General features: G+C 42.1%; 1 protein-coding gene and 1 pseudogene across 7 annotated transcripts; both read right to left on the bottom strand.

Moving 5' to 3' along the window:
• Positions 1 to 451: 451 nt before the first annotated feature.
• KMT2A (lysine methyltransferase 2A) lies at positions 452 to 115,278 on the bottom strand. Of its 7 annotated transcripts, none has more exons than XM_066245935.1 (37): positions 114,840 to 115,278; positions 112,690 to 112,788; positions 76,606 to 76,675; positions 70,427 to 73,080; positions 68,295 to 68,472; positions 65,843 to 66,077; positions 64,313 to 64,377; positions 63,509 to 63,886; positions 63,204 to 63,277; positions 62,087 to 62,218; positions 54,982 to 55,095; positions 50,353 to 50,499; positions 49,436 to 49,531; positions 49,090 to 49,210; positions 47,260 to 47,382; positions 46,286 to 46,470; positions 44,624 to 44,797; positions 43,273 to 43,383; positions 42,915 to 42,988; positions 41,856 to 42,049; positions 41,423 to 41,529; positions 39,893 to 40,030; positions 38,305 to 38,463; positions 37,944 to 38,061; positions 37,737 to 37,815; positions 35,692 to 35,852; positions 35,309 to 35,494; positions 30,849 to 35,103; positions 30,505 to 30,585; positions 28,651 to 28,715; positions 26,484 to 26,654; positions 23,608 to 23,682; positions 7,941 to 8,119; positions 7,676 to 7,779; positions 7,150 to 7,233; positions 6,597 to 6,726; positions 452 to 4,831 (listed from the first exon to the last, which is right to left on the bottom strand). In XM_066245935.1, exons 1-37 carry the CDS (start codon positions 115,275 to 115,277, stop codon positions 4,556 to 4,558), a joined length of 12,030 nt encoding a protein of 4,009 aa, XP_066102032.1. In that variant the 5' UTR covers position 115,278; the 3' UTR covers positions 452 to 4,555. The 7 variants fall into 7 exon arrangements, 6 of the variants coding, with proteins under 6 accessions (XP_066102032.1, XP_066102050.1, XP_066102040.1 ...); XM_066245953.1 differs by having other exon boundaries at positions 47,269 to 47,382; XM_066245943.1 differs by having other exon boundaries at positions 49,436 to 49,528.
• Positions 75,267 to 75,396, bottom strand: LOC136321468 (U2 spliceosomal RNA; annotated as a pseudogene).
• Positions 115,279 to 115,524: the final 246 nt, after the last annotated feature.

The following is a 115,524-nucleotide window of genomic DNA, read 5'->3' as shown; positions in this document are numbered from 1 at the left end:
TGGAATCAAGTTTTAGGCTGTACTCCTCCCCCATTTCTCCTCCCCAGCCAAAGCCAAAAGAAAGCGCCACCATGTGCAGCAATAAACTTGACATGTTTATTAATTAAACTATCACTTAAATAAAAAAAAGTGCATAGAAAATAAACATGTTTAAAAACTCCTTTTTTTTTTTTTACAACTATGTACACTTTTTACTTTTACATTCAGTCTTTCGTAGAGAGCTTTCAGCATTATTATTTTTTGAACTATTAAAGTTATTTTCCTTCATCCCTGTCACAGGGAGTTAACACTGATGGACTTTAGATACATTTTTCCTTTTTTTTTTTCTCTCTTTTTCTCTAACCAGAAGCTTGGAAGAACACAAGGAAAAAAATGTTATACATGATAAAGTTGTCAAGAAATGTCTTATTTCTAGAAAAGAAGCTTGTCATCTGTTGAGCTTTTGAAACAATTATTCAACTACCTGTATTTACTAAAGAGACTGTTAAAAGTTCAATAAAAGAAACACCACAAGTCTATTTTCTTGGTTGAAAGACAGAACTAGAGTACCTCGGAACAAGATACCAGGAAAACACAGAACACAATTTTCCCCTAAATGCAGGTGGAAACCCCAACATTCATAACCAAAATAGAAAAACAAGGAGTACAGGTACTGCCTGGCAACATTCACTGGCAGAAAAAAATCCAGGTGACACCGATTCTGCATTTCTTTCTGATCCTAGGAATGGGCTACCATTCCTTTAAGGTTTGCCCCCCTCACCCCATTTCAGAGGACAGAGGAGTGCCAGACTGACATTTTCCTGCCACTACTAGCAACTGTAACACAATCCTTATCTATAGTGTTAAAGAGAATTAAAAGCCGTGGACTGAACTAGGCTTTGTTACATGGTGCATTACTATATTAGTTCCTATATATATCATATTTATATTTATTTGAAAACCAAAACAAAAAAGTTACAAGTTTTCAGAGTGAGACTTGACTGGTATTCATGATTCGGCACAAAACCATCTGCTTAATAACCTTGTATTGCTTTAAAATGAAGGAAATGAAACAAAACTACACCCAGCCCTTTGCAATGACCCGCTTTTCCTTTAAAAAAATTCTATTTAAAATATCCCAAATCAAACTTAAAAGTTATCATCTGACAAGGTTTTGACCTTTAGTATTTTCAGGTATTTGATTGAACGTCAGTCCTTTAGAAAGATACATTCATTAATTTTTTTTTTTTTTTTTTTTTTTTTTAAATCAAGGGAGCTGCATGGTGCTCACTGCATTGGCCGGGGGTGTTTGACAGAGGCAAGCAGGGTGGTGGACTGGATCCCGGCAAGGGAGTCTGATTGAAAACATATATAGCTGCCAGGGCTTCCCCCTGAATTCTTGATATTGGTCTAAAACAGAAGGGGTTGTGCTGGAGGTTGTGGACAATAACAGAGGGAGCCAAAGGACCAAGTTCCGGCCAAAGGGTCAGTGCCATGCAGCTATTCTGGTTACACAGTTGTCACTGGCCACCAGGAAATGCAGCCACAACAGGTTCTAGCAGCAAAGCGGTAAGGGAGCTGGCTCTCTCACTGAGAACTGACCAGGTTTGAAGCCTGTTACTCCTTAGGGATTTGGGGTGCCCCTTGGGGGGCTCTTAGGAATGACCCACCACAGTTTCTCAGTCTGCACTTTTGTGCAGAGATTCATTAGGTCACTTTGAAAACAAACTCAGGTGTTTTGAAAACAGCTATCCCATCTGTTGCCTTCTTTCCCTCTTGTAGGGAACCCTTAGCTCATTCCCCAAGTTGCTGGCAGGTATGCTGAATTTTGGCAATGAACTCAAGGCTGAGCTGTATGAGAAATTTCTCATTTCTGTGGTTAGTTAGGGAGTGGAAAGGCAAGGCAAACCATCTGCAGCTGGCAGAAGGAAGATGTGGGTTCCTCCCCTGGCCTCAAGGCTTGGGACTGGTAGAAAGAGGAGGAGGGGCTCACAGTACAGCATGGCCTAGCAGGGCAGTAACTCTGTCTGTTTAGCTGAGTTTCCCCCACCCCCAGACTGGCCTTTGGGTCTTTCTCAGGGTGAATTCATGACCCATCAGTGCATTAATCTTTTCAGTAACAAATGCAGCTTAAGGATTTTTTCCTTAAAAAAAAGAAAAAAAAAGGAATAAAAGGGTTTACAAAAAAACCTCACACAGTGCAATAATAAAGGAAACCAGACAATAGTGGAGCCCGTAGGGCCACTTGTGTCTTGTTCATGGGCAGAAGGAGGAAGGGAGGTGAGGTCTGGGTCGAGTGCTTTCCCCAGTCCCCTGCTGGCACTTCTCTGTGATAACAAGGAAGTCTCTGCCATCCTGGCCACAGTGCTGGGCTCCCTGCATGACAGCAACAACAGTGACAATGTTCCAGCAAAGCCATCAAAGTTCTTAAGGTCACGGAAGAACAGGGAGCCCAGGATGGAAGGCACAGCAGAACCATGAGTCCTGGAGCAGAGAGCGCTGGGCTGAGTCGTATTGCTTTGCTAGACTTCCATAGGAACGAACAGGCTTCTTGTGTGGAGAAAAGGTTGCCCTGCCCTCTGCTGGACTACAATGCTCTGAAACCTCATGGCTGACAGGCAGAGAAAAACCTGCTTTATTGTGGGTGGTCAGACTGTGCTTCAGTTTCAATGGGCTGCCCCAAAAGAGGGCACAGGGGGATCTATGGGTTCTTTGTAGGTATGAGGACTTGGTGGGCAGAGGGAAAGGGAGTGAGTTGAGCTATGAGGCAGATGGTGGTGGAAATGTCAGGTTGCCATTTCTGAAGTAGGAAAAAGGAGGGAAAAGTAGATTACCACCTCTCACCACTCTGAGCAAGTGCCAGAAAGGAGAGACAGTGCGGGAAAGAAGAGGAGTGGCCCAATGGAGTTGGGTGACCTTCCTTTTCCATTTATTGTCAAAGAACAAAACCTAGGAAACGTTTGTCAACAGGGCACAAACAAACTACACATCAAACAACAAAAAGTACACCTTCCAGGGGGAAGTTGGGCAGGAAAAACCAGACTTTGTGTGTACAGCTGAATATTAACTTTAACTTCATCCTATGAAAATAAAAAATTATTTAAAACCGATCTTCTTTTAAATTAGGATAATACCGCGGTTTAAAAAATAGCCTTGTCATAAGTGCTTCTCCCTATGAAGTGCTTCTCATAGAAAAATATACAAAATATATTTACATTTATAAAACCTTAAATAGTAAACTGTAAACAGAACAGAGGAAAATCCAATGACTTAATTTAACAGGTTTAGGACACTGTCTTGGGGGAAGGGAGAGAAAAAACACTTGATGCTGTTTGACCACATCCTAAGGAGTAATTAGGGCAGTAGTGTCATCTGATTTACTTTACCCATGGATTTTGCATGGGTGGCAGAGTTCCCTCAATACAAGGTGGTCTAGTCCCCAAGTTTTGGGCCTTGAAATCTGATTAGTGTTGTGCCTTCAACTGGACACTGACCATTTAAAAATTAGGTCTTCCTATGTCTTAACAGCAGGACAGTAAAATTACCAGTCCTAGGAATGGGGGCCAGAGGTCATCCTGGCTGTTGCATGATTCAACTATTTAAATAATCTCTTCCTAAAATGTCATGCTACATATATTTCTTTAAAACTCTCAGTGGAGCTTTATGACAACTCCTAATTCTGTCTGGTTATGGCCAATGGCTCCTGTCCACTTCCCCACTGGGAGTGCTTACAGGATCAGGGAAAGTTTTTGGAGGTACATAGTGTGCCTAATAGGGAGTGTCCTTGAGCAGAGAATCACTTTCTCCTACCACCCAGAAAGAATGGGAAAAGCAGTGGGATGAAGAAAAGGGAACACAAAACAGGAGAGTGAAGAGAAGGAATGAGGGAAGCCGCTCCTATAGTCAAGAAAGGTAACTGGCTGAGATAAGGCTCATGGGGATAAATACTCCCACTTAAAGCCCACAGGCTCAATGTTTGGTAATTAATTGGCACAACCCCAAGACAGCCTTGTGACACAAAAGGTGCCAAGAATCCTGTTTCCCAACTAGAAGTGAACTCTCAAGTAGGAAGAGAGCAGGGAAAACCACCAGACCTTTTCTGTTTGTTCAACAGATGGCTACAGGTTGGGCCCGGCTAGCAAACTATCAGGTAGCCAACCAACCCAATGATTGGGACTTTGCCTGACCCCTTGCTTACAGTGCTTGGGAAAGGGCCAAGGAGAGGATGGCAACTTCTCTCTGAGGAGATGCTTATACCCAATCTCCCAATAAAACTAACCCATAACTCCTTCCAGCAAGTCTACTAGGGACTCCATTTCCCACTTTTGAACAGCATATAATTAGAGGGCCCCAGTAAAAAGCAGATCATGGGCCTTTACTTTGAGACCTCATTTCTCTCTCCAGGACTATGATCACATGTATAATGTGAATATGGGCCATAAGGGACCTCAGCCATCATGGAGGCCTCTCAACTGTGCCCACTCAATCCTAAACTCCTAGCTGCTGGCAAAGGCCTTCAGCATTGTTTTGGATGGCCCTGGGCCCCAGGACTGCACACTGGGGAAGAGGACCAGCTTTAGTTTAGGAACTTCCGGCATTTCTTGGCGCCACAGTTGCAGGGTAGCTTGTTGCTGGCATCCTCAATGGGGAACTTGTAGTCGTAAGTGAGTTCCTCCCCTCGGTAGATCTTGCGCATGGCAAAAATGACAATGTGCTTCTGTCCATCAATGTTGATGACCCGAGAGTAGCAGTTAGGCTCACAGGAGTGATTGATGAAGCGTGCAGCATTTCCATGCATGGTGGCATCCACTACCTCTGAGTCATCAATTCGAAACATGTAGCAACCTATACCCTATATGTGAAGAAGAATGGAGAAGAACCTGTTATTTATTATAGCTCAGTGTTGAGAACATTTCCCAAGCTCTTTTCTGGTATGACTAATAGCTGGTGATGCATAGTTTTTTTTTCTAGTAAAATTTCCAGATTCCTCTCATCTCTCAAGATGTTTCCATGATGAATTCCAAGATTGTAGGCAATAGACTACTGGTTTATTAATATTTCCTCAGGAAAGAGAAACTTAAAAATTGTGTTGCTATGTGCTTTTTGTTTTTTTAAAAGGGCAGAGACAGAGAGAGAGACAGGAAGGGAGACAGGGAGGAGACAGATGAGAAGTTATCAACTCATAATTGCTTCACTTTAGTTGTTCATTGATTGCTTCTCTTATGTGCTTTCACCAGTGACGCCTTGCTCAAGTCAATGACCTGGGGCTTGAGCTAGTGACCCTGGGATCATTTGGATGAGCCCTTGCTCAAGCCAGTAACCCTATAATCAAGATGGCAAGCCTGTGCTCAAGCTGATCAGCCCATGCTCAAGCCAGCTACCTAGGGTTTTTGAAATTGGGGACCTTGCCTGACCTGTGGTGGTGCAGTGGATAAAGCGTCAAACTGGAACACTGAGGTCACTGGTTTGAAACCCTGGGCTTGCCTGGTCAAGGCATATATGGGAGTTCATGCTTCCTGTTCCTCCCCTTTCTCTCTCTTTATAAAAATGAATAAATAAAATCTAAAACAACCCTGGCCGCTAGGCTCAGTGGTAGAGCGTCGGCCTGGTGTGCAGGAGTCCTGGGTTCGATTCCTGGCCAGGGCACACAGAAGAAGCGTCCATCTGCTTCTCCACCCCTCCCCTTCTCCTTCATCTCTGTCTCTCTCTTCCCCTCCCGCAGCCAGGCTCCATTGGAGCAAAGATGGCCCGGGCGCTGGGGATGGCTTCTTGGCCTCTGCCCCAGGCGCTAGAATGGCTCTGGATGCAACAGAGCGACGCCCCAAATGAGCAGAGCATCGCCCCTTGGTGGGCATGCCGGGTGGATCCTGGTCGGGCACGTGTGGGAGTCCATCTGACTGCCTCCCCGTTTCCAGCTTCGGAAAAATGCAAAAAACCCCACAAAAAACCCCCCCAACACTTTAAACTGGGGACCTCAGCATCCTGGGTCAACATTATCCACTACACCACCACCAGGCAGACTGTTGCTATGTGCTTTTAATTCAGGGATCCACTCGGACAAACCTTCAAAGAGAATTTTGTGTACTAATCCTTACAGTACATTATGAACTTTTACTGGGCCCACCACAAATTTCAGAGATATTAAAATGTTGAAAAAGTGTCTTTGAATCAAAACACAGTATTTTTTTTTTGATGCAGAGATATTGATAGTTGATGGCCACTTTCTATAATAAACAAAAGTACTGCCTGACCAGGCGGTGGCGCAATGGATACAGCGTTGAACTGGGATGCAGAAGACCCAGGTTCTAGACCCCAAGTTTGCCAGCTTGAGCGTGGGCTCATCTGGTTTGAGCAAAGCTCACCAGCTTGGACCCAAGGTCGCTGGCTTGAGCAAGGGGTTACTCCGTCTGCTGTGGGCCCCCTGATCAAGGCACATATGAGAAAGCAATCAATGAACAATTAAGGTGTCGCAACAAAAAACTGATGATTGATGCTTCTCATCTCTCTTCGTTCCTGTCTGTCTGTCCCTATCTATCCCTCTCTCTGACTCTCTCTGTCCCTGTAAAAAAAACCCCAAAAAAACAAAAGTACTGGGAGAGTGGAAGTTTGAGACTCACCTTGCTGTCATAATACTTCTCTCTCTTGTCAGTCTGGATGGAACGGATGACATTGCCAGCATACTCAATCACCATCTCACCTGCATCGATGTTTCTTTTACAAAAAAGACCCCGGCCGTGGATTGGAGACCTAGGACATGAAGATGGACAAGAGATCAGCCATAAACTTTGGAATAAGGTTAACTGTGTGAACACGAGTAAGTGAATAAAATCCCCTGGTCTGTTAGTCCCCCAAGAGGGACACTTGAAACAAACAAACAAATAAACAAACAAAATATGGACCCACTTGAGTACATTAATTGTCCTAACAAATGGACAAGGATTAAAATTTTCTCCATTCTGCAGCCCAGTAGAAGTAGCAATACTGCAATGCTTACTGTGTTAAATTTGTTGTTCAACGCAAGAACTGCAGGATCCCAGGACATCTGGTTCAATTAATAATATCTATAAATCCAATCTACTGAATGAGGGAGGTCACTCCTACATTTGGTTCATTCTGATTTCAAAAAACATCATTAGTTTTCTATAATTCTCTCTAGGATTTTAGCCATACCTGTAGACACCAACTGCCTCCTTGGAAGTCTTTTTTAAGTGCCGGAAACGCATGGGCATTGGCAGATCCATACTAGTCGCCCTTCTGAAGAAACAAGGCATATTGTTAATGAATTCTGTTCAGGAAATAATTAGCTCTGAGTCTCAGATTGGAAGTTCCCAGAAAATGACTACACTATTCTTTGTGCCAATAATAACAAGTGTCTTACAAAATTAGGCCTATTTTCATAAATATAGTATTTTCTGACCATGATGACTGCAGTGATACAGCCTAAGCTGACAGATATACTATGGTAAAAAAACAAAACCCAAAACAAAAAACTATACATCTTAAGAGTTATTTATATTTCTCTTCTAAACATAGTCTTTGTGCGAGTCAGCTACTGCTACTTCAACACAAAGTACATTTCAGTCTGCTTAAATGTTACCCAGGAAATTCTGATCCAAGCAAAACCACACAGTGCCCTGGAGAGCTGAGTAGACAGAAGCAAAGTGTTTCTAATGACAACTCTCCACTCAAGGCTTACCGAGCTGACTTCAGCTGTACCTCCTCCTCTTCCTCATCATTGGGGTTGTATTCGGGAGGCTGCCGATGTTTAGAAGCCAGGAAATTAAACATGTCAAATGCTGACTTCCTGGAGCCAAAAAATTAGAATATATTTAGAGAAATGCTTTAATAGACGTAATAAAGGACAGCACCAACACTGAAAATCTCAAAGGTTATCTGGGAAAATAATTAAATCATTAGACAAGAAATTGGGACCCAAAACTGCTTAAGGAAAAGAATGGAACTTGCCTCAGGTGGACTTCAGCCCTGGCTGAGCCGTGAGGGTTCAGGGGCGGTTCGTTGGCCTCCTCTGGTTTGTGAAAGCGGAATTTGTAATTCCTACAGTGCTTGGCGCCTGACAACTGCTCAATCAGGAACACGACAGCATCGTGGAGGATCCCCAGCATCTTCAGACCATTAACACCTGGAGGAGCAGAGGCACCAGGGCTGTGAGGAGTGCAGCAGACAGGACGGAACAACATGCCTGTGCCAGTGAATAGTGGCCAGAGGCTTCTCTAGAGCAAATTAGACTAAGGACTAGCCAATCATCTGCATTAGATAAGCCATTAAAATGATGTAGATATAGAATTATCAATATGGAAAATGTTGGCGACAGATAAAGTGAAAAAAAGTGAACTACGTACTATTTTCTGTGTTCTGCATGTGCATAAAAATGCTATATGCATTATTTCATTTTATGGTCCTAATGACCATGCCAGGCAGGAGTTACTAGTTTTATCTTAAGGTAAGTAAATCTAGGCTCAGAGAATTTAAAGGTCACATAGCTAGTGTGACAAAATTTGAGCCTTGGACTGTGTAACTCCAACTTTTTGTTTATAGATAAATGGAGTTCTGGGTCTGTAAGCATACATCCACACAGGCAGCTCACTAAAATGTAAAAAGAACATTTTTTAACCCTTTAAAGACAGAACTCTCTTTTGTGCTGTGAGAGTGAATGTGTGGAGGAAAACCCTCAATGGATGCGTTGTTTTACCCACTAATCTCATGGCATTAATGAGCATTTATTTATTTATTTATTTACAAAAACATTTATATAAGTCTGCTGGCACAGACAGGGAAAGGCTTTCTACAAAAATCTGCTTCTTTGCCCTGTCCAAATAGCTCAACTGGTTAGAGCACAGTCCCAAAGAACAGAAGTTGACGGTTTGATCCCCAGTCAGGGCACATACAAGAATAGACTGATGTCCCTATCTCTCTATCTTTTTAAAAAAATAAAATGTGTGGCCCTGGCCAGTTTGCTTAGTGGTAGAGCATCAGCCCAGCATGTAGAAGTCCCAGGTTCAATTCCTGGTCAGGGCACACGGGACAAGTGACCATCTGCTGCTCCACCTTTCCCCTTCTCTCTCTCTTTCTCTCCCTCCCACAGCCATGGCTCATTTAATCAAGATGGCCCCAGGAGCTGAGGATGGCACCATGGCCTTACCTTAGGCGCTAAAAATAGCTTGGTTGCTTAGCAACGGAGCAGCAGCCCCGAATGGGCAGAGCATTGCCCCTTAGTGGGCTTGCCCAGTGGATCCTGGTGAGGGCACATGCAGGAGTCTGTCTCTCTGTCTCCCTGCCTCTCACTTAATAATAATAATAATAATAATAATAAATTTACTTCCTTCATTTAAGGGACGGGGCATAGTAATATGCTCACTAATGCCACATTTTTTGAAAGAAACAAATAGTTAATCTTCTTTATATTTTTAGGTAAACTATATTATCTCATTTATAAATATTGTTTTAAGTCTTATTAATTGATACCAAAACAATAATGGTGTTTGTTGTAGACAAGACATATAGTTCATAAGCATAATTGTGTTGGGATTACCTACACAATTTAAACAGACATACACTCTGTGTTATGAAGCAAGTTCAGAGATGTAAGCTCAGTGTTATCTGGGGACCACATGCTTTGTCTGGAAGGACATCCATGTTTAAATGTTAATAACAGTTACTTCTGGGAGGTGAGACCTTGTCTAGCTTTCAACTTGTTATTGTAGTTGTTTGCTTTTCTGTATTTGAAAATTCTATGTCTTAGGTAATTTTTTAGAAGAAGGGTAAGTTATTATTAGATGTACAATTTCTATTTCACTTAGAGAATTTCTTTTTTTTTTTAATTTTACTTATTTACTTATTTATTTTATTCATTTTAGAGAGGAGAGGGAGAGACAGAGATAGAGAGAGAGGAGAGACAGAGAGAGAAGGGGGAGGAGCTGGAAGCATCAACTCCCATATGTGCCTTGACCAGGCAAGCCCAGGGTTTCAAACCGGCGACCTCAGCATTCCAGATCGACGCTTTATCCACTGCGCCTGGGCTTTTTCCTAGATTTAGGTCAGGCTTTTTCCTAGATTTAGATTGCAATGAATTCCTGGGTAGAAAAAGACACTGAAAAACATCCCTAAGTATATTATCACATACACAAAAAAATACTAAGTCTTTATTTATTTATTTTTAATTTTTAATTTATTTTTATTTATTTATTGATTTTTAGAGGGTGGGGAGAGAGAGAGAGAGAGAAAGGGGAGGAGCAGGAAGCATCAACTCCCATATGTGCCTTGACCGGGCAAGCCCAAGGTTTCGAACTGGCAACCTCAGCGTTCCAGGTTGACGCTTTATCCTACTGTGCCACCACAGGTCAGGTAAAAAAATACTAAGTCTATAATACTTAGGCTGTGTTCAAGTACACATTCCCAGGAGGACTTACAATGAGATCAGGTAGTGTGTCAATATTGGGAAAACAAAGACAAATCATGCCTGGCCTCTGTTCTCAAGGAGCTGCTGGATGAGAGAGAAGGTATGCACACAAACTATATAATATGAAAGTATCAAAATAATGGTTGAATATAAAGTATTGTGGCAACTCTTTAAGAAGGAACAATTTATTGTTGTGGAGGGATTTGTTTATTCAACAAATACTTACTGAGCACCTACTATACTCCACACATTCTTTCCATCTCTCCACTGTGACAGACAGAATCTTAGGAATACAGAGGTGAACAGGTGGACAAGGTACCTGTATTCACAGAGCTATTATTTCACGGAAGAGACACAATAAACACAAGGGTATTCCCACTTCAGGGTTTTTTTTTGTTTTGTTTTTTTTACAGAGACAGAGAGAGGGATAGACAGGGACAGAGAGACAGGAACAGAGAGATGAGAAGCATCAATCATTACTTTTTCGTTGCACATTGCGACACCTTAGTTGTTCATTGATTGCTTTCTCATATGTGCCTTGACTGTGGGCCTTCAGCAGACCGAATAACCCCTTGCTCGAGCCAGCGACCTTGCATCCAAGCTGGCGAGCTTTTTGCTCAAGCCAGATGAGCCCGTGCTCAAACTGGCAACCTCGGGGTCTCGAACCTGGGTCTTCCGCATCCCAGTCTGACGCTCTATCCACTGAGCCACCGCCTGGTCAGGCAACTTCAGGGGTTTTTATCTGCTGTTTTTTCTGCATAAAGACTTGTACTCTAACTGTTGCATGACTGACTTATCATCACTCAGGTCTCAGCTTTAATGTCATCTCTTTAAGAGACTCTTTTCCTGACCACTCCATCTGGAAGAGGTTAACTGCAACCAACTACCCACCTTTGTGTCACTCTATTTCAGAACCACATTTTATCTGCTTTAGTGTCTTATATCTTCCACAAGAATATAAAATCATGAGGGCAAAGAAAAGGTGATAGCATGAGAGATGGAGAATGATATACAAGTCTTGGACTGCAGAATACAATAGTCATTGTGGTAACCCTCAGCGTCCATTCCACTCCAATGATTAGTTTATGCCAACCACAGGAATCTCAGGATCCTTGGCAGTAACTACCTTAGGAATGAACATGGTACCAAGTTCTGGTCTGTGAGATGTGAGAAGTCTACTTCCTGCTCACATTGCCATGACTGACTGATCCTGGAGAATTGTTGCAATTATTTGCTATCAGCCTGAACCTAAAGTTTTACCTTGGTAAGCAAAGCGAAAAGAAGGAAAGAATCTAGGTCTTATGACAATGCACACTTCCAAATCAAACCTGATGCCTGTCCTACCTCTGGACTTTCTGTTATGTAAGATTATAAATCATCTTCCTATTTAATCAATCAAGAGATGGGGTTTCTATAACTTGAGGTCAAAGTATCCTAAGCAGTAAGGCTGTAGGTATACAGAAGAATGGTCAAAAAAGGCTCCAGAAAAGAGGAAACTTTGGGCAGGGTGTGTGTGTGTGTGTGTGTGTGAGAGAGAGAGAGAGAGAGACAGAGACAGAGAGAGGGATAGATAGGGACAGACAGACAGGAAGGGAGAGGATGAAAAGCATCAATTCTTCATTGTGGCACCTTAGTTGTTTGTTGATTGCTTTCTCATATGTGCCTTGACTGGGAGGGGAGGCTACAGCAGAGCAAGTGACCCCTTGCTCAAAGCAGCGACCTTGGGCTCAAGCCAGCAACCATGGAGTCATGTCTATGATCCCACAATCAAGCCAGCGACCCTGTGCTCAAGCTGGTGAGCCCTTGCTCAAGCTGGTGACCTTGAGATTTCAAACCTGGGTTCTCTGCATCCCAATCTGATGCTTTATCCACTGCACTACAGCCTGGTCAGGGGGGCAGGGTCTTGAAGGATTAACAGAAAAGCCAAAAAAGGAAATCTGGGGTGCAGGAAGAGAGAAGATGGAGGCACATAGGCCATTCCTGGTAAAGGGAACTACATGAATCATGGTATGCCAAAGTGAAAGCACGTGCTATATAAGTAAGAAGAATTACTTGGGGTACACGTTAAAAATCAGCTTTATAGAGGCCCTGGCCAATTGGCTCAGCGGTAGAGCTTCGGCCTGGCGTGCGGGGGACCCAGGTTCGATTCCCGGCCAGGGCACATAGAAGAAGCGCCCATTTGCTTCTCCACCCCCCACCCCCTCCTTCCTCTCTGTCTCTCTCTTCCCCTCCCGCAGCCAAGGCTCCATTGGAGCAAAGATGGCCCGGGCGCTGGGGATGGCTCCTTGGCCTCTGCCCCAGGCGCTAGAGTGGCTCTGGTCGCGGCAGAGCGACGCCCCGGAGGGGCAGAGCATTGCCCCCTGGTGGGCAGAGCGTCGCCCTGGTGGGCGTGCCAGGTGGATCCCGGTCGGGCGCATGCGGGAGTCTGTCTGACTGTCTCTCCCTGTTTCCAGCTTTAGAAAAATACAAAAAAAAAAAAAAAAAAAAAAAAAAAAAAGCTTTATCACTTCCAACCCCAGAGGTTGACTCATGTCTACAGACCACATTTTAAGACACACTGATGGATCTGTAACAAAAAATAGTGCAGTGTGGCTACAGAAAAAGAAATCTGGCCTGACCTGTGGTGGTGCAGTGGATAAAGCATCGACTTGGAAATGCTGAGGTCGCCAGTTCAAAACCCTGGGCTTGCCTGGTCAAGGCACATATGGGAGTTGATGCTTCCAGCTCCTCCCCCCTTCTCTCTCTCTGTCTCTCCCTCTCCTCTCTAAAATGAATAATTAAAAAAAAAAATTTAAAAAAAAAAAAGAAAGAAAAAGAAATCTGGTGGGGAGGGCAGTGTTGAAAGTGAAGTCTGGGAGGTGGAGTGAATAGGACCCTGTCAAGTGAGGCACTCATGGACTGGAGACCCCAGGAAAGCAGGGCTTACTCTGCTTCTACTCAGCAACTATAGGCTAAGTGTTTAACATGGTGACGGACATGTTACAAGTGTTCAGTAAATATTTACTAGTAACAAATCTTTAAGGACTGAAATATTCCAGAATTAGTAGGCAACAATGAGGTTTTAAGTAGAAGAGATGGGAGATTCAGGGATCAGTTATAAAGTTTTTTTTTTTTGTTTGTTTTTTTTTTTAAATTTTATTTATTCATTTTAGAGAGGAGAGAGAGAGACAGAGAGGGAGAGAGACAGAGAGAGAAGGGGGGAGGAGCTGGAAGCATCAACTCCCATATGTGCCTTGACTAGGCAAGCCCAGGGTTTCGAACCGGCGACCTCAGCATTTCCAGGTCGATGCTTTATCCACTGCGCCACCACAGGTCAGGCAGTTATAAAGTTTTTTAATATTATAGGTTAGAGAATAACCAAGGTTATTCCTGAGGAAGGAAAGAGAAGGAATTCTACTTTTGGGGTAGAATCAATAGCAGTGACCGACTGGCTATGAATGAGTGAATGATGAGAGGAAGGATGGACGTCAAGATTTACAGGATTTTTCTGGCCCGAGATAAGGGGGATGATAGCAAGAATGAGTTTGGATCACTGGGGTGTAATGTGAGAATATGGGAATGGCTAAACAAGTCTCCTGGCTCTGGTTGGGTAGCTCAGTTGGCTAGAGAATCATCCTCATACACCAGGCTTGCAGGCTGGATCCCCAGACAGGGCACATACAGGAGTCAACCAGTGAATGCATGGATGGGTGGGACAGTGGATCAATGTTTCGCTATCTCTCTAAAACTCAATCAATCGATAAAATAAAATAAACAAGCCTCCTGAGTGGGAGAATGAAAGGAACAGAGTCTAAGAATTCAGGAGATTCCTAACTTAAAAACAAACAAACCTGGCCTGTGGCAGTGCAGTGGGTAGGTCGTGGACTCTGGGCTTGCCTGGTCAAGACACATATGACAAGTAATCAATGAACAGCTAAAGTGATGCAACTATGAGCTGATATTTCTCATTCCCCTAACCTCTCTCCTCTCTCGGTAAAATCAATAAATAAAATCTTTTTTAAAAAGTATTTATCATCTGTTCTTTTAACAACAGAACTGAATATATTTAAATCAACTAAGTTTTTATTTCTTAATTTACTGGTTGACTTGAGAGAGAGAAGAAGGAAGAGAGAGAAAGAAAGAAAGAAACATTGCTCTGTTCCTGTATGTGCCCTGACCAGGGATTGAACCTGTAACCTTGGCGTATCAGGATGATGCTCTACCCCAGGGGTAGTCAACCTTTTTATACCTACCGCCTACTTTTGTATCTCTGTTAGTAGTAAAATTTTCTAACCGCCCACCGGTTTCACAGTAATGGTAATTTATAAAGTACGGAAGTAACTTTACTTTATAAAATTTATACAGCAGAGTTACAGCAAGTTACAAAGCATATAATAATAATTACTTACCAAGTACTTTATGTCAGATTTTCGCTAAGTTTGGCAGAATAAATCTTTATAAAACAACATACTATAGTTAAATCTATCTTTTTATTTATACTTTTTTTTTTTTTTTTCTGAAGCTGGAAACAGGGAAAGACAGTCAGACAGACTCCCGCATGCGCCCGACCGGGATCCACCCGGCACGCCCACCAGGGGCGATGCTCTGCCCATCCTGGGCGTCGCCATGTTGCGACCAGAGCCACTCTAGTGCCTGGGGCAGAGGCCACAGAACCATCCCCAGCGCCCGGGCCATCTTTGCTCCAATGGAGCCTTGGTTGCGGAAGGGGAAGAGAGAGACAGAGAGGGAAAGCGCGGCGGAGGGGTGGAGAAGCAAATGGGCGCTTCTCCTGTGTGCCCTGGCCGGGAATCGAACCCGGGTCCTCCGCACGCTAGGCCGACGCTCTACCGCTGAGCCAACCGGCCAGGGCTTATTTATACTTTGGTTGCTCTGCTACCGCCCACCATGAAAGCTGGAACGCCCACTAGTGGGCGGTAGGGACCAGGTTGACTATTACTGCTCTAACCAATCGAGTTTTTAAGAAATTTATAAAAATAACACCTACTTAGAGAAGTAAAGTGAAACAGTACAGAGAAGTAAAATTACCTATTCCAATTTCCCAGGTCTTATTCTTCAGACACAGTATCTATATGTGTATGGTATATGTATATGTATATCTGAACATAAAAGTAAAGGGAGCCCTGGCCGGTTGGCTCAGTGATAGAGCATTGGCCTGGCGTGCAGGAGTCCTGGGTTCAATTCCTGGCCAGGGCACACAGGAGAAGTGCCCATCTCCACCCCTTCCCCTTTCCTTCCTCTCTGTCTCTCTTCCCCTCCCGCAGTCAAGGCTCCATTGGAGCAAAGCTGGCCCGGGCACTGACGATGGCTCTGTGGCCTCTGCCTCAGGCGCTAGAATGGCTCTGGTTGCAACAGAGCAACGCCCCGGATGGGTAGAGCATTGCCCCCTGGTGGGCATGGCGGGTGGATCCCGGTCGGGTGCATGCGGGAGTCTGTCTGACTGCCTCCCCATTTCCAATTTCAGGAAAATACAAAAAAATAAAAATAAAAAAGGTAAAGGAATCGAGATACATGATTGTACTAGATACATACTGTTTCAATTAATTTATACTTTGGCCTCTTTCTAAATTCCCCTAATGAGGAGCATTTGGGTTATTTCCATTTTTTTGCTACCTCACGTTGGAATAAACATCTTTATATATTTTTATGACTTGACTGAGATGACATATAAGATAATTTCCTAGAATTGGAATTGTTGGATTGAAGGGCATATGACTTGAAAATTTGGATTAGCTACCATTTAACTGCTCTCCAAATAGTTGTATTAGTAATGTAAGGGAGAGCCCATCTTCTCCACCTTTATCTATATTATTTCCAAATTCTGAACCTTTTAAAATCAAGGTAAAAAGTTAATCATGTTTTAATATGCACATTTAAAAATTATGAGTGAGATAATATCTTCATTGTTATTGTCCATTTGTATTTTACTGAAGATAAAGTTTTGTGGTGTGCCTGACCTGTGGTGGTGCAGTGGATGGAGCGTCAACCTGGATGCCGAGGTTGCTTGTTTGAAACCCTGGGCTTGCACAGTCAAGGAACATATGAGAAGCAACTACTGTGAGTTATTGCTTCCAGTCCCCCCCCAACCTTTCTTTATTTCTATCCTCTCTCCAAAAATTAATAAATAAAATCTATTAAAAATTTTTGTTGTGTCCTTTACTTTTTTTATAATTAAAGAAGTTCTTAAAATTTTTAAATATAGAAAAGTACACAGGCTGTTATAACAGCTGTACAAGCACCTGCCACTTAAAATAAATGAATGTTATACACTTTAAATATTTTCCTTTTCTTCTTAAAAACATTATATATAAAGGTTATATTTCTCTAAGTACTCATTCACTTCTCTTCCTACAACTAATTGGAAAGGAGCTTACAGAGGTAGGCAGATATGGAAAATACAGAATCAATGGATTAAAATCTTTAATGTTCACTTGAACAACCGTATTAATGTTTTTACACTGCCTAGTTTTAATTTGAAGTCTAGCAGCAATGAGAAACTTTCAATTTTAAAAAAAAGGTATGATGCCTGACCAGGCAGTGGCGCAGTGAATAGAAGGTGAGACTGGGATGCAGAGGACCCAGGTTCGAGACCTCGAGGTTGCCAGCTTGAGTGAGGGATTACTCGGTCTGCTGAAGGCCCACGGTCAAGGCACATATGAGAAAGCAATAAATGAACAACTAAGGAGTCACAACGAAAAACTTATGATTGATGCTTCTCATCTCTCTTCATTCCTGTCTGTCTGTCCCTATCTATCCCTCTCTCTGACTCTCTGTCTCTGTAAAAAAAAAAAGAAATGTTTGCAGTTCTTCAAGAAGTTAAACATACAGTTAACATATGATTCAGCAATTCCAATTCTAGTAGGTACACACTCAAAAATAAAAACATGTCCACCCAAAAACTTGTACGTGAATACTCATGGCAACATTATTCACCATAATCAGAAAGTAGAAAAAAACCCAAATGTCCATCATTTAGTTGATCAATGAAGAAAGTACATGTGGTATATCACATAATGGGATAATATTTGGCAATATAAAGAAACAAAATACTAATACAAGCCATATATGAAAAATCCACAGCAAATTTCAGACTCAATAGTGCAGGACTGAAAGCTTTTCCTCTAAGATCAAAATCAAGGCAAAGATGCCTGCTTTCACCACTTCATACTACTGCAAATCCCAGTGGGAGCAATTAAGTAAGGAAAATAAAAAGCACCCAAATTAGAAAGGAAGAAGAGATTTTCAGTTTGCTAATGTTATCTTACATGTAGGAAAACCTAAAGATTCCACATAATAACTATTAGAACAAATAAATAAATGCAGTAATGTAGCAGGATATAAAGCCAACACAAAAATCAGTTGTATTTCTACATACAAAAATAATTCCATTTATAATAAGTAGAAAACATCTAAGATTTAACCTAATCAATGAAATGAAAGACTTGTACAAAGAAAACTACAAACATTGCTGAAAGAAATTATTTTTTTTAGTGAGAAAGAGAGACAAGCAGAAAGGGAGAGGGATGAGAAGCATAATTCATAGTTGCTTCATTTTGGTTGTTCATTGATTGCTTTCTCATACATGCTTTGACAGGGGTGCTCAAGCAGAGCCAGTGACCGCTTTTGCTCAAGCCAGCGACCTTTGGCCTCAAGCCAGCAACCACAGAATCATGTTTATGATCCCATGCCCAAGCCAGGACCCTGTGCTCAAGGGGGCGAGCCTGCACTCAAGCCGCACTCAAGACAGTGACTTCAGGATTTTGAACCTGGGACCTTAGTGTCCCAGATCAATGCTCTATCTACTGTGCCACCACCAGTCAGGCTTTGAAAGAAGTTTTAAAAAGACATAAGTAAATGAAAACACATCCCACAATCATGGATTGGAAGACTTAATATTCTAAGATGTCAATGGGGTTGCTGACCAAGGTGGTGGTGCAGTGGATGGAGTACCAGACTGGGATGCAGAGGACCCAGGTTTGAAACCCTGAGGTTGCCAGCATGAATGCGGGCTCATCTGGCTTGAGCATGGGGTCACTCGCTCTGCTTTAGCCCCACCCCCCCACGCCCCGCCCCGGTCAAGACACATAAAAGAAAGCAATCAATGAACAACTAAGGAGCTGCAACAAAGAATGGATGCTTCTCATCTATTTCCCTTCCTTTCTGTCTGTTCCTATCTGTCCCACTCAGTCTCTATCAAAAACAAAAAAATGTAAATAGCACCCAAAGTGATCGACAGATTCAGTGTAATCTCTAATCAAAACCCCAATGGGGCCCTGGCCGGTTGGCTCAGTGGTAGAGCCTCGGCCTGGCATGCAGAAGTCCCGAGTTTGATTCCCAGCCAGGGCACACAGGAGAAGCGCCCATCTGCTTCTCCACCCCTCCCCCTCTCCTTCCTCTCTGTCTCTCTCTTCCCCTCCCGCAGCCGAGGCTCCACTGGAGCAAAGATGACCCCGGCGCTGGGGATGGCTCCTCGGCCTCTGCCCCAGGCGCTAGAGTGGCTCTGGTAGCAACAGAGCGACGCCCCGGAGTGGCAGAGCATCGCCTCCTGGTGGGCAGAGCGTCAGCCCCTGGTGGGCGTGCCGGGTGGATCCCGATCGGGCGCATGCGGGAGTCTGTCTGACTGTCTCTCCCCGTTTCCGGCTTCAGAAAAATACAGAAAAAAAAAAATCTCGCCCTGGCCGGTTGGCTCAGTGGTAGAGTCTCGGCCTGGCATGCAGAAGTCCCGGGTTTGATTCCTGGCCAGGGCACACGGGAGAAGTGCCCATCTGCTTCTCCACCCCTCCCCCTCTCCCTCTCCTTCCTCTCTGGCTCTCTCTTCCCCTCCCGCAGCGAGGCTCCATTGGAGCAAAGATGGCCCGGGCGCTGGGGATGGCTCCTTGGCCTCTGACCCAGGCGCTGGAGTGGCTCTGGTCGCAACAGAGCGGCGCCCCCTGGTGGGCAGAGCGTCGCCCCCTGGTGGGTGTGCTGGGTGGATCCCGGTCAGGCGCATGCGGGAGTCTGTCTGACTGTCTCTCCCCGATTCCAGCTTCAGAAAAATAAAAATAAATAAATAAATAAATAAATAAATAAATAAAACCTCAAAAAAAGAAAAGGAAAAAGAAAAACACAGAAAAAAAAACCCAATGGGAAAAAAAAAACCCCAAAAAAACCCCCAATGATGTTTTTTGCAGATATAAAAAAATCCATTCTGAAATTCATACAGAATCTCAAGGGACCCCGAATAGCCAAAACAATCTTGAAAAACAACAGAACTAGAGTATGCATACTTCCTGATTTCAAAACCGACAGAAATTGTACTTCAATAAATTTTTTTAAAAAAAGAAGCAAAAAAAAGCGATAGTAACCAAAATATTGTGTATTGGCATAAATACAGACATGTAGACCAATGGAATAGAATAGACATTTCAATAATAAACCTTCACATATTTGGTCAGATGATTTTTTTTTTTTAATTTGTATTTTTTGATTTTGCTCACTTTTTTTTTTTAATATTTTTTATTTATTCATTTTAGAGAGGAGAAGGAGAGACAGAGAAAGAGAGAGAGAGGAGAGATAGAGAGAGAGAAGGGGGGAGGAGCTGGAAGCATCAACTCCCATATGTGCCTTGACCAGGCAAGCCCAGGGTTTCAAACCGGCAACCTCAGCATTTCCAGGTCGACGCTTTATCCACTGCGCCACCACAGGTCAGGCTGGTCAGATGATTTTTGTCAAGAATGCCCAGACCATTCAATGGGGAAAGAACAGTCTTTTCTACAAATGGTGCTAGGAAAACCACACACACACACACATACACACGCAAAAGTATGAAGTTGAAACCTTAGCTAACACCATATATAAAAATTAACTCAAAATGGACCAAAGACCTAAAACTATAAAACTCTTAAAAGAAAACATAGGACAAAATCTTCATAACACTGGATTTAGTAACAATTTCTTGAATATGACATTAAAGGTACAGGTAACAAAAGAAAAAGAAAAACTGGACCTCATGACAATTACAAAACTTTGTGCATCAAAAGACACTATTAAAAAATGCTAATATTCAGTGATTTCTCTCAATTGTCTTAAGTATCTTCAGTAAAGATAATGATCTTAATTGGACACATTCAGTATATTAGGATATATAAATAAATAGCTATATATCAATGCATAGCTGCCAATAATGTCAGGTTCACTTTTTTTTTGTATTTTTCTGAAGCTGGAAACGGGGAGAGACAGTCAGACAGATTCCCGCATGCGCCCGACCAGGATCCACCCGGCACGCCCACCAGGGGCGATGCTCTGCCTCTCTGGGGCATCGCTCTGTTGCGACCAGAGCCACTCTAGCGCCTGGGGCAGAGGCTGAGGAGCCATCCCCAGCGCCCGGGCCATCTTTGCTCCAATGGAGCCTTGGCTGCGGGAGGGGAAGAGAGAGACAGAGAGGAAAGAGAGGGGGAGGAGTGGAGAAGCAGATGGGCGCTTCTCCTGTGTGCCCTGGCCGGGAATTGAACCCGGGACTTCTGCACACCAGGCCGACGCTCTACCACTGAGCCAACCAGCCAGGGCCTCAGGTTCATTATTTTAATGAACTCTCACAACAAATTTTGAAGGTGCATTAATATTATCACTTTATAGATAAGGAGATCGAGACTCAGAGAAGTTAATTAGCCACATCCAATGTAATACTGACAGCAACAGAGCAGAAATCGAGCTTAACTCAGCTGTCCCTGCCTCCAGAGCTCATGGTTTCTTACCACCATTGCATATTGTGGTAAAAGACTTAGATAAACTGATAGCTTTGTCCCCTTGGAAAAAGAGCCAGGATATTCACTTTGAGGCTGGGAACACTGAATCAAAAGGCTGGTTTCCTTAAGAGGCAATCAATGAACAAGTAAAGCACCAGAGCTGAGTTGATGCTTCTCATCTCTCTCCCTTCCTGTCTGTCCATCTGTTTGTCTGTCTCTCTCTCTCTTGCTAAGGAAAAATATAATACTGGTTTCCTCCAGTAGAATTTTACACGTTATCAATGACCAGTTGATAGTGACTATGTACACATCTAACTATACTGTAATTCACTCAATGACAACCAGTTGGTCAGAGTAGGACCTATGAACCATATAATCTTGCTCCCAAAATATCTCCCTCACCAATCTGCAAAAAAGGGGGGATACAATCCACAAAGTAAAGTCAGCCCAAAGAATGGGAGAAAATATATGCAAATCATATCTCTGATCAGGGATTAATATCTAGAATATACAGGGAGGGGCAAAAGTAGGTTTATTTATAGCTGTTCATATGGAAAATAATATAGTAACTAATTAATAATAATACAAGAATAAACTGGGTTTTGTTTGTTTTTTACAGAGACAGAGAGAGAGTCAGAGAGAGGGATAGACAGGGACAGACAGACAGGAACAGAGATGAGAAGCATCAATCATTAGTTTTTCGTTGTGCCTTGCGACACCTTAGTTGTTCATTGATTGCTTTCTCATATGTGCCTTGACCATGGGCCCTCAGCAGACTGAGTAACCCCTTGCTCGAGCCAGCGAACTTGGGTCCAAGCTGGTGAGCTTTTGCTCAAACCAGATAAGCCCAAACTCAAGCTGGCAACCTCGGAGTCTTGAACCTGGGTCCTCCGCATCCCAGTCCGACACTCTATCCACTGCACCACTGCCTGGTCAGGCAGAATAAACTGTTTTGTGTACTCAAAATTGTAAGCCTACCTACTTTTGCTCCACCCTGTACAGAGAACTTCTAAAACTCAACAATGAAAAAAACAACCCAATTAAAAAAAAAGGAAAAGTGCTTAAATAGACCTTTCTCCAAAGAAGATACACAAATCACCAAATAGCACATGAAAAAATGCTCAGGATCCCAATGATCTTCTGGGAGGTAAATGACAAAGTATGACACACAACCTTATACCTACTCATAAGGATGGCTACTATCATTAAACAGAAAACAAGTGCTGGCAAGAATGAAGAGAAACTGAGATTCTGGTGCACTGTCACGGGAGTATAAAATGGTACAGCTGCTGTGCAAAACACTGTGGCAGTTCCTCAGAAACTTACAAACGGAATTACCACATGACCCAGCCATCCCACTTCTGGGTTTATACCCCCTATAAAGAATTAAAAGCAGATTCTCAAAGAGGTATCTGTGTATACCTGTTCAGAGAAGAATTATTTGCAGTAACTAAAACACAGAAGCAACCCAAGTGTCCGTCAATGATCAGCAGATAAGCAAAATGTGAAATTATTCAGTTTTACAAAAGGAAGGAAATTCTGCAATATGCTACATGGATGAAGTTTGAGGACATTATGCTAAATGAAATAAGCCAGTCACATACTGTAAGATTATGAGGTACTTAGAGTACTTAAATTCACAAAGACAAAAAGTATTATTGGTAGTTGCCAGGAGCCAGGGTGAGAAGTATTGTGAGTTAATGTGTAATGGGTATAGCATTTCAGTTTTATAAGATGAAGAGCTATGGGATGATGACGGTTGTACAGTGTGAATGTATTTAACACCACTGACCTGTACACTTATAAATGGGGCCCTGGCCGGATAGCTCAGCTGGTTTGAGCATTGTCCCAAAGCACAGAGGTTGCCAGTTTGATGCCCGGTTAGGGCACAAACAGGAGCAGATTAATGTTCCTGTGTCTCCCTCTTTCTAAAATCAATTTTTAAAAAATTTGAAAATGATTAAGATGGTATATTTTATGTGCATTTTACCAAAACAAAATTCATTTGGTAGAAAAGAGAAAAAAAAAGAATACTGATACAATGTATGGTAAAGAGAAATCTTGAAAGCATTATATTAAGTGAAAGCCAGATACTAAAGGCCACATGTTATATGAATCCATTTATAGTATATGACACGTAGAGGCAAATCCACAGACACAGAAAGTAGATTAGCGGTTGCCAGGGCCTGGGGCTGAGAAATAACTGTTAATGGGTACAAGGTTTTTTTAGCAATAATAAAAATGTTCTGGAATTATATAGAAGTGATAGTTACACAACTTTGTGAATATACTAAAAGCCTCTGAACTGTATGCTTTAAATGGGTGAACTGTATAATATATGAATTATATCACGATAAAGCTGTGAAAAATTAATTTTTTTAAAAAAGAATGTTGATTGTGCGTGTGTGTATGTAATCAACTCTATAACTTAGACTAAGAAGTTACCAGAATATGCTGAGACAGGAGTAAAATGACCACTCTAGCCATTACCTGCAAAGGAAAGCTGCTTTAGGCGAGCGTTTGATCGAGCTTCCTGGACTTTATCTGTCAATGACTTCCAGGCATCTATGAGAAAACAAAACATTCAAGCAAACATCTGTTAACACCAGTGGTAAGCATAAGCACTGTGCTTAGAATCCCTCCAGCATGGAAACACCCCCTACTATACTAGTTTTTGTTTTGTTAGTTGAAATCAGTTTAGTGCAGAAGAAAGAAGCTGGGAAGGTACACTACCCAGAAGTGTTTCTATTAGAAAGGACAGAAGCAGCCTGACCAGGCAGTGGCACAGTGGATAAAGCATTAGACTAGGACGCAGAGGACCCAGGTTTGAAACCCTGAGGTTGGCGCCAGCTTGAGTGCAGGCTCATCTGGCTTGAGTGCGGGCTCATCTGGCAGAAGCACGGGATCATAGACATGACCCTCATGGTTGCTGGCTTGGGCAAGGGGTCACTCACTTTGCGATAGCCTCCCAGTCAAGGCACATATGAGAAAGCAATCAATGAATAACTAAGGAGACTAAGGAGCTACAATGAAGAATTGATACTTCTCATCTCTCTCCCTTCCTGTCTGTCTGTCCCTCTCTCTGTCTCTCTGTGACAAAACAACAAAACAAAACAAAAAGAACAGAAGCAGTAAGGAGATTCATACCTGCTGAAAATGACCCTTGAATCCCCAAAGCATTCACATCCTTGATGGTAATCTGGATTTCAAACCTAAATGTTTGTTATGAATTCTATTCCCTGTAGTACCGTACTCTTAACCAAAACAAGTGTATTACCAATTTAACCATGCCTGTAGTGAGATCATAGCTTCTTCTCAATTCCTTAAAATTAAGATATAAAGAAAAGCTAAAGCTCTTTATACATAATCTCTTCCAGCTATCCCAAGATTCTATGATCTCTTACTGTCACAGAAGAAAGTGTGGAGTAGTAGTAAAATATCTGTATGTGGATTTCAATCTAGTTCTTCCAACATAGAACTAGTTCTTCCAACATAGCTTTTTCCCCTCAGTCACCCAGGCTGAATCTTTAGTCACCTCTGACTCCTCTGCTGTCCATATCCATGTAGTCATTAAATATGTCAGTTCTTCTTCCCTTTCTTTTCCTACTGGAAATGGGCTTCATTACCTGACATCTCTACTGAAGATACACTCTCATTAGTGACCTCTTGCTTCCTAGTGTCTCCAATTCCATCTTATATAAAGCTACCACATAAAACTTTTATTTTACTCTCTGAAATGTTCAGAGGGCTCATGGCTTGGCACCAAAGGCCCTCTAAAACCTGTGCCCAACCCACCTTACCAATTTTCTCTATCACTACTACCAACAGGGATTTCAACATCACTTTCCCACCTGACACTACTCTAAATCCACCAAATGCAATTCTATCTTGCTAACCTTCCCTATATTCCTTCTTAGAAAGCCTTCCCACCTGACTGGTGGTGGTGCAGTGGATTGTACATCGACCTGGGACACTGAGGACCCAGGTTTGAAACCCCAGGGTTGCTGGCTTGAGTGCAGGCTCACCAGCTTGAGCATGGGATAACAGACATGTTCCCAGGGGTCACTGGCTTGGCTGGAGACTCCTGGTCAAGGCACGTATGAGAAACAATCAATGAACAACTAAAATGACACAACTGAGTTGATGCTTCTCATCTCTCTCCCTTCCTTCTCTCTTTGTTAAAAAAAAAGAAGAAAGCCCTCTCCTCTTTCTCTTTGCCTAAGCCAAATTCTACTGTCTCCTTTAAAGAATCTTCTATTAATCTTCATGGGTTTTTTTTTAGAAGTATATTTATTCCTCATTCCTCTTCTTCTTTTTTTTTTTAACAGAGACAGAGAGAGAGTCAGAGGGATAGACTGGGACAGACAGAAAGGAATGGAGAGATGAGAAGCATCAATCATTAGTTTTTCATTGCACATTGCGACACCTTAGTTGTTCATTGATTGCTTTCTCATATGTGCCTTGACTGCGGGCCTTCAGCAGACCGAGTAACCCCTTGCTCGAGCCAGTGACCTTGGGTCCAAGCTGGTGAGCTTTTGCTCAAACTAGATGAGCCCGCGCTTAAGCTGGCGACCTCGGAGTCTTGAACCTGGGTCCTCTGCATCCCAGTCCGATGTTCTATCCACTGTGCTGCTGCCCGGTCAGGCACTTCTTCATGGGTTTTTTGTTAACTCTAGCTGACCTATAGTGATCTTTCTTTCCTTCAAACTCCTCTAATACTTATTACCCACAGAACATTCACTGAATCCCTCAACAGCTAATGCAACATGCATCCCTCAACAGCTACATGCTTGGGTACAAAGGTGAAAAAACAAACTGCAAGCCCTATGGGAAGTTTCCTGTTGAGTAAGAGTGAGTAAAACATAAAAGTAAACAAACATTTATAGAACAAATTTTAAGCTACAAGAGAAACATTTAAGAACCTAAAAGGGGCAGAAAGGAGGGAGTGGGACTGCTTCTCTACCTCAGAAAGTCAGAGTCTTGAAGGGTGAGCTGAAGCTCACCAGGTGAATGAGCAAAGGGGAGTATTCCAGCAGAGGGAAGAAATGTGTGAAGGCAGAGGGGAGAGAGAATGGCATTCAAGATGCACAAGGAAGTGGTAGAGAGATAAGCAGAAGTCTCATGTGCTATGCCAGGGTGTGTGTAATCTTAAAAACAATCTGTATCACTAACTTTTCACATAAATTATGAACTATTTCTCAGGGACACTAAGTCCTTAAGGACAGGTTAAATATACAATGCCTTCAAATATCTTCCATAACAGCAAGCACAAAACCGCCCACATAAAAGATACAAATGTACATAAAGTGCAGATCTAGCTGAATTAGGACCTGCGATGGTGGGCCAGCCAAATTTAATCCACTTGCCTTCAATACTTTCTGCACAGATCTGAAAGCCATCGTCACTGGAAATTTCAAAAATTAGTCCTTTCTTGGGCTTTTTTTCAGCAATGCTTTCCTTCCGCTTCTGTTCTTGCTGGAGCCAAAGCATCAGTGGAGAGCTGAAATTACTTTCCTCTTCTTCCACTGTTTTAGATTCTACGAGGGAGAAAATATAGAGGGGACAAACTGGTTGCAGGAGCAAACACTGATGGAGCACTGACTTATACACATTATCTTTAGGCTTAGCAACATTCCACAGATGGTATTATTCGTGGACAGACAACTAACTGAGTCTCACAGGGGTAGAACAGCTTACTACCTAGGTCACAGCTAAAAATGACTAAAACAAGAATTAAAAAAAAAATAAAGTCAAGTCATGTTGTTTTTGTGGTAAGTTTCTAGTTTGACAATTTGATAGTTTTTCAATGAGTAAATACCCTCACCTGACTGGTGGAGGCACAGTGGATAAGCGTCAACCTGGAACACTGAGGTTGCCAGTTCGAAACCCCAAGGTTGCTGGCTCTGAGTACAGCCTCATCAGTGTGGGGTCACTGGCATGGCCCCAGTCAAGGTACATGTGGGAAGCAATCAATGTCCAACTAAAGTAAAAGCAACTTCAAGTTGATGCTTCTCACCCTTTCTCCCTTCCTGTCATACTCTCAAAAACACAAATAAAACCTCTTAAAAGTAACTGCCCTCAGTTGGGTTAAAGTAAAAATATAGTAACGGTTAATGTATATAAACAGTACGTATTAGGTACTCTTCTAGGAATTCCCTATATAGTAACTCATATAAAACTCACAACAGTCCAATGAGGTAGGTGGTATTATTATCCACATTTTAAAGGTAAAAAAACTGAGATAGAGAGAGGTGAAGTAAGTGGCCTAGTAGCCCAAGTTCATATAGCTAAAAAATGGTGACACTGGAATTTTAATCCATGTGGCTCCAGAGTCTGTGCTATTAGCCCTTCCTTACTGCCCTCTCACATCAACAGATAGATCAGTCTTCTTGAGCGACCAGCAAGTCAGCAGAATGTGATCACATCCCAAATCTTATGTTTAAGCATTTTTCCTAACTGGTTCTCCTTTGGGAAGACTCCTTCAAAAGAAATGGGCAAAGCCCAATACCCAGAGCTCTCTAATCTTGAAGCGGCCAGTTGTTTACTGATCAAATGCATTAGGACAGATAGGAAGTGCTATGGAGATATCTCTGATGTCATAACCAAAATATCACTATCTTATATAATAAATATGGTTCTTGGTTCTCTTCAGTGACAATTGATGAGTGAAGTCAGGTTATCACTATTTATTTATTTATTTATTTATTTATTTAGCATTTTTCCGAAGCTGGAAACGGGGGAGGCAGTCAGACAGACTCCCAAATGAGCCCGACCGGGATCCACCCGGCATGCCCACCAGGGGGCGATGCTCTGCCCCTCTGGGGCGTCGCTCTGTTGCATCCAGAGCCATTTTAGTGCCTGAGGCAGAGGCCACAGAGCCATCCTCAGCGCCCGGGCCATCTTTGCTCCAATGGAGCCTCGGCTGTGGGAGGGGAAGAGAGAGGAAGGAGAGGGGGAGGGGTGGAGAAGCAGATGGGCGCCTCTCCTGTGTGCCCTGGCCGGAAATCGAACCCAGAACTCCTGCACGCCAGGTCGACGCTCTACCACTGAGCCAACCAGCCAGGGCCATATCACTAGCTATTTAAATCACAATACTGGCTCTGGCCATGTAGCATTGTCCCAAAACGCCAAGGTCACAGGTTTGATCTCCGGTCAGGGCACATTCAAGATTCAATTAATAAATGCATAAATAAGTGGAACAACAAATCAATGTGTCCCTCCTCCCTTATCTCTCTAAAATCAATCAATAAAAAATTTTAAGTATAAATCACAGTGCTATTAAAGCAAGTAGAGCAAGAGAGTATTTAAAGGTTTTAGTTTTGCGTCTATTAGTTGACAAATGACCACAGAATACGTGTTAGAAGAGCACGGGACCAGGAGATAACTGCTGAGTCTCAGTCAATCACTTAACTTCTTTGGGACTTAGACTTCTATTTTTTTTTTTAAATCTAGAGAATCAGTAGGTAATGCAGATGATTTTTATAGTATGTTTGCTTTGAAATTCTGATACTAACCTGTTACCCACCCACATACCTGTACTTTCTTGTTCATTTGGTGGATTTTGTGTTGTCTGAACTTCAGGAAGACCAGCCACTTGCCTAAAACACACACACACACACACACACACGTATATATATATATAAACACACAAAACAAAAAAACAAATATGAGATCTAACATCAGTGAGTTCTTCAATTCAAAGATAAAAACTGCCCATAATCTGCCATACAGCTGTGTCAGTTATTCAAAACAACTACTGGAAATGAACCACAGGGCACTTTGTCTAGAACCTATTGAATGAAGACTATCACCAAACTACTACTGTGTGGTACATAACATAAAAGCATCTTCTATGAGGTTTCCCTCAAAATACTGATATTTATTAAATTTCTGTTTTTAGAGTTGTAGATTGTGCCCTTAAATATTTCTCATATCCTTAGTATTAGAAATAAAATGAACACTTGTTAGAAGCATGTGGGGCAGCTGTGTTAGGCTTGCTCATGGGGTTACCAGCTGCAAGTACTTTGCCTGATTGGTGCATGAGTGCATGGCAGGGTCACCTGTGTATGGCCTATACAAGGCTTTGGGTGCTTGTTCTTGAGAGAGATTGGGGATTGTGGGTGGTGGATTGATTGCCTGCCTGCCTGCCTGCCTGCCCACCAGCCACTGTGAGGGGCCAGTCTTGCTGTTTCTTTGCTTGAGAAGCAGTTTTCCCCTGCCTGTGTGCTTGTCTGCCATTGTGAGACTTTATTAAATATAATGGTCCAATGCTTTCCAGCTCCAGTTTCTCTACCATCTGCCCGAATCCAATGTGGACCTGCCTGGCCTTGGCCATTGGCACAGCAAAGCAGTTCTGGAGTTACTTAAGAGCTGCTTAAGTTGTCTGCTTTAACTAAATACAAATGTAAGTTGCATGAGCTAATAAACCACTATCAATTTTCACTTTTAAAATTAAATAAAACTTGGAAACAATCCAAATGTAAATAGGGGCTAGGAAGTAAATTACTGCAGACCCACACACTAGAACTGGAGGCATCCATTAAAAAAATGAAGGGTGTCCTTATCTGGTGGCGCAGTGAACAGAGCATTGTCCTGGCGTGCTGAGGTTGCTGGTTACATCCCTGGTCAGGGCACATATAAGAATCAATCAATGGGTGCACAACTATGTGGAACAACAAGTTGATGCTTCTCTCTCTCTTTCAAAAATAAAATAAAAACGCAGTGCAACACAGAAATGTGCACACACTACAATAAGTGACAAAACCAGGTTGTATGTACATCATCATTCATTCTATGTAATAATGTATATATAAATATATATATTCATATATATACCACATAATGGTGTACAGAAATGCCTGCATGGATGAAAAATTATTAGCAATGTTACTTCTAAGGAATAGATGGGGAGAGGGTTAGGTAGGGCAAACAGGGAACCATTATTTATTATTTCATAATTCTATACTATTTTTTAAACAAGCATGTACTACTTCCATTCAAAAACTTTGGGAACAGTTTGACCAAGAGGTGGTGCAGTGGACAGAGCATCGGACTGGGATGCAGAGGACCCAGGTTTGAAACTCCGAGGTCACCAGCTTGAGCGCAAAGTCGCTGGCTTGAGCAAGGGGTCACTCGGTCTGCTGTAGCCCCCGGTCAAGGCACATATGAGATACCTATCAATGAACAACTAAGGTGCCACAACAAAGAATTGATGCTTCTTATCTCTCTCCCTTCCTGTCTATCTGTCCCTTTCTCTGTCTCTGTCACAAAACAAAACAAACAAAAAAACTTTGGCAACAAAAATCAAAACAAATCAGGAAGAATTATTTTTTAAATGAAGGGAGAGAATGAAGGACTTGATTTCAGAGAACTAATTTTTATACTCACCCTGAAGGCTGCCCACACTGCTTCTGTGAGGACTGCTCCACACTGGTTGTGTCCTGCAGCTCAGTCTCTGCTCCTGGAGTCCTGCAACAGAATCGTTTGTGTCTTTTCAAGAAAAAACCACCAGGAAATATGTACCCAGTGTGGAGTTTGGTTCTAGCTCAGAGACAAACGGATCATGAATGAAAGTGAAGTTTGCTCTATAAATCACCACTGAGAAAAATTAAGTTAAAACCCAGAAAACACCCGAGTACAACAACCTGGACATAGACCGGCCCTCCCGGACTACTCTCAGCCTCTGCCCCAGAGCACACACACCCAGCACAGGCACTGTCTGGATCTCTCACCCTGTAACAGAGGTTAGGGACGATGTGTTGGCTTCTTGGTCTGGAATGTGTGCTTCAGAAGAACTGGTCCGCAAATGGGAAACTTTGTGCTTCTTGCTATTCCCCTTGTCCAAAGGCAGCTGAATCCGCTTGACTTTTGATTTGGGTTTAGTGGGACACGGCATTGTGGGACTTGCTGACTGAGGTCCAGAGGATGGAGAGCCTCCTGGAGAGGCTGAGCTGGCTTGTGTAGCTGAGGATGAAGCCTTATTCTGCTCCAGCCCCATGTTATTAGGAGCCTCTGCTGTCTGAGTAAAGCTGGATCCCTGAGTCCCAGGAGCAGGATCCAGATCACGCTGGGAAGAGAGAATTCCAGTTTTGCTGGCAAGGAGCTTGTTCACATGCTGAAGTCGATAGTGTTCTTCTGCTTCCCTAGACGGTGAAGCAGCCGCTATGCCCATAGTCTGGGTGGAGGGGAGGACACAGATGCTAGATGCTGCTGTCATTGTAGCAGTAGAGGGTGTCTGTGATGTCCCCAGTTGTGGAAATATTCCTGAACTTGGCGGTAAAGCCACAGGCTGGTCCTGAATCCCCAGGCCCTGCTGGCTAGCTTTAATTAATAGATTGCTTATTGAGCCAATATCTGGGGTACCTAGTAGCCTTGGATTGGTTAACGTGACATGTCCTGGAACCGACGCACTACTTGTAGGGGCTGTTGTAGTTTGCATGGATACAACATTCAAGACGGAGGAGCTGGATGCCAAGCCAGCCACAGGCCCTGAAGTGAGGTGGCCAGTATCCTGGTTCATTGTTGCTGTACCCGCTGCTGTAGCAGCGGTGCCTCCCACATTCTGTGGTAACAGAGGAGCCTGTTCAAAATACATGATGCCAGATTTAGACCTTTTTATGATGTTGGGGACAGTTCGATGAGGTGAAGTATTAAGTGATCCCATATCTAACAGATTGGGATGATTTGGAAGCTGGGAGGGTGTGAAGTTAATTAGTGTCATGTTAGAAACCACATCAGAGGGGGCAATATTGGAAGGGGTACTAGAGGGAGCGAGTTTTTTATTCTTTCGGGTCTGTAGACGAGATATGGGTCTTTTCTTGAGTCCAGAGGATGGAGTGACTACTGTGGTACTGAGGTCTGTCCTCTGGCTGGCTTCTGAAACCAAAAGTTGGGGATCTGGAGGAGGCTGAACCCCAATAAGTAGGCCTGAAGGAGGACTGCTGATGTTAGGTGGGAAACTACTTTGAGTAGCAGCAGGGAAGGAATGTAAGTGCTGGTGATGAGGCATGGGGAGCAATCCTTTGCTAGCAGGAGGAAACAAAGATTGAGAAGTTGGCAAGCTTGGATTTAGTCCTGTGGTTAGGGTGAGACCACTGCTCATGGGCCCCAAGACTGAAGTATTTGTCTCCATCACATTGGGTGTAGAACTAACAGAAGAGGTCAATTGAATTTTTTGGGTCACTCCATTTGGAAGAGTTTGGAGAACATAAAGTGGCTGCATGTTCTGGTTAACAACAATGAGTTTCTCAGTGGCTGGTTTCAGGTGGGGTGGAGTGGTCTGAACAGCTGCATTAGAAATCTGAGATGGGCCAGGACTATCAGTAGAATTGGGCACATATTTCTGGTTCTGGATAGAAACAGTAGGGGAAACAGGTACCTGAAGGCCAGGGGTGCTACTGTTTCTAGTTAAATCTTGATTGTTGCCATGACCTTGCTCCACTGAACCACAAGGAGGGCTGGAAATGTCTGCATCCATGTGACCTTGGATAAAATGATCAGGAGTCATGTGACCTTCAGGCGCTGGGTCTACTCCTGGACTCAGCAGTGCTGAGTCATCCTCAGAGGAGGCCACCGATTTTTCTGTGATGGTCACTCTCTTCTCTGCTGAGTCTGAGATTACAGCTAGCCTACTCGGATTCTGGCTAGGGACAGTGGGACTCCGGGTGGTCAGGACAGAGAGATCAGATGGTAGCTCTAGAGGCAACTCAAACTGCTCCTCTGCGGAGATAGAGGAAGAGACACTGCTATCCACGGGTTCTGCTGTTGGCAGCTGCTGAGAAAACACTTCAAAAAGACCCATTTCTTTTTCACGATTACTATCAAGACCCAAACCTTCACCAAGATTCAGGAGTTCTGATGAAGATGATTCTGGACTCTCATCCAAAGCCTGCATGGATGGAGTATTCTTCAGTACAAAGTCCATAATGTCTGAGGGCAGGATATTGCCACAGTCATCACTGTTGTTATTGTCCGAATCAGATTTCAGGAGCTCGGTATTATAGGTGTCCAGTAAATTTTTGTCCGAGGGGGTGCCCGTGTGGACTCTGCGACTTGACTCCAGTGAGCTGAGCTGAGCTTCCAAGGAATCCTGACTCTGTGTTTTAACTCTGCTTACAGAGTGGCAGTTATCCATCTTTGGCTCATTTTTGTGGCCAACAGAGCCAACAGAACTCTTAATGACATGTTCTTTTTCACTGGCATCTTCAGGTCGATCGATCTTTAAGTTCTCTGTTCCATTTTCTTTACTATTTCTTTTTGGAATCTGGCTGCTTTTCCTTGTTGTGGCTGTGACACTTGTATCACTCTCTGTCCCATCATCAACCCCATCCAACTGTGAAATTTTTGGAAGATCACACTGTTGTTCCTCCTCCCGAAACAGGTTATGGGATGCCAGCCGTTCCTCTGCACCAGAAGCAATCACTGTTCTAGTGAAATTGTAGTAATATAAGTCATCTTCATCTGAAGTGCTTAAGTCATCAGCCCCGTCCACCTGTCCCTCAGCTGACCTCTTGCCTCGTTTCTTCCCAGTTGAGCTGCTGTAGAACGGAATGTCTTCTTCACCATAGGATCTTACTCCATAGAGTGGGGTGAGCCCAAAAAACATGTTGGAACGTGCGCGGGCACTACGACGAGGGTATCTCCTCTTGAAAGAGCCATCCTCTTGAGGTTTGGGGCCATCTGGAAGCATTAGATTTTTGTCCTGTACAGGGAGATTCTGATAGTTGTTACTCTGAGAGTCCTGGGATGAGGTATTATTGGGACTTGGTTGGGCCACTGGACCATCTCCTGGACTTTCAGAGGCTAAAATTGGTTCTTTTGGAGATGCAGACTCTATTTGTAAAGGGGAAACAGAACTACTTTCCTTTAGGATATTCTTGGACTGACTCTCATTTTCCATTTTTAGTGGTGTCAGTGTTACTTTGACTGTGCGTTTCCGGGGTGTTTGTAATTCCTTGGCAGAACCTTCTACTTGCATGGATGGAGCTTTGGTGACTCCTGGAATAGAAAGGACTTTGTCTCCAATCTTATCAGAAGAGATATTATTACATGGTCGCTGCCCCATAAATTCAGGAGTCAAAACTTCATCAGCAAACTCTGACTTTAGGTTTCCTTCCTCACTAGCTGTCACCTGACCAGGTTCTAAAAAGGACTTGCTGGAATGCTTTTCTTTGAACGTTTCTTTACAGGATTTTTTCCCTTTCTGTCTTCTGTCTCTGGAACTAGATCCCACATGTTCATTGATAATAGATGATCTGCTGCTTACTCCAGAGAGCTTCAAGGTTTTGACTTCAGTGTCTTCACTGGGAAGGGGGCTCAATGATTGATTAGAATCTGCATATTGGTCTCGGTCATGTCTTTGCCCTCTCAAATGGAGTGGTGGGAAGGAGTGTGTGTCTTTAGAAGAAAACGGCACCGAAGAGAATTCAGCAAAAGTGCCAACTTTACTAACATTTAATTCGCCAGATGCTGTATTATGAACCTGTGGGGCCAGTTTAGGAATGCCAGGGTAAGCCACACTATGCGCAGATCCCTCTGAACTCTTGGCACTCAGTATTTTGGTTTTCTCTCCTTTAAAAGAGGAGCTATTGGATGGTAAGTCTGAAGCACTGGAATGCTTCATTTCTGAAGATGAAGATCCATCCAAGTGACTGGTTTTAGTGACCATAGTAACTACTGTCCTTTGCAGATTTGAAGAAGTGGAAGTGTTGTGCCTTAAATTAGTATTTGAAGCCAGTGACCCTAAGACGTGATCGACTGCTTTGGTGCCTGACTCAAGATCTGCAGCGGGCCCTAGAGTGGAGACTGAAGAAACACTATTCTTGGAATAAGTACTCCCAGTTCTCATTGGAGACATTATCCGGAGTCTCGACTGCTGGGGTGACAAGGAAGAAGTACTGTGACGCCTGGAGCCGATGCTTCGAAGTCCAGAGGAGAGTAAGGGATCACCCACTGTGACTATTTCATGAGTGGTTGGAGTAGGACTTCCTAGACAAGAGAGAAAAAGTAGTAAGAGTCTATTATAGACAGAACAAATATGTGATAACATTGGTTTCAATGACATGGCTATACATAATTATATGTAACTAAAAAAATTATTTTCAATAAAGAAATGTCACTAAAATAAAGTTGCCTGAAAGAATTACAAACTCATCTTTGAGCTGATCTTCTTGGGGTCAATGAAGTCCTTTACCTGCAGAAGGCAATGGCCGACAGCCTGGAGATCTCTGTGTTGGAGGATAACTGGGTGTTCGAATCCTAGGAACCTTTGAGATGACATGATAAAAACAGGAACCAGAGGTCTGCGTATGAGGAGGTCGGTCTGGTGATGAGGGACTCACAATTTCAGCTGTGTTTTGACTTTCTTTAGATACAATTTCTGTAGCAGAATATAAAAACCCTTACTTTAAAAAGTTCAATTAAAAAATCAAACCAATGATCCAATAAAAAGCCAGGTATTAGGTAAATATCAAAATAGAAATAAATGACACCTCCCAAAGAAATGACATTTTCCCATGCTTCAATCACAGTACTCCCAAAACTCTAATTCAAGTAATACCTTGATTAAAGACTAACCTGCAAAAGATGTTGGACTATGAGCAATGGTCCTGTTTTCATCGTGCTCAACAGTGCTGTTGATATCTGGCTCCACGACTGGAGGACGGCATTCCACTATCTTGCATGTGTACACACAACGCTTGCGAGCGTCTGTGGTGCTCCAGTACACCCTGGAACACCTGGCAAACAGATTTGTAAACATCACCAGAAGTGAGAATGCAGAAGCAAAGATGAACATTTATCAAAACCTCTTCTCATCCTAGGCTCCCTGGTCTCCTTGAATTGTAGAATTTAGCTTCATTTCATGAACTCTTATAGATTTCCCAGGTTAGGATGTTCCAAGCTTTTTGAAGTCCTTGGATATTTTCCAGTCTTTCAGAAAACAGCATCAAATCTTTTTTTTTTAATTGTATTGTAAGCAGGAGACAAAAATAGTAAAACATCCTAAAATGCAGAGAAAAAAAGACTAACTACTGCAAGAAACAGTTATTGGCCTTTGGGAAGGGACTACTGCCCCACAATATATACAAAACAGGTAAGAATAAACCTGAGGTGTTTCCTTTGGGAGAAAAGCCCCAGGAGATGACAGACATGTAACTGCTTCAAATTCTCTGGATATTAATGGAGCCCAGTTTATACAAATTGCTGCCAACTAAACGTAGACTATAAACTGTTGTCAGAACTTGAATGTCGAGTAAGTTGAAGTATATATTAGCATAATAGACAGTCAGACAGACTACCGCATGCGCCCGACCGGGATCCACCCGGCACGCCCACCATAGGGCGACGCTCTGCCCACCAGGGGGCGATGCTCTGCCCATCCTGGGCGTCGCCATGTTGCGACCAGAGCCACTCTAGCGCCTGAGGCAGTGGCCACAGAGCCATCCCCAGCGCCCGGGCCATCTTTGCTCCAATGGAGCCTTGGCTGCAGGAGGGGAAGAGAGAGACAGAGAGGAAAGCGCGGCGGAGGGGTGGAGAAGCAAATGGGCGCTTCTCCTGTGTGCCCTGGCCGGGAATCGAACCCGGGTCCTCCGCACGCTAGGCCGACGCTCTACCGCTGAGCCAACCGGCCAGGGTCGGGAATTTTAAATTTATACTGTTAGTTTGTTAGAAGTTTAAAAAAATTACTCCAAATAGGAAAGATGATAAATTCTTAGTGGAAAGATCTGATATTATTGACAGGGGGTTTTATTTTTAGAATAATCTGTAAAATTTAAAACTGAGGACAGAGGCATGAGGTGTGTAAGATCCTGACAATAATAAGGACTTTTGCATCCAGATGCATGGAACTTAGTGGAATCTCAAGAGATTGACATTGTGTTTTCTATTTAGATTTTATTTAGAAATTATTCTGAAAAAAAAAAAAAGATATTTTTAAAGTGAGAGGAGGGGAGATAGTGAGGCAGACTCCCGCATGCATCCCGACCAGGATCCACCTGGCAACCCCATCTGGGGCTATGCTCAAGTACAGAGCTATTTGTAGTATTCAAGGCTGATGCATTGGGACCAACCAAGTCATCCTCAGTGCCCGAGTAACACTCGAATCAATCGAGTCACTAGCTGCATGAGGGGAAGAGGGAGAAAGAAGGGAAAAAGGAAGGAGAAGAGAAACAAACAGTTGCTTCTCTTGTACGCCCTGACCAGGAATCGAACCTGGGATGTCCACATACCAGGTCAACACTCGATCCACTGAGTTAACTGGCCAGGGCCTGAAAAACTTTTTTATATTTAAGTGTAGTTGGTATATAATATTATATTAGTTTCAGGTATACAATATAGTGATTTTATATTTTTATACCTTACAATGTGATCACTCTACTAATTTTAGTAACCATCTGTCACCATGCAAACTTATAATATTTTTCAATGCTTTTCTTCCATAACTGGATTTAGCTGACATAAAATGACACTTTAGTCCTAATCTATGAGAAGTAGCAAAATAGCAATTTATTTTTAATAGCAGTTAAAAGCAGCTAACAAGTATGGCTCTGTATTTAACAATCTGATCACTGCTTCAGGGTAAATTGTGGGGGCTATTGTCTTCTGTAAACAGTTCTACTTACTGATATCCAATAGGAAAAAGTTTATCTTCACAGTCAGAAAGATCATTTAGAATTCCTAAGCAGTCAATTGTCATGGAGCCTGACCAACAAAAAGAAGAACTTATTAGAGGAAATAATGACATATATAAAATAATTTTATAAATGAAGATTAGAAAGTACCCCAATGATACATCCAACCTTTCCCAACAATCAAGGCCCATGTCATACCAATCATCATATGAATATTTTCTGGTTCCAAGCCATTAAGGAACTTTCTCCTTAAGCTGATTCCTTCAAAGTCCACAAACACTCTTCTAAAAACTTCAAATCCATTCTCAGGAACCACCTTAAATGAAAACCCAAGGTAGCTGTTAATAGGTTGTCCCTTTATACAGTATCCTCATGATACTGACTCTCTCAAAGGGAAATAAAGATCATATCTCCCTGGGAGGATTCTGTATTTCTCTAAAAGGAGGAGACTCTAGGAACCCCTACTAGGAATGTAAAACAAAATTTATGACCTCGCTTGCTATTTTCAATTTTCCCAGAATTCCTAGAGAATTTTAAAAAGCAACTAAAGCTCTCTCACCTCGCCTTTGATCAAATCCCGATGTCGTTGGCAATATACTTTCTTATCATCCAGAAAAACACAGTTCTTGGCTCGGGAACACATGAAGTGATAGTTGCTGGTACAGGAGGTGAGGCAGCAACCCACTGTGGCTCCGGGCTTTTGGCAAAATTCACATCTCTAACAATCCAGAAAGAACAGAGTCCCAAGTCAGACTTTCAGATTTTTTGGGTTTTTTACAGAGATAGATAGATAGATAGATAGATGGAGAGAGAAAGAGAAAGAGAGAGAGAGAGAGAGAGACAGACAGACAGACAGACAGGAAAAAAGAGTGATGAGAAGCTTCAATTATTTGTTGCAGCTCCCGTAGTTGTTCAGTGATTGCTTTCTCATATGTACCCTGACTGGGGGGTGATAGCAGAGCAAGTGACCCCTTGCTCAAGCCAGCAACCCAACGCTCAATCCAATGACCTTGCACTCAAACCAACAACCTCACAATCAAGCTGATGACCTCGGGCTTTCAAATCTGGGTCCTCTGCATCCCAATCTGATGCTCTATCCACTGTGTCACTGCCTGGTCAGGCCAGACTTTCAGATTTTTTAAGTAATTTTCCATCTCCTGTATAGAATCACTACATTCTGGATTTCCTATAATTCATTTTGTTTATTGATAATCTGCTGCATCATAGAGAAGGGATGTAAGCCATAAAGTTTCCTTCACAATCTTCTCTCTCACATTGTCCAGGGGGCCCTTTTATAATGGCTAAATTTAAATAATACAATTTGATTTAGAATTTGGAACAAAACATAGTTTTTCTTCTAGGATGCATGACTGGTTTAGAGAAGATGAAAATTTGAAGATCAATGTTAAAAACATCATCTTTCTAGAAAGCTGTTATATCTAAAAAATTCAGTTATAGAATGATTATACCAGTCAAAAACATAATGGTTCTCTAGATACTGGACTTAACAGACAAACTTAACATATGATTAAAAAACTTCCTTTAACCAGTCTGTATGTCACCACCTTATTCTGTCAGTCAGTCTGGACTCCTCCAGGAGATTTTTTTCTATTGCACCCATACTCCAAGGGTCAGAATAATCATCTGCCTACAGTGGACAGCAGTATCTCTTACTGGCTACCACCCTGAAGGCACTATGAAAACCATCAGAGAGGCAGCACTTAGCGACAGAAGGAACATCTGGAAACTGAGAGGGAATCTCTTTCATTAAAATTTACCCACAATGCCTGACCAGGCGGTGGCTCAGTGGATAGAGCGTCGAACTGGGATGCCGAGGACCCAGGTTCGAGACCCCGAGGTGCCAGCTTGAACGTGGGCTCATCTGGTTTGAGCAAAAGCTCACCAACTTGGACCCAAGATGCTGGCTCTAGCAAGGGGTTACTCGGTCTGCTGAAGGCCCACGGTCAAGGCACATATGAGACAGCAATCAATGAACAACTATGTGTTGCAATGCACAACAAAAATCTAATAATTGATGCTTCTCATCTCTCCATTCCTGTCTGACTGTCTGTCTCTGTCTATCCCTCTCTCTGACTCTCTCTCTGTCTCTGTTAAAAAAAAAAAAAAATTTACCCACAAGTTCTTACCAGCTGCTTGCCCCGGATCACAGCCATATGCACATTCTTCAGTGACCCATCATCATCCTCAAACACTTCTGCTGACCACAAAGCGCAGTTCACATGTGTCCACTCATTTTGGCCAATATATAGCAAACGGCCAGCATCCTATGAAACAGAGATTTCTTTTTTCTTTAAAGAATATTTTGTCAGCCCTGGCTGGGTAGCTCACTTGTTTAGAGCACCTTCCTGATGCACCAAGGTTGAGGGTTCAATCCTCAGGGCACATAAAGAATCAACCAATGAATGCATAAATACGTGGAATAACAAATCAATGTCTCTCTCTCTGTCTCTCTACCCTCTACCCTCTTTTCTCGAAAATCAATAAATAAAAATTTTAAATAGACTATTATGTCAAGGAAAGTTTTCTTGTATTTGCTTTACCTGACAAGTTCAATAAATTAATTAAAATCCTTTAACTAAACACACACACACACACACACAATCACACTTCTTTTTTCTTTTTCTTATTTTTATTTATTAATTTTCAGCAAGAGAAGGAGAGAGCGAGAGATAGAGAGATAGGAACTGTATGTGCTGCTCCTGTATGTGCCCTGACCAGGGATCGAATGAGCAACCTCTGTCCTTCGGGATGATGCTCTTTACCGAGCTATCTAGCTAGAGCATACTTCTTTTTTCAATGTTTCAGTTTCCACTTCTCTCCTTTCTGATAACCTTTTCCAGACTGAAGGTAATTTATAAACAAAGAATTTAAAAACAAGCTATATACGTAACTTTATAAAAATGCACTGACTTCTTTAAAACCTTATTTCAAAGCCAATTCTCTCTGCTTGCACTAAATAAGGCTTTACATACATTATTTTCTTTAGTTTTCATAACTATTCTGAGATAGGTATTATTATTATTATTATTATTATTATTCCCATTTTAAAGATGAGACTGAGGGTCAGAGAGGTGAAAGCTCCTTGCTCAGGTCAATAACATAGAAATGTATGCAAGCAGCTGGCCCAAACTGAGGATCTTAACCATTCTGCTATATTACATTCAACACAGGTTACTTAATATGCAACTTATATTTTACTGACTTTCATAGTCTTTTTGAGGAACTTACTGTAGAAATGATTAGACATCAGTAGATTAAGGCAAATAAATCTCTTAATAAGTTTTATTGATACATTCTTAAGGACAGAGAGAAAAGGAAAAAGAGGGAAAAAAAGAGAAACATAGATTTGTTGTTCCACTCATTAATGCATTTGTTGGTTGATTCTTCTATGTGCCTTGACTGAACCTTCTTCTATTGAACCTGCAATCCTGGTATATTGGGATGATGCTCCAAACAACTGAGCTACCTGGCTAGGGCCAAGGCAAATCATTTTTTAAATCAACTAAATCAGTTATAGAAAAAGCCCCACATTTCACAAACTCAGTGATAAACATCCATTAAATGAATGATACCCAGTCATCAAGTTTAGACACAAAGGACAAATAGTTCACTCTGGGTATCTAATAAGTAGGACCCAGATATTCCAAGGTACTTACATTAGCACTGTCATCACCATACATCAAACACAATGCACATTGTCTGTTATCTTCTATGCCTGGGGGTGGGTTTAGCTCTGGACTATCTTCTCGACTCCTATCAGTACCTTGTAATCCAAAAGACATCCAGTTAAAATTGGCAATACTAATTTTGATTACCAGAAAAAAAAAAGAAAACAATTCAGCTTAAATAGCCTATAAAATGAACATTTTCACAACAGGTTCAAAGTCATGCTCTCTCACCTATAGCTGTACATCCTATATAAAACAATGTATATAAATTCCTTGTTAACATCCCAAGTGAAGCAAAAATAATGATTTTATTACATTTAAGGATCATCTGAAAAGTTTTATGCAAGGATATTAAGTTTGTATTTAAAGTCAATCATCTATGCCTAGAGAAATGGGTCATGACTCTTCTTTGGCGCCTTACTCAGAATTGGTGGTGTAGGAGGGTGCAGAGGAGTTGGTGAGTCCGGTTCTCCAGGCCCTTTCGGTTTGGGAGCTGGAATGATTTTCTTCGTTAGAGGAGGCTGCTCAGTGTGGCTGTTTTCCTCTCGCTCCTGCCACTGAGCATAATTATGGTCAAGTGAAGGTGGAAGCACTGCGTTTGGTAACATCCCACTGCTGAAAATAATCGATTTAACAAGTATTTATTGAACCCCTATAATATTCCCAGAACTGTACAAAATAATGAAATTCTTGATATCATCAGGTCTTGGCCCCATGCACAAACCATTCCCAGTATATAAGAACAAGTCACAATTTGGAAACTGCCTGCATACACAAGACTTTATTATTTTTAAAAAATATAATTTCAATGTGTGGCTCTTGGTTAAACTTTCAGAAACAAAAAAATTTACTGGAATAAAACTTTAGGGTTAAACATGGAGACTCAAGAGAGGTAGAGAGTACCATTTGAACTGAATAAAATACAACCCAATTACAATAGATTATGATAAACTCTGTTGTCTCAAAGTCAGCACTGAGAAAGCATTTTAAATTTACTTTTAATTTTTTTTTTTGTATTTTTCTGAAGATGGAAACGGGGAGGCAGTCAGACAGACTCCCACATGCGCCCAACCAGGATCCACCCGGCATGCCCACCAGGAGGCGATGCTCTGCCCATCTGGGGCATTGCTCTGATGCAACCAGAGCCATTCTAGCGCCTGAGGTAGAGGCCATAGAGCCATCCTCAGCGCCTGGGCCAACTTTACTCCCATAGAGCCTTGGCTGTGGGAGGGGGAGAGAGAGACAGAGAGGAAGGAGAGGGGGAGGGGTGGAGAAGCAGATGGGCGCCTCTCCTGTGTGCCCTGCTGGGAATCGAACCCAGGACTCCTGCATGCCAGGCCAACGCTCTACCACTGAGCCAACCGGCCAGGGCAAATTTACTTTTAATATTAAAACCTAGCCTAAAAAACCTCAACCTAGAAACTTAAGAACTCTGACTTCTAGCTGATGAGAAGTAAGAAGTAATACAGAATTTACTTACTTGCTCGATACTTTATTTGGCTCCCAAAACCTGGACTTTTTGACACTGAACCATGGAAATACACGTTCCATTTGCTAACAGAAAAATGAACAAAATGTAAACATGTGAATATTCACATAGAAAACACAAAAAACCCAACAACTTCACACAATTCTGTCAACATGAGGATGACACAAGGCCTCAATGGACCAGATCCATCTATTCTGGTGTCCTTGCCAACCTCTTCCCAAAGAATCAGATCAATTAAACAAGAATATGTTTTATACACATAGCAAAGCAAAATGTAGAAGAGAAAGTCTTATCTGGGGTAATTATCCCCAGATAAGAATTAAAAACATGAACTATTAATATCATTCACCCGAATAAAGAAGGACTTGACCATGCTGTTAGCTTTTTTAATCTCTGGCTGCCCTCCATCTGAATTAATGGCTGCTTGAATGATCTTCACGATATCGTCACTGAACTCCAACTGTATACAAAAAGAAAGCATGAATTATTCATAAAACAGTGCAGTTCTAAAACCACTTTCTTTTCCCTCCTTAGTCATCCAACACAGAGGTCCAACAGGAAATTAATACTGTATTTTCATACAATGAAGTTTCTCTTCAAAGGAGTTATTTGAGACTCAGTTCACAATTAACTTGTGGCAGTCAAGAGATGCAAGGCTAATAAGAAAGAATGTAAATAAATTAGCTGTATCATAGTAAGTTACTCAAATATGACCACAACTTTGGTTTTTGTTGTTGTTTTACTAGTGAGAGACAGACAGAGAGAGGAACAGACAGGAAGAGAAAGATGAGAAGTATCACTCATAGTTGAGGCACTCTTAGTTATTCATTGATTGCTTCTCATATGTGCCTTGACCAGGGTGCTCCAGCCGAACCAGTGACCCCTTGCTCAAGCCAGCAACATTGGGCTTCAAGCCAGAGACCACGGGGTCATGTCTATGATCCTGAGCTCAAGCTGGTGACCCCACACTCAAGCTGGTGAGCCCACACTCAAGCCAGCGACCTCAGGGTTTTTAACCTGGGACCTCAGTATCCCAGGTCAATGTTCTATCCACTGCGTCACCACTGGTCAGGGAGGACCATAACTTTTTATTCAAACTAAAATGAGTAAACAACCGAAGAGCAAATATGCACCATGAGTTAACAAACATTTCCTAGAGGTTTATTTTTGCAGTGCAGATTGAGAGAGAGAGAGAGACAGACAGACAGACAGACAGGAAGGGAGAGAGATGAGAAGCATGAACTCATAGTTGCATCATTTTAGTTGTTCATTGATTTGCTTCTCATTCCTTTATAGCTCTAAAACCATAAAATTAAAAGGTATCTATTTACAAATGAATATCTTATATAGAAAGACATTATTCAGATGTTATCTCCAAAGGGTCAAATCAATAACTTTACATGATCATTTTTCCATAAAGTTTTAATATAAAAATGACAAATATAAACATAACTTTCAGAGAACTCAGATGAAAGCCAAATAAAAATAACCATTTTAAGACAGTATCTTCCCAATCATAACTTATCTTCTGAAACACAGAGCTAAACAACTCACCCATTTTTAGGTATTATAAAGTCACATGACATTCCTAAATACAATACTAATCATCATTTAGTGCTCGCACACTGTTTCATCTTCCATAAGACCCAGAGAAGCTAAACTGGCACTTGAAATTTTGATGGTTTGCAGTAGAGACATACCACAGATGTGTAGTTCCCCTGGTCCATTTTCCTTCGGACTCCTTCTAGATCTAAAGGCTGCTGATCTTCTTGCTTGCTGACTTCAGTAAGAACTGGTGGATCAGGTCCTTCTGGGGAGCTGCGGGAAGGTATGCTCTCCTCCGTCTCAGGATTTAAATCTGGAGGCTTGGCAGCCTGTTGCCACGAAAGATATGTTTCACTGAGCTAATACTGAAAATGTGGCATCCTTGCAAATTGTATTAAAATTAATAAAGGTGGTTCTGAATAATTCATATTATAAAACTTAAAGAACATGGAAATAAGAGATATTTCCAATCACAGTCACTGGTTATGAACAAGATAGGTTCTATAGGTTTGAAAATATTTAAGTATTGATATGCACAGAAAGGTAAAAATAAATACTATGTTAAGACATCATCTGTCTGAGTTGCTTTTAATAGGTAAATTTACCTGTTCCAACTTACATAACAAATTCAACTTAAGAACAAAGCTACAGACCCTATCTCGTTTGTAGCCCAGGGAATGCCTGCATAGAAAAGGAAAAGTTAAAATGAGCCAGTTGTCTGCCCTGGCCAGATAGCTCAGATGATTACAGCATCATCCCTAGGCTCAGAGTTTGTCGGTTTGATAACCAGTCAAGGGCACAGACAGGATCAGACTGATGTTCTTGTCTCTCTCTCTCTTCCTCTCTCTAAAATCAATACAAAATAAACATTAAAAAATAAAATAAAATGAGCCAGTTAACTAACAGCACCACTAGGCTAATTTAAAAGCTTTGCTTGAATCTTCTAAGCCTAGTATGAAGAAATAGAAACTGTCTTGTTCCTTCTGAATAAGACATAAATGGCTGCTCATTTTCTTACTTAAAAAAAATTAAACTCTATTAAAAAATAAAGCAGTAGCCTAATTCTGAGTGAAAGCTATCCATGTAGTTCTTCCAACAGTACACCTTGTGTTTTCAATGCTTATAGTTATACAGTTCACAACTTGTATGGACAAAAAGTAGTGGTTTTCAAAGTGTGCCCTGAGGAGCCCTAGGGAGTTCCCACAGCCAAAGGTCTCTAAGGTCCACTATCGTCTTAGATTAGGCCACCATACTCTCTCTTACCTAGATTTCTGTAACTGCCTTTTAACCACTGTTCCTGCCTCTAGGCTCAGATCTTTTCAATCATTTCCCTCTATCCAGTCAGAATAATTTTTTTTTTTCTAAAAAGCAACTCTGGCCCTGGCTACAAAGGTTGTGGGTTCGATCCCCAGTCAGGGCTCATACAGAAACAAATCAATGTTTCTGTTTCTTTCTCTTTCTCTCTCAAAACTCAATAAAGAAAAAATATCTTTTTAGAAGTAACTCTGATTAGGTTACTCTTTTGGGCAAATTCCTCCATCGACTCTGCATAGTCTTTAGAGTGTGCAAAATCCAAATTTCTTTTAACAGCAAGGCCTTTGAAGATATGGCCCCTTCTTATTTCTTACCCCAAAGGAGGTCCTATTCTTAGCTCTAAAAATGTTATTAATGGTTTTAAGTCAAACAAGTAACTCTACAAAACTAAATAAAGCAAAACAAACAAACAAAACTCAACCAAATGAAAATCAATCCATTAGTAGGTAAAAAAAACCACGTAAGGACCAACTCTCAGAACACAAAATAAGACTTGGGCCCACCTGACGGTAGCGTAACAAGTGGCTGGTGGTCCGAGAGTTCAACAAAGCTGTCAGAACTTGCTTAAGAGAGACCTGTAGCTCTTTTTCAAGGGCCAGTCGCCACTCGGCTGGGTGCCGCTCAGTACAGTTCACACAAGTGTAGGCCACACTTTCTGGCAGATTAGATAGAATCTCATACATCTCATCTGGGAAAGCAAAAACCTACAATGTTGAGGAGCTCTGAAGAGTGGGAGAGAAGGAGAAGAGGAAACTATCCCACTGAACTTAATGTAAAACTGTATGTTGGAAGCAGTAGTAAAACTAATATCCCCTAAGAACTTACATATATTGACTTCCAAAGGGACATTATTAACATTAAACCAGGATTTGATTATTGGAGAATCAATAGGTTACAGTGCCAAAAAAGGACAGCAAGTAGATATTGCAAAGGGGTATGTTTAAGACAAACACAATCTTAACACAATGTTGTTTCTACAGACCAAAAGATACTCTTTAAAAGACTTCAAATAGCCTGACTGGGGGTGGTACAGTGAATCAGTGAATAGAGCATCAATCTAGAATCCTGAGGGCACAGGTTTGAAACCTGGAGGTTGCTGGCTTGAGCGCAGGCTCATCTGGCTTGAGCATGGGCTCGCCAGCTTGAGTGCAGGGTAGCTGGCGTGAGTGTGGGATCACAGACATGACCCCGTGGCTGCTGGCTTGAAGCCTAAGGTCGTTGGCTGGAGCAAGGGGTCACTGGCTTGGTTTGAGCCCCTCAGTCAAGGAACATGCAAGAAGCAATCAATGAACAACTAAAGTGAAGCAACTATGAGTTGATGCTTCTCATGCTCTCCTCCTGCTCTCTCACTCCTTCTGTCAAAATCAATGAGAAAAAAACTTCAACTAACTATCATAATTTTATATTTATGGTACTCTGGGGGATGTAAATGCAGTTCTAACAAGAAAGAAGAAAATTGTAATAAAAAGGCTCCAACCTTCTGTACCTGAAAGATTCTCACATTTGGAATGGACCCAGCGATCACATTTCCCACACTGCATCATCTTACTCTCATAGTCATCATCATCGTAACACTTATCACAGAGAGGGCAGAAGTTTCCTGAAAGCAAAGCAAAGATTTCAGCAGTGCTTTAGTTCACCGACCAATGACTCCAAAGTCCTTGACTTACATACATCAACCTGATCTAAACTGCGAGCCAAGATATTCTTCTTCTGAAATGATTTACAGATGCCAGCATGGATCTACTATGGAATGCTCACACACCTTTATTCTGAGCTCTCAGAATATGCCACCACTTTACCTTTACAGACCCGTTTTTTTTTTTTTATATTTTTTCCATGACAGAGAGACAGAGAGAGGGACATATAGACAGGAAGGGAGATGAGAAGCATCAATTCTCCATTGTGGCACCTTAGTTATTTGTTCATTGAATACTTCCTCATATGTGCCTTGACCAGGGGTCTACAGCAGACCAAATGACCTTGGGGTCATGTCTATGATCTCATGCTCAAGCCAGTGACCTGGCACTCAAGTCGGATGAACCCGTGCTCTAACTGGCAACCTCAGGGTTTTGAACCTGGGTCCTCCAAATCCCAGTCTGATGCTCTATCCACTGTGCCACTGCCTTGTCAGGCTTCAGACCTGTGGGGTTTTTTTGTTTGTTTTTTACAGGGACAGACAGAAACGGAGATGAGAAGCATCAATCATCAGTTTTTTGTTGTGAGACCTTAGTTGTTCATTGATTGCTTTCTCATATGTGCCTTGACCGTGGGCTTTAAGCAGACCTAGTGACCCCTTGCTCAAGCCAGTGACCTTGGCCTCAAGCTGTTGACCTTGGGGTCTCGAACCTGGGTCTTTGCATCCCAGTCTGACGCTCAATCCACTGTGCCACCACCTGGTCAGGCCAGACCTGTTTTTAAAGGTTATGAGGGAACCTGGTTGGTGGTGGTGCAGTGGATAGAATGTCAACCTGGGATGCTGAGGTCCCTGGCTTGAAACCCCAAGATCACCAGCTTGAGCATGGGATCATGTACATGATCCCAAGGTCACAGGCTTCAGCAATGGGTCACTGGTTCAGCTTGAGCCCCCACTCCTCTGTCAAGTCACATACAAGAAGTAATCAATGAACAACTAAAGTGAAGAAACTACGAGTTGATGCTTTTCTCTTTCTCTTCCTGTCTCTCTGTCTAAAATCAATCAATAAAAATTAAAAAGAAATAAATATGTATATAAAAATAAAGGTCCTGAGCTAGGTTTTACAGATAGCATAATAGAGAAAGAATGAAAGAGCTTAATCCCTCTCTCTTTTTTAAAGATTTTAGTTATTGATTTTACAGGGAGAGGAGAAAGAGGGAAGGACAGGGAGTGAGAAGTATCAGCTCATAGTTTCTTCATTTTAGTTGCTAATTGCTTGTCATATGTGCCTTGACTGGACAAGCCCAGGGTTTTGAACCAGCAACCTCAGCATTCTAGGTTGATGCTTTATCCACTGTGCCACCATAGGTCAGGCATAGAGAGAGCTTAATCTATTAAATATTATAAGGAAACATTTAAAATTTTTTTTAGTGTAACTATTAAAATAATAAACCCTTCCTTTTCCCCACAACCTAATAAAACATGTCTACTTACTATATGTAATTATCTGTGTAAAGGAAAGACAAAGATGAGAAACTCGGTAAATGTGTCAAAATGATATCCATGGTAAGATGTGTAAGATTTCTACTTTATTACACTAGAGTATTCAGTTCACCTACAAAACGAGTACAACATCTCAAAGCTGACAGAACTGGCTTCTTTCTGAGGTACCTTTAGCGAAGAGTTTGGCACAGTCGTGGCACAGTGAGAAGTCATGAGACCACTGCGCATCCCACCCTTTGCCTGGAGTTGTAGACCCACAGCTCTTGCAGCGGACACACTTGGTACAGATCTGGAAAGGAGAGAAAGAAATTCTATCGAATATTCTCAGTATCTCTTCTTACTTAAAAAGATCACTAATTTCTAGAATTGACTCTCTACTGGAATGGCTTTTTCTAATAATGAGACAAAAAAATTGTTACACTGACATCTGAAATCAAGGATATTTCTATTATAAGTTGTCCAAGCCCACAGTCCCATGACAATTATCTTTGAAATAGAGTATGTGTGTACTCACCCAAACTTTCTTTTTCTTTGTGGGTTTGGTGGGGTAGTTAGGTCCTAGGCACTCAGGGTGATAGCTGTTTCGGCACTTATTACATTCAAGCAGCTGCTATAAGAAAATACAAAGGCAAAAAGGTGGGTGGGCATCACGACCCCTTCAACTAAATACCTATTACTTCACATCCTAAGGTAAAGCTACTTGTTGAGGACAGTAGTAATCTATATTTCTCTTCAACTAAATATAGAACATCATTAAAACAGTTTATATTTCCTCACAAATTATTTACTCTTAATTAAAGCATAAGGATTTATTTCCTGCCAAAAGCATTCAGTGATGAATATTCTTATCAGATAAGATTTTATTTATTTTGGAAATTTTTCTTCTTTCTTTTCTTTTTTTTTTTTTTTACTGAGAGGGAGACAGGAAGTGAGAGAGAGGGCGAAAAGCATCAATTTGTAGTTGCTTTTACTTTAATTGTACATTGAGCTTCCCATATGTGCCTTGCTTGACCAGGGCCAAGTCAGTGTTCCCTTGTTCAAGTCAGAGACCTTGGAGTTTTCATGCCAGCGACCACTGGGCTCAAGCTATTGAGCTTTGGGATAGTGTGGACAATCCTTTGCTCAAGCCAGCAACACTATGCTGACAAGCCCACGCTCAGAGCTGGTGACCTCGGGGTTTCAAAACAGCAACAATTTTCCAGGTCGACACTTTATCCACTATGCCACCACCAGTCAGGCTACTTTTGGGATCTTACCCAATACCATGTTTTTGCTATACATAAGTCCCAAAATTAAAACACTAAAACAGGCCATTGATTATACCCAATTAAATAGTCAAAACAGACTAAGCCAAAAGAAAAAAAAAACACACAGACAGGAAATCCTAAAGTAAAAGGCAGAAATGGAACTAGAGAATAACACGTTTTGTACCTTTGTGGCTTGATGCTGCCTCCCGCAAACGTGACAGAACTTGCAGCGACGACAACACCAGTTCTCCAGCTGGTCCTCTAGAGGGCGCTCGCTCTCCTCAAGACAAAACTTGTGGAAGGGCTCACAACAGACTTGGCAATACACAAACTAGGAAAAGATGTAAACAGAAGTTGTAAAATAGCACACAGAAAATCAAACAAATCTGACCTACATACTCCAGGCTTTAGGAATAAATACATTGGTAGTTATATTTTATTTAATACATATTCATTAAGCAATGGCTATATTTTTTAATTTTTTTTTTAATTTTTATTTATTTTATTTATTCATTTTAGAGAGGAGAGAGAGAGAGAGACAGAGACAGAGACGGGGGGAGGAGCTGGAAGCATCAACTCCCATATGTGCCTTGACCAGGCAAGCCCAGGGTTTCGAACCGGCGACCTTAGCATTTCCAGGTCGACGCTTTAGCCACTGTGCCACCACAGGTCAGGCTGGCTATATTTTTTAATAAACAGCACAATATTGGGCACTATGGGAGATTTAGGGAATTGAAGTGGGAATGAAAGAATAAGTAACAAAATAAGTATAATCTGAGATTTCACAGGATATACTACGTGACATAAAATAGGTATAAACAGTCATGGAAATGGAAAGAGGAATAGGGGGAAACAGGGAGGGTTTTAAAGGTTTTCTAAAATATTCTAAAAAATTGTAATCTCTGGTTTGTCCTTTCTCTGTCTACTTTTAGAAATAAATTACTTTTGCCTGACCAGGCGATGTCACAGTGGATAGAGAGTCAGACTGGGATGCAGTGAACCCAGTTTCAAGACCCCGAGGTCACCAGCTTGAGCATGGGCTCATCTAGTTTGAGCAAAGCTCACCAGCTTGGACCCAAGATTGCTGGCTTGAGCAAGGGGTTACTCAGTCTGCTGTAGCCCCACGGTCAAGGCACATCCGAGAAAGCAATCAATGAACAACTAAAGTGCCACAATAAAAAACTGATAATTGATGCTTCTCATCTCTCTGTGTTTCTGTCTGTCCCTATCTATCCCTCTCTCTGACTCTCACTTTGTCTCTGTAAAAAAAAGAAATAAATTACTTTCGCATTAATAGTTTAAAAAATTAGCCTGACCAGGCAGTGGTGCAATGGATAGAGCATCAGCCTAGGATGCAGAATACTCAGGTTCAAAACCCGAGGTCGCTGACTTGAGTGCAGGCTCACCAGCTTGAGCAAGGGGTCACTCACTCTGCTGTAGCCCCGGTCAAGGCACATATGAGAAAGCAATCAATGAACTAAAGTGCTGCAACAAAGAATTGATGCTTCTCATCTCTCTCCCTTCCTGTCTGTCTGTCCCTATCTGTCCCTGTCTCTCCAAAAAAAAAAAAAAAGTTTAAAAAATTAGAATGAGGGTGACCCAGAATTACTGGGACAACTGATCAAACCTAAATAAGGTGCACAGATTAGATAACAATAATGTACCAATGTTATTTCCTGATTTTGATAATTATACTGTGGTTATAAGAATGTCCTTGGTTTTAAGAAATACACTGGAAAATATTTAGAGGTAAAGGACTTATGTCTGTAAATTGTTCTCAAATTATTAGGAAACAATGTGTCTACTATTAAAATGCGTGTATATTTTATTTCTTATTTTGTCACACAAATACACAAAGAGAAAAGGATAAAGCAAATGAAAAATAATAACATTAACCCTGGCCAGGCTGCTCAGGGGAAAGAGCATCATCTTGTTGCAGTGAGGTTGTGGGTTCAATTCCGGGTCAAGTCACATATAAGAAGCAAACCAATAAGTGCGCAACCAAATAGAACTAAGTGGAACAAGGATTTGATGCGTCTCACTGTCTCTCCCCACGTCTCCCTTTTGCTTTTACTCTTTCAAATGACTGGGAAAATATATATATTAACACTCTGGGTAAAGGGGGTATGGGAATTTTTTGTGCCCCTCTTGTAACTATTTTGTAAATCTAAAATCACATCAACATAAAAAACATTTCTTTAGCCTGACCAGGCGGTGGCGCAGTGGATAGAGCATTGGACTCGGAAGGACCCAGGTTCGAGACCCCGAGGTTGCCAGCTTGAGCGTGGGCTCATCTGGTGTGAGCAAAAAGCTCACCAGCTTGGACCGAAGGTCGCTGACTTGAGCAAGGGGTTACTCGGTCTGCTGAAGGCTCACGGTCAAGGCACATATGAGAAAGCAATCAATGAACAACTAACGAAAAACTGACGATAGATGCTTCTCATCTCTTTCCGTTCCTGTCTGTCTGTCCCTGTCTATCCCTCTCTCTGACTCTCGCTCTGTCTCTGAAATAAATAAATAAAAATTAAAACAAAACAAAACAAAAAAAAACCATTTCTTTAATTTGGATGGAGGTGCAGTTCATCAGCACTAGTTATGCTGCATAGGGCAATATGGGTAGGGCATTGCTCATCCTCTAACTCAGCTTTTAGGAGTTCTGTGGGATTGCTGTCCACAACTACACAATTTAAATTAGAAGGAAAACACCTGTTTGCATACTGATGCACAAATGATTCCTTTAGGTAGCATATATGTGAATGTAAAGCATTAGATTAAGTAGGAAAAGAGATATAATAACCAATTGGTGCTTGTTGATTGAGTATTCTTAGTTTTAATGATATCTAAAGCAACCCCAGCATAAAAAATACTGAAAAAACCCCCAACAAACCCTTCTGTTTGTTATACAAATATACATATCTATATATATGTATATGTACAAACACATGTATATTTAAAGTTTTATTATATAATTATACACACACACATATTTAATAATTTATCTAACTATATTCATAAGATAAATGCCTGGAGTGCAGTTGTTGGGTACAAGGGAACACCCATTTTAAAAATAAATACATATCTCTGAACAACCCTCAGAAAGAAAGAATGCAACAATTTAGATTTCCAACAACAAAGACCCATTGCCACATGATCCTTTTTTTTTTATAATTTTTTTTTTTTTTGTATTTTTCTGAAGCTGGAAACGGGGAGAGACAGTCAGACAGACTCCCGCATGCGCCCGACCGGGATCCACCCGGCACACCCACCAGGGGCGATGCTCTGCCCCTCCGGGGCGTCGCTCTGCCGCGACCAAAGCCACTCTAGCGCCTGGGGCAGAGGCCAAGGAGCCATCCCCAGCGCCTGGGCCATCTTTGCTCCAATGGAGCCTTGGCTGCGGGAGGGGAAGAGAGAGACAGAGAGGAAGGAGGGGGTGGGGGGTGGAGAAACAAATGGGCGCTTCTATGTGCCTGGGCCAGGAATTGAACCAGGGTGCCCCGCACGCCAGGCTGACGCTCTACCGCTGAGCCAACCGGCCAGGGCCATGATCCTTTTTTTTTTAATTGATTTTAGGGAAAGAGGAAGGGAAAGAGAGACAGGAACATCAATTTGTTTTCTGTATGTGCCCTGACTGGGGATTGAACCAGCAACTCCTGTACTTCTGGACAATGCTCAAACGGTTGGAGCAACCCAGCCAGGGCGCCACATGATGCTTTTTATATCATGCTTTCATTTCTAGCTTTCGGTCATCAGAAGACTCAGTATCCCCGTCCTACCATGTCTTTATTTCTTATTTTGTATGTTATATATTCCTATCCTTAAGCTTATCTTAAAAAAAGATTTTATTTGTTGAGAGAAAGAGAGAGAAAGGGGTGGTGGGAGCAAGAAGCATCAACTCTATGTGACTCAACCAGGCAAGCTTAGGGTTTTGAACCAGCAACCTCAGCATTGCATGTTGATGTTTTATCCACTGTGCTACCACAGGTCAGGCAGTTAAGTCTGTTTTTTAACTGGGTGTTAGTCCTTTTTCTTACTAATTGCTAAAGCTTTTTAGAGACAAGGGCGTTTTGGTATTCAATATAAAACAACCATCAAAAGCACCTGTTTTTCTAGAGGAACACTATATTATTTTTTTGCCCATCTTGAGACATCTAGCAGAAAGATCAGACCTCTAGTAAAGAGTAAATTTAGGCCTCACTTGTGGTGGTACACGGGATAGAGGGTCAGTTTGGAATGCAGAGGTCCTAGGTTCAAAACCCCAACGTTGCCAGCTTGAGTATGGGCTCATCTGGCTTGAGCGCAGACTCACCAACTTGAATGCAGGAACATTGGCTTGAGTGCAGGATCATTAATATAATCCCAAGGTCCCTGACTTAAGCCCAAAGTTCGCAGGCTTGAGCCCAAGGTCACTATCTTGAGCAAGGGGTCACTGGTCTGACTTAAGCCCCCCGGTCAAGGCATATATGAGAAATAATCAATGAACAACTAAGGTGACACAACTACAAGTTGATGCTTCTCATATCTCTCCTCCCTCTCCCTGTCTCTCTCTCTCTCTCTCTCTCTATCCCTCTCTCTAAGTCAGTAAAAAAAAAAAAAGAATAAATTTAGGAGATCAGACAAACTTTTCAAACTCAGTAACTTTGCTACTCTAATAAGAAGCAGATTCCTTTCTAAAAAACTTCACGAGCATTTCATTAGCTGGTTTAAATAGGGGTAGTACCTGCTGCACACCCATAAAACAATATAATGATTTTTCACCACAAATAATCTGCCATTATGCTTTCTAAGATACCAAGAAACTGACAGAATATCTCACCTCTACATGCCCACTACTGGCACAGAGAAAGCAAACCACCCTGGGTGTTATTGGAAGAGAGGTCAAGATTCCTAAGCCGCCCATCTCCCACACATTTTCTGCTTCACAGTCCTCCTGTGGAGAGAGAAGAAACATTTAAGAGTGTTATAATGACACAACTTTGGATTGAAAATAAGGATGAAAGGGAAAAATTAGAATGACATCAGAATGTCAAAAATATTTCATTTAATGAGTTCAAAAACAACTGCTGGTTTAAAAAGTTTTAGTCTCAGATAAAATGAAAAAAGGGCCATCTATTTATTGGTTCAACTCACATTAACTATAATGCAAAGATATCCTTGGAGAGAATTTCTGTTAGTTTTGCTGATTTAAGCAATCACCATCATTTGGGTTTGTTTTTTTTTAATGTTTTATTTATTTATTTATTTATTTATTGTATTTTTTTCCTGAAGTTGGAAACGGGGAGGCAGTCAGACAGACTCCCGCATGCGCCCGACCAGGATCCACCCTGCACGCCCACCAGGGGGCAATGCTCTGCCCATCTGGGGCGTAGCTCTGTTGCAACCAGAGCCATTCTAGTGCCTGAGGCAGAGGCCATTGAGCCATCCTCAGTACCCGGGCCAACTTTGCTCCAATGGAGCCTTGGCTGCGGGAGGGGAAGAGAGAGACAGAGAGGAAGGAGAGGGGGAGGGGTGGAGAAGTAGATGGGCGCTTCTCCTGTGTGCCCTGGCTGGGAATCGAACCCAGGACTCCTGCACGCCAGGCCAACGCTCTACCACTGAGCCAACCGGCCAGAGCCTCATTTGGTAATTTCTATGTGGAAGGATTATTTCCTTAGATATAATTCTCATCTAAATGTACTTTATTACTTCAGATGAACAGGATGTTCCAATGTTGACGCTCTTCTGTCAGGTCACAAACACTGGCCAAAGTTCTCACATGTGGGAGCCCATCTGCTAATGGTAGTTCCTTTTCATTTCCCCACTTAATGCTGAATTTCCTTACTTTTAACACCTTTGAAATCTTTGTTTCTTTTTTATTTATTTATTTATTCATTTTTTAGAGAGGAGAGGGAGAGACAGAGACAGAGAGAGGAGAGGGAGAGAGAGAAGCGTGGAGGAGCTGGAAGCATCAACTCCCACATGTGCCTTGACCAGGCAAGCCCAGGGTTTCGAACCGGCGACCTCAGCATTTCCAAGTCGACGCTCCATCCACTGCGCCACCACAGGTCAGGCTTAACACCTTTGGTAACATCATTATCTGGATTTAAATTCAATGACATGAGCTTCTAATCAAGATGCCACTGTAGGTAAATGCGGTACTCACATCCTCCCATGACCACATGAAAATTAAAGCTGAACTACAGAGCACCCACCATTCAGAACTGCCTGAAGTCTAGCTGAACTGAAGCCTTACAACTAAGGATACAAAGAAAAAGCTACCTCAAGACTGGTAGAAAGGGACAACACATGGATCCCACACCCATATGTGGTACTTAAAGACTGGAAGGGTTTTCTTGGCTGTGGAGGTTCCCGCTGTAAAACAAGAACTACAACCTCATACCAGGACCCCCAACCCTGGAAGAGAAGTCCCTATAACATCCGGCTGTGAAAACCAGCAGAGGTTTAGGCTGAGTGACACAGAGGGCTATTGGAGTACCAGATGTTCCTCTTAAAGGGCCCACACACAGACTTGCAAAGACTTACTTGGACTTACTCGCTTTGTTCCAGCTTTGCTGAGCCCTCCCCCTACAGGTTCAGGCCAGTACCATATCCGAGTCTCCATGAACGTTTTTCACACTGTTTGCCCTGCCCTGGTGATTCCGAGACCCTGCCCACTCAATTAGCAGGTGGACCCAAGCTATTTCCAGTGGCTCTTCCATACAAACAACCTGCCCTGACTCTTGCTGCAGCCTTTCTTTAAATCTCTCCAAGGTCCACAAACCCCTCAAAAGCAGCATTTGGCCTTGGTGTCCCCACACCTGCTATTAAGCAGCCCCAACCCCAACACTAGCAACAGCCAAATTTGGTGTGCAGCTTAGCCTTCTCCCAGGTATCTCCAAACCCAGAATAAGTGGCAACCCACCTGCAGGTCATTTTGTAGCTCATGCTGGATGCCAGCAGCTGACTTTGGCCAATACCTCCAAGGAGAACCCAGAGCCAGCTTCAGACCACATCAAAGAACCACCCAACCACCTCCACTAAGTGACACACTCAAAGGGTGGCAGGCACCATTGAAGGGAGTCCTGTTCTGTGGGGTTGGTCCTTACACAGCAGCTCCTCCACTGCAGTCTCAGCTGGTCCTCCCAGACAGTCAGCCTGTGGGTAAAAGCCTCACACTGATGTGCCAACAGCAGCCTAGGCTCAACTACAAGAGGAGAGCACACACAGCCCACAGGAGGCACAAATGAAGTGCCTTACTCTGGTGACAGAAGGCTGCACCACTGGGCCCCACAGGATACCTACCACATAAGGCCACTCTACCAAGACAGGGAGATGTAGCAGCTCTACCTAATATATAGAAACAAACACAGGAAGGGAGCCAAAATGAGAAGACAATAAAACATGTCCCATATGAAACAAAACAAAACTCCAGAAGAAGAACTAAACAAAATAGAAACAAGCAATCTACCAGATGCAGAGGTTGAAAAACTGCATATAACCTGAACGGTGGAAGTGCAGGTCACAGGGCTTGAGCAAGATAACTGTCCAATCGATTCCAAAGCTCACCATCTTGAGCCCAAAGGTCACTTGCATGAAAAGTCCAAGGTCATGGCTTGAACAAGAGTACACTGGCTCAGCCCTGGTCAAGGCATGTATGAGAAGCAATCAATGCACAACTTTTATGTGAAAGCAACTAGGACTTAGTGCTTCTCACTCTCTTGCTCCTTTCCTGTCTGTCTCACAAACACACACAAAATCTTTGAAAAAATAAAAAAACTGGTTATAAGGTTGTTGTTCAATGAACTTATGGGAAGAGTAGAGAAACTTAGAACTTGAAGCAAAAGATCACATCAGAGATTTAAAAAGGAAGGTAGTAGAAAACACCCAATCAAAACAGCAAGAAGAAGCAAAAATCACCCCAAATGAGGAGAGTTTAAGGTAGTGGTTTTCAACCTTTTTACACTTGGAAACCAGCGAAAATAGAATTATCTGGGGGACTATTAAGGCAAAAATCACGCTGAGCACAAGCAAATTCGACCAAGATCAATGGGTCTATAATCTTCATACATCAGGTTGGTTAACTCTTTCATAGACCAGCATGAAATTGCTGGCAAAATGGCAGTTAAAAAAACACTGGGTTAAGTCTGTGACACATCAAGTATACCAACAATTATATCAAGGAGGTTCCGGAAGAAGAGAAACAGCAAAAAATTGAAAACCTATTTGAAAAAAATGGCAGAAAACTTTCCTAACTTGGTGAAGGAACTAGATATACAAATCGAGGAAGCACAGAGAGTCCCAAACAAGATGAACCCAAAGAGGGCCACACCACGACACATCAAAATAAAATGTAAAAGGTTAAAGACAAAGAGAGAATCTTTTTTTTTTTTTTTTTGTATTTTTCTGAAGCTGGAAACGGGGAGACCTTGGCTGCGGGAGGGGAAGAGAGAGACAGAGAGGAAGGAGGGGGGCGGGGTGGAGAAGCAAATGGGCGCTTCTCCTATGTGCCCTGGCTGGGAATCGAACCCGGGTCCCCCGCATGCCAGGCTGACGCTCTACCGCTGAGCCAACCGGCCAGGGCCCAAAGAGAGAATCTTAAAGACTGCAGTTAGTTAGCTACAAGGGAGCTGCCACAATATTGTCAGTTGATTTCTCAACAGCAACCTTGCAAGCCAGAAGGGATTGGCACAATATATTCAAAGTGATAAAAAGCAAGGACCTACAAACCAAGATTATTCTACCCAGCAAAGTTATAGAAGGACAGATAGAAAGCAAAAGGAGTTCATCACCACCAAACCAGTTTTTTTTTGTTGTTTTTTTTTTTGCATTTTTCTGAAGCTGGAAACAGACAGACTCCCACATGCGCCCAACTGGGATCCACCCGGCACGCCCACCATGGGGCGATGCTCTGCCCACCAGGGGGAGATGCTCTGCCCATCCTGGGCGTCGCCATGTTGCAACCAGAGCCACTCTAGCGCCTGAGGCAGAGGCCACAGAGCCATCCCCAGCGCCCGGGCCATCTTTGCTCCAGTGGAGCCTTGGCTGCGGGAGGGGAAGAGAGAGACAGAGAAGAAGGCGTGGCAGAGGGGTGGAGAAGCAAATGTGCGCTTCTCCTGTGTGCCCTGGCCAGAATCGAATCCGGGTCCTCCACACGCTAGGCCGACGCTCTACCGCTGAGCCAACCGGCCAGGGCCCAAACCAGTATTATAAGAAATGTTGCCTGACCAGGCGGTGGTGCAGTGGATAGAGCACTGGACTGGGACGTGGAGGATCCAGGTTCAATACCCCAATGTCTCTGGCTTGAGCGTGGGCTCATCTGGTTTGAGCAAGGCTCATTAGCTTGAGCCGAAGGTCACTGGCTTGAGCAACGGGTCATTTGGTCTGCTGTAGCCACCCTCCCCCCCTCCGTCAAGGCACATGAACAACTAGGGTGCTGCAATGAAGAATTGATGCTTCTCATCTCTCTCCCTTCCTGTCTGTCTGTCCCTATCTGTCCCTCTCTCTGTCTCTGTCACACACACACAAAAAAGTTAAAGGGTCTTCTTTAAGAAGAAAAAGAAAGATCAAAATATGAACAATAAACTATGTATCTACCCACAATTATTTTAAATACAAATGGATTAAATGCTTCAATCAAAGACATGGTGGCTCAATGGATAACAAAACAAGAACCTTACATATGCTGTCTACAAAAGACTCACTTCAGACTGAAAGACACACACAGGCTGAAAGTAAAGGGATGGAAAAAAGATTTCATGAAAAATGAAAACAAAAAACACTGTGGTAGCAATACTTACATTAGACAAAAGAGACTTTAAAACAGAGGTTACAACAAGAGGCTAAGGATTTAGCAATTCTACTTTGGGGTATTTATCCGAAAAAACCTCAAAACACTAAGTTGAAAAGACATATATATCCATATGTTCATTGCAGCATTATTGACAATAGCCAATATATGGAAGTAATCTAAGTGTCCATCAATAGACAAACAGATAAAGAAGATATGGTACAATCACCCTAGCCAGTTGGCTCAGCGATATAGCATCGGCCCAGCATGTGAAAGTCCTGGGTTCGATTCCTGGCCAGGGCACATAGGAGAAGCGCCCATCTGCTTCTCCACCCCTCCCCCTCTCCTTTCTCTCTGTCTCTCTCTTCCCCTCCTGCAGCCAAGGCTCCACTGGAGCAAAGTTCACCTGGGCACTGAGGATGGCTCCATGGCCTCCATCTCAGGCACTAGAACAGGGGTCGGGAACCTATGGCTCGCGAGCCACATGTGGCTCTTTTAATGGCTGCATCTGGCTCGCAGACAAATCTTTAATAAAAAAATAATAATAACGCCTGACCTGTGGTGGCGCAGTGGATAAAGCATCAACCTGGAAATGCTGAGGTCGCCGGTTCGAAACCCTGGGCTTACCTGGTCAAGGCACATATGGGAGTTGATGCTTCCTGCTCCTCCCCACCTTCTCTCCGTCTCTCTCTCCTCTCTCTCTCCCTCTCTGTCTCTCTCTCCCCCTTTCTCTATCCTCTCTTAAATGAATAAATTAAAAAAAAATAATAACGTTAAAAATATAAAACATCCTCATGTATTACAATCCATTCATTTCCCACTGCTCATGTTCATAGTTGCGGGCGGCTGGAGTCAATCACAGCTGTCCTCTGGGACAACACCAAATTTTTATTGGATAATGTGTAATGTACACAGGTTGTTGTATGGCTCTCACAGAATTATATTTTAAAGTATGTGACCGCAGTGGATAAAGCGTCGACCTGGAAATGCTGAGGTTGCCGGTTCAAATCCCTGGGCTTGCCTGGTCAAGGCACATATGGGAGTTGATGCTTTCAGCTCCTCTCCCCTTCTCTCTCTCTCTGTCTCTCTCTCCTCTCTCTCCCTCTCTGTCTCTCTCCCTCTCTCTGTCCTCTCTAAAAATGAATAAATAAAATTAAAAATTAAAAAAAAAAAAGTATGTGGCATTCATGGCTCTCTCAGCCAAAAAGGTTCCCGACCCCTGCACTAGGAATGACTCCAGCCACAACGAAGCAACACCCCAAATGGGCAGAGCATCGCCCCTCAGTGGGCATGCTGGGTTGATCCTGGTAGAGTGCATGCAGGAATCTGTCTCTCTGCCTCCCCACTTCTCACTTCAGAAAAATACCTCCCCCAAAATAAGATATGGTACATATACACAATGAAATATTACTCAGCTATAAAAAAAAATGAGCTCGACCAGGCAGTTGAGCAGTGGATAGATGGTCAGACTGGGATGTGGAGGACCCTAGGTATGAAACCTTGAGGTCGCTGGCTTGAGCAAGAGGTCACTCACTCTGCTGTAGCCCCCCCAGTCAAAGCACAGATGAGAAAGCAATCAATGAACAACTAGGATGCCACATCAAAGAACTGATGTTTCTCATCTCTCCCTTCCTGTCTGTCTGATTCTCTGTCTCTTTCAAAAACAAACAAACAAAAAAAGAATAAAATCTTGCCATGTGCAAAACCATGGATGGACAGAGGGTAATGTGCTGAATGAAGTAAGTCAGAGAAAGACAAATGCCAGATGATTTCAGTTATATGTGGAATCTAAGGAACAAAATAAACAAACAGAACAGAAACAGACAGATACAGAGAATATTCTGATAGTTGCCAGAGGAGAGGGAGGGTTGAAGGGGATAGGTAAAAAAGATAAAGGGATTAAGAAACACAAATTGGTAGTTACAAACTATTCACAGGGATGTAAAGTACAGAGAATAGAGTCATTAATATTGTAATAACTATGTATGGTGCCAGATGGGTATGAGATTTATCGGGGTGATCACTTTGTAAGTTATAGAAATGTCTAATCATGCAGTTGTATACCTGAAATTTATATTGTATCTCAACTGTAACTGAAAAAGAAAAAAATTATATATAAAAAAAGTCTACAACACTCAATATACTACACAATTACCTTAAAGTCGACTCTGATCCTATGGACTCCATCTGCTGGGATTTTTTGCTTAGAACTATTGCCATTGGAGAGAGTGCTGAGGATGTTCAAAGTGCCTGTGTTCTCCTGCTTATTTACTGGAGGTGGTTTTTCCTACAGGAATAGAAGATAAATAAAGAACAAAACCATACTTGCCTTCACTTTTGCAACAGAAAATAATGCAAATGACAAATCTTATCAATAGATCTATAAAACATGTTTTGAACATAAGTATCCTATAAAAATAGTGAGGTACTCTTCAGAATATTGTTTTCCATTGAGGCCTTTTTAAATTTTTTTTTTTTTTTTGCACATATGTCTTACATTTCTAGAAAAAACAAACCCAGGACTTTCCCTCCTGTGTGTCTTCATCTTGCTTCACTGTGGTCCGCGATGTCAGCTGAGGTTGTCAGTACAATGAAACCAAACTAATGGGACAGGGGCAGGTTATTCTGCAATTTTTTCTAGATATTTCAGTTGCACATCAAATTTGGGCTGATCACTCCATTGTTGTCTAACCTTCCTATGAGGTTCACAACAATTTTCCCAGCTTTGTGAACATCAATGATTTCAAACTTGCCAATGCTTCATCATCATAGTTAAAAACTAGACGATGACTTTGGAGCATGACCTAATAAAAATCTAGTATTAGCCTCTCTTTTTGTCACTGTTGATGCTCTCGAAAGCATGTGAGGACATACATATGGCACCATTCTGGTGACAGCAAAAGACAATGGAAACAGCCAGAAGATTCTTAAATCTCTCTCTCTCTCTCTTGCCACATAATAACAGGGCACACAGGGAAGGATGATTATTACAGACAAATATTGCTAAATATTGCTATAAGATGTTGAGAGCAGAAAGCAATTATGCTAAGTGGCCTTATAGCATAAGCAGAAGCATATAGGACCACAAGGAAGGGAAAAACAACAAGGGAAAAGAGAGAGAAAAAGATATAAGCTAAAGCCTAAATTCCTCTGCCATCTACATAGAAGCAAAAATGTGGTTTCATTCACTCAGTCATATAAAAATCAAGACTAAGGTTATCTTCCTACAGAACAGAACACACCCGAGAATGGCGGAGAAACAAATCTCTTACCTTTTCTTTTGGTTTTTGTTTTACAGGAATATTTGGGCGAGGAGCCACTTTTTTCTGCTTGCTTTGCTCTGGACCTAACGAATTCAAGATAAATTGCAGTCAGATGCTACTGAATTCACAATTAATGCTCAATAGCTATGACTATTTTAGGATTGATTGGCCTTAGTATATAATGGTTAAAAGCTAATTTTCTTGCACCAAAGGCTTAAAAAGATACATTTCAGGTTTCCAAACACTGCTTAAGACGTCAATGTTTTTTATTAGTACTTCTGGGTCAGCAGTTCTTTCTTGCCTTCCTCACTCACCTGATTCTGGTGTTAAAGGCTGCTTTTTCTTAAACTCACTAGGACCAGTCTTAGGAACGTCTTTTCTTGGTGGTGCTGTGCTAGGTGGCTGCGGGGGAACAACTGGTGCTGGCTGGGAGACCTGCTTGCTGGACTTTCTGGAAACTGGAGTGGTCACTTGTTTGGACTCAGGTCCTGGACCAGAGGCATTCCCTTCTTCACTCTTTTCCTCAACGTGCTTCCGTGGGAGAGGCTCACTGTTGCTTTTCTTAGGGGCAGGGTCCTCTCTTGTTGAAGGGGCAGGTTTCTGATTGGTATCCACTGAGTTCTTTACCACATTGCTCTCTTTGCTGTCTTTCTTTTCACTGGTCTTAGACTTTTTCTCTTTCTTTTTCACAGCTAGGGGAAAAACATGATTATTTATCAATAAGCAAGAAAAATTTTATTTAAAATAGAAGTACAGGAATGTAACAATCTTATTCTCGGTTTCCTACAGTTAATGTTGACACTGAAGAGGCTCAAGAAAATTAATGCCAAGTTGGTCAGGTAAAATAGGTATGCTTTTATTGCTCTAGAAAATGAAACAGTTGTTAATTTTTATATGAATATAAAGATGTTTTATTATGAAAATTTTCTAACATACTCCAAGAAAAGGGAACAGTAACAGGAACCCCCATGTACCCATCACCCAGCTTCAACAACCATCAATTCCCTGGGAAAGAGCAGTATTGGGGGGGAAAAACTAGTATTTTCTTTATACTAGATATACATAACTAGATGGTATTAAAGCAAGAAGCACTTCGGGGAAGAGCTTTTTTACATTACCTTTTGCTTGCTTCTGAAGATAGGCTTTGGAAGGCATCCATTGTAGATTCTGACATTTTCTCATCCTAGGATAACAAGGGATACCATAAAGTAATGACATTTATAAGAGACACAACTGGAATAAGTCTTAACTTGACTGTAAGAATCAGTGAATCTTTACTTGGGTTCATTTTGAGAGCTGAAAAGAGGACTGTGTATTACTCAGATTAAACCTGAGCCTTTGAATTCTTCAATCAACAATTTCACCTACCTTTAGGATATAAAAAGAGCAAAATACCAAATTACTTTTGAAATGACTCAAATTTCTTATAACCTAGTACTAACTAGCACCATATGCAAAATTATTGGTTGATATTGCTTATAATCAAATCAGTTCTGTTCCCTTATGATATTTTCACTTATTAATCTGAATATAATATGAGCTAAAATCATCTAACAAGTCCTCTGTCTGCTACTACAATGGTATACATTTATGTAAGGGCTTTTTATAGATATTCCACACCTCAATTTAAGAAAACTCAAAACTTAATTTGAAGTGTAAGAGTGAACTGAATTCATTTCAATCCCCAATTTTATTATAATTTTATCTTGCTATGACATGTTTTTGCTGATTTGTGAATTTTCACTCCTTTATAAGAATGGGAGTGAAACAAGATTCTTGCCAGACTAAACCAAAGCACAAAACTGCTTATTGTCTCCTAGAAACTGCCTCCCTGGAGTAAGTAATGCAGCACTTCTCCCAACTATGTTTTACATAAAATCACTTCCAAGTTATTTATTCATTCAGAAAATGGCTATTGATTACATCTATTCCTTATGCCAGGTACTTTATGAGGAGCTCAAGCACCACAATTCCTATTTGTGCAAATCTTTGGATCCACTTTAAACAAGTTTTCCCAGAGGGCAGAAAGTGCCTTCACAAACTGCAAGAAAGGAAGAAAAGATCATCAAAACTTCCATATATCAAAAATTCCATATGCATGAAAATATTGTGAGAAACAGCAGAGATGTATACAAGGTATTGCCAATATTTCCTGAAAGCCATAAAGATAAAGGTTAATTTCAGTTGACCTAATAAATAATAAGTTATAATAGATATTATGCCTAAATTTGTCAGTTTTCAAGTAGAAACCTCCCAGAGCTGCACTGATATGGTAGCCACTAGGCACATGTGATTATTTAAATTTAAATTGGTTAAAATTACATGAAATAAAAAATGTAGTTCCTCAGTCACTAACCACGCTTTCAGTGCTCAATAGCCACATTTGGCTAATGGCTACCATACTGAAATGAACAGACAAAAAACATTTCCACCACTGCAGAATGTTCTATTAGACAGCATTGCCCCACAGTATTTCTTACTTAAGCACAGCCCACACCTAGCAAAATCCCACTCTGCAACTAATCTAGCTACTCAAGAACTCAATACAATCATATTCAGTTTCCTGATTCGTCTTTGCAACAAACCAAGCATAAATCAACAGCCTTCATGCAGAGAGGTTGATGCCTCAGAACAAGAACCCCACTCACTTGCAGCACTGCTTCTTTATGTTGCGGCCACCAAACTTGGGCTTGTCTAAGCAATTAGTACAAACACCACAGTCCTCAGGCACCTGGCAGCCAGGACACTGCCCACACCGCCTTGATCGCCGTCCTTTCTTTACTGGAGGTTCCTGAGGAGCCTTGTTTCTGGTCACAGGTTTAATTGGTTTGATGGGTGGAGCAAGAGGTTCAGCATCTTCTGAGCCAGCAATCGATGACTTGTCTGTTAAAGAAAGGTGTCATTAGTTCTGAGGTATATATTTCCTTCTTGGGAGTGGAGACAGAAGTTCTCTAAATCAATTTATATTATTATATACATTCAAACATTTTTTTCTAACTGGAACTCCAAAAATGAAATACAATATAAAAAACTATCATATGCAGAACTCAGAGCCTGTTTAAATCATTTAAATGTTAAGTGCCTATAACTTGTAGTTTAATAAAAGCAAAAATCCAAATGCTGAGAACCAAACACATTCTAACCTAAATCCAAGAATATGAATTAAATGCTACTGAAGATTCTCTAAACCACTAAATTTTATATAAGCAGTCACCTATCATATAAAACCTATGTGGCGCCTGACCAAGTGGTGGCGCAGTGGATAAAGCGTCAGACTGGGATGCAGAGAACCCAGGTTCGAGACCCCGAGGTTGCCAGCTTGAGCACGGGCTCATCTGGTTTGAGCAAAGCTCACCAGTTTGGACCCAAAGTCACTGGCTCAAGCAAGGGGTTACTCAGTCTGCTGTAGTCCCACGGTCAAGGCACATATGAGAAAGCAATCAATGAACTGAGGTTTTGCAACAAAAAACTAACAATTCATGCTTCTCATCTCTCTCCGTTCCTGTCTGTCCCTATCTATCCCTCTCTCTGACTCTCTCTCTCTGTCTATGAAAAAAAAAACAAAAAAACCTATGTGGCGGCCCTGGCCAGTGGGCTCAGTGGATAGAGCATCAGCCTGGCGTATGGATGTCCCAGGTTTTTCGTGGTTTTTTGTTGTTTTTTTTTAATTTTTCTGAAGCTGGAAACAGGGATAGACAGTCAGACAGACTCCCGCATGTGCCCGACCGGGATCCACCCGGCACGCCCACCAGGGGGCGATGCTCTGCCCACCAGGGGGCGTCACTCTGTCACCTGGGGCAGAGGCCAAGGAGCCATCCCCAGCGCCCGGGCCATCTTTGCTCCAATGGAGCCTCAGCTGCGGGAGGGGAAGAGAGAGACAGAGAGGAAGGAGAGGGGGAGGGGTGGAGAAGCAGATGGGCGCTTCTCCTGTGTGCCCTGGCCGGGAATCGAACCCGGGACTTATGCACGCCAGGCCTACGCTCTACCATTGAGCCAACCGGCCAGGGCCTGGATGTCCCAGGTTTGATCCTGGTGAGGGCACATAAGAGAAACAACCATCTATTTCTCTCCCCCTCCTTTGCGCCCTTCTCTCCTTCTTCCCCTCCAGTGGCCATTGGCTCCACTGGTCTGAGCATTGGCCTCAGGTGCTAAAATAGCTCAGCTGACTCAAGGCCTGGATGTCCCAGGTTTGATCCTGGTGAGGGCACATAAGAGAAACAACCATCTATTTCTCTTCCCCTCCTTTGCGCCCTTCTCTCCTTCTTCCCCTCCAGCGGCCATTGGCTCCACTGGTCTGAGCGTTGGCCTCAGGTGCTAAAATAGCTCAGCTGACTCAAGCATTGGCCCCAGAGAGGGGTTGCCAGGTGGATCCCAGTCAAGGCACATGCAGGAGTCTGTCTCTCTATCTCCGTTTCTCTCACTTGGAAAAGGGAAAAACAAAATAGAACTATGAGGCAGGGACTGCTGGGTTCAGTGAAGGATCTCAAGATGGCTGGACAAAAATTTGCTCTAAAAGCCATTAACCAAGCAGCTTTTGGAGAGATTATATCCTAAAACCAGAGGGCCATTGCTAACTCCTTGAAATCCTATAATGAGACCCTCACCTCCAAGTTGGCTGCTCTACCTGAGAATCCACCTGCTATCGACTGGGCTTACTACAAGGCCAACATAGCAAAGGCTGGCTTGGCATATCGGGATGATGCTCTAACCAACTGAGCTATCCCACTAGGACAAAATTGTTTTTGAGAGACACAAGATTCCTCTGGCATTCACCTTTTGCTCAAGGACAAGTCTTGCCAAACTTTTTACACTGCATGGCAACCTAGGAATACTCTGCCCAAAGATCCCTCCCTCCTTCATTAGAGTCAGACCTGCAGGACAGTCTGACAGCTCTCCCAGCCTTCCCTTGCTCCCTCCCCACTTCCCCTCACAGGCATTTCCTCTAATAAAATCCTGTCACTGAACTCCCCCCTTGTCATCTATTTTTTAGAGAACCCAGACTAACACATAATGCCATGAAGAGCCTACTAGGTATCCCAAGAATGATCAGTAAACAAATCAGTGTGTGCTATGACTTCAAGGCTGACATCTCAGACCTACCATCATTCCCCATGGAAGACAAAATCTTTTCTCGTTCTTCCCATGGTAAGGCACTCAGGGTGGGCATGTCATCAGGAAACACAGCTCGTTTTCGGCCAAGGGCAACAGCGGCTCTTCTGCAGACATGTTTAATTCGGGGTCCTCGCACAGAGGTCTCTGATGAATCACTTTCTTGACCCTAAATATGAGGCAAGCCAAAAATAAACAATAACAACCATACATGTTGAAATATAATTAAATGAAACTAAGATATTTTTGATTAGCTTATAATCTAGAATCACTCTAGTTATTTCTAGCTGCTAAACCATATCTATATGCAGGAATCAACTACTTCTGTATCCTAAAATTGGCAGGAAAAAAACATATATTAACTAAGTTCCTATACCTCTAGTATACTAGTTCTTGAAAATTCCCCTAAAAATTCAAGCTGCCAGTCTAGTCTCAAAAAGTTCAGTCTAACCATAGACTATTTCTTATATTTCCCTGTTCAACAGAGAAGTAGGAGGAAATAACTATAAACGGAAGTAAAAAAGGCCATAGCTCCAAACAGAAGTTTCACATTTTAAAGAGCCAATCCTCTTATCACTACGAGGCTAACTGAAAACATCCAAAATGATGTTAGAAATAAGTCCCTGCTTACACTCTGGCAGAATTGCTAAAATATGGCCCTAGGTTGAGTAACATTAAAAACCTGTTTGTGGGCCCTGGCCGGTTGGCTCAGAGGTAGAGCGTCGACCTGGCGTGCGGGGGGACCCGGGTTCGATTCCCGGCCAGGGCATATAGGAGAAGCGCCCATTTGCTTCTCCACCCCCCCCCCTTCCTCTCTGTCTCTCTCTTCCCCTCCCGCAGCCAAGGCTCCATTGGCGCAAAAGATGGCCCGGGCGCTGGGGATGGCTCCTTGGCCTTTACCCCAGGCACTAGAGTGGCTCTGGTCGCGGCAGAGCGACGCCCCGGAGGGGCAGAGCTTCGCCCCTGGTGGGCGTGCCGGGTGGATCCCGGTCAGGCGCATGTGAGAGTCTGACTGTCTCTTCCCGTTTCTAGCTTCAGAAAAATACAAAAAAATTAAAAATTAAAAAAAAACAAAAACAAAAAACCTGTTTGTGGTCACTATAACCTAACTTGATATATTGGCATAAACTTGTATCTATTATATGACAATTTCTTAAAAAGAACCTCAGAAAACACCAGTGTCTAGCTTTCTGTGTAAAAATAAACAAATATAAATAGATTAATTAATTAATAATGCTGCTCTTTGTAGATCTGTCTTTATCTTAACTAACTCAACTCTACAGCTTTTCTGTCCTACAGCTTAAGGCCAAATGTTTCTCATACATATTCTACAAACACCTATTATTTAATCACTAATCACTCACAACTCAGATGACGAGAATCTGCATCCACCCACACGTTTCTATAGTAAACAACAATAAAACAACTTGTCTACAGAAATGCACCTTCAAAATTAAATTGCAGATTCCAATATACCAAACCTAAAAGTACAAGCAACTTAGCATTCTCTGTAATATGGCCCCAAACTACCTTTCAGTCTCAGTTCACCACTTTCCTGTGTATACCAGTCCAGCTATTCGCCGTACCTGAAATGTTTCCCTACCCACATTGTTCCCTTTGCTTAGAATGTTCTCCCCTAACATCTTCTACCATCAAAACCCCACCTGTCTGCCTGACCAGTGGTGGTGCAGTGGATAGAGCATCGACCTGGGACACTGAGGTCCCACGTTTGAAACCCCACAGTCACTGGCTTGAGCGCAGGTTTATCAGCTTAAACATGGGATCATCAACACGATCCCAAGGTTGCTGGCTTGAGCCCAAGGTCTCTGACTCACCTTGAGCCCGCGGTCAAGGCACGTATGAGAAGCAATCAATGTACAACTAAAGTGATGCAACTATAGTTGATGCCTTTCATCCTTCTCCCTTCCTTTCTCTCTCTCTCTCACACACACACATAGACACACACACCCTGCCTGTCCTTGAAGGACCATTGCAAATGCCACCACTTCCTCTAATGTTTACTTGATTCCCATAACTGGATGTAACTGAAACACTAAGCCTAAAACTTGATAGGAAGGGTTTGATAGCCTATGGATTTTAACAGGCAACATGGAAAAGAGTACCTGTGCTTTGGGTTGGTCAGTTTGTTTAAGACTCTTACTCTTCTCAATCTTGCAGAGCTGGGCTTTGGCCTTTTTTAGGAGGCTGGCAACCCTCTTGTCAGTCATTGGAAGCTTGTCTGCCTGAGCCAACATGGAGCCGATGGAGGAAGTGGAATGTTTAACAGTGCTAGATGAAGAAGTGGAAAGGCAGAGGGTTTTCTCCTTCTCCAGAGATGGGGTAGTTGGGCCAAGGTCCAAGTTGGTTTTGTCCAGATTTCCTCTCCCTTTCTTTATAAGTATTTTGGTTTTGACAGCTGTTGTATCCCCAAGAGTCACAGAAGAAATTTCAGTCCCAGAATCAAGTGATGAAGACTTCTTCCGCCCTGTTGCTTTTTTGGCAGAAGATGAAGTGGCAACATCCTCACCAACAACCTTCTCTTTGGAAACCCTACCCACAGGATACAAAGCAGAACTACTCTGAATCTCTGATCCCTTTTTCCTCTTCTCTTTCCTTGACTCTCGCTTATTCTCTTTTTCTCTTTCCCGGTCTCTCTCCCTACTCTTGTCCTTCTCCACGTTCTTGTCAGCATCTCGATCTTTGGATAACTCATCGGGGGCCTTGTCTTTATTTCTCCCTCTGTCAGTCTGAGAGCCTGGGGTAAACCAAGGGAAGAGAGGAGTGGGACTGCTGGATGAAAACAGCTCTGCTGGAGTACTAGCCTGCTTTCTTGGTCTCTGGTTTTTCTCTGCAGATTCCCCAGACTGAGTCAGGGAATGAGAAGGAAAAGTAAAAGTTGGGTTTAAGGCACTAGTGGCAAGAGGACTAACAGAAATGCTTAACGAGGAAGAGACAGAAGATGGCGGGGTGAGAGGTGACAGCTCAGAAGTACTAAGTCTTCCACTTCTTGTCCTCATGGAGTGAGAAGGAGATCTCGGTTCGGATCGAATAGGGCTAAACACTTTTCTTTTCCTTTTTCTGTTAGATACCCCCGAAGAAGATGTTCCAGCAGAAGTTCGATTACTAGGTAAGGTAACAGACTCAAATATTCTAGAGTGAGCTTCACTTGGAGTAAATCTTGGGGCTCTCAGAAGAGGGCTCCTTTTGTGCACATCGAACCTTGTTCCAGAATGGAGTGGAGAGAACAACCGGGCTGACGCAGCAGCACCAGATGTGGAAAAACCAGATGCGAAGCCAACATCCTCAGGAGTCAGTGGAGGAGGTCGGAAATTATCAAATATTGGTTTGCGAATAAGACCTTCTTTGGCATACTTTGCTGAGGAAAAATATTGTGGCTCTGACCTAGAATGCTTTAAAGAAGTCCACCTAAACGTTGGTTCTCGCAAAATAGACTTTCGCTTTCCTTGCATGGGAGCAGCAGAAGCAGGCAGAAACGGTGATGCTAAAGGGATTGTTGGGGGCATCAGCCAGGGGGTATGGTCAGAGATGCTGGAGGCTGGCTGCAGTGGTGGGGGCGGAGTGAGGAGAGGTGGAGGTGGAGAGGAGGAGGTCTGCTGCTGGGGGGCGCTCTGGAGAGCTGATAATTTTTTCGTTGTTCTAGATCCAAAACTTCTCTCTGACACTGAATACCTTCTGTTCCTCCTATCACTACTATCATTTTCTGGGGACTGGGAAATAGGCAGTGGAGTATGAGCTTCAGGGGTCTCACTCTGTTCTTCAGGAAGTACCCGAATCTCCTCAGAGGCCTGAGAATCAGTGGAGGTATCGACACTCGGGCTGCTAGATCGGGAGGAGTCTGAAGACACTTGAGAGGAGTGCTGAGAAGCTGCACTTGATTTTTCAGATGATCCACAGGATGTGGTACTGAATCTACTGTTTGGTGTAGATTCTAACCGGGCAATTTTAATTGGAGGGTCATAATCTTCATCCTCGATAAACCGCCGAGGAGTTTTAATAATACGCGAGGAAATGGCACTGACAACAGGCATGATAAATTGTCGAATATTTTTTACCTGTGTCTTCACCTTCCTTCCTTGCAGCTGAGCTGCTTCTTTCTCAATTTTCTTTTGAGCCCCCTTTTTTGCCCTCTGCAGGAGCTGCTTAGCAATTGTTGCATCTGTCCTTTTAGAAGAAGGAATAATCCTAACTGGCTTAATCCTTCGAGGGCTCTGTCTGACTACTGTCTTATCTTCCTTTGTGGGTGGAGGTGTTCCTTCTTTGTCTTTCCGCACCTTCTGGGGCTTTTCCAGTTGAGAGTTAATGAGGAGCCCTGAAGGGGTCTTTATCCTTTCTGTTGATGGGGGTCTTCCTCGCCTTCGTACTATCTGCACCCCTTTCCTTCCTATTTGAAGCTTCCCTGTCTTAAACTTAGACTTGAGAGGAGAGAGTTTGCCTGCTCTTAATTTTTTAATCTTTGTGGCTTGCTGAAATGTAGCAGAAGGTGTCCGTTTAATCTTCTTCAGGGTATCTTCTTTGTTTCCCTTTGGTAATTCTGAAATGTCCTTTCCATGTGTTATTTTGATTTTCACTCCAGGGAAGGTGGGAGGTCTTCCTCTCTTTTTTTCTATACTTTTAGAATCTTTCTTCTTGATCTTATCTCCAGATTTTGTCTCTGACTTATTTAGAGGGGGGAACACAGATGGATCTGAGAGGAGAGCTGAAGTTCGGTCAGAGCCACTTCTAGGTCTCCCACGAGGTTTTCGAGGACTAGTTTTAACTGTGTATAGAAATTAAACAATGAAGAGCATATATTTAGCTTTGCAGTTCAGGTCTTAACTAAGCTGAATATAATTTAGCACAAGCCACTTGGTACTGCACTCTACTTGAGCCTTAATGAGTCAATAAAACATTTTAATTGTGCTTAGTTTCTTTTCCCCAAAATATTGCCTCAAAGAAATCAACCACCAAAAGAACATTTAACTACATTTTTGGTAGAAGAGCTAACATAGTAATAAAAGGCTTCCAACTGAGCAATTTATGTTATACAAAACTGATTTTCCTACAACTTTAGACGAGTAAAGTTTTTTTCTGAATTAAAATAAAGAACATTAAAAAAAAAAATCTGTACTATCTTTTTCATATCCTAGCCACCAAGATTAACATTTGAGAACATGTTTATAGTAAATCATCTTGTCCTACCTTTTCAATTCAGAATTCTGGCTTCAATAAATTTTAACAAAGTGCTCTTGGAGCGGTAATATGCCAACTTCTATAAAAAAAGGCTCCAGAGCAGCTCAGCCTCCTGTATTTTCAATCTGTTTTGCCACAGAAAACTAAGAATGTTTTACTGACTAGAAAAATAAAAAATATTCATTCATAAGACATCAGAGTGTGATCACTGAACTCAGTAGCATGTGAACTAACCAGGGAAGTGACATGATGTGTCCAAGTAACTTATGCCCCTACCTACTAGTCTCAAGTTATAATAAAAAATTTAACCTTAATTAACATAAGAGCAAACCAGCAATTTATTAAATCAGATTTCTTATAAATAAAAGGAATTTGACAATGTATGAATCAGCTCAATCTGCTACTTATCATGAGACTCAAGAAAACAAAATTATTTTTCTAAAATTCTTCGTGTTTACATAAACCTGTATTTTCTAAATGTATTGTTTCCTAGTCTAGCATACCTTCTCTTCCCTCACAACTTTTTAATGTTTTATATGACTCTACAGTCTTCTGAGACTAAAACCTCCCCTAACAGGCACCAAAAGAGATGTATGAATGCCATTATGATGAACATTTTAGACTACAGAATCAACTTTCTAACAGAACAGAAATCAACAAAAGGCTTGTTGTTGAGCTTTGTAAATATAAATGCTCCCCTCACCAATTAACTTGAGACCTCCCCTAATAGATTAAGGAGCCACAAATCCATTCTCAGTATATACTAATTACAACAAAAGTAAGACCAGAATACAACAGCTAAATTATGTTTTATTCCTTAAATAAAGAAGATATCCAGATGGTTTTAAAAACCAAGATGCCTGACCTGTGGTGGCGCAGTGGATAAAGCATTGACCTGGAATGCTGAAGTTACTGGTTTGAAACTCTGGGCTTGCCTGACCTGTGGTGGCGCAGTGGATAAAGTGTCAACCTGGAAATGCTGAGGTTACCTGTTCGAAACCCTGGGCTTGCCTGGTCAAGGCACATATGGGAGTTGATGCTTCCAGCTCCTCCCCCACTTCTCTCTCTCTCTCTGTCTCTTCTCTCTCTGTCTCTCCCTCCCTCTCCTCTCTAAAATGAATAAATAAAAAAACAAACAAACAAAAAAAAACTCTGGGCTTGCCTGGTCAAGACATAAACGAGAAGCAACTACTATGAGTTGATGCTTCCTGGACCTCTCCTTGCCTTTCTCTCTATATATCCTCTCTCTGAAATCAATAAATAAAATCTTAAAGAAAACAAACAAACAAACAAAACCCTGGGCTTGCCTGGTCAAGGCATGTACAACAAGCAATAAATAAGCAAGGAATGAACAACTAAAGTGAAGCAACTATGAGATGATACTTCTCACTACTACTCTCCTTTGCAAAACTAATAAATAAAATCTTTAAAAAAAACTAAAAACAAAAAAACCAAGGCAACATTCACCATAGACTAACAGCTAAGAAAAAAAGTAAGAGAAAACCATCAAGAAAGGGTTATGAATTAACAAAATAAATTCCTACCTAAAGTACATCACAAAATTCCTTATCATCATGGTAGACTTAAACCTGGCCACTCATAGGGCTTGATTAATTCTGAAGACCTCTTCTAACTTCTAAAAGAAGCTTTTGGTGGACAAGTTGAAAAAGAAGAACAGAGAAGAGTCTAGCTTTGCTGCCAACTTCCATTATCTGTAACACATTCAAAGAACTCACAACTCAGTTATAAGTCACTGCTCATCATGTACAATATATTCTGGGCCTCATTTCATCATTTATAAATGAAGAGTAAGGCCAAATGATCTCTAAAATCACTTTCTGATACAGTTTTAAGATTTTACCACATATTACACTTGATCTTAGCCAAAAGGCCGAGAAGCGATTTTACCACATATTAAAGAGAATATTGCTACCATCTAAATAGCACAGACACTAGGATCCTACTGTCCAATTTCCTCTCAACTATAATAGCAATAACACCATTTGGGAAAGGAAAAATTATCAATTTATGTGTTTGAATTAGACTACTATATAACATGTGATGACTCTTAAAACCCAAATGCTAACAAACATCACAAACTAAGCCAATGTCAAAGAGCAAAAAAACACAGCTAACAACATCATTTAACTAGATTGTCCCCATAAAATCAAAGAAAATCATGCAAGAATTCAGAACAGCAGCACAGACAGGAAAGATCCATAGCCATCTTCTATATGGGAAAGAAGTCTGCAAGCATTAACTGTTATTTCCACTAAGAACTGTCCATCAGAAAACTGCTAAAGTATAAAATTTCAAGACATTTTAGATATTTTCTTGTTGAGAACAATGACAAAAATATTGCTTATAAATGGAAATACCCATATTATTTTTATTTTCTTTTAATACTGCCTTTAAAGAAGCAGGTAAAATAGTTTATACAGTGCTAATATTTTATTTTTAGTTTTTTGAGAATAATAGACCAAATTTTATCTGTAAAATACAAGGACCAAATTATCCCCAAAGTCATATGTACTATCATATAATTCAAAATACATGAATCTGAGGCTGCCTACCAGATTTTCCAATCATTCCACAGAAATCTACCTCCCCCCATTAAATTTAATTTCAAAATTTAAAAAATTATTTTAAAAAAAAGAAGAAATCTACCTCCTATGCCTCAGGTGGTTCCCATAGAGAAGCATAAAGAATAATTCAGCCTGGCCTACGGTGGTGCAGTGGACAGAGTGCCGACCTGGAGCGCTGAGGTCGCTGGTTCAAAACCTTGGGTTTGACAGGTCAAGGCACATACGACAAGCAACCAATGAACAGCGAGAGTGAAGCAACTACTTTTTGTGTCACCCTCCATAAAATCAATAAATAAAATCTTGAAAAAAGAAAAAATATACCACAAGTGGCCTGACAGAGAAGAGCACTGTAAAGAGGTCTACTTCATAAGGCATTTCTTACTTAGTATGAAGGAAAAGGAAGGATGTGGAAAAAAAAAACAACCCTAGTATTTAAAACCATCATTTACATGCAGAGGCAGCAAAGGGAAGCCATAGTCTCTTAACACACAAAACTTAAAAGTCACCATGCGCTTAATTGGCCATACCTGAAGGAGACCTTGTGGGGCTTCGTACTCTGACTTCTTCATCTGAGCCAAAACCTAAGAACTGCTCATCCTACAACAAAGGAAAATTATTTTAAAATCAGAAACCAAAACACAAATGTTAACAAATACTAAAGAAATGTCCAGAGAAGACAGAAGTACATTTGAAAAATTAGCCTCTATATATTAATCATCATCATTCACATGGATATTTAAAGTAACTATTATCGAAACAATTGGACCCAGGCATAAAGCTTCATTACAAATAGGAGCTGTGTGTAATTGATATGTCATCTTCGGTGCATAGTACCCAGGGGACAGTCCTAAATTTCAAAGTATAGATGCAGCCCAAAACAATTAATGAATGACTTTAATCAAGTAATCAAATTAGCACAATGGCAGAAATATACAGCCCCAATAGAACAAATCTTTCAACAAGCAGTTAAGTCTACAAATGCATAAGAAGTAACATAAACAATATCTTACTAATAAAACTCTGGCTTACTAATAATAGAGACTGAAGTTGCCATAATCATTTGTCAGTTCCTTAACTCAGGAATTGACCTCTAGATACCATTTCTGTACATTTGAGATCCAAAGATTCTCAACGTGCATTTCATAGCATCATTTTTAAATGCCCTGTGATAAGAGACTTAATGGTGGGCAGCAGCATCTGTGAAAGGCATCATGAATTAACCACATAGAGGGTGAAATTCATTAAAAAATAATGTAGGGAAGCATCTTATTTTCAGTTAAACTTAGAAAAGGCAAAAACTTCTTACTTCTAACTTAACCTGCCCTTTAAAAATATATGTATACACCAAGAATTGAGCAAGTTCTCACAAAGATAGTCTATTTAAACAAACCGATTAATAGAAATTCACCGACTCAAAAACTAAGAGTTCCTTCCAGAAAGAGATGAGACAGAATTTCAGATTCCAGAAACAAAATCCACATAAAACAAGAAAATAAGAAATTGAGACACATTTTCTTGAACTTCCAAAGTATACTGATAAGTCCTAAACTAAGCTCCAAATATTAAAGCCTCAAATTTGCCTCTCAAAAAAAAAAATGTTGTTTTCCCAGTTAGTTTAAAGCTCAAGTCAAGTGCTAATCAGTCTACCACTTATTAATCAGGAATATATATGAAGACACATACAACCTTTTAGACAAATAGCAGGTTCAGTTCTTAAATTTAAATGCTTTTAAGAGGCTATATGAGCCCTGGCCAGTTGGCTCAGTGGTAAAGAATAGGCTCAGTGTGTGGATGTCCCAGGTTCAATGCTCAGTCAGGGCACACAAGAGAAACGGCCATCTCTCTCTCTTCTTCTCCTGCAGCCATGGCTAGATTGGTTTGAGCGCATTGCCCAGGGCACTGAGGATGGCTTCAGAGTCTCCACCTCCAAGGTGCTAAAAATAGCTTGGATGCGAGCATGGGCCCCAGATGGGCAAAGCATCGGCACCAGACAGGGGTTGCCAGTGGATCCCAGTCAGGGCTCAGGCAGGATTCTGTTTATCTCCCCTCCTCTCACTTGGAAAAGAAAAAATAATAATAATAAAAAAGAAGCAATATGTTTGAGGCCAAGACTTTGGTTATAATATAACTGAAAGACAGTTCTCATTAGAATCTAAAAAGGTTCTTATTCTTAGACTGTTAAAATTAATGTATTCCCTGGCTGGGTAGCTCCACTAGTTAAGAGTATCATCCTGATATGAAAAGGTTGCTGGTTATATCCCCTTGTCAGGGCACATACAGAAACAGATTGATGTTTCTGTCTCTCTCTCCCTTCATCTTTAAGGTCAATAAATAATTTTTTAAGTTATTTAAGTATTTAACTTTTTTTTTTTTCTGTATTTTTCTGAAGCCGGAAACGGGGAGAGACAGACAGACTCCCGCATACGCCCGACGGGTATCCACCCGGCACGCCCACCAGGGGGCGACGCTCTGCCCACCAGGGGCGTTGCTCTATTGCGACCAGAGCCACTCCAGCGCCTGGGCCATCTTTGCTCCAGTGGAGCCTCGGCTGTGGGAGGGGAAGAGAGAGACAGAGAGGAAGGAGAGGGGGAGGAGTGGAGAAGCAGATGGGCGCTTCTTTAGCCGGGAATCGAACCTGGGGCTTCTGCACACCAGGCCGACGCTCTACCACTGAGCCAACCGGCCAGGGCTGAAGTATTTAACTTTTTAAAAAATTATAATTGTCCTCTTCAAAGAGATTTCTTTGTAGAGTATTATAATGCTAATAATTAAACCTAAATTTAAGGAATACAAAAAAAAGTAAAGAATACACACTAGAGTATTTTTTAGTCTTTTTAAATTTTTCAATAAAATTTAAAATTCTACTGTGAACATCATTCATGAAAAAGAAAAAAAAATTCTCTTCATCTTAAAACAAATTCAGACAACCTAAGACATATGGGGCATAATCCCAAATAAATTTCTGAAATGATTTTCAGAGTTTACACTTATAAACTATAACAAAAAAGATAAAACTCACAAGAAACATTTAATCTAAAAATCTTATCATAATAATGGAAGTTCCATACTGTTAACTTTTTTATTTTTTATTTATTTTATTTTTTTATGACAGAGTCAGAGAGAGGGACAGACAGACAGGAAGGGAGAGAGACGAGAAGCATCAATTCTTTATTGCGCACCTTAGTTGTTCATTGATTGCTTCCTCATATGTGCCTTGACCAGGGGGCTATAGCAGACTGAGTGACCCCTTGCTCGAGCCAGCAAACTTAGGCTCAAGATGGTGAGCCTTGCTCAAACCAGATGAGCCCACACTCAAGCTGGTGACCTCGGGGTCTCGAACCTGAGTCCTCTGTGTCCCAGTCCAACGCTCTATCCACGGCGCCACTGCCTGGTCAGGCCATATTGTTAACTTTTTAAATGTACTTTTGGGCAACAAAAAAGACATTTAAAATAGTAATCCTAAAATGTACTTTGAGAAAAAAGCAGACAAATATAATAGACCATGGTAAAGTGCCTCATATGCTGTAAAAAAAAAAAAAATCAAAAATCAAAAATTCAAAAGTAAAACAAACAAAAATGCCTGACCTGCTGGTGGCGCAGTGGATAGAGCACTGTCCCCGGATGCTGAGGACTCAGATTCAAAATCCCAAGGTCACTGGCTTAAGTGTGGGCTCATCTGGCTTAAGCGCAGGGTCCCTGGGGGCTGGGATCATAGACATGACCCCATGGTCTCTAGCTTGAGCTCAAGGTTGCTGGCTTGAGCAAGGAGTCATTGGCTCAGCTGCAGACCCCATCAAGGCATGTATGAGATGTAATCAATGAACAACTTAAAAGTGCTACAACTACGAGTTGATGCTGCTCATCTCTCTCTCTTCCTCTCTCAAAAAAAGTTTCTTAGAGCCTGACCAGGCGGTGGCGCAGAGCGTCAGACTGGGATGCAGAAGACCCAGGTTCGAGACCCCCAGGTCACCAGCTTGAGCGCGGGCTCATCTGGTTTGAGCAAAAGCTCACCAGCTTGGACCCAAGGTCACTGGCTTGAGCAAGGGGTTACTTGGTCTGCTGAACTCCCACGGTCAAGGCACATATGAGAAAGCAATCAATGAACAATTAAGATGTCACAACGAAAAACTGATGATTGATGCTTCTCATCTCTCTCTGTTTCTGTCTGTCTGTCCCTATCTATCCTTCTCTCTGACTCTCTCTCTGTCTCTGTAAAAAATAATATAAATAAATAAATAAGTTTCTTAGAATTTTAGAGGAAGCAGTCCAATTGCCCCAATTGTTGGCACATGACATCACTGAGAGTGAGGACTAGTTTGAGGTGGGCTATGGGATATTAGTCAAGTCACTTGTTATTTTTATATCTTAACTTTTTTTTTAAAGATTTTATTTATTGATTTTTAGAGGGAGAAAGAGAAAGAAAAAGAGATAGAGAAGGTGAGAAGTATCAACTCGTAGTTGCTTCATTTTAGCTGTTCGTTGTTTCTCTTATGTGGCATGACCGGGCAACTCTGGGGTCTGCTCTATTCACTGTGTACCACAGGTTGGGCTACATCTTAATTTCTTTATTGGAGTGTTGTGATAGGTAAATAAAAAATTACATAAATTACATAACTTATGTAAAAATCACTCAGAAAACTATAAGACAATATTCATATTGCAGTTCTATTTCTGATGCGGTTTTAGAAACTGAAGCTCTGAGGGGCCAAATGACTTGCCTAAGATCAGTTAGTTACAATGAACTTCCTATCATAATAGTTACAATTTAAAACTACTTGAGTAAATATTTAAAGGAATCAAATACATCCTCAGTACAAAATTTGCTATTCTTTCACCTGCTATTGAAGTAATATGATGCCCATTTTCAGATCCTTAAAACTTATTTTATTCATTCTTTTCCTGTACTATCCTATCCTCATGGAACAACCAGCTGTTGTATGCATTTCAAAGACATCTGAGGATTTCCCAACACTTACCAGGAGACTACATTGCTAAATGCATGAATTTTATGCTCCAAGTGCTGTATTGAGAAATAGTTCTATCAACTATATGTACAATAATCAACAGGAAAAGTAACCAAGAGGTGAGGTAATAAAAGATTATTAATCTGTAAAATAAATATTAGATCCACATTGTTCTGTTTATTATCAGCAACCCTAGTGAGTCACTTTCTATATTTCAAACTTTCACAAAATGTAACTCTATCATCCTAATTGCCACATGCTCCAAAACAGAGTACTACTGAATTGTCAAGCAGTAATTTAACTAACCGCCAATGTTTAAAATTTGCAAGTACTGTACTTTCCAAAATGGCAGAAAGCATGAATTCTTTCCTTATGGTCTTGTAGTTGAAATAGGAAAAGAATGAGTAGTCAAAAACTACCCAAGAACTTTCTTTTCACTTTAAATATCAGTTAACTTCTTGAAGCATGCTTAAAAAAATAACTACCCATTGTTTACACAATCCATCCAGATGGTTTAACCAAAAACAAGTCATCATTAAAGCTAAAGAACTCTCTCTAGTCTTCTAACTCTGAACTTTCAATTACATATATAAAAGCCCTAAAATAATTAAGGAAAGCCAAGTCGAAAAAGCACTGGGAAAGAAATGCTGCAGGAGTGTGCTGAAAACGAAGTCTTTCCTGTCTCTTGCTTTGCTCCTATCACCCACGTTAAACACTGGGGTTCCTGGAAGAGTTAGTAAACAGGCAACAGTTTTGGCTTCTAAAGGATTTAGACTTGCCTAGAAATCAAACACTAACCCAAAATGCCTATAAAAAAAAGACAAGAAAAGGAAACTCAAATCCATATTCAGTACTGTGGCAAACATCATAACCCTGGGCACCCTGGTAAGGCAGGGTACGGAAACATCATGCTACACATTACCAAGTCTTCCTGGGAACTGGGCCCAAAGTGCCATTCATCACTCATACTTTTCCTGTTAAAACAGCTTTCTCTGCCCTGGCCAGTTGGCTCAGCGGTAGAGCGTCGGCCTAGTGTGCGGAGGACCCGGGTTCGATTCCCGGCCAGGGCACACAGGAGAAGCGCCCATTTGCTTCTCCACCCCTCCGCCGCGCTTTCCTCTCTGTCTCTCTCTTCCCCTCCCGCAGCCAAGGCTCCATTGGAGCAAAGATGGCCCGGGCGCTGGGGATGGCTCTGTGGCCTCTGCCTCAGGCGCTAGAGCGGCTCTGGTCGCAACATGGCGACGCCCAGGATGGGCAGAGCATCGCCCCCTGGTGGGCAGAGCGTGGCCCCTGGTGGGCGTGCCGGGTGGATCCCGGTCGGGCGCATGCGGGAGTCTGTCTGTCTCTGTTTCCAGCTTCAGAAAAAAAAAAACAAAAAAACAAAAAAAAAAATACAGCTTTCTCTGATGAGCACAGCATTCCAAGACAGAGCCATCAAACCCATTCCTTCTGAACAATGTCTTTGAAGACTAGAGCTCTGAGATTTTAACACTTACCTCCTTGTCAAACTGAGAACTGTAAAGTATTATTAGTCATATTTAGCTTCTAGTGATTAAGAATGCAATGAGCCTGACTAGTGGTGGTGCAGTGGATAGAGCATCAACCTGAGATGCTGAGATCCTAGGTTCAAAACCCCAAGGCTGCCAGCTTGAATGCAGGCTCATTTGCCTTGAGAACGGGATCATCAACACGACTGCAAGGTTGCTGACTTTAGCAAGGGATCACTGGCTCAGCTTGAGCACCCCACTCAAGGCACGTATGAGAAAGCAATCAATGAACGACTAAGGTGCTGCAACTACATGTTGATGCTTCTCTTCCCTCTCCCTTCCTGTCTCTCTCAAAAAAAAGAAAAAGAAAGAAAACAAAAAAGAAATGCAATGAATGGGCATCTAGTCAAGATGGCAGCAAGTACTCAGAACCTGTCACAACCACATCAAAATCAAAACTAAACAAAACAACCATCATTCAGAACTACCTGAAATCTAGCTGAATGGAAGTCCTATAACTAAAGATATAGAGAAGCTACATTGACACTGGTAAGAGGGGTGGAGAAGGAATGGCTCGTCCCACACCCACATGTGGCGGGGGAAAAATTCAGGAGTGGTATTTCAACTGCAGAAGTTCCTCCTGAGGAGCCAGTGCTCCCAAGCCCACAAAAGGCCCCCAGCCCAGTGTTCAATGCTGCAAAGAGAAGTCCCCACAACTTCTGGCTATAAAAACCAGCAGAGATTGTGGCTGACTGACACAGAGGGCTCCTCGAGTCCCAGGCATTCCTCTTAAAGAAACCATAGACAAACTAACTCTGACTCACTCTGAGCTTTAGTGTTGGGGAGGGGGGCAGCAAATCAAACAGTGCCAGAGATATATGGGGAAGAACTGAATTGTCTGGCATAAAGACAAGGGCTAGCCTGACCAGGCAGTGGCACAGTTTGAACTGAGATTCTCGGCTTGAGTGCAAGTTCACCAGCTTGAGCGTGAAATCAGACATGACCCCATGGTCACTGGCTTAGGCTCAAAGGTTGCTGGCTTGGCTGGAGCCCCCCAGTTCAAGGAACATGAGAAAGCAATCAATGAACAACTAAGGAGCTGCAATGAAGAATTGATGCTTCTCATCGCTCTCCCTTCCTGTCTGTCTGTCCGGGTCTGTACTCTCCCCCACCTCGCAAAAAAAAAAAAAAAAAAAAAAAAAAAAGGAATACAAAAAGACGAGGTCTAAAGGGGCAGCTTTCTCCCAGACAAAAGCGGGAGATGCTATTCCTTTGCTGAGTCCTCCCCTCACAGAGCTGGCAGGCAGTTACCATATCTGAGTCTCTTAGTCTCCATTAACCTATCTCACACCATTTGCCCCACCCTGGTGATTCCCAGACACTACACCACTAACTTGTGGACCCATCCAAGCTGCTTTTAGTGGCTTTTCCATATGAGCGGCCTGTCTTGACTTATGCTGCTGACTTTTCTAAAAAATCTCTCAAGCAAGCATCATTTGGACTCTACATACCCTGATCTGTATCTCACTATGTGGTCCCAGGTCCAACACCAGTGGCAGCCAGCTTTGATTCACAGCTTAGCCTTTCCTGGGTACCTCCAACTCAGAATAAGTAGCAACCATCTGCAGATTACTCTGTAGTTCATGCCAGCTGGTCCCAGGCAGGACACAGGCAGCGACTGACCTTGGCCCACACCTCCTGGGAGGACCCAGAGCCAGTGCAGCTGGTAGACAGCATGCTGAAGTCCTACCCAACCACTTTCACAAGCAACACACTCAACAGATACCTGAGCCCCACTAAAATGAGTTTGTTCCATGGAATTGACCCCTACACGGTTGATCCTTCAAAGCGGCAGTGGCCAGCCCTTGCAGCTAATCAGCTTGGGGGGGGGGGGTAAATCACTTCCAATGATGTGCCAACAGCACACACCCCACATGAAGGGGCAGCCAAAATGAAGTGACAAAGAAACATGTCCCAAATGAAAGAAAAGAACCCCAGAAAAAGAACTAAACAAAACAGAGACAAGCAATCTACCAGATGCAGAGTTCAAGACACTAGTTTTAAGGATACTCATTGAACTTAGTGGAATAGAGAAACTTAGTGAGAACTTCAACAAAAAGATAGGAAACATAAAAATGGAGATGAAAAACATTAAAAAGAACCAGTAAGAAACTTAGAATACACTAACTGAAATGCAGACTATATTGCAGGGAATCAACAATAGAAAAATGAAGCAGAGGATCAAATCAAAGATTTGGAAAATCAGGTGGCAGAAAATACCCAGTAAGAAGAGAAAAAAAAAATCCTCTAAAATGAGAATGGTTTCTGAGGACTCTGTGACAACATCAAGAATACCAACAATTGTATGACAGAGGTTCCAGAAGGAGAAGAGAAAGAGCATGGGATTGAAAACTTATTTGGAAAAAATGATAGAATAATGCCCTAACTTGGGAACAAAAAGAGACACACAAGTCCAGGAATTGAAGAGAGTCTCAACAAGATGAACCTATAGAGGTCCACACCAAGAATAATCATAATTAAAATGCCAAATGTTAAAGACAAAGAAATACTTAAAAGCAACAAGAGAAAAGCAGTTAGTTATCTACAAGGAGCTCTCATAAGACCATCAGCTGATTTCTTAACAGAAACTGTGCAGGCCAGAAGAGACTGACATAAAATATTCAAAGTAATGAAAATCAAGGACCTACAACCAAGACTATTTTACCCAGCAAAACTACCATTTAGACTCAAAGGACAGACAAATCGCTTCCCATACAAGATAAAGCTATAGGAATTCATCACCACCAAACCAGTTTACCAGAAATGTTACAAGGCCTTCTTTAAGACAAAAAAAGATAAAAAAATATGGATAATAAAATGGTAATAGCAACATACCTATTAACAATTACTTTAAATGCAAATGGATTATATACTCCAATCAAAGACAGTGGCTGAATGGATAACAAAACAAGAACCTTACATATGCTGTCTACAAAAGACTCACTTCAGAATGAAAGACACGCACAGGCTGAAAGTAAAGGGGTGAAAAAAAGATTTCATGAAAATGAAATCAAACAAACAAAATACACTGGGATAGCAATACTTATACCAGACAAAATAGACTTCAAAACAGAGGTAATAACAAGAGACAAAGGATTCAGCAATTCCACTTTTGGGTATTTATCTGAAGAAACCCAAAACTAAATTGAAAAGACATGTATTAAACATTCATATGTCCAATGCAGCATTATTTACAATAGCCACAATATAAAAGCAACTTAAGTGTTGATCAATAGACAAATGAATAAAGATGTGGTGCATAGCCTGACCAGGTGGTGACGCAATGGATAGAGTGTTGGATTGGGATGCAGAGGACCCAGGTTCGAAACCCTGAGGTCACAAGCTTGAGCACAGGCTCATCTGGCTTGAGCACAGGGTCGCTGGCTTGAGCAAGGGGTCACTCGCTCTGCTGTAACACCCCCCATGTCAAGTCATATATGAGAAAGCAGTCAATGAACTAAGGTGACGCGACGAAGAATTGATGCTTCTCATCTCTCTCCCTTCCTGTCTGTCCCTATCTCTCCCTCTCTCTGTCAAAAAATAAAAGAAGTGGTGCATATATAAAATGGAGTACAGCTCAGGCATAAAAAAGAATGAGGCCTTGGCCAGTTGGCTCAGTGGTAGTGTTGGCCCAACATGTGATGTCCTGGGCACACAGGAGAAGCATTCATCTGCTTCTCCACTCCTCCCCCCTCTCTCTTCTCTCTCTCTCTTCTCTCCTCCTTCAGCCATGGCTCTGTGGAGTCAGTTGGCCCCAGGCACTGAGGATGGCTCTATGGCCCCTGCCTCAGGTGCTAAAAGAGATGGTCCCAGATGGGCAGAACATCGCCCCCTACTGGGCTTGCTGGGTGGGTGCCTGTCAGGAGCATTTGGGAGTCTGTCTCTGCCTCCCCTCCTCTCATTAAATAAGTAAATAAATAAATAAAGAACAAAATCTTGTCATCTACAACAATATGGATGAACCTAGAAGATATTGTGCTGAGTGAAATATGTCAGACAGAGAAAGACAAATGCCAGATGATTTCCCTTACATGTGGAATCTAAAAAAATGAACAAGCAGAACAGAAACAGACTCATGGATACAGAGAACAGACTGACAGCTGTCAGAGGAAGGATGCTGGGGATAGAGTGGGTGGGGCTGGGTGAAAAACGTGAAGAAATTGAGCAAACAAACAAAGTCAAATAGACCAATAGTATGGTGATTACAGTACCAATGAGAAAGAGAGGTGGCAGAAGGTAGGAAAGCCTAAATTGGGGACAAATAGTGATGAAAAGAATTGACTTGCGGTGAACACACAATATAATATACATGATGCATTATAGAATGATATACTGAAATCTTTGTAACATTAACTAATGTCACCCCTCAAAAGATCGTACAAAAAACAAATCAAATAGTCATGAGGATGTATTGTACAGCATAGGGAATATAATTGATAATATTGTAATAACTATGTATGGTATATGAGTACTATTTTTATCACTTTGTAAATCATAGAACTGTCTAATCATGCAGTTGTACACCTGAAACTAATATAATATTGTACATCAATTGTAATTTTAAAATAAAAATATTTTAAAGAAAAATAATGCAATGAAGCTTTCTAATGTCACCTAAGTGAAATCTAACTGTAAAAGTAATAAATGTGTAGAATTTCTTTCTTTATTACTCCGACCCTTAACTCTAGGCCAACCAGTTATTTGAGAACTTCTAAGCAAACTTGTATTAGTAAATTCTACTTTACTTATAAATATTCTGAAATTTGAAGATTTATTTATTTTTAGTTTAAAATTTTTTTATTTATTATTTTTATTAAGAGGAGTGGAGAAATAGACATAGACTGACAGGAACATCAATCTGTTCCTGTATGTACCCTGACTGGGATTGAACCCATAACCTCTGTGCTTCAAGAGGATGCTCTAACAACTGAGAGCCATCCAGCCAGCACAAAAAGTTTTATTCTTATTTTTTTGTTTTATTTTTCATTTTTATTTTTGATTTTAATTTGTATTTACATAGATTCAAGTGTCCCACCGAATATATCTCCCCCCCACTCCCTTATTCCTCTCGGCACCCCCATGCTCCCTCCCTTCAATGCCTTCCTCCCTTCCCTCCAGGATTTGCTGTCCTGTTCGCTATAAAAACATTTTTATTTTAATGCAGAATTTTAATTCTTTAATAATTTAATTTGTTAAGTGATGAAGCAACAGGAATATTTTTTTCCACAAGAGAACCTCAATGAATCCAAAATAAGTATTAAATATGTTTATATATAAAATAAGGACATTTTAGAAAAATATATAAATTTGTGTTTAAAAAAATTAAGTACCACTAGGACAACTTTTCAAACAAAGCACTATTTCTTTCACATGTTCATTCACTGAAAAACCATTGAGATGCTAATCAAATGGAACAGTATTTCTATCTGCCCCAGATGCAAAGATGAGTAAGATATGATTCGTGTTCCCAAGAAGTATAGAAGGCAAACAGGCAGGTGCACAATTGCAGACTTCCTTTGAAAAACCAAAGTCACATTAAAATGTCAGTGAAGGATAAAATACTGTTATTCATATTCTGGAATTTAAAATGTTTAAATCTTTCAAGAGTTAATTCTTTCTCTCATATTAGTATTTGGTTCATAGAGAAATATTTAACAAACTTAAAAATCCTTTCAAAGAGTGGCAATGTAGGTCTCCATCCCTCAGTATTGTAACTAGGCACCACTCCAGTATTAGAAATCAGAGAGTTTAGGTAATCAAGATCTAAATCAAATGCAGTGACTCAATGTGACACAGTTCCTTGTAATACCAGTAATCTGATAAACTTTCAACTGATAGACCTCAATGCCTTTTGCTCCCCATCCCCAACTAAGGACATAGATTTTAGTTCTTTCCATAAAGTCTTCCCAATTTAACACAGTCAGAGCACAAATCACTCACCTAGAGTTCTTCACCTCTCAGGCTAACATGGAAGTTCCAGAAACTACTTTGAAAACTCTTCTGTTAAATGAGCTCATCCAGCTCTGGCCTCAGATTTTAAAAGGCCTAGGCTAAGTACTAACACCCTTTTTTCTTCTTTAACAGATTCTTCAGCACTTCAGAGCACTGAATTAACTGGTAGATATCTTTTTCTTGTTTGTTTGTATTTTTCTGAAGCTGGAAACGGGGAGAGACAGACAGACTCCCGCATGCGCCCGACCGGGATCCACCCAGCACGCCCACCAGGGACGACGCTCTGCCCACCAGGGGGCGATGCTCTGCCCCTCCGGGGGTCGCTCTGCCTCGACCAGAGCCACTCCAGCGCCTGGGGCAGAGGCCAAGGAGCCATCCCCAGCGCCCGGGCCATCTTGGCTCCAATGGAGCCTTGGCTGCGGGAGGGGAAGAGAGAGACAGAGAGGAAGAAGGGGGGGGCGTGGAGAAGCAAATGGGCGCCTCTCCTATGTGCCCTGGCTGGGAATCGAACCCGGGTCCCCCGCACACCAGGCCGACGCTCTACCGCTGAGCCAACCGGCCAGGGCCAACTGGTAGATATCTTAAACATTCCTTTTGGCAACCATATCTTAGCATTCTTTTGTTTCTAAAATGTTTAGTCTTAAGACTTTATTTATTTATTTATTTATTTATTTTTACAGAAACATAGAGAGAGTCAGAGAGAGGGACAGACAGGGACAGACAGACAGGAATGGAGAGATGAGAAGCATCAATCATCAGTTCGAGACCTTAGTTGTTCATTGATTGCTTTCTCATATGTGCCTTGACCGGGAGGCTACAGCAGACCGAGTAACCCCTTGCTCGAGCCAGCGACTTTGGATCCAAGCTGGTGAGCTTTGCTCATACCAGATGAGCCCGCGCTCAAGCTGGCAACCTCGGGGTCTTGAACCTGGGTCCTCTGCATCTCAGTCCGATGCTCTATCCATTGCGCCACCGCCTGGTCAGGCTAATCTTAAGACTTTAAAAAATCAAATTTCTTCTACTACAAAGGTTTATTGATCAATCAGTTTGAAAGTAGCATCAATAACTACACAGTAAGTATCAAAACCACACTGATGGCCCGACCTGTGGTAGCACAGTGGATAAAGCGTCGACCTGGAAATGCTGAGGTTGCCAGTTCAAAACCCTGGGCTTGCCTGGTCAAGGCACATATGGGAGTTGATGCTTCCTGCTCCTCCCCCCTTCTCTCTGTCTCTCTCTCCTCTCTCTCTCCTTTCTAAAATGAATAAATAAAAAATAATAATAATAATAAATAAAAACCACACTGATATTGTTGAAATTCTGGAGTTTTGGAGGCTTCTCATTTTGGTATCATTGTAAATGGTTCCATCATATGAGGCCACAGGAGAACTAAGAAAATTGCTAAGGAAAACCAAAGATGAAGAATCATAAAGGAGCCTAACCAGGTGGTGGTGCAGTGGATAGAGCGTCGGACTGGGATGTGGAGGACCCAGGTTCGAGACCCCGAGGTCGCCAGCTTGAGCACGGGCTCATCTGGTTTGAGCAAAGCTCACCAGCTTGGAACCAAGGTCGCTGGCTCAAGCAAGGGGTTACTCGGTCTGCTGAAGACCTGCGGTCAAGGCACATGTAAGAAAGCAACCAATGAACAACTAAGGTGTTGCAACGCGCAACGAAAAACTAATGATTGACACTTCTCATCTCTCCATTCCTGTCTGTCTGTCCCTGTCTATTCCTCTCTGACTCTCTGTCTCTGTGTAAAAAAAAAGGATCATAAAGGAGATATATTGTACATCTCTGCAATTCTAGTTTAAATAGAGTAACACACCTGACCGGTTGTGGCACAGTAGATAGAGGGTTGACCTGGAACGTTGAGGTCCCAGGTTTGAAACCCCAAAATTGCAGGCTTGAATGCTGGGTTGCTGGCTTAAGCCCAAAGGTCACTGGCTTGAGCAAGGGGTCACTGGCTTGGCTTGAGCCCCCCTCCCACCCCTACCTCCTCTGCCCTAAGGCACTTATAAGAAGCAATCAATGAACACCAAAATTGTTGCAACTACAAGTTGATGCTTCCCATCTCTCTTCCTTCTGGTCTACCTCTCTCTCTCTCTCTCTCTCTCTCTCTTTCACTTAAAAAATAAAAAGAGTAACACTTCCCCTTTGGTAATTTATTCCAGTTAGCAATCACCTCTGCTGACATATTGTACAAGCTCTAAAATACCAGGATCTTAATTAATGTTGCATTTTAAATACATGCACACACAATTACTAGTATTTAATTACCATTATCTTCTCTAGAATGTTCACTCTGAGGCAGGGGTAGTTTACTTACTCATTTTTATATTTCTAGTTATCTGGCATAAATTTGACACAATAAATGTTTGGAAAATGAAAATAAAGAAAATGCAATACATTAACCATGCAAAAAACATTAAGTATCTATTGTGGCAATACCATTGCAGTAGAATATACTACTGAATTCCAAAGAATTAGACAATATAACTCACTTTTAAGAATACATAGGGAGGCCTGACCAGTGGAGGCACAGTGAATAGAGCATTGACCTGGGACGCTGAGGACCCAGGTTAAAAAACCTGGGGTGGCCAGGTCGAGCACGGGATCACCGGCTTCAGTGTGGGATTAAAGACATGATCCCATGGTTGCCCACCACCCACCACACGCCTGTCAAAGTACGTATAAGAAACAATCAATGAACAACTAAAGTGCCGCAACTACAAGTTGATGCTTATCTCTCTCCCTTCCTGTCTCTCTCTCACTTGCTTAAAAGAAAAGAAAAAAAAAATACACAGGGAGTATGATTGGTGGTAGCACAGTGGATAGAGGGTTGACCTGGAACACTGAAGTCCCAGGTTCGAAATCTTGAGGTTGCCAGTTTGAGTGCAGGCTTCAGCGTGGGGTTGCCACCTACATGATCCCATGGTTGCTGGCTTGAGCAAGGGGTCACTGGCTTGGCTTGAACCACCCCCAACCCCGTCAAGGCAAATATGAGAATCAATGAACTAAAGTGAGGCCACTACAAGTTGATGCTTCTCATCTCTGTCCCTTCCCGTCTCTCACTTAAAAAAAATGTATAGAGAATGTCCTCAAACTGGTAGGACAGACTAAATCCATTCATTCATTCATTTAAAATATATGTGAGCTCATTTTAGGATCAAGGGATAAAGATAGAAATAAAAGACAACTGCTGCCTTTAAGGACCTGGTAGTCTATCAACAATAGATGAATAAATTAATGTTACACAATATGTTGCCTGCTATGCGAGAGGCATGGTATGGAAGCAGAGCAGAAAGGTAACTAACTTTGTCAAGTAGAGAGGGGGTCAGAAAAGCCATTGCAGAGGAAAAAAAATGAAAACTTTATCTAACTTGAAGAATGGTAAGTGGGTGGCCTGACCTGTGGTGGCGCAGTGGATAAGACATCGACCTGGAATGCTGAGGTCGCTGGTTCGAAACCCCAGGCTTGCCAAGTGTCAAGGTACATATGGGAGTTGATGCTTTCTGCTCCTCCCCCCTGTTCTCTTTCTGTCTCTGTCTCTCTCTCCTCTCTAAAACGAATAAATAAATAAATAAAATTTATAAAAAGAACGGTAAGTGGATGTGTGAGGGAGATATTGCAGGCAGAGAGAATGACATGTACAAAGGCACAGAGGTACATGGCATAGAGTAAAATTACTAACCATTCAGTAGAGCTAAGGCCCTAAGCTAATGTGGGGAAGGAGCATAAGATACTGAGGGAGGGAGGGGAAGGCAAGAGGCAGATCATGAAAAGTCACGTGCCACAACTACAAACTGATGCTTTTCATCTCTCTCCCACTCTTTCTGGCACACGCATTGTGTGGAAAAAAAAGAAAAGGGGGAGAGGAAAATAATGAGAAGTGAAAAATCAGATGCAAGGATTAGTAAAAACTGATTTGATCAGAAAGGGGTAGCCACAGCAGGGCCAAGATAAAAGACCAATGCGTTATCAGAGCCTTGCTCCTTCTAGGATGCCATGGCCAAAGCTGATACACACACATACACACACACACACACAGAGGATTAGAGTAGGAGATAGACTGAATAGAGACCAGAAATAAGTCAACAGCCATAATTCCACTGAGACTGGCACTCAATCACTCAGCAAGCATTTTTTTTCTGGGGAGGGGGGTACAGAGACAGAGAGAGGGACAGCTAGGGACAGACAGAAAGGGAGATGAGAAGCATCAATTCTTCGTTGCGCACATTAGTTGTTCACTGACTGATTTCTCATATGTGCCTTGACTGGGGGGCTGCAGCAGAGTGAGTGACCCCTTGCTAGAGCCAGTGACCATGAGGTCATGTCTATGAGCCTGTGCTCAAGCCGGATGAGCCTGCACTCAAGCCGGTGACCTCGGGGTTTTGAACCCGGGTCCTCCGTGTCCCAGTCCAATGCTTATCCACTGTACCACTAACTGGTCAGGCCACTCAGCAAGTATTTACTGAGGATAGCCAGGCACTGTTTTAGATTCTAAAGATACACGGGTGAAGCAAAATCACTGCTCCATGAGGCAAGATGCAGGGAGACAGAAAATAAACATACAATAAACAAACTAGGGCAACAAGAAATAACAAGGATTAGCTGTGGGCGTTATTGTCACTGAGGCGGACAGGAAAGGCTTCTCTAAGGTGATGGTCTACCATGATTGGCAAACTATGAACCACAGGCCAAACCTGGCCTGCCCCGTTTTTGTTCAGTCCATAAGCCGAGAATGGTTTTTAACATTTTAAAATGGTTAAATCACGAGTAATATTTCATTCAAATAAAAATTCCATGAAATTAAAGTCTCAGTGTCCATCAGTAAAAGTGTTACTGAACACAACCACACTTGTTCATGTACTGTGTCTGCTTTCACACCGTAACAGCAGGGTTGAGTCATTTAAATGGAGACTATCTGGCCCTTTGCAGAATAAAAGCTTGCTGAACCCTGCTTCAGACCTAAATGAGAAAGACAAACACATAAAGATCTAAGTATAGCCAGATCTGTGGAGTGTAGCAGATGGAGCATTGACCTGGAATGCTGAGGTCCCCAGTCAGAAACCCTGGGCTTGCCCAGTCAGGGCACATATAAGAAGCAACTACAAGCTGATGCTTCCCACTCCACCCCCCCACTTTCTCTCTCTCCCCTTTCTCTAAAATCAATAAAAATCTAAAAAATGTTTTTAAAAAGCTCTAGCTATATCAGTATTCTAGCCTGATAGTAAGTGCAAAGGCCCAGAGACAGCAGCAAGCATGACATGTATGACAGAAAGGCCAGTGGGCTCTGTAGCCAAATGAGTGAGGACGAAGATGACGCTGAAGAAGCAGACCTGAACAGGGGCCACACCGTGCGTGCCGTGGCTGCATTTCTAAAAAGAAATTTAGATTTGCTGGGGGTGGAGAAGGGATGGGTTTAAAGAGAAGAAATAAATGTGATTGATTTACTCCTGGAGTACTTAGTTGCTGTATAAAAGCAGCCTTTTGTGAGCTAAGAACACAAGCAAGATGACAGATGAGTCCAGCCAAAAGATTGTAATGGGTAAGTCTGGGGGCTTGGTGATAGAACTGATAAGAAGATGGAGTTAAGGTGTTTTGGAGGTCGGTCAGATAGACTTTGCTAATGGTTTATTTGGGATATGAATAGGAGAAATCAAAGATAACTTACATTTCAGGCCTGAGCAACTGGGTAAGTAGCAGTCATTCCAAAATAAGGAGAAAGGAAATCAAGATTTTTTGGACATGGTAGGTCTAAGATACCTGTTAGATACACAAATGCTTCACGCACACTTGTTTTCTTGCCTGGGAACAGTAGTGGCTACCTCAGAGGGTCATGATTAGGTGAAATAACACTGTGAAATACTCAGAATACTGCCTGGCCCACAATAAATAATACATCCTACCCACTGTTACTATTTTAGAGAGAGGACAATAGAAATGACAAGTAGGCAGTTGGGTATACAAGTGTGGGACTACAAGAAGTAGTCAGAGTTAGAGGCAGATTTTGCAATCTTCAGCATATAGATGAGACATGTATGCGATCACCTACAAAGAGTATGTAAATAAAGAAAGTAGCCAAAGGTAGACTCTTAGGTGATTCCAACATTCAGGAGAGCTAAGCAGAAGGAAGCCATACAGCAGGGGTCCCCAAACTTTTTACACAGGGGGCCAGTTCACTGTCCCTCAGACCGTTGGAGGGCCGGACTATAAAAAAAAAACTATGAACAAATCCCCATGCACACTGCACATATCTTATTTTAAAGTAAAAAACCAAAACGGGAACAAATACAATATTTAAAATAAAGAACAAGTAAATTTAAATCAACAAACTGACCAGTATTTCAATGGGAACTATGCTCCTCTCACTGACCACCAATGAAAGAGGTGCCCCTTCTGGAAGTGCTGTGAGGGCCAGATAAATGGCCTCAGGGGGCCGCATGTGGCCCGCGGGCCGTAGTTTGGGGACCCCTGCCATACAGAATACTGAAAATTAATAACCAATGAGTTAACAAAAAGTAAGTTGAGTGTAGTGTTACAGAATTCAAGAAAGGTTTCGAAAAGGCAGTGGTCAGCTAGTTCAAATGCTGCCCAAAGGTTTCATAGGGTGAGAACTGAGAATTATGTTTTCAATCTGGCCAGAGAGAGGTCCCTGAGAACTTTGATAAGAGACATTTCAGTAGTCATGGGGATAAAAGCCCAATCAAAGTGGCTGAGGATGTGACAAGAGGAGAGAAAGTGGAGACAGCACTTCAAGAAGTTCTGTTTTGAAGAGGAGCAGAGAATTGGGTAGTTAGCTAGAGGATGACATAAGGTCAAGGGTGTTTTAAAAAGAGAATTATATTAAGACAGACACTTTTACATGTTGATGATACCAATCTAGTTGTGGAGGAGAAAATGTCCATACAAAAGAGAGGAGATAATTGCAGTAACAACCCTGAGTAGATGAGAGGAGAGTGGTATTTTTTCAGTTGTAGAAGGCAGCAGAGGAGATAGTGGTACTTAAGTTCCCCTGTAACAGGAAAGGAAAAGCTATTTAATATTTTTAAAATACTAAAAATATCTTGCTTTCATGCCTGACCTGTGGTGCACAGTGGATAAAGTGTCGACCTGCAATACTGAGATTGCCGGTTCAAAAACCCAGGTTTACTGAGTCAAGGCACATATGAGAAGCAAATACTTTGAGTTGATGCTTCCTGCTCCTCCCTCCTGCCTTTCTCTTTCTCTCTGTCCTCTCTCTAAAATCAATAAATAAAATCTTAAAAAAATATATCTTGAGCTTGACCTGTAGTGGTATAGTGGATAGTGTTGACTTGGAACACTGAGGTCACCAGTTCAAAACCCTGGGCTTGCCTGATCAAAGCACATATGGGAGTTGACGCTTCCTGCTCCTCCCCCACTTCTTTCTCTCTCTCTCTCTCTCTCTCTCTCATTCTATCTCTCTAAAAATAAATAAATAAATAAAATAATTTTAAAAAACCTACCTTGATTCATATATTCCACTTGGTACAACTACCTCTCAGGAATCAGTAAACCAGTAAATGAATACTACCTGAAATGCTTCCAAGAACCAATTGCTAACATGAGTTTTGAAAGCTTCAACCTTCAAATTATCAATTTCCAAAGTATCTTGCAAAGTATTATACTTTTAGTACCAATATTCATGCTATACTATTTTAAGCCGAGCTCAATAAAAATAAATGAAGTTCCATGAGGGACAAAACATGTTCAATGCCAATGCCCCAGCACTTGGTCATCCGCCTAGTACCCCTGGTACCCAGGGGTAAGATGAGCTTCTTTGCAAGCACTCTTGCATCATTTGTAACAGAAGAAAATATAGTGACCTTTATAAATCATTTCCAAAAAGTGGAATATAACAATAATGCAGTTGAATCTGTAAGAAAAGAAAAGCATAATACATTCAAGCATAGTCAAATATATATATATCAAGAGACATACTTCTTGGCCCTGGCCGGTTGGCTCAGCGGTAGAGCGTCGGCCTGGCATGCGGGGGACCCGGGTTCGATTCCTGGCCAGAGCAGACAGGAGAAGCGCCCATTTGCTTCTCCACACCCCCTCTTCCTCTCTGTCTCTCTCTTCCCCTCCCGCAGCCAAGGCTCCATTGGAGCAAAGTTGGCCCGGGCACTGGGGATGGCTCCTTGGCCTCTGCACCAGGCGCTAGAGTGGCTCTGGTCATGGCAGAGCGACGCCCCGGAGGGGCAGAGCATCGCCCCCTGGTGGGCAAAGTGTGGCCCCCTGGTGGGCGTGCCAGGTGGATCCCAGTCGGGCCGCATGAGGGAGTCTGTCTGACTGTCTCTCCCCGTTTCCAGCTTCAGAAAAAAAAAAAAAGAGACTACTTCTTAAGATGGTTTTGAAACCCAACTACTCAAGAAAGGTACGTATATAGTTATTGAACTAACATTAAAGTCTGTTGTCAACAGATTGGCAGGGGCAGGGCCAATGCCAAATTCTCTCCGTTATTGGTGCATCAAAAAGAACAATGATTGTTTGCATGCATAATATAGATAAGAAGAGATTTAAACTGTTTTAAATATAATCCCTGCCTAAGATTGAGAAATGTTAACCCAAAAAGTCACCTAGGATTAACAGTGCAAAGACAATACACTATTCTTCAATAATAGTTGGTAAAATTTTTACCCACAAAAGAATAAAATGTTTTCAATATTTAATTGAATTTTACCTAGCAACTGTCACCTAGAAACACAAACTATCCACTTTGTAATTAGAAAAAGTGATGCCCCTTCATCCTCACTCTATGTCAACAAGAGCAAGAAGCAATGATGCTCAAAAAACAGATATGCAAATGAGACGTGCACTAGACCCATGCAGCTTCAGAAAGGGGTAGCCATAACATTGCTCATTTGTCTTGGGGCTGGGCCTCACTATAGATAGTAAGCTGTAGGTTCTTGGCAATGCCCCCAAATTACTTTGCAGGACCTTAAAAATCAAAACAAAATAGCAAGAAAGGTGTATTTTCAGACTTCTAGGTTCTAAGCCTAAACTGCTTTATCTGCTTGCTGCAGCAGAAGAAATAAGCCCATTTAACAGACTGTAGAAATTTAATCATCACAATTACAGTGTTTATTCTTCTGTTTAATAGCAAAGAACCACAAAATGACCAGAGCCATTAGAAAAGGCTGGGTAAAGTAAACAAAGACCAACACTGTTTTCAGACATGTTCTTTTTATTGTAAGAGGTTTTAGTTCCCCATATACCAACTTTAAGTAACTAACTTCATTTTGTACTATATGTTCATTCAACTACAAATTTCAAATTTTTTCTTCCAGTTTGTTGTTCTTATCTTGGTGCAAAACTCAGGTTGCATCTTCCTTCTGGGAAGATGGGCTATTGAATGACCAACAGCAACAAAAGTAACACTGAGGAATTCACAACTTCCTTCCCTCTATGGTAAATAGGGTTATCTCGCTGTAGTCTTATAAAGGAGCAATGGTTAAGTGAGATGACAAAAGTGAACATTCCTTTTGGCAACAAAACAAAGCTACCAAGTGAACCAACACAATTTGACCCAATATTTTTTAGAAATTAATGTTCACTATGAGTTGGAAAGTTTTATGTTCTTAATATCTTGAAAAACCAATGAACTTTCTTCTGACTACCAAATCATATTTGGAAGTTTGCCATCACATTCTGAGAACCCCACACTATGTAGAATGAACCTATTAAAAAAGCCAGACCTAGCCCTGGCCGGTTGGCTCAGTGGTAGAGCGTCAGCCTGGCGTGTAGGAGTCCCGGGTTCGTTTCCCGCCCAGGGCACAGAGGAGAAGTACCCACCTGCTTCTCCACCCCTCCCCCTCTCCTTCCTCTCTGTCTCTCTCTTCCCCTCCCGCAGCCAAGGCTCCATTGGAGCAAAGTTTGCCCGGGCACTGAGGATGGCTCTGTGGCCTCTGCCCCAGGTGCTAGAGTGGCTCTGGTTACAACAGAGCGACACCCCAGATGGACAGAACACCCCTCCCCGGTGGGCGTGCCGGGTGGATCCTGGTAGGGCACATGTGGAGTCTGTCTGACTGCCTCCCCTTTTCCAACTTCAGAAGAATACAAAAAAAATAAACTAAATAAATAAATAAATAAAAAAGCCAGATCTATGGTGGTGAAGGGGATACAGCTTCAACCTGAAATGCTGAGGTCGTTGGTTCAAAACCCTGGACTTGTCTGGTGAGGGCACATATGAGCCTTTCTCTCTAAAGTCAATAAATAAAATCTTTAAAAAAAAAAAAGGCTGCTGGGTTTTTTTTTAATTACTCCAACAGAGTCTGTTAAGTAGAATAAAGAATCATGAAAATTAATCTTTGCTCTTATAATCTCTTGCTGTCTGAATTATACCTGTATGACTAGCAATTAAGTTACAGGAAAAGTGAATCTTTTATATTTTGAATTCCCAAAGTTTCTCAAATGACATCTAATTGTACAATTAGGGACCCAAACTGCCCTTCACTTGGCCACTGCTTGCAGAATGCCCACAACAATGCAGCTTCAACCTTAGAACTCCAGTCATTTTATGAAATTATCTGGTTACGAGTGGACAGCATTCCCTATAATGAAACTTAGAAAATATTCATTATATGTAAATAACCTTAAATAAACCAAGTATCAACTCACCTAAAATAAGGAATTTATACATAATTCCAGTACTAAATTCAAAAGTCCTAAAGCTTCATAACTCAATCCAGGTTGTAGAACTAAGAGTTGATAAGAACACGAGCTGGTGTTAATTAACAGCAGCCTGCACAGACTTTTGGTAATCTATATGAATAATCCCAATTCAGTTTTCATTCTGACTGTACAGGAAATGCGTTCTGCAACCCAACATATCTAACAGGTTTCATTCTGAGTGATGCCAGCCCTCCACACAGCCTCCAAAGCTCAGGGTCAGAGGCCTTGGTAACCCTCATTCACATGAAGCAAACTTACTTTAGATGGGAAAGGATTTACAAAGTATTGTGAATAATGCATCCACAAGCAGTGATAACCTTAACAAGCAGTATTCTGAAGCATGCTCCTTAAACTACAACTGAAAATGAACATAAAAGCTACAAATACTTACTTGTCCTGTTTATTGAAATCACATCTGCCTGACCTGTGGTGGCGCAGTGGATAAAGCGTCGACCTGGAAATGCTGAGGTTGCCAGTTCGAAACCCTGGGCTTGCCTGGTCAAGGCACATATGGGAGTTGATGCTTCCAGCTCCTCCCCACCTTCTCTCTCTCTCTCTCTCTCTCTCTCTCTCTCCTCTGTCTCTCTCTCCCCATTTCTCTCTCCTCTCTAAAATGAATAAAATTAAAAAAATAAAGTTCAAATTAAAAAAAAAAGAAAAAAAGAAAAAAAAAAAAATCAATAAAAAAAAAAAAAAAAAAAAGAAATCACATCTACTGTTTTCCCTGGTTTCTCTTAATGTTTAGAATTTATTTCTTAGTTCATCTACTAAATTTTTATTCTCCTACAAAACCACTACAAAATCATTTCATAACGACATTTCTCTGGAGTTTACTACTGAAAGTTAATTATTGCCATAAATTGACAATTTAAATAAAATATTCTTAGGGACCCAATGAGGCCCTATGACTTCTTGGAAAATATTAAAAAGCACAAAACATGACCTGTGCCCTCTAAAATATTAATAAAAATAAACTAAATATATTTACTGATTCACAGAATGAGAAGGTAGTTTGAACGGCTGTTCACCTCCAGAAAAGATCATAAAATTATTTTGATAACCTTTTCACCATCACTAAAATGACAACCATCATTGCAACAAGTTCTTTACATAGCTACCCTTTGCTTCAGTTTAAACCTGGAAAACAGCTGGTTACCATTCCTAATAATGGATCCATTCATGGGTGTGTGTGTGTGTGTGTGTGTGTGTGTGTGTGTGTCAGAGACAGAGAGAGGGACAGATAGGAACAAACAGATAGGAAGTGAGAGAGACGAGAAGCATCAATTCTTCACTGTGGCACCTTAGTTATTCATTGATTGCTTTCTCATATGTGCCTTGACCAGGGGCTCCAGCTGAGCCAGTGACCCCTTGCTCAAGCCAGCAACCATGGGGTCATGTCTATGATACGACGCTCAAGCCATCAACCCCATGTTCAAGCCTGCAACATTGGGGTTTTGAACCTGGGTCCCCAGCATCCCAGGCCAATGCTCTATCCACTGTGCCACTGCCTGCTCAGGTTTAACTAGTTTTTTTAAGTTACTCAAAATTATCCTGCTAATAGATCTGTATATAACATTAATAGCTTATGTAATATAGCCTTACAATATATTCCTAAAAGTTGTACATATATGAAATTTTCTTTTTTTTCCATATATGAAATTTTCAATTCAACAAACTTTCACTGGTAACTTTCTACATGAAAAGTCACAACTGTAAACGATATATAACATAAATGATGACTAAGAAATGGTCCAGGTCTTAAAGAAATCACAATCTAATGGGGGAAAGACATAAAATTTAAAAGTATTTACAACATAAAGTATCCTGGACTAAATTCTTTAAGGGTTGTTGTAAAGTGCAATCAGAAAACAAACAAACTGGAAATGAGAAGTTATATTTCACTAGTACCAGTATCTGTGAAAACTTCATAGAAGAGGATCTGTGAATCTGAGCTGAGCCATGAAAGATAATAAGCCAGCGGCAGGGCAAGATGGGAAAGACTTTATTTAATTTATTTATTTATTTTTATTTTTTTTCCATTTTTCCGAAGCTGGAAACGGGGAGGCAGTCAGACAAACTCCCGCATGCGCCCGACCGGGATCCACCCGGCATGCCCATCAGGGGCGATGCTCTGCCCCTCTGGGACTTCGCTCTGCTGCATCCAGAGTCATTCTAGCTCCTGAGGCAGAGGCCACAGAGCCATCCCCAGCGCCCGGGCCATCTTTGCTCCAATGGAGCCTTGGCTGCGGGAGGGGAAGAGAGAGACAGAGAGGAAGGAGGGGGAGGGGTGGAGAAGCAGATGGGCGCCTCTCCTGTGTGCCCTGGCCGGGAATCGAACCCGGGACTCCTGCACGCCAGGCCGACGCTCTACCGCTGAGCCAACCAGCCAGGGCTTTTTTTTTTTTTTTGCTTTTTTTTTGGGGGGGGGGAAGACTTTAAAGCAAAGAATAAGCACTAACAGAGATCTAAAAGCGGGTACTTTGGAGATTGTGGAGAACATCTCATAGATTGCAAGTCCAGTCTGACCTGTGGTGGCGCAGTGGATAACGCATCGACCTGGAAATGCTGAGGTCGCCGGTTCAAAACCCTGGGCTTGCCTGGTCAAGGCACATATGGGAGTTGATGCTTCCAACTCCTCCCGCCTTCTCTCTCTCTCTCTCCCTCTCTCTCTCCTCTTTAAAAAAATGAATAAAGAAAAAAAAAAAAAAAGATTGCAAGTCCAATACAGTTAAAGCATATAAATAAGATGTGTGTTCAAGAGATAATGTTCAAAATGTAGAAATGTAGACTAGATAGATTATGAAGGGCTGAAAAATTTCAATCTTATTTTATTTTGACTTTTCTCTGAAAAGTCAAAAGATTTTAAATAAAGTAACATAATCAGATGTGAATTTCAGAAAACCACTAGCAACACTGTTCACAGTAAAAAGGCAGAGAGACCAGTTAGATTATAGCAATAATCCATGCAAAAGTAACATAAATTTAAAGGATGGTAAAAATAGAAATGCATGGTCAGATGAAATAAATACTATATAAATATCATGGACAAACCTCAGAAATGGACTAGATTGTGTGGGAAGAGAAAGGAGTTGAAGATAGCACACTGTAGAAAGAATGAATGAGCTCTTTTTTTAATGAGCTTTCAAATAAATATAGGTTGGGAATTGAATTCTAGCTCAACCACTTACTAGACATAAAGAAAACTGTTTCACTTGTCTGTGCCTCAGTTTCTTCATCTGCAAAAATTAGGTATTTTACGAAACCTTCTATGTAAGAGAGATAAAGCAGAACTGTAGGTTTCCTTTTAAGCACACTACCATCTACGAGTTATTCTTTTTTAAATTTTTCCATTGATTTTAGAGAGAGAGGGGGGAAGGGAGAAAGAGAAGAGATAAAGAGAGGAAAGGGGGGGGAGAGCATAGGGAATATAGTCAATAATATTAAAACACTATTTATGGTGTCAGAAGGGCACTAGATTTATCAGGGTGATTACTTCATAAGTTATACAAATGTCTAACCACTGTGCAGACACCTAAAACTATTACTGAAGGTGAATTGTGATTGAAAAATAAAAATAATAAAAATAAAAAACTTTAATCTGGCCCTGCCTGGGTAGCTCAGTTGGTTAGAACATCATCCCAATACTCCAAGACTGTGGGTTCAATCCTTGGTCAGGGCACACATACAAGAATCAAACAAGCCTGACCAGGCAGTGGCGCAGTGGATAGAGCGTTGGACTGGGATGCTGAGGACCGAGGTTTCAGACCCTGAGGTCACCAGTTTGAGCGCGGGCTCATCTGGTTTGAGAAAAGCTCACCAGCTTGGATCCAAGGTCACTGGCTCAAGCAAGGGGTCACTTGGTCTGCTGAAGGCCCACGGTCAAGGCACATATGAGAAAGCAATCAATGAACTAAAGAGCCGCAACGAAAAACTGATGACTGATGCTTCTCATCTCTCCCTTCCTGTCTGTCTGTCCCTATCCATCCCTCTCTCAGACTCTCTGTCTGTGTAAAAAAATTTTTAAAAAGTCCTTTTAAGAATCAAACAATGAATTCATGAATTTGTGGAATAAATCAGTCTTTCTCTCTTTCTTTCTTTCTCTCTCCTTCCTTCCCTCCTTCCTTCCTCCCTCCCTCCCTCCCTCCCTTCCTTCCTTCCTTCCTCCCTCTCTCCCTCCCTCCCTGTTTTCCTTCCCTCACTCTTCCTCCCTCCCTCCCTCTCTGCTTTCCTTCCCTCACTCTTTCTCCCTCTGCTTCCCTTCCTCTCTCTCTAAAATCAATAAATATACCCTAACTAGACAGCTCAGTTGGTTTGAGCTTCATTCCAATATGCAAAGGTTGAGGGTTCAATCCCCGTTCTGGGCACATAAAGGAAAAGATGGATGTTTCTGTCTCTCTCTCTCCCTTCCTCTCTCTAAAAATCAATGAATGGGCCTGACCTGTGGTGGTGCAGTGGGTAAAAGCGTCGACCTGGAACACTGAGGTCGCCGGTTCGAAACCCCAGGCTTGCCTGGTCAAGGCACATACGGGAGTTGATGCTTCCTGCTCCTCCCTCTGTTCTTTCTATCTCTTTCCTCTCTCTGTCTCTTTCTCTCTCTGTGTCTCCTCTCTCTAAAAAAGTGAATGAAAAAAATATATAAAAAATAAATAAATAGCCTGACCAGGTGGTGGCGCAGTGGATAGAGCGTCGGACTGGGATGCGGAAGGACCCAGGTTCGAGACCCCGAGGTCACCAGCTTGAGCGCGGGCTCATCTGGCTTGAGCAAAGAGCTCACCAGCTTGGACCCAAGGTCGCTGGCTCCAGCAGGGGGTTACTCGGTCTGCTGAAGGCCCGCGGTCAAGGCACATGTGAGAAAGCAATCAATGAGCAACTAAGAAGTCGCAACGCGCAACAAGAAACTGATGATTGATGCTTCTCATCTCTCTCCGTTCCTGTCTGTCCCTGTCTATCTCTGCCTCTGTAAAAATAAATAAATAAATAAATAAATAAATAAATAAATATCAATGAATGTGTTAAAAATATATCAATCAATTAAAAAAACTTTTAAAACCTTTAATCTATGTTTGACTTCTATTTAGGTTATTTTTATTTCTCAAATTAAGTTCCAACCCCCAGAAACTGTAACTTACAACACAGCATTTCTCCTATAATTAAACTGTTAATTGCACTGATCTCTGTAGCCTTACAATCCCCAAGTAGAACCTTGAGAACAAATGTCTAATAGTTACCAAGTGTAGACTAAGGCATCCGAACCCCGGGGGCCAAAAACCCTGAAGAGCCTCAGTTGTAAGGAATCACTAAATACTCACAATTTTAAAAAGATAATAAACACAAGTTATAAAGATCAAAGTAACCAATTCCAATACAGCTGCCTGGGCCTGATAACTAGGCAACTCAAGGAGGCACTGTATTCCTTGGTATTGTTGTACCTTTTACTGTCCTGTTTTTTCTTCTTCCTTTTTTGCATTATCTCTAATTATGTTCTAGTTGAACACCAATGGTACCCACTGTTACCAAGATAAATGGCTAGCCTTCAGTTTGGTTCTAGCTTACTGAGGAACCTAATGCTCAGACTAAAATCAAGAACATTCAAGTCTCCTGATCTGTGGTGGCGCAGTGGATAGAATGTCAAACTGGGACACAGAGGACCCAGGTTCAAAATCCCAAGGTTGCTGGCTTGAGTGTGGGATTATAGACATGACCTCCATGGTCGCTGGCTTGAACAAGGGGTCACTCGCTCTGCTGTAGCCCCATGGGTCAAGACACACATGAGAAAGCAATCAATGAACAACTAAGGAGCCTGACCGGGCGGTGGCGCAGTGGATAGAGCGTCGGACTGGGATGCCGAGGACCCAGGTTCGAGACCCTGAGGTCGCCTGCTTGAGTGAGGGCTCATCTGGTTTGAGCAAAGCTCACCAGCTTGAGCCCAAGGTCACTGGCTCGAGCAAGGGGTTACTCGGTCTGCTCAAGGCCCGCGGTCAAGGCACATATGAGAAAGCAATCAATGAACAATTAAGGTGTTGCAATGCGCAACGAAAAACTAATGATTGATGCTTCTCATATCTCTCCATTCCCGTCTGTCCCTGTCTATCCCTCTCTCTGATTCTCTGTCTCTGTAAAAAAAAACAAAAAACAACTAAGGACCTGCAACGAAGAATCGATGCTTCTCATCTCTCTCCTTTTTGTCTGTCTGTCCCTATCTGCCCCTCTCTCTCTGTCACAAAACAAAACAAGTCAAGATTATAGCATTCAAAGAGGTATATGTATGTGTATATACCTCAAAGTAATAAAAACCAGTTATCCTGGTGAAAGATTAGAGCATTCATATCCTTTAAATCAGTGGTCCCCAACCTTTTTTGGGTCATGGACCGGTTTAATGTCAGAAAATATTTTCACGGACTGGCCTTTAGAGTGGGACAGATAAATGTATCACGTGACCGAGACAAGCGTCAAGAGTGAGTCTTAGCCGGATGTAACAGAGGGAATCTGGTCATTTTTAAAAAATAAAACATCGTTCAGACTTAAATGGAAATAAAATGGAAATAATGTAAGTTATTTATTCTTTCTCTGCGACCGGTACCAAATGGCCCAAGGACCGGTACTGGTCTGCGGCCCAGGGGTGGGGACCACTGCTTTAAATCACTGAATCCTAGTAATTAAGGATTCCTACTTACCAGGCAAAATGCTAAGTACTTTGCATGCATAATTTCAATTAAGTTTCTCAATAATCTTACTAAGCACAATTGCCAGCAATTTACAAATGAAGAAACTGAAGTACAGAAAGGTTAAGAAAATTTTCCAAGGTCATTCAACTAATATATGGTGGAGCCAAGATTTGAACATAGGCCATCTAAATCCAGAGCCCATGGTTTTAATAGATCTTAATTATACTGTGCTATACTATCTCATACTATTACAGATTAGATAATGAGATTCTCCCTCTCCTTTGAAAAGGTATTTATATATGCATAAATAAAAAATCCTAGCTGCAATTACAAAAGAATTTCCTCATTAACTAAGCTTAAAGAGATGTCATCCACATGGTTTTATTGCTCATAATTAAAGGCAATAATCTAGGGACAATGTTGTATGTTTGTGTTTGATCTAAAAATTAGTTAACACTCACAAATGAACAGAAGTTGAATATAGGGCCTGACCAGGCGGTGGCACAGTGGATAGAGCGTCGGACTGGGATGCGGAAGGACCCAGGTTCGAGACCCCGAGGTCGCGCCAGCTTGAGCGCGGGCTCATCTGGCTTGAGCAAAGCTCACTAGCTTGGTCCCAAGGTCACTGGCTTCAGCAAGGGGTTCCTCAGACTGCTGAAGGCCCGCGGTCAAGGCACATGAGAAAGCAATCAATGAATAACTAAGGTGTTGCAACGAAAAACTGATGATTGATGCTTCTCATCTCTCCGTTCCTGTCTGTCCCTATCTGTCCCTCTCTCTGACTCTCTCTCTGTCCCTGTAAATAAATAAATAAAGGTGTTGCAACAGAAGTTGAATATAGGCATGTGTACATATTTATTCTTATCAGTGTAGATATTTATTATAGATATTTGTAATTAACTTCTCTCCAGTTTTAGAACTGAAATAAAAAGGAAAGCTTAATGAAAAAAATTTTTCTCCAAAAACATTCCTCACAAATAACATTACTCTCCTAATTCAAGACAGAAAGCCAATTACTTTGACACCATTAAATGAGAAAGAAACAATACTGCTTCTTCAGCAAAGCATGGATCCTAAGGGTTGGAGCTCTCTAAAACAGCTCGATGTTAGAAAGGTTCATAGTTCTCACTGCTGAACAACATCAAAAAATCTATGCCCAAACATTCCAACCAAACACAAAAAACAGAAATGCAAGCCCTAGCTGGTTGGCTCAGCGGTAGAGCATCAGCCCTGCATGTGGAAGTCCTGGGTTTGATTACTGGCCAGGGCACACAGGAGAAGCATCCATATGCTTCTCTACCTTTCCCCCTCTCCTTCCTCTCTGTCTCTCTCTTCCCCTCCTACAGCTAAGGCTCCAATGGAGTAAAGCTGGCCCGGGCACTGAGGACAGCTCCATGGCCTCTACTCTAGCGTTGCAGGCACTAGGATGGCTCCGGCTGCAAGGAAGCAACACCCCAGATGGGCAGAGCATCGCCCCCTCATGGGCATGCTGGTGAATCCTAGTCGGACACATGAGGGAGTCTGTCTGACTGCCTCCCAGCTTCTAATTTTGGAGAAATACAAAACAATACAAACAAACAACAACAACAACAAAACAGAAATGCAAGAAAACACATAAAACATGTGGAAGAAACTGCAAATCCAGAAATAAACGCTAGTGGAAAAGATCCTACCCCCGGGAACCACACAAGGCATTGCTGTAGCAATAATTAAAGGTAAGATATCTGGGGAAATCCCTTTGGTCTATTTGTCAAATAGAAAAACAACTACTCATTTCAAAGAAAGGGGAATTTTTATACACAGCACAGAAAACTGCCAACTAATTCTTACATTTATATCTTTAACTGTAAAACTCATTAGGTAGTACATTCAACACCTAAAAAGTTAAACCAAGTTTGGCCTCTAACAAGTTTTGTACTAATCCTAGAAGGAAATTTTGGTCAACCAAAACAACTACAAATCATACAACAAAATTCTTCCTTTAAATGTCTTAGTCCTTAAGAGTAAACTCTGGCAGGCTACAGCTGGCTGGCTTCCCCTGTGTAACCTGACAAGGTACACAGCTCACTGAAATATTTAATAGTGGTAGTATGGATTTCTTTGGATGGGTCAAGAAAAACAGCTCATCCTTTTTAAAAACATAAAGAACCATTTTATGGGATGTCATTCCCTTTATCCAAGTGTCTGTGCATTTCCTTGGGGCTTTCTCAGAGACCTTATTGAGGGGAAAAATAAAAAAGAGTAACAAAGCTCCCTTTTCTCTCTCCATTCCCAACACAATCCACCCCAGCCACAGGGCAAGTGGCATCCACATTGTCATAAATGCCAGCAATTAGAGAATTAGGCCATAAAACCACCCACACTCAGGTAGAAGAGTGCAGGCCTCCAGCTTTTTTTAATGCATGCCATAAAGAGCGTTTGCTGGTCTTTCATGCCTTCTTCACAACCAATGAAATGACAGGAACAAAAAAAGATAGCCCTTTGTCTGCCTGCCTGGTACTGATGGAATCAATGAAACCATCTAGGTCCAGATAAAGGATTTAAGATTCCCTTTTCTTAATGAAAATTGCACTTCCTCTAGCATGCCACATAGCGACCCATTAAAGGATACGCTGCTTTGAACACTAGCACAATGGACACTAAAGTGAAGTTCCATTTTCCAGAAAAATAATTTCGCCTTATTATGCAACTACTCTAGAAGCCTAGCCAATTCCTGAACTTCCTGAGAAATATTGGAGCCTACAAAATATTAATTCTATCGTTTCTAGAACTTCCTGAAGTATTTTTTTAATCAAAAAGTTAATTCAAATCTCAAAGTTAACCTTTATTCGGTCTATGTTTTAAAATGTGATACAATTTAGGATCAATCAATATTCATTGATTGTCTTCAGAACTGACCAGTCCACAAAAATCACAAGACTTTCACTGCATGTTAAGGTATTTTGTTGTTATTGTTGTCTTTTAAGAGAGAGAGAAAAACACTGATTCGTTCTTCCACTTATTTATGTATTCATTGGTTGACTCTTGTATGTGCCCTGACTGGGGATCAAACTGGAAACCTTGGTGTATAGTGATGATGCTCTAACCATCTTGTACAACCTAGCCAGGGCCCATAGGTTTTATTCATCAATCTTTAAACCATCTAGGTAAGACCTAAACAAATAGATTTTAACAGTAAACTCTTTAGCTTCCGCTTCCCTACCAGTGCCTCTGGGATTAAGAACCTGATTAAAATGTAGATAACTCATGTCAGAGTCATTAGTACTTTAACCTTTCTAATACCTGAAAATAACATATACATAGGAAAGAAGATTCCATCCCAGCAATCCTAGAATTCCCCCCCCCCCAAAAGTAGTGATAGTCACAAAACTTCCCCCTTTCTCAGAGATCTGTTCCACTGGGCTCTCCACCTTGGCAGAGGAAAAATGGAAAGAGACAAGAAGGCCTTCAGTTAAATCTAGAAGTTGAAACTGTGTGCCAACATTAGTGGAATGTGGGCAGGCACAAAAAAAATCTTAATTAGGAGATCTACAATTAAAATACAGTGAATCTCCAAAAGAGAGAAGAACTGGAGTATAGGATGCCCCAGAGCAAGCAAAGCACTGCGGCAAACCCTCTGTAGCCACAGGGCTAGGAAAGTAATGGGTATTGAGCATGCACAGCTCAATGGAAAGAAGGACAGCTCCAATTGAGTGGGAACTGAGTGAAGATGGGAGTATTTTCTTAACTTCCAATCAGAAGATGAATCACTATTTTGTGAATAGTGATTTCCTGCAGGAGCATGTGCCTTAAAATATTTATATGGAAGGTAAAGATGAACACATGTTATATGGTTTTCAGTGAGAGATGAAGAAAAGTTCTAAAGACTGCATTTCTGATGCTCAGCATAAACCAAAAGTACCACATTTTAGGGCATATTAACAACCACTCCCTACAACAGGGGTCCCCAAACTTTTTACACAGGGGGCCAGTTCACTGTCCCTCAGACCGTTGGAGGGCCGGACTATAAAAAAAAACTATGAACAAATTCCTATGCACACTGCACATATCTTATTTTAAAGTAAAAAACCAAAACGGGAACAAATACAATATTTAAAATAAAGAACAAGTAAATTTAAATCAACAAACTGACCAATATTTCAATGGGAACTATGCTCCTCTCACTGACCACCAATGAAAGAGGTGCCCTTCCAGAAGTGCGGCGGGGCCGGATAAATGGCCTCAGGGGACCGCATGTGGCCCACAGGTCGTAGTTTGGGGACCCCTGCCCTACAATGTAGGTACTATTGCTTTGGATTTTTAACTACATTAGTATATTGGACTTTCCATTTTAAAAAAATTCTAGAGAAATACAATACCTAGACTGAAAATAACTTCTCTTTGGAAGTTACAACGTTGAAACATGAAAATAAATTTAGCCAAATAATAGGGACCTTTTAACACCAGATGAGTTATATTTAATATTTGATCTTCATTTTTTTAATAATTAAAATCGGTCAAGTTCAGCAAATAACATTTTCCATACAGTTAAGTCCTTATATTTTGTTCATACAATGAAACCTTTCCCACCAAGTTGATATTTCCCTTCCCAATAAGCCAGTTATATGGGCAAATTACAATAGTATTAAATATAACCAACTCTTCAAATAAACTCAGAATAAGAAGTTCTGACCTAACCACTAAAATATTAACATATTAGAAAGGAATCAGAACACTAAAGTAGAAGAGAATTCATGAGCTAATATTAACCCAACTTTTCATTTCACAGATCAGAAATTTAAGGTTAAACATGAATTGCCTAAAGTTCCATAACTGAACAGAGAGTTCAGTGCAAGGAGAGTCTATACCACTGACTTCCACTCCAAGTGCTTCTAGTCCATTTATATTCTCTGCTTCAATTTCCTTCTGCCAAGCTGAGCTTTAGCTGTGAAGGCAATGAAGGAGCAACTCCCACTCTTGGTACATAAACTCAATAAACATAAAAAAAAAAAAATCAGACACTCTCCAACTACAGAACCATCATATTTTCTAACCTCAACTCACCTCAGTCTATCTCATCTAAACTGCTATTTCAAATGAAAACAAATACAATTCAATGCAATTCAGTTTCAATTTATATCAATTAAAGTTTGCCATATTTCATGATCAGGATGGAAAGTTTGCTTTCAACATTTTGTGAGGTGGTAGGGAAGATACCTGGATTATGAAATTAATAAACAAAGACTAGATGCTGATAAATAAGACATTTTTGGGGGTTATATTAAAAGAGCCCAAATTCTAAGTCAACAGAGAAGATGCTGTACCATCCTTTTTTTTTTTACATAGATGGCAAAGTAGAATAGCATTAACACTACCTGCACAATCCTCAGTGAAGTGGGGCACAGATGCTATGCTGGTGAGAAAGGAAGGCACAAAGACAGAGCTCTGTGATTTCTTATAGTGCTCGATAAAAATCAGGCTTTAATTCTACTTCATAATTGTCATACAGAAAACCAGAATAGGATACCAGCAACATTTATATGTTTTTAAAAAATAATTCCATTCCAAAGAAAAAAGAAAAAAAAATAATTCCATTCCAACAGAATTTGGTCATGGAGAACTCCTGCAACTACCAGAGAAGTATTCAATAAGTTAGGGCCCTGTGGGGGTGAAGGACAAGTCTGCCATGGCTTAAATGAGTTTAAACAGGGAAGTGATCTGGAAGTTCTATTACCTTTCAACCACCTTACCTTACTAGTTTTATAAGTATTAACTTGGGTTTGTTATGAACAAGTTAGTTATTACTCATTTAAAGCAAACCAGAATTTAAAAAGGCCACAATCATTTTGGGTCACAAACCATGTCCTCATAAATCCAGGCAAAACTTGATACTGAGCTGTGAATGAATTCTAAGAAACAATCTTTAGAATTCTATAAGTATGTCAGCCCAGGGGAATCCTAAACCTCCCTTTCGGAACTTTGTCATTGGTCTCTAAGACCCTATAAACAAAATGCTTAGTTTCTATACTGAAAACTATGAAGTCAAAGGACATAATCACCATGGTTTAGTACTAAACCATACTATGGGTTAGCACTAATCAATGCATACCACCAACCCATACTAGATAGCCTCAAACTATCATATAAAAAGCTTACCAATAAAACAACAGCTCATTTAAGCCCGACTCAGAGAAAAATACTCAAGTTTAAGTAAGCAGTCAACTACTTTCTCATAATGAAGTAGCAACTACTGTTCAGGCAAAACTTTTAAAAGAAGAAAAAACTTACTAATACAACCTTATTTGAAAAGCTGAAATTCCTTAACAGGATTCATTTGCTACATACTACTGCTAAGCAAAATAATGCCAGTGGATAAGAAAACATTAGCACCTGATTAAAACTGTAAAGGTAATTTATGAAAGACCAACAGATAAAATATTCTGGTGCCCAGACATTAGGTCCCTGAATCCAGGTGGCTCTCTTTCTCACCAGTCTCTTAAAAAGCTGTAATTGGAAACTGTCAGCGTAAAACTTTCCCTTTTAATATGTGATAACATTTGGAATATGAACACTCGGTCCTTCAATACAAAATATAAATCATGCTAAACAAGAAGAAAATGCTTCTCAAGATCCTCTTAAAATAGACTAACTTATCCTAATAGAGACTTTCTTATTATACTCAAATACACATGGGGCTAAAATTCTACACACAACCAGGCAAGTCTCAATTTAAAAAATAAGCAAGTAAATGAAATGTCTTTTTTTTTTTTTTTGCTGCTGTATCTTTTAGAAAAGCAAAATCAACTCACATTTAAGCACCAACTCCATGCAAGTAACCTGAACGGTTCAGTCTTTTTGTCATGTATGAGGCCTTTGGTTCTCCAACTACATGGGATCTGTGTTGTTAGCTTAAAAAATACAGAATTGGCCTTTCAAAAAAAAATAATAATCTACAGTAACCAATAAATAGTCTCAAGCAACCCTGCTGACTGCAGCTGCCTTCTGAAGGCTGGGAAAAGGAGGTGGAGATAGAGCAGAGAGAGGCAGGGAAAAGGGACGCTGCAGCTAGCTACACAGCAAGGAACACGCCCCCATCATGTCCTCCTTGCTCTATCAGAAGGCGGGTTGTTGTCAGCCTCCTTATGAGACTGCCTTAGAAACGATTTTAAAAAGGAGGCAGGAAGATTCACAACTGAAAAATGCCAGCTCCTTGAAAGGAGGGGCCGGGATAGCTAGGTTCTCCTCCCCCACTTCTTCCCAGGATCTCTGCATATATCTAAAGGGGTGCAAGGCACAATAGGGGATAGGGGTTTGCCCAGGATATTTTGTGTGCACTAACGGCAGAGCACGCAGGAAATGCCTGGTTATCTTTCCCTTTCTGTTTCAATCAAGAGCGCTCCAGAGCAGCAACCCCATACCCCCTTTCCTTTTGGCCCATAACAGCCTCTCTCACCCCTCTTAACATCTCTCATTCTCTTCTCCCCACCCCACCCCCGCCCCTACAATTCAAACTCCCCCTTCTGCATCCAATGGAAAATAATAAATGTGTAATGTCATGGCTGAACCTGAACTCAACTTCCCTTCCCAGGGCAACTTTCTTTTTTGCTGAAGGAGTCTGAATAATGCTCATCAAAGCATCCCCATCCTCACCCCAGTACTAATGTGGAAGGGGCAAAGATCTTGAATTAGAGAGATAACCCTAACTCTAAGGAATAACTTTGCTTCATAACCCCTTTTTTTTCAACCCAAAGCAATCACCACCACACACTAAAGTAAAGCTGTCCCTCATCTACCCTCACCACTCCAACCCTGCTTCCCCAACCCTTTCCATGCCCCAGGGTTAGCCTAGGAAAAGGTGGATCAATAGTGAAATGTCGGAGAAAAGGAGAAGGCCAAGAAGGAACTAGGGTTGGAGACTGCGTGCTCTCCAGTGCAGTGGGTGGAGTAGGAGAGCAGCTGCTTCCCTGGGAGGATGCTGCCCAAGCCCCCCCACAAACACCTCCCCTCACAGGGGCCCCTTCCTCAGAACTGGAGGGAAAGCCTGCCTCCTCTCTCGGGGAATGGTGGAAAGCTGCTCTTATCTGAGCCTAGGGGACATTGGACTATTTCCCCCTCAAAGACGCCACTAATCCTTCATTCTAAAGACGGAAAGGGTGGAGTGAAGGTAGAGTAATTCCCCGCTACCAATAAGCTAGCAACTGTAGCTCTGCAAGATGGGGAAAGACTGCTGTATAAGGATATTACCGTTATCTTCAGCGGGAAAGGAGGTGAAGGGAGGCAAAGAGGAAAGGAAAGTAGTTTTTCCCCGCGGGAATAGGGCGGGATGAGGGAGCATCGATCTGGTGGGGGCGGGGGCGGGGGTGGAGGGTGGAGGTGAAGGAAGGGGGAGTGGCTGGTAGTGTAAGGACCTGGCCAAGGGATGGAGAGAGGGTTCACCGGGATTTCGGAAGCAAAGTGCTGAAGGGACATTGGCCTCCAAGGATGGAAGAACGTGGCCCTGGATGAGGCCATCGTCCGAGAAATGACCAAGAGAAAAACTGCCCCAAGAGGAGAACATCTGCCCAGAGAGGGAGGCGGGGATGTGGAGGGATCAGATCTCTAGGAGGGAGGGTGGGAGGAATCTTGCTTGGATGAGGTAATCTGGAGAAGGGAGGAGGCGTTCAATCCGGGATGGGAAACCCCGGCGAGGGGTCTATGCCAAGGCATTTGGGCAAGGGTCAAGGGAAGGAGGGGTGCGGGGGTCAGACCCCCTCAGCCAAATGGGAAAAACCCCAGGGTGGGGACGCCTGGAGGCCTGAACGCCCGTATGGGGGTCCCAAAATGAGCGAGCCATTTGCCCCAGGTCAGGGACCTCAGGATGGTCCCAGAATTAGGATGCTCCACAATCCCGGATGGGGGAGGGGAGGAGGCTCCGCAGAGGGTCGAGACCCCCGGACTTGGGGGTTCCTCGCCCCCTTACCTCTCCGCTGCCGCCTCCCCCGCCGCTCTCCCCAAACACCGCCCGGAACCGGCGCAGGTTGGTGCCGATGGCGGCCGAGACCTGCAGCGCCGCGTCGAAGCCCGGGCCCACCCGGAGCAGAGCCGGCCCGGAGGAGGCTGAGGACGATGACGAAGACGAAGACGAGGCGGACGACGAAGAGACTGCTGAGGCGGCGGCCGCTCCCCCTGCAACCCCAGCCCCGCTGCTTCCCGCCGCCGCCGCCGCCGCCGCGGCCGCCACAGCCGGGGGGGAGGGGGGCGCCCCGGGGCCGCCACCGCCGGCCAGGGGCCCGGGGGGAAGCAGCAGGGCCGGGACGCGTTGGCGCGGGGCGCCCCCTAGGCCCCGGCGCCCCCCGCCGCCGCCACCCCCGGTGGTCCCGGGTCGGGCGGGGAAGCGCCACCGACAGCTGTGCGCCATGTTCGCCCCGTGAAGTGAAGCAGCGAGAGGGAGAGGCGACAACACAGGGGGGCGGGGAGGCGGGGGGGGTGCCGCGGGCCCCGGAACCTGCCTAAGTCGCTCGGCGCCGCCCCGCGGCCAGCGCCCTGCCGGCCTCCATGCAGAGCGCCGGGCCGCGCCAGCCAGCCCGGTAACCTGGATACCCGGCTCCGGCCTCCGCTCCTGCCGCCGGGTTGCTGCTACTCGATCCCGAGGCCCGGGCCGCCGC

The sequence above is a fragment of the Saccopteryx bilineata genome, chromosome 1 (genome assembly GCF_036850765.1).
Source record: "Saccopteryx bilineata isolate mSacBil1 chromosome 1, mSacBil1_pri_phased_curated, whole genome shotgun sequence".
Lineage (NCBI taxonomy): Eukaryota > Metazoa > Chordata > Mammalia > Chiroptera > Emballonuridae > Saccopteryx > Saccopteryx bilineata.
Note: the sequence above shows the minus strand (reverse complement) of the source record. Positions and strands in the feature narration are given on the sequence as shown.

Bases quoted from the DNA above. Each gene is read 5' to 3' on its own strand.
- KMT2A (XM_066245935.1), bottom strand. From the start codon at position 115,277: ATGGCGCACAGCTGTCGGTGGCGCTTCCCCGCCCGACCCGGGACCACC. The intron at 37,816-37,943 runs GTATGACATGGG...TTTGTTGGTCAG, and splicing joins AAATATTCATATGATGATTG to GCTCCATGACAATTGACTGC. The intron at 35,495-35,691 runs GTTAGTCTTTAA...ATTCTGCTACAG, and splicing joins TAGTCCAACATCTTTTGCAG to AAATTGTATCTAAAGAAAGT.